We start from the raw sequence: 121,896 nt of genomic DNA on the forward strand, positions 1-121,896 counted from the left end.
CAGGCCAGACAAGAAAGTATTAAACAATAGTGACAGCAAACTACATCAAGAAATAGAAAGGAAATTTAAAAGTGATGGAGTGCAAGACAGGAAAAAGTGAGATGGTACAGGACAGAGGATAAATTTAAAAAAACAAAGACAGTGAATAGGTTAAAGTAGGCATAGAAAGCAAATTTGAAAAAAGTGACAGGTGTCATGGTTTAACCCCAGCTGGCAACTAAGCACCACCCAGCTGCTTGCTCGCTGCCCCCCTGCAGCAGGATGGGGGAGAAAAATCAGAAAAAAAAGTAAAACTCACAGGTTGAGATAAAGACAGTTTAATAGGTAAAGCAGAAGCCATGCACACAAACAAAGCAAGACAAGGAATTCATTCCCTGCTTCCCATCAGCAGGCAGGTGTTCGGCCATCTCCAGGAAAGGAGGGCTCCATCCTGTGTAACGGTTACATGGGAAGACAAATGCCATCGCTCTGAATGTCCCCCCTTCCTTCTCCTTCCCCCAGCTTGATATGCTGAGCATGACATCATATGGTCTGGAACAGCCTTTGGGTCAGTTGGGGTCAGCTGTCCCAGCTGTGTCCCCTCCCAGCTCCTTGTTCAGCCCCAGCCTGCTCACTGGTGGGGCAGGGTGAGAAGCAGAACAGCCCTCGACTCTGTGCAAGCACTGCTCAGCAATAACAAAAACTTCCCTGTGTTATCAACGCTGTTTTCAGCACAAATCCAAAACGTGGCCCCATACTAGCTACTGGGAAGAAAAATAACTCAATCCCACCCAAAACCAGCACAACAGGGTATGTGACAGAGACAAAAGAATTAAAACATGGGGACAGCTAACTAAACAAACAGACATAGGAAGAAAATTTAAAAGGTGATGGGCTACATGACAGACAGGCACAACTTAAAGACAGTGAATAGGTTAAAGTAGACATAGAAAGAAAAAGTAAAAAGCAACGGGGTACACAATAGTGAGGAAAGAATTAAAAAACAGTGATACACAGCTCGATACAAGTACATAGAAGGAAAATTTAAGAAGTGATTGGGTACAGGACAAAAAAAAAAATTAAAATAGCCACAGTGAACTAAAACTGAGAAATATCAAGGAAATTTAAAAGTGACACAGGGGCACAGGACAGAGAGGAAAAAAAAAAAATAAAGACAGTGAACTGGATAAAAGTAGACCTAGAAAGCAAATTTTCAAAGCAACAGGGTACACAACAGACAGGAAATAATTAAAAAATAGCAATAGGCAGCTTCATAAAAGTAGATGTAGCATTGTTGTTTAACCCTGGCTGGCAACTAAGTACCATACAGCTGCTCACTTACTCCACCACAGTGGGATAGGGGGAGAATCAGGAGGGTAAATGTGAGAAACTCATGGGTTGATATAAAAAGTTTAATAATTAAAAAGACTTTTTTTAGAAAAGTTGTAAGAGGAAAAAAAAACCCAGCAAATGAAAACAACTGCTCACCACCCACTGACTGATGCCCAGCCAGACTCAAGCAACTGGGTACAGGACAGAGAGGGAGGAATTAAAATATAGGGTCAGGGAGACAGAGAGGGGAAGACATAGAAATTAAATTTTCAAAGTAATGGGGTACAAGGCAGTGCAGAAAAAATAAAAAACAGGGAGAAGCAGCTGGATAGAGAGAGGCATATTAAAAATTTAAAAGGCAACAGGGTACTGGGCAGAGTTGAAAATTTAAAAGGCAACAGGGTACTGGGCAGAGTTGACAGAAGAATAACAAGTTTTGAGAAGCCATACACATAGGTGGGCAGGCAGAGAGGGAGACAGAGGAAGGGAGGCAAGCAGATGTCTAAAGAAGGGAGGCAGAGGTGGGCCAGGATGTAGAGGAGAGGACTTGCGACTCACCACAGCTCCTGGTGCTGGCAGGAGACCTTCACCACCCCAATGCTTCTCTCTCTGCCTCTGCCCCTTCCTCCTCCCCAGTGCCGGCTGCCTGACCCTCACCTACTCGGCAGCACGCAGCGGATGCCTCGATGCTCCTCATCCACAAGGCTTGCTTTGATACACGGTGGCTCACGCACGTAGCCAACAAAGGCCAGGGACAGCTCAGAGGGATCCTTCCTTGCCACAGGGACTGGCCATTCCTTGCTGCAGGCACCTACCAGCCAGACCCCCCTGCACTCCCTCCTCAGCCAGTTCCCCTGCCCAGGCAGCCCCCTTTACAGCTGGAGCCCCTTCACACAGCAGGGCCAGCCCCATCCTCAGCCTCACTGGCCACACCTGGGGCCATCCCAGACCCAGCTGGAGCCCATCAGGAATAGGGGCCATTGCCAAAGCCCCACAGCACATCATCCCTGCCCCTGCACCTACCCACATCCAGGGAGACAGAGGAGGCAGGAAAAATTTATTCATTAATGCATATAAAAAATCCTGGCAGTGAGTTGGCTACAAGGCTCAGTGCCCAAAGGCAGCAGGATGGGGGGATAAAAGGGAAGAGAAAAGCAGGAGGAAGGACAGAGGGACACAGGCGTGCAAGACAGGGAGCCAGGAAATTGGATGCTGGGAACAAGAGAGGGACAAGAAGCAGGAAAACAGTGTAGAGAGAGAAGAGCAGAGAGACTGAGCAGAACAGCAGCGATGGAGATGGAGGAATAAATAATAGGAAGCTGGGGAGAGAAGGGGAAGAGACTGGCAGGACAGAAAGATAAACACAGGACAAGGGACAGGGAAACATTCTCAAGTGATACAGGAGAAGAAACAGCAAGAACTAGAAAAAAGAAACAGGAAGCCAGGTGGAGAGAAAATTTTCAAAAAGCAACAGCATACAAGAAACATAGGCAAGAACTAACAAGTAGGCACAGGGAAATGTAGACAGAGGGAGATGTAGAAAGAGGGATATGTAGAAAGAAAATGTAAGAAGTGCCAGGGTACAGGACAGAGAGGGAAGAGTTAAGAACTAGAGACAGGGAGGTGGATAGAAGGAAACATAGAAAGAAAATTTTGAAAGCAACAGAGTACAAGAATCAAAAAGTAGGTACATGAAGCTGCATAGAGGGAGACATTAAGAACGAAATTTGAAAAGCAACAGGGTACAAGAAACACAGGCGAGAAATTAAAATAAGGTCAGGGAGACAAAGAGAGGGAAAAGCAGCAAGAAAATTTTAAAAGCAACTGGGTTTAAGAAACATGCAAGAACTTAAATAGGGATGGAGAGGTAGGAAGTTTCAAAAGTGATGACATACAAGAAACATAGGCAAGATTTAAAAAATAGGGACAGGGAGCCTGATAGAAGGAAACTGTGGTGGGTTGACCTTGCCTGGCTGATGAGTGTCCACCAAGCCACTCTATAATGACAGCCACTCCTCCTCAACAGGACAGGAGGGTAGAAAATACAAAAGAAAATGGCAAGAACTAGAAAACAGAAACAGGGAGCCAGGTAGAGAGAAAATTTTCAAAACGCAACAGCATACAAAAAACATAGGCAAGAACTAACGAATAGGCACAGGAAGATAGAAAGGGGGAGATGTAGAAAGAAAATGTAAGAACTGACAGGGTACAGGACAGAGATGAAAGAGTTAAGAACTAGAGACAGGGAGATGGATAGAAGGAAACATAGAAAGAAAATTTTGAAAGCAACAGGGTACAAGAAACACAGGCGAGAAATTAAAATAAGGTCAGGAAGACAAAGAGAGGGAAAAGTAGCAAAAAAATTTAAAAAACAACTGGGTTTAAGAAACATGCAAGAATTTAAATAGGGATGGAGAGGCAGGAAGTTTCAAAAGTGATGACATACAAGAAACATAGGCAAGATTTTAAAAACAGGGACAGGGAGCCTGATAGAAGGAAACTGTGGTGGGTTGACCTTGCCTGGCTGATGAGTGTCCACCAAGCCACTCTATCATTCCTCCTCCTCAACAAGACAGGAGGGTAGAAAATACAACAAAAAAGCTTGTGGGTCAAGATAAGGACAAAGAGATCACTCACCAATTACTGTCACAGGCAAAACAGACTCAACATGGGGAAATTAATTTGTCAGTCAAAATCAGAGTACAATAATGAGAAATATGAACAAATCTGAAAAACACCTTCCCCCCACCCCTCTCTTTCCTTCCTGGGCTCATTTTCACTCCTGACTTCTCTACCTCCTTCTACCGAGCAGCACAGGGGGAGAGGGAGCGGGGGGTTGCAGTCATTCCTCACAAGTTGCCTCTGCTGCTCCTTCCTTCTTCATGTTCTTCTTCTGTTCCAGTGTGCTGTCACTCCCATGGGGCCACAGGGCCTGCCAGAAAACCTGCTCCAGTGTGGGCTCCTCTCCACAGCGTCACAGCCTCCCCTTTGGGTGCATCTGCCTGCTCTGGTGAGGGGTCCCCCATCGGCTGCAGGGTGCATATCTGCTCTGCCATGGACCTCCGTGGGCTGAAGGGGGACAGCCTGTGACACCATGGTCTTCACTGCAGGCTGCAGGGGAATCTGCTTTAGGACCTGGATCACCTCCTCCTTTTCCTTCTTCACTGACTGTGGTGTCTGCAGGACTGACAGCTTCTGCACAGCATTTATTTAGCCCTTCTTAAATATCACAGAGGTGCTACCAGCATTGCTGGTTGGCTCAGCTTTGACCAGTAGCAGCTCCATCTTGGAGCTGGAACTGGCTGTGCCCAACATGGGGACAAGTCCTGCTGTCTTCTCACAGAACCCACCCCTGCAGCCCCTGCCCACTCCCCTGCCCCAGCTTGCCACACAAACTCACTACAACAGTGATCGGCTACAGGGCAGAGAGAGGGGATTGAAAAGTAGGAAAAGGGAGACAGAGAGAGATGGGGCGGGGGGGGGGGGTAGCAATGGGCTACAGGACAGAGAGGAGGAACTGATAAAAAGGGAGAGGATACCGGACAGAGAGATGGAGAAAAACAAAATACTAGTGATGAGCCACAGGGCAGAAGGAAGAATTTAAAAAGGGGACAGTGAGGTAGATGAGAGAGACTGAGAAATATCAAAAACACTGATGATCTAAAGGGGAGAGAGAGGGATAATAAAGAATAGGGACAGGGAACCAGACAAAGAGAGAATAATAAAGACAACAATGGGCTATGGGACAGTGAGGGAAGAAGTTAAAACATAGTGACAGGGACCTGGAACAAGAGAATCTAAGAAAGTAAAAGTGTATCCAGAATACAGGGCAGAGAAAGAAATTTAAAAATAGAGACACAGCATCAGACAGGTGAGAGCGGCAGGGATTGTGAAGGGCTAAAGGGCAGACAGGGAGGAATTAACAAGATTGGCATAAGAAGACAGATGGATAGATGGAGAAAGAAAAAGTAGTGATGGGCTGCAGGGCAGAAACAGAGGATAAAAAAAGAGGGATGGGACAGGTCAGAAGTGCAGAGAGAAAAAGAAAACAGAGGCAGAACAACAGAGAAAGACGGGGACTTAGAGAACAAGAGAGGGAGAGGTACAGGAAGAAAAAACAAAAAAATTAAAGCAGTGAGAGAAAGAGAAGGTGAGGGCAGGGAGGGACTGGGATGCAGAAGAGGGGTGACACAGCCCCAGGGGTCCAGGACTCACTGTACCTCCCGCTCTTGGAGCTGCTGAGAGAATCTGACAGTTCACACATGTCTGTCTCTCTCACCCTCTCCCTTCCTCCTCTGTAGTTGCAGTCACTTGACTGTCATCCACCTAAGAGAATAGACTGGTGCCTTACAGCTCTTACAATATGAGGCTTCCTAGAAACACAGCCTCACATGCACACACACACTACATGACTGTACTGTGGTTTTGGTTACGCATACAGACCCTGTCGTGCACACTGGTGATTGGATCTGCTGAGGACTACACTAAGAAGGGTCCATCCTCACCTAGAGAGGCAGGCTATCTCCTGTATGCAGCTGCTGGCTGGATCCTCTTTATTTTATTCTTCAAATAAAAAATATTCTTCAAATGCAGGCCACTACGGAACCTTTCCATGGCAACCACAGCAAAACGGTGCCAGCTGACATCCAGCTGAGAGAAGAAAAAAACCCATTAGCACAAAGCTGGGTAGGAATCCAAAGCTGCCCTTTTTTTTTTTGTGAAGGTTTGTGAAGACAGTACGACTGAGCAGAGGAAAAAGTATTTTTTGCGTCATCTGCGTTTTGCCACACGCAGCCCTGAACTTCCTGAAAATTTACGTTTACCAAAAAAAGCCATTTGGAACATATTGCCAAACAACATTCGGCAAGAAAGCTTTGATGCCTTTGACACACGCAAGTTTTTGGTCACTTGCTATTTGCTTCCTGTTGCTGCTGCTGTTCTTCCTTCAGAAATTCTACTCGTAGCCCAGTTATTCACTACTGGTTCAAGCATTTGCCTTCCTGGTATTACCAGCACATTCACAGAGGCAAATAACTTACTTGCTCTTCTACAATTATCCAAACGACAATTACAGCCATGAAAGAGAAGGAGAGGTCAGGCAGCAGAAGAGCTCTGCAGGCTGGCACCAGTCAATATTGCACTCTCGAAGAACAAACAACAACAAAACAAAACCGTGACCCTGTATCCTTCTTTCCCTTCCCCCCCCCCCCTTCTTCTTTCAGAGCTCATCCCTGCCTCAGCATTTTGTCTTGTCAGAGCATGAAGCGCAGGTGATCCGTACCCTGACGACTTTTGCGTGTGATGAATGCCTGTTCAGAAATAGTCCAGATCTTCAAGACTGGTGTCATTTCTATGGTTTTAATCATCATAACTCAAATTTTATTTACTCACGCATTTGTGAGGAAACTAATTAACTTTCAGACACTGCCTCTCCTTTTTTTGAGGGGTGGGGGTGGAAATGTGTTAGAGACTGAAAAACATTACGATTCAGAGCTCCCAACCACGAGGGAGTGGTGGAGAAATCAATGAAAGCAAAGACCAACAGCAGCAACATCAACTGAAAGTTGGCTTTCATTCCGATCACGTACTTAAGCGACTCTCCTTGCAAGGCTGTGCCTCGGTCCTAGGAATGACTAGTCCCTTTTTGGAAGGACAAACTTTTTCACTTAAAAGTCCTAGACTGAAGACTCCGCTGAACGGAATGGGGATTGTCCCACGGGACAACATGCCATCAACACTCTTAATGGGGAAGGGAAAAAAAAAAAAAAACAAACAAATAAAAATCAAGTACCAGTTCCCATCATGTTTCACTCATTACATTTCTACTGGCATCTAGGTGCTCAAAAACGAACTACAGGGACACCACATATTCCTAAAAATTCAGTTATACATAAAAAAGTAAAAGGCTATTTCCAACTTGCCCATAAAATCAGTATGAACAGAGAGAAGAGAAACACTCGACCCCCTAAAGAAGCTAACAGGCAGCTCTGAATTTACCAGACAGGAAATTTCATTCTTTCACCTGAACCAAAAACACATCACGGGACCAGTTCAGGAACAGGGCACGATCTGTTAACAGCAATTTTTCCATCAGCTTTTCGGCACTAGCAGCAAATTTGCCTTCTCTGTGGGTTTAACGTGGAGCATCTGTAGTGCCCTCGAACTCGCAAGTGTTTCTCTCCGCTCCCCCAGCCCGATACGTGCGATTACCTGAGCAGCAAGCGGAATTAACCAGGCAGGATTTTCTTCGTGTGACGCGGAAGGTGACGCTGGGAGAAGAGGAGACAAAGAAATGAACCTGCTTGTCACACCCAGCCAACGGTGAAAAGACAGGGGAGGATTCTGCCGGAAGGGCTCTGCACCCCAGGAGCTCCCGCCAGCCGGTTTCTCTCCCCTTTGCCCGGTACCGAGGGGACGACGACACCTCGCCCGCGCCCCCTCGCAGGGGAGGCTGCCCCGGGAGAGCCGGGGGACCCCCACCTCGCTTCTGCCCGTGGGAATGGACCGGGAGAGACCCTCCACGCAGAGACAGGAGCGTGGCGTGGATTGCATGCCCGAGGGAAGAGGCCGGGCTCCCCGCTGGCAGAAGGACAACTCACCTCCCTGCTGCTCGGAGCTGCTTGCTGCGGACAGCCCTGCCCGCGCCCGGCCGCTCTTCCGCCGTGCTGGGAGCGCAGTCCGGCCGACGGACACTCCAGCGAAAAGACGCTCCAGCTAATCGTGCCCCCTGCTCGGTTACAGCCGCAGGTACTTTCGCCTCTGGCTAATGCACGCTCCAGACAGCGGACACCCCGCCTCGTTCCAGCTCCCGCTTGCTACAGTTCTGGCTCGTTGAAGCCCCAGCTCCGCACTGAAGCTCCGGCCGATTTCAGCTGCTTCTCCTTACAAGCTCCAGCTACGTGCAACGGTCTGGGCTTTCCATAAGGTTGCGTATCAACTGCTGTCAGAACTGGAGCATTAGGATTAAACAGCAGAGTTACACGCCAAGTAAATATTCGTTAAGTTTGGGTGATTAATTACTTAACTATTCTGAGCAGCGCAGAAAGAAGAGCTGGACTCAAAGAGGGCACGTGGGGTCTGAAAAGCGCCTTTCCCCCCCGCAGACCATCGCAGATGTTGAGCTCGGCCGGCTGCGTGCCGGCCTCCCGAACTTCGGCGTCCGACACAACCAGACCCCCATCTACGGGGAGGGACCACGCACCCTGCCCGCCCCCCGCTTCCCCCCGCAGCCCCCAACACCCTCCCACCCGCCTGCAAAACCAGCCAAGCCGGCTCCCGCTTTTGGCCCCCACACCACCTGACTCGGGGCCCATTTGGGAGCCAAAAAACCCGGCTGCTGAGCCTGTTCTCAAGGCCCAAACACGCAGGGCCGGACCTCTGTTTCTTGGCCCAAAGCCGCGCAGCTCGGTCTGTTTCCGAGCCCCCAAATCAGCCACGCGAGCCTGTTGTCAAGCCCCAGGAACAGAAAACTTGTTCTCCATTTCTGACCCTGCAGTGCCCACGGGCGACGCCGAGCGTAGCCACCCCACAGCCCTGCACCCCCGGGGCCCCACGCGCAGTTTCGGGGAGTGCTCGGGACCTGCAGAGGGCCCAGCCCCACGCCTCTGCAGGGCAGCCCCAGCACAGGCAGGGCGTCGCTTCTCGATTGCCGTTTCAGGCTTTATTTCCCCTCCATCACCGGCACGGCCAGGCCCCCCACCCCAAACCTCCCAGCCGAAGCACCCCCGCGGGTAGCCGGGCCCAGCCACCCAGAAAACAAGAAAACCAAAGAAGGGACAACAAGACAGACAACGTGGGGAAAGGCAAGGAGAAGGACACAGAAACAGAGAGAGCGCGGGAGGGATAGGGAGCAGGACAGAGAGATGGAGCAAGAAAGGAAAAAAGGACAGGAGGCAGAACCAAGGGAAAGAGACAAGGACAGGGAGCAGGACAAAGGGACGGAAGAGGGAAAAAAATTAGCGACGGGCTGCAGGACAGAGATGAAGGGATTAAATAGACACAGGGAGCATGACAGAAGGACAGAGAGGAGACAGACAAAAGGGACAAAGAGCAGGCCAGCATCGGAGGGGAAAAAAACCAACTGCGATGGGCAGTGGGAGAGAGATACGGAAAAAAGAAAAAAATACTGAGGAACAGAAAAAAGAAAGCAGCGACAGCTAGCTGGACAGGGGGACACCGTTAGAAAGGGCGGGAGAGGGAATGGGGCAGAGAAAGACAGACAGAGAAGGTAGTGAAAGAAAGCAAGGCAGAGGGACAGCAAGGCGGGGCGGGGGGGGGAAGGGACAGGGGTCTGGACAGAGATGGAGAAATAAGCAGCAAGGACAGAGGAAAAGAGACAGAAAGAGGGACAGGGAACATGGCAGAGAAGGAAAAATCAGGACAGCGGCAGGACGGAGATCAAAAACTGGGACGGTCCTCAGGACAGAGAGGAATACGAATACGAGCAGGGAGCAGGACAAAGGGATACAGCGAGAAACGACGGGACAGGAAGCAAGACAGAGCGACAGACAAGAACGATGACAACGAGAGAGAGCAAGCGAGAAAGACAAAGACCGTGAGAAGCACGGGGCGGTGGGGAATTAGAAAGCGAGGTATCAGGAGCCCTGCAGAGAGAGGGAGGGTGAATAAAAAAGGGGCAGGAAGCAGCACAAAGGGTCACAGAGAGTAAGAGATGACCAGGAAGGAGGACGGGGCCAGTGAGATCCAGAATGACAAAAATAAACAGCAACAGCGAGCAAGACAAAGGGAGAGAGAGAGAAACAGAAAGTAGGAAGAAGAGAGATAGGAAGGCAGGGACACAGAGCAGCACATAGAGGCACAGAGAGGAAAAGAACGCCAGAGAACAGGCCAGAGAAACTGGGAGGCGGGGAAAGAGGCGGATGCAGATCAGGACAAGGAGATGGAAAAGGAAAAAACAGCAACTGGCTGCAGGACAAAGACGGGGAGGGGCGGGGGGGGAGGAAGAGGGAGCAGGACAAGAGAATAGACAGAAGAGGAGAGGTACAGGGAAGCAAAATTAAAAAAAAAAACAAAACCAAATGTCACAGCAGCATGAGAAAGCGAGGGGGAGGGAGGGAGCGACCGGGACGCACAAGAGGAGCGACAGGGCCCCGAGGGCCCAGCACTCACCACAGCTCTCGCTCTTGGAGCTGCCAGGAGGCCTTGCCAGCTCAGATGCTTCTTTCTCCTTCTCTCCTGCCTTCCTCTTCTGTAACTCCAGTCGCCTGGCTGTCCTCCACATAACGGAACACGCGAGCGCCTCGCTGCTCTTACGAGATGAGGCCCCCTAGACACGTAGCCTCGCTCGCTCACTACGTGGCCGTACCGCGCTGCTGGTCATGCATACAGACCCCGGCGGTCTGACCTGCTGTGGACTACGAGGAGGGATCCTCCCACACCCAGAGAGGCAAGCTCTCTCTTGCCCGCAGCGGGACGCAGCTGCCGGCCGGCCTTCCGTTTCTTCTTCTCTACCTTTCTGTGGCCTCTCCAGCTTCAGCAGCTCCCGTCCACAGCCAGCAAGCGCTCCGCCTGTCCCTCTGTGCTCCCGTGCCGCGAGGAGAGGGAGGCCAGGCAGAGACAGCCCACGCGAGCCTGAGGCTGCCGCAGTCAACGGCATCCCCGGGGACGAGCGGACAACCGCACTCACAGCGTGGCCTCTGGGAGAGGGAAAGAGGCAGCAGTGACCGTTATTACCGTAGCTCGACCCTGGCCGGAGCCCCTCCTTCCGCAGGGGCTTCCGCAGACGCCGCTCGTTCCCCGCGCCGCTGCTAACGGCACCCACGTTCAGGGAGACTCGAGAACATCGGAGGGCCAGCTTGCTGCCCTCACGACAGGGCTCGGGGGCTGCCTGCGGCTACAGCACGGGCTTCAGGGGAGGGGCTGGAGCTGGGGGCAGCCGCACGGGCCGAGCAGGGCCGGGGGAAGGCGCCGGGGGAGCTCCGGCGACTCGGGGAGGCGCCCGCTGGCCGCGCCTGGGGGGTGCCCGCCTCCGTCCCCTCTTCCCTTCTATCGGCTCTCGGGGAACCGCCCGGCGCTGCCCTGGCCCGGCTCGCCTCCGGCGGACCGGGAGCCTGCCGCGGCGGCCGCTTCGCAGCTTCCCGTCCCGCCAGCCCCGGGCGGCCGGCGGGCAGGAGGCACCCCCCCGCCACCGCCCCGGCCCCCGCCGGAGGGGATCGCTCGCCTCACCCGCGGTCTCGGCGACCGCCCGCCGCCGCCACGCTGCTCCCGGACACCGCGCATGCGCCGGAGGGGCCGGAGCCGGCGAGCGAACGCCGGGCTGCCCCACGCGCAGGACGGCGCACGCGCCTGGGAGGCGCGTCCGCACGGCTGGTCGGGGAGCGGGCGCGGCGGGAAGCCCGCGGAAAACCACGCGAAACCGGCAACGCTCCCGAGTCTGACCTGGTCGGACTCCGGGGGCCGCGGCGGCAGCGAGGACTACGCCGCGCCCGAGAGCCGCGCTGCTGCCCGGCCGCCGAGTCCGCGAAAACTACAGCTCCCGGCATGCCCCGGGAGGCAGCCCGCCCTGCTACCTGACCCCGAGGGGACGCCGCTTCCGTTTCCGCCCAACCCAACGCCGGCGCAGCCGCAGTCCCCGCCGAGCCCCCAGGGCCGGTCCGGGCGGCTCCAGCGCGCTCCTGCCGCGGCACGGCGCGGCCCCCCCCCCGCCCGGCTCCAGCTTCGGGCAGCGCCCGCCGCCGCCGCCGCCCAGGCACGGCGCGGCCCCCCCCCGCCCGGCTCCAGCTTCGGGCAGCGCCCGCCGCCCCGGCACGGCGCGGCCCCCCCCCCGCCCGGCTCCAGCTTCGGGCAGCGCCCGCCGCCGCCGCCCCGGCACGGCGCGGCCCCCCCCGCCCGGCTCCAGCTTCGGGCAGCGCCCGCCGCCGCCGCCCCGGCACGGCGCGGCCCCCCCCCGCCCGGCTCCAGCTTCGGGCAGCGCCCGCCGCCGCCGCCCCGGCACGGCGCGGCCCCGCCGCCGCTCCGTGCGTGCGACACAGACCCCGCCGTCCTCCTCGGGGCTTTCCCCGGGACCCGCCGGGCGACTGCGCAGCCCCGCCACGGGGCCCGGTGAGCACCCCCCCCCCCCCACGCGCACGTGCTCCCAGCCGCCCCCCCCCCCGCGCGCACGTGCTCCCAGCCCCCCTGTGAGCCCCCAGCCCCCCTGTGAGCCCCCAGCTCCCCCCCCGCCCCCGGCCTTCGGCACAGGCGGCCCCCACCTCCCCCGGGACACCCCCGCCTCCGACGTTCGCCGTCCGAGGGGCGCCCGGCCCTGCTCACCTTCTCCCGAGGGGCAGCCGCAGCCCGGCCACGGCTCCGCTCCGCTCCGCTCCTGCCTGCGCTCCCACCGGCCCCGCCCCGGCCCCTCCCCCGGCAGCCCCCCCTTTCCAGGGAGGGGCCGGCCCCAGCAGCCTCACTGCCCGCACCTGCGGCTCCTCCAGCCCCGGCCCGCAGCTGGGGGACCGAAATCCGGAACAAAACTCCTCAACACCCCTGGGAAGTTAAGCAGCAGGCACTTCCTCGATTGAATGAAAGATGGCAAGAGTCATCTCATTTGGAAGAGGTGTTAACTGGGGTCAAAATACAGATTTTAATACCCATCTTATTTTAGTTCTAAGACTTGGCGATTGCCAGGTATCATCTTTTCCATTTACCCAGGTCCACCAGCGAGGCCACAAGGGAGATTTCTTCCAGAGAGAGGATAGAGTTATTAAGTCTAAAGTCCACCATTTGCTTTTCTCCTTCATGAAAAGATGAGTGGATCATTTATCATCACTAGTCACCCAAACAGTTAACCCTGAATTTTTCACCTGTCCTTTAATACAGTCAACTCCAAGCTAAATTTTTTCCGTCATTAAGAGGGGACCAAAGATCATTTAAAATATTATTATACTTTCTACAAATACATCCCCATCTTAGAGCTTTAGCTACTAGAGAAAGTCTTTGGAGTTTTGGGGTCAGAGGAGCTGCAAGTATAAACTTTCATACAGCTCTGTTGAGGATGTGTGATTTTTCTCTGGTTGTCTAAAGCAGTCTAAATTTCCATAGACGGTCCCGACTCTGGGTGGCTCTAACAAGGATCCTGGAACTCCAGGAAATTCTAAACAGCGTTTTATATTTCAAATATGATGCCAAGTTCCTTTTTGCACTTGTCTCTACGGTTTTGGCAACTGACAGCCCCAAGGGGTGCCCGTACAAGTGTCTCCCGAAGGGCGATTAAATTAATTCTTTTGTCCACGAGGTGGATGGTTTGGTAATGTTATAATTCACAACGCTCTAATTCCTTCTTTCAAATTTAAAAAAAAATAATTGCCTTTTAAATCCATCCCATTTAATTTGCTAAAATGATTCTCATTGTTCTGCATCTTTTCTCAAGTTTTGGTTAAATTCAATGTCAATATTCTTCACGGAACTAGATTTTCATCTGACTTTGGAATCGGAAGGCAACCTGTTACTGAGGTTCAATTTTGTGTCTTTACCAAACTTTGAATCAATTACAAAACTAGATTATTTTTTTTTTTAATCCAAATTACAAAAACGGTTAACATCAAGATTAATAGCTCAAACAATAATTGTTTCATTTTGTTTATCTCATGTTTAGAACCCCTCAAAAAAACCCACATAAACCCTATACACACACAAAAAGATTACTGCCCTCGACAATATTCCTAATAGCAACCCCAACCGTATAAACTTTACACAACTGTTTTCCCAAATAGATAACGTGAAACTTACTTATAGATTTTCAGGTTTAAAGGGCCAGTTTCTTTAGACTTCCAATTTCTTGTTGGTGCTTTCTTTATTCTTGAATAATGAAGCCAAGGTTCTTCTCCCAGACCTTTACTGCTATAAGGGTTGTTAAAATGACTCGATACGGTCCTTTCCACTTCTCCGTGATTTTATATATATTCAATCTAATCTCCCGGTCGGAAGGGATGCGCTGCTACGTCCAATTCTAAGGGTCCAGCTGTGGAGACATACTGACAAAGTTCCTGAAAAGAATTGCTTAAAGAAATCATAACACCTTTTAAAAACCTATCTCCAAAGGCATTCAAGATACTCAGAACGTAGGACTCTTGATATGGTCTTTCATACAATATTTCATAGTGACTTCAATTTGCTTTCTCTTCTGGCTATACTCTGATTCTTAATAGAGCCATGGGTAATGCTCTAACCCATGTGAGTGAGGTTTCCTGACAAATTTTACTCGACTGTTGCTTAAGGGTATAGTTCATTCTCTCTCTCTCTTTTTTTTTTTTTCCCCCCCACTTGCTTGCGGTCTATGTGGGGTGTGATAGTCTCAATCTATAGATAATACTTTGCTCAACTTGTCTCCTAATCTTTGCTATAAAATGAGGGCCATTGTCAGATGACATTCTTACAGGCACCCCACATTTTGGTATTATCTCTTTGAGCAAGACTTTGACTACTTCCCTTGCTTTCTCGGTGCGACAAGGGAAAGCCTCGGGCCACCCAGTAAAGATATCAACTAAAACTAGGATAGATCCTTCTTTTCAAGGCAATTCTATAAAATCAATTTGCTAATATTCTCCTAAAAAAATTTCCTTCTTTAATAATCCCAAAGATGATCGTATTACTGATTCGGGGATAATTTTATATATAAATTTCACATCCGCTTATAATTGTTTAAGCAATCTTTGTCATATTTCGCTTTCTGTTCCCCAGTATACTTTGTGATGTTCAGCTCGGGCAACTTCTCTTATTATTGTGGGTGGGACTCTTATTTGACCTGTCGGTGTTACAGCCTATCCTGTTTCATTTTGTTAGCCTGCCATCTAATAATTAATTCTTCATCTTTTTCATTATACATTGGAGTTTCTTTAGGCAACTTTATACTTTTCTCTGGAACTAGTGCTAGGATGCCTTTTTCTGCAGCCTCTTTAGCAGCTTTATCAGCCAGTCGGTTACCTGCGTTCGGACCGGTCTTACCTAACTGATGTGCTTTACAGTGCATTATCGTGACTGCTGTTGGTTTTTGAATGGTTTCTAACAATTTCAGTATTTGTTCTGCGTGCTGAATGGTGGTTCCTTGCGCAGGTAACAGTCCTCTTTCTCTCCGTATCGCTCCATGTGCGCGTACTGCTCCAAAAGCATACTTTGAGTCTGTCCAAGTGTTGACTCGCTTTCCTTGACTTAGTTCCAGAGCTCGAATAAGAGCTATCAATTCAGCCTTTTGGGCAGATATCGTCGAAGGCAAAGTTGGCAACGCAATTACCTCCTCAGTAGTTATTGTCTATCTTGATAAACGTTTTCCTTCACAGATGGAACCGCTTCCGTCGGCATATAGTTCCCAATCCGTTTCTTCTAGCGGCACATCTCAGAGATCCAGTCGGCTGGAGTAAACTCTTTCGATTGTCTGCAAGCAGTCACGTTCCAGTTCTCCTTTAACTTGATCAGTTGTGGAAAACGCAACAGGGTTAACGGTGGTAGTAGTTTTTAGGTAAACATCATCTTGTTCCAGCAACACCACTTGGTATTTCAGCATCCTGCTAGGGGATAACCAATGCCCCCCTTTCTGTTTTAGCACAACCGTTATCATATGGGAAACGTACAGTAATCCTTTGTCCTCAGGTTAAACTTACGAGCTTCCTGGATCAGTAGCACAGTTGCAGCGACGGCTCTCGGACGACCAGAGCATCCCAGACTCACATTACCTAATCGCTTCGAGAAGTAGGCCACAGCTCGCCCACTTGGCCCTAAATATTGGGCCAGGATACCCAGAGCTATACCTCTTCTTTCACAAGCAAAAAGTTCAAGTGTCTTTGTGAGATCTGGCAGGCCTAGGGCTGGCACCCCTATTACAGCCTGTTTCAATTCTTGGAAAGTAGCTTTCTGGGCATCGGTCCAATCCATTGTTTGAGGTTTTGAGCTGCTCCTATAAAGGTCAGGCCAGCAAGCCACAATTTATCATCTACAGGTGACACCACTCGACCATTCCCGGAAATGCTCGTCATTAATTTTTTTCGTCTTAGGTTCGGGGAGACGACAAATTGCCTCTTTTCTCTCAGTTCCCAATTGTCTCTGCCCTTTTAGGATTTTAAAACTCATTTACATAAGTTTCTTCTTTCTGGGTTATTTGGTTTTTTTCTTTTGACGCTCGATATCCACTGATTCCCCAAAAGTTCAAAAAGTTAATAGTTAACTTTGTGCATTGTTCTTCCGTCTCGGCTACAATTAACAGATCATCCATATATTCCGGCAAGATTTCTTGATTACTTTCTTTCTTCCAAATCTCTAAGTCTCGTGCCAATTGATTTCCAAAAACGGTAAGACTATTCTTAAAGCCTTGAGGCAAGACTGTCGACGTATATTGTGTTTTTCTCCCAGTCTCAGGATTTTCCCATTCCAAAGCAAAAACCTCTTGACTATTGGGATCCAAGGGAATACGGAAAAAGGCATCTTTTCGGTCTAACACTGTGAACCATTCTTGTTTCTCCGTTAGGGTCGTTAACAAAGTATAAGGATTTGCTACTACCGGATGAATATCTTGTACTATTTGATTTATTGCTCTGAGGAGGTCTTGAACTAATCTATCATCTTTTTCATTAGCCTTTTAACAGGCAAGATCGGGGTGTTATATCTGGATTCACATTCTATTAACAATTTGTATCTTAAAAATTTTTGTATTACCATTACTAACCCTTTCTGACTTTCCGGTTTTAGGGGGTATTGTTTAATTCTTACCAGATTCCATCCTGGCTTTAAATCAACTCTCACGGGTTCTGCTTTTCGGATTTACCAGGAACTTCCCAGTCCAGACGATTGGAATTACAGCATTAGACTTTGACTGGTATAATCTTCTGCTGTCGGTAACCATCCTGTTAACAACAAAGCCACTGCTTCGATACGTTTAGTTTCTGGAATTAAAATTTTAATCTCTCCATTTTTAAATTTAATTTCTGCCTCTAAGTTCTCAAATAGATCTCTCCTTAACAGGAGTTTAGGAGAATTTGGCACATACAAAAACTGCTGAGTGACCCGTTGCTTTCCTAATTTCATTGTTAAAGACTTAAAGAAGGGTCTAGTTTCTCGTTCACCTGTTGCACCGACACCACCAATTTCTTCAAAACTTAACTCTCCCTCTAAGGTATTTAAAGCTGAAAAGGTGACTCTAGTGTCAATGCAAATTCAATTTTCTGTTCTCCCAGTTTAGCTGTAACCAGAGGTTCTGCTGGGAGACTCCCTTCCGGTCCCCGTCAGATACGTTCACTTAAAAAGAACAAATCTACATGTGGCACTTTATTCCAGTTACTCTCTCTCCTACAAAACGACAGTAATCGCAATATAGTATTGTAACTCAAAGTTCTGTTCGTTTACCATTTTTCCTGCAACTCACCCCAACGTGCCAATAAACATCCCGACGCTGATGTTTTTGGTACCTTTTCATCAGCAGTTCCATTTCCTGCACTCTTATTCTTAAACAATTTTGCTAATGCCATTATACTTCTATACATTCAAATACCAACTACCAAACAAATGCAAATGACAATCGTCCCAAATAATACACAAAGTCCAACCCAGCAATAGCTTTCGCTTATGACTTACGGGCAGACGCCTAGGCTTCCACTGCAGACGGGGACCCTCCAAGCCCCAACCCTGCGAAGCTTTCGCCACGCCTCACAGGCAGGCTTTCCAAACAAATTCCAAAGCAGCGGCGCCTCACCTTTTTTCCAGGGAACGCTGCGAGGAGCTTTGCGAGTCGAGGGTGACGGTTCTCCCCGACAATACCTCGGTGCCGGCCGGAGTTCGATCGACACTCGATCTCGTCCAGTCTCACTCGCAAGGTCCCATCTGGGTCGCCAAAACCGTTACCAAAATCCAGAATAAAACTCCTTAACACCAACGTGAAGTTAAGAAGCGGGCACTTTGTTTATCGCAGCGCTGGGGACACGGGGGATCGCTCCTCCAAAGGCGTGCCCCACTTAGTATCAAAATCCACCAGTTTTCACAGACTTTTTCTGTCAGGTCATTGTTACCTAAGCTCCTTCTGTAAAAATGCATACTATGCTCGTTCTTAAATTTAACCTTTATAATGATCGGTCCTTTGATTATATAACCTTATCAATATTCTTATTTAAAAACAATCATTGGTCAGTTACACTTAGCTCTGCTGACTGGCATCTTCGATACTCAAATCGAGATGGGAAGGGTAAGGGGGTTTCCAAGCAGCAAACTGGTGTCCACGACAGTTTCCTTGGTTTCCTGAAACAGAACGTAGAAAAGCCAGTAACTTCCTGGTGAGGTTTCTAGGGTTAGCTCTTTCAAACTTTAACAATGTTAAGGTTCCTAGAGTCACGCGTAACACAGTTCCTAAAGTTTCTATGGCTACGTTTCAAACTTGACAATCCTATACGTTATGCTTCACAATTTTACTTCTTAATCAAACCTAACTCTTCTATGTGATTAAATTTTGATTTCTTTACCAGAATACTTGCAACAGCCGGAGCCCAGCAGGAACAGGGGGGGCACGGCCCGACCCCCCCAGCGCCTCACCTCCTCCTCCTCCCCTGGGCTCCCTCACGGCCCCTCGCCCCGTGCAGAGGGAGCGCAAACGCAGCCCGGAGGGCAAAGAGGACGGACGGCCAGCGTTTATTCAGTCAGTCGCGTGCCCATCGAGTCCCGCCAGCGAGTCTGCTCCGGGGCTCGGGGCGCCCCCCGGCGCTCCCCCTGCCCCTCAGACACCTCTGATAGCCTATTTCCATACATTCTGTATGGCACGTCTAAATATTGGGATGGTTTTAATATTTTGTACCAGCTGTGGAAACTGGTTTGCTGCTAGGTGACTGCAAAAGTGAGATTTGGTAAATAATTATTAGAAATCTTATACTAACACTACCATTGAAACAATAGACAAAAGTATAGCCAAGCAATCGACTAGCAGAGGTAGGTACTCCTAAGTTTTGCAGTTCTTTGCTCTTATGACTAGATGTTCCTGGACGCTAGATGAGAACAATGCTGAAACTGACCACACGTGATTGAAACTGCGTTAAGCTTCAAGATCAAAGAACAAGGACAAGAATAAAGACTTCAAGGACAGCCAGCAAGAACTTCAAATGGGTCGGTGGTCGCAAAAGCAGCCCTTCGACTCAAATGGATCCTTCATTGCGCGTGATCGGATGTAGGCAGTACTATGATAATCGGTTGCCATCGTTTTTACGTATATGTATTCTAATCTGATTAACATGCAATTACTTATTCTATATAACCTGTTTGTGCTAAAGCGGTGGCATGCACGCTAGGTGGAACTATCCCCCGTGCATCCAGCGCTGCAATGAAGAATGCCTGCTTTCTAAAACTCCAAAACGAGTCTTAGGGAGTTTCTTCGACCGGCTTTTCAGTATCAGAGGTACAAGGGAGGAAGGAAAAAGAAACAAAAGAAAAAAGAAAAAAAACAGGCAGCGGTGTGGGAAAGAGAGGGGACCAGGGGAGGGGCAGGGAGGGACCAGAACGCAGAAGAGGGGAGTCAGGGCCCCGAGGGCCCGGGGCTCACCACAGCTCTTGTTCTTGGCGCTGCCAGGAGAATTTGCCAGTTCAGACGCTTCTTTCCGCTCCTCTCCCACTCCCCTCCTCTTCTGTAACTCCGGCGGCACGGCCGTCCTCCCCCTAGGAGAACACGCGCCTCGTAGGTCTTGCAAGACGAGGCTTCCCAGGCACGGAGCCTCGCTCGCTCGCTCGCACACTACGTGGCCGTACCGCGCCGTCGGTGCTGCATACGGACCCTGCGGACTACAAAGAGGGATCCTTCCACACGCGGAGAGGCAGGCTCTCTCTTGCCTGCAGCGGGAGGCAGCTGCCGGCCGGCCGGCCTTCCATTTCTTCTTCTCTACCTTTCTGTGGCCTCTCCAGCTTCAGCCGCAGCAGCTCCTGCCCGCAGCCGGTAAGCGCCCCGCCTGTCCCCTCGTGCTCCCGCGCCGCGAGGAGAGGGAGGCCGGGCAGAGACAGCGCGTGCCAGCTTTCCTTGCCGGCGGCGTTTCCTTACCGGGAGGAAGCAACGAGCGCGGCGGCACCTCCCGCCGGTGCCGCATTGCCGTTACCGTCGGACGGCACGTGCAGGACCGGGGCAGCCCCGCGCACTCGCAGCCTCCGGGCTGCAGTACCGAACATTGGTCGCGGGGTGGCAGCGGCGAGCGCTTGGCACAACGCGCCAGCGCGCATGCGCGGCACCCCAGCTGTAGTACCGAACTCTGTTCAATAGGTGGCGGAAGAGAGCGCTGGAGAAACGCGCCGCTACCGCGCATGCGCGGCTCCCGAGCCGCTGTACCGCGTTTTGGTTGCCAGGCAACAGCAGGAGGGCGGCAAAGGCCGCCACCGCGCATGCGCGGCTCCCGAAAGCCAGTGCGGCGTTCCGGTTGCCAGGCAACAGCAGGAGCGCCGTAAACCGCGCAGCCGCGCATGCGCGGTGGCCGAGGCGTCGTGTCGCGCTTTGGTTGCCAGGCAACAGCGGCGAGCGCCGTAAAAGGCGTACCGCGCATGCGCGGATGACGAGCTGCCGTAACGCGCTCTGGTTGCCGGGCAACGGCACGAGCGCCGTAAACCGCGTCGCCGCGCATGCGCGGTGGCCGAGGCGTCGTGTCGCGCTTTGGTTGCCAGGCAACAGCGGCGAGCGCCGTAAAAGGCGTACCGCGCATGCGCGGATGCCGAGCTGCCGTAACGCGCCCTGGTTGCCGGGCAACGGCACGAGCGCCGTAAACCGCGCAGCCGCGCATGCGCGGTGGCCGAGGCGTCGTGTCGCGCTTTGGTTGCCAGGCAACAGCGGCGAGCGCCGTAAAAGGCGCACTGCGCATGCGCGGATGCCGAGCTGCCGTAAAGCGTTCCGGTCGCTGGGCAACACCAGGAGCGCCGCCGCGCATGCGCGGTTGCCGCCACGCCGTGTCGGAGCTCCGGCGACTCGGGGAGGCGCCCGTTGGCCGCGCCTGGGGGGCGCCCGCCTCCGTCCCCTCTTCCCTTCTATCGGCTCTCGGGGAACTGCCCAGCGCTGCCCTGGCCCGGCTCGCCTCCGGCGGACCGGGAGCCTGCCGTGGCGGCCGCTTCGCAGCTTCCCGTCCCGCCAGCCCCGGGCGGCCAGGAGGCATCCCCCGCCGGAGCGGATCGCTCGCCTCACCCGCGGTCCCGGCGCTCGCCCGCTGCCGCCGAGACCCGCGCCCTGCGCGCCGCCACGGTGCTTCCGGGCGCCGCGCATGCGCCCGCCGTCGACGGCGCGCCGGGTGGGGGGGGGGGGGTGTCAGAGCCGGCGCGCCAACGCCGGGCTGCAGTACCACACTTTGCCCACAAGGCGGCAGCACCCGAGGCGGCGGCGCTGCTGCGCACCTGTGCGGTGCCGGCGCTGCTGTTCCGCCCTTTGCCCGCTGAGCGCCCGCCCACACCGCGCACGGGGGCGGCAGCGGCGTTTCCTTACCGGGAGGAAGCAACGAGCGCGGCGGCACTCTCCCCCCGTGCCGCACTGCCGTTACCGTTGGACCACGGGTGCCGTTACAGGGGCACCACCGCGCCTTTGCAGCCTCCGAGCTGTAGGACCCCATTTTGGTCGCCGGGCAGCAGCATCCCCACAACGATCCTCTTCGGAGCAGCGGCTGGATGAGGGATGACTGACAGCTCAGCCCAGCAGAGACCAGACACAGGCGGCAACTACTTACTGGGGGCACAGGGCTTACGTTGCCCTGCCCTTTCCCCACTCGCAGCCCAGGCAGTCATCTTCATCGCCTCCGTTCCAAAAAGCACCCGAGTGCCTGGAGCGTTTACAGCAGTCAAGTGCAAAGAACAGACCATTCGGGTGCTCGCTTCTGTCCCTGCCCCCCCACCCCATTATCTAGAGAGGAGAAGCAGCACAGGGAGCCTGCAAACGGCAGGGGGGAGGGGGGATGGTCCCCTGGACCAAGCCCCCAGGGACTGCTGTAGCCCTCTGCATGTGGCATCAGGGTTGCGGGAGTGACAGCAGCCAGTCAACAGATGCTGGCGACAGATTTTAAAAACAAAAACATAACGCCTGGTGCAGCTGACAGCCTGAAGGCAGGCCACAAGAGACCCAAAGCTGCTCTGTGCCAGAGGGGCAGCTCTGTTCAGCAGGGAACGCCGCGCACCAGATGCCAGCGGCCCACCTGCAAGCGAGCGATACCCTGGCGACCCTGGGGCTCAGTTGGGGTGGGCGCACCTTTCCTCACCTCCGTGCTGTCAGAACTCTGCTCTCCCAATCCTGCGCGCACACAAGGCTTCTTGTGCGGGGCTTGTCTCTTATCGAAGAGACGCTGCACGGTGTTACTTACCGCCCCGCCCTCCGGCGTGCAAAGGAATCAGCCGTGAAGCAGGGATAGCAAAGAGGCCTGTCGGGATAGTAGTAGTCCTCAGCAGATGACCGCAGAGCCCTCGAGGTTCCATCTTTGCTCCCTACAGGAGCGTGGCTCCGCACTCCTTGCCGCTCCCGCCAGCAAGCGACACAATTGCCCTTTGCCGCCTGCAACACGCAGTACCTGCACGGCCCCAGTACTGCCGCTTACAGAGCGAGAGGCGCTCGCTAGAAAGCAGCAATGAAGAACAAGGACGGCCCGTCAAGATGGCAGGACGAACATAGAGAGCCTCCAGCATTAGCCAGGCGGGGCTTGCAACTCACCTCGTGTCGTGGTTTAACGCCAGCCAGCAACAAAGCCCCACGCGACCGCTCACTCGCTCCCCCGCCCCCAGTGGGACAGGGAGACAATCGGAAGGGCGAAAGTGAGAAAACTCGTGGCTTGAAACGAAAACAGTCTAATCATTAAAAAGAAACAACAACAACAACTTGCAAGGAAAAGAAGAAGGAAAAATGACAGAGAATGGGGTGCAGGCAGCATGCCAGGGGTCTGGAGCCTGATGGATGATGCGGGGGGGGGGGGGGGGTGGTGGTGGTGTGGATTATGGAAGAGGGAAAGGAAGCGGGGGGGGACGACAGGGGGGACGGGACAGGAGACAGAAGAGCAGGGCATGCGGGGGGGAAACAACTCGCGTGGGTTAAAAACTCGCATGGGTGAAGGGGGCGGGCTGGAGCAGCAGGGGGCATATGGGGGAGAAACACACGCGGGGGGGGGGGGGGTAGGTGAGGGTACAAAGGTGCATGGGGGGACACGGGTAGGGATGACCTACCCCAGGGAGTCCACCCAGGATGATCCACAGCAGGTAACTCGCCTGGGATAACCCGCAACAGAGCATCCACACCAGATAATCCACACTGGGAGGACCCCCAGCAACACCCCTCAAACTGCCTGTGCTTCACCCCCAATCTTCCCCAAACTGGGGAGTTTTCTGCTTTTTCAAAATACTCAGTTTGGGGTGTGTTTCAGTGCTTTTCCACAACATAAAAAGGGGTGATCTTTTGGTTGTGGTTTTGTGCATGAAAATGGGGTGGGTTTTTTGCTTTCCAGCTGCACAAATCCAGGCGGATTTGGCTTTCCCAGGAGTCCCAAATTTGTTTGGTTTTTTCCATTGCAGACCCAGAACCAGGGGGTTTGGGGTTGTCCTGGTTTCGGCTGGAATAAAGTTCATTTTCTTCTGACTAGCTGGTACAGGGCCATTTTGGATTTAGAATGAGAACAATGTTGACAACACACCGATGCTGTAGTTGTTGCTAAGCAGCGTTTAGACTAAGTCAGGGACCTTCCAGCTTCTCATACCGCCCTGCCAGCAGAGGCTGGGGGTGCACAAGAAGAGTCGCTGAGCTAAAGGAGGATGCCAGGTAAACAGGTCAGCTCGAAATACACCACCACCTTTAAAAGTTAAGAGCGATTTGAACACTTAAAATCAGCACTTAGGCTAATCGATACCATTTTGAACACCTTCTTAGCATACAAGTAAACACTCTCGCCGGTGTTGGAAAACGTCTCCTCCCTTCCTTACAGCACTGCTGCAGGGAGATAACCCCGGGAGGCTGCGGGACGAGGTCGTACACAATCAGAATCTACGCTTACGGATCCACCGCAACAGCTACAGCCCTTGCGCTGCTGCTGCTGCTGCTGCTTTGCATCTTGCTTGTTTGGTGAATAAAGCTGAAAGCGAAGTGGAAAACTTCAAAGAGCAAAATGAAAAATAAAGAACAAATCTCAATCATTCACTTTACACTAAAAAGGTGTGCCCATGTTTATATACATCCAATAAAAATACTTATACTATAAAAGTATTTGATTTTCCTTTTCCATTACCTTAGCTTGCACAGCTCTGAATTCATACCATTAAATTATCTCTCTCCAAAGTACACAGTTATAACGGGACTAGGGGTTTTTGTGCGTGTTGCATAACGCGGAGGGACACCTGGTCAGCTGAGCTGCCCAAGAGAGGTGTACTGAACTGCCAGGGAAACGCACCATTGAAAGCCAGACAGAAAGTACTTCAGAGCACTCCGTCAAAACATCAGGAAAAAAAACCCATAACATTCAGTTGCCTCTCTTTTTAAATGTTTAGACAAATACCTAACTGCTTACATACACCTAACAAATCATATACTACAGCTATCTGGCAGTTACAGTTTAAACAATGCAAGTCAATTTGTAAAATCCCCAGCGCTGCAATACCTCAGACTACCAAAAAGGACTGGCAGATTTCCTAATGCTTTTGGCAGTACTGAAGCATGCAGAGCAACACTTTTTCATGTTATCTCGACCGTTACAACTGAGAAACCAAAGACCAGTGATGCCATCAACTTTAGGAAGATGGGCTGTGCTTGGGTCTTTGGAAGGAAATTGACTTTTTTTTTTTTTCCTCTCTTTTTTTAAAGAGAGTGAAAAGTCTCATTACTGATGACTTCTACTGTCAAGTTGATCACCTCTGAAGATCCACTCTGATGGGAAGTTCATAAAACAAAATTTCTTTGAGAGAGAAAGACTTCCATTTTGGAAAATCTCTTTCCAACTGAAGTCAAAATTACACACTGTAGGTGAAAGGAAAAAATACATTACTGAAGCAGTAACTCATCAAAACCACCTCAGGACTCACTGTCACTAGTTACAAGGCTGCTAATGCTTCCTGGGAAAGCCTGGAAAACACACAGATGCGACGCCCATTTGCCCTGTTTTGTCCACGTCTCTTCTTTGACCTTGACTGCTTTTAGTACAGATGCTAATTATCTCCGTAACGTTTTTGAGCACTACTATAAGATATTTAAAAAAAAAAAAAAATCATTGACTGTAAAAGCATAAAGGTTTTATCATGAAAACAAAGTCTGTTTCTTCTGAACAGCTGAACTCTTAAGAACAGTTTCTTCCCTCTTTTAGGACAAAATTAGTTTCACAGTATCATTTACTAGCAAGCACACAGAAACAGAAGATTATGCTTTCAGGAAGAGAAGATAAACTGAGGGAAGTAAACTTTGTATAGGTGTAACATGCTCCAGAACAGAACTTATTTTTAGTATTTGTGTTAAAATATTTAATGTAAAAAAAAAAGTAGGAGAGTTGGCACACTCTCAACATTAAAGTCCGTACCGCAAGTACCTTTGGAAAAACGCAGACACACATCGTAGGCGTACCTTGTACTTGCAGGCCACTACGGAATCTTTCCGTCTGTCTCGTACCGTCACGGCAGAAGAAAGGGCAACCACGGCGAAACGGTGCCAGCTGACATCCAGCTGAGAGAAGAAAAAAAAAACATTAGCACAAAGCTGGGTAGGAATCCAAAGCTGCCTTTTTTTTTTTTTTGTGAAGGTTTGTGAAGACAGTACGACTGAGCGGAGGAAAAACTATTTTTGCGTCATCTTCGGTACAGTTGTTGACACGGGCCACTAGAGCTTTTGCATTTTTCAGACGACTGTGCCTTTTTTTTTTTTTTTCCCTTTCTTTTTTGACTCACTGGCAACTTTACTTTCACTAGAACTCACTTTCCTAGATACACGCAGGTGACAGACATAGAGACCTACCGACATTTTCTCAAGCCTTAGTATAGCCGAGGCTTCATCACCCTATACGTCCCAAGTTGAGTATCTTTGCTAAAGAGCACAGCAACACATCTGTCCTTGTGAACTGCCTCGTTGCAAAAAAGGAACCATTTTTTCCAGGCCGTTGCTCCAAACGGGCAAGATCTTTTAAAACCGCAGTTGTGCCACCAAACCCGCTCAGGGTCCCTCCTAGCTTTTGACCACCCTGAGATTTAACAGGCACACGCTCCATTCCATCTTCCAACAGCAAAAATACGTTAACGCTCTCGGACCCAGAGCGCAACCCTACGGATGTCCACGCACACACCCTGCCGTTTTGATGAGGAGCCACCGAGCATCCCTGCGAGCACAGCTGCACGCGCCAGATCGGTTTCCCCTACGCCGCGAGTTACCGGTTCCGGTGAACGTAGTTTCTGACGCTTTAAACCGAAAACCGTATCTCGACGCTTCGCCACAGTAGAAACGACCCATCGCCACAACGCTACAAAAACGCAGTAACACCAATTGCAAACCCACAGCAGCAACAGCTCCAGAAATATTTAGACCAGGAACAAGGGAGAAAAATAAAACAGCTTCATCTCACGCACAGGGGAGCGGCAGGCAGAGAAAAGGGTCGGCATTCTGAGCCCTTACAGAAAACGGGCATTCTCCTTCCGTTCCTCAGCCCGTCCGTTAAGGTCTAAATACCGCAACACTACTACGGCAACGTCGAGAGCAGGGAACAGCAGCCCTGACGCTGGACTTGCCGCTGACCCACGCTATTTACGTAGCAGGACGCGTACGCAGAGGGACACGTTTTGCCACACGCAGCCCTGAACTTCCTGAAAATTTACGTTTACCAAAAAAAGCCATTTGGAACATATTGCCAAACAACATTCGGCAAGAAAGCTTTGATGCCTTTGACACACGCAAGTTTTTGGTCACTTGCTATTTGCTTCCTGTTGCTGCTGCTGTTCTTCCTTCAGAAATTCTACTCGTAGCCCAGTTATTCACTACTGGTTCAAGCATTTGCCTTCCTGGTATTACCAGCACATTCACAGAGGCAAATAACTTACTTGCTCTTCTACAATTATCCAAACGACAATTACAGCCATGAAAGAGAAGGAGAGGTCAGGCAGCAGAAGAGCTCTGCAGGCTGGCACCAGTCAATATTGCACTCTCGAAGAACAAACAACAACAAAACAAAACCGTGACCCTGTATCCTTCTTTCCTTCCCCCCCCCCCCCCCTTATTCTTTCAGAGCTCATCCCTGCCTCAGCATTTTGTCTTGTCAGAGCACGAAGCGCAGGTGATCCGTACCCTGACGACTTTTGCGTGTGATGAATGCCTGTTCAGAAATAGTCCAGATCTGCAAGACTGGTGTCATTTCTATGGTTTTAATCATCATAACTCAAATTTTATTTACTCACGCATTTGTGAGGAAACTAATTAACTTTCAGACACTGCCTCTCCTTTTTTTGAGGGGTGGGGGTGGAAATGTGTTAGAGACTGAAAAACATTACGATTCAGAGCTCCCAACCACGAGGGAGTGGTGGAGAAATCAATGAAAGCAAAGACCAACAGCAGCAACATCAACTCAAAGTTGGCTTTCATTCTGATCACGTACTTAAGCGACTCTCCTTGCAAGTCTGTGCCTCGGTCCTAGGAATGACTAGTCCTTTTTTGGAAGAACAAACTTTTTCACTTAAAAGTCATAGACTGAAGACTCCGCTGAACGGAATGGGGATTGTCCCACGGGACAACATGCCGTCAACACTCGTAATGGGGGGGGCGGGAAATCAAATAAAAATCAAGTTTAAGTACCAGTTTCCATCATGTTTCACTCATTACATTTCTGCTGGCATCTAGGTGCTCAAAAATGAACTACAGGGACACCACATATTCCTAAAAATTCAGTTATATATAAAAAAGTAAAAGGCTATTTCCAACTTGCCCATAAAATTAGTATGAACAGAGAGAAGAGAAACACTCAACCCTGAAGAAGCTAACAGGCAGCTCTGAATTTACCAGATATGAAATTTCGTTCTTTCACCTGAAACAAAAACATATCAAGGGACTAGTTCAGGAAAAAGGCATGATCTGTTAACAGCAATTTTTCCATCAGCTTTTCTGCACTAGCAGCAAATATGCCTTCTCTGTGGGTTTAACGTGGAGCATCTGTAGTGCCCTCGAACTCGCAAGTGTTTCTCTCTGCTCCCCTAGCCCGATACGTGTGATTACCTGAGCAGCAAGCGGAATTAACCAGGCAGGATTTTCTTCGTATGACGTGGAAGGTGACACTGGGAAAAGAGGAGACAAAGAAATGAACCTGCTTGTCACACCCAGCCAACAGTGAAAAGACAGGGGAGGATTCTGCCGGAAGGGCTCTGCACCCCAGGAGCTCCCGCCGGCCGGTTTCTCTCCCCTTTGCCCGGTACCGAGGGGATGACGACACCTCGCCCGCGCCCCCTCGCAGGGGGGGCTGCCCCAGGAGAGCCGGGGGACCCCCACCTCGCTTCTGCCCACGGGAACGGACCGGGCGAGACCCTCCACGCAGAGAGGGGAGCGTGGCGTGGATTGCATCCCCGATGGAAGAGGCCGGGCTCCCCGCTGGCAGAAGGACAACTCACCTCCCTGCTGCTCGGAGCTGCTTGCTGCGGACAGCCCTGCCTGCGCCCGGCCGCTCTTCAGCCGTGCTGGGAGCGCAGTCCGGCCGATGGATGCTCCAGTGAAAAGACGCTCCAGCTAATCACGCCTCCCGCTTGTTACAGCCGCAGGTACTTTTGCCTCTGGCTAATGCACGCTCCAGACAGCGGACACCCCCCGCCTCATTCCAGCTCCCGCTTGCTACAGTTCTGGCTCATTGAAGCCCCAGCTCCGCACTGAAGCTCCGGCTGATTTCAGCTGCTTCTCCTTACAAGCTCCAGCTACGTGCAATGGTCTGGGCTTTCCATAAGGTTGTATATCAACTGCTGTCAAAACTGAAGCATTAGGATTAAACATCAGAGTTACATGCTGTATAAATATTCATTAGTTTGTGCAATTAATTACTTAACAACTATTCTGAGCAGCATAGAAAGAAGAGCTGGACTCAAAGATGGCACGTGGGGTCTGAAAAGCGCCTTTACCCCCACAGACCATCACAGATGTTGAGTTCGGCCTGCTGCGTGCCGGACTCCTGAACTTCGGTGTCTGACACAACCAGACCCCCATCCCACCCCTGCTTTCCCCCAGAGCCCCCAACACCCTCCCACCCGCCTGCAAAACCAGCCAAGCCGTCTTCTGCTTTTGGCCCCCCCACCAGCTGACTTGGGGCCCATTTGGGAGCCAAAAAACCCAGCTGCTGAGCCTGTTCTCAAGGCCCAAACACACAGGACCAGACCTCTGTTTCTGGGCCCAAAGCCACACAGCTCGGTCTGTTTCCGAGCCCCAAAATCAGCCACACGATCCTGTTTTCAAGCCCCAGAACAGAAGACTTGTACTCCATTTCTGACCCTGCAGTGCCCACGGGTGATGCCGAGCGTAGCCACCCCAAAGCCCTGCACCCCCAGGGCCCCACGCGCAGTTTCGGGGAGTGCTCGGGACCTGCGGAGGGCCCAGCCCCACACCTCTGCCGGGCAGCCCCAGCACAGGCAGGGTGTCGCTTCACGATTGCCGTTTCAGGCTTAATTTCCCCACCATCACCAGCACGGCCAGGCCCCCACCCCAAACCCCCCAGCCAAAGCACCCCCGCAGGTAGCCGGGCCCAGCCACCCAGAAAACAATTAAACCAAAGGGGGAACAAGACAGAGAATGTGGGGAAAGGCAAGGAGAAGGACACAGAAACAAAGAGAGCGCAGGAGGGATAGGGAGCAAGACAGAGAGATGGAGCAAGAAAGGAAAAAAGGACGGGAGGCAGAACCAAGGGAAAGAGAGACAAGGACAGGGAGCAGGACAAAGGGACGGAAGAGAAAAAAAAATAGCGACGGGCTGCAGGACAGAGATGACGGGATTAAACAGACACAAGGAGCACGACAGAAGGACAGAGAGAGACAAAAGGGACAAAGAGCAGGCCAGCACTGGAGGGGAAAAAACCAACTGCAATGGGCAGTAGGGGAGAGATACGGAAAAAGAAAAAAATACTGAGGAACAGAAAAAAGAAAGAAGAGACAGCTAGCTGGACAGGGGGACACAGTTAGAAAGGGCGGGAGAGGGAATGGGGCAGAGAAAGACAGAAAAGGTCTTGTGAAAGAAAGCAAGGCAGAGGGACATCACGGGGGGGGGGGAGGGAGAAGGGTCTGGACAGAGATGGAGAAATAAGCAGCAGCGACAGAGGAAAAGAGACAGAGAGAGGGACAGGGAACATGGCAGAGAAGGAAAAATCAGGACAGCGGCAGGACGGAGATGAAAAACTGGGACAGTCCTCAGGACAGAGAGTAATATGAATACGAGCAGGGAGCGGGACAAAGGGATACAGTGAGAAATGACGGGACAGGAAGCAAGACAGAGCGACAGACAAGAACAATGACAACGAGAGAGAGAGAGAAAGACAGAGACCATGAGAAGCACAGGGGGTTGGGGAATTTAGAAAGAGAGGTATCAGGAGCCCTGCAGAGAAAGGGAGGGTGAATGAAAAAGGGACAAGCAGCAGCACAAAGTGTCAGAGAGAGTAAGAGATGAACAGGGAGGAGGATGGGGACAGTGAGATACAGAATGGAAAAAATAAACAGCAACAGTAAGCAAGACAAAGGGATGGAGAAAGTAGGAAGAAGAGAGATAGGAAGGCAGGGACACAGAGCAGCACGTATAGGCGCAGAGAGAAAAAGAATGCCAGGGAACAGGCCATAGAAATTGGAGGGGGGAAAGAGGCAGATGCAGATCAGGACAAGGAGATGGAAAAGGAAAAAACAGCAACCGGCTGCAGGACAAAGACGGGGGGCAGTGGGGAGGAAGTGGGAGAGGGAGCAGGACAAGAACGCAGAGAGAAAAAGAAAAGGGCGCAGTCGAACAAGAGAGAGAAAGGGGGAGAGAAAGAGGGAGCAGGACAAGAAAATAGACAGAAGAGGAGAAGTACAGGGAAGCAAAAAAAAAAAAAAATCCAACAAAAAAAAAACCAAACCACCAAAACCCAAACATCACAGAAGCATGGGAAAGAGAGGGAGCCAGGAGAGGGGGAGGGAGGGAGGGACCGGGATGCACAAGAGGAGTGACAGGGCCCCGAGGGCCCAGGACTCACCACAGCTCTCACTCTTGGAGCTGCCATAAGACCTTGCCAGCTCAGACACTTCTTTCTCCTTCTGTCCTCCCTTCCTCTTCTGTAACTCCAGTCGCTTGGCTGTCCTCCACATAACGGAACACGCGAGCGCCTCGCAGCTCTTACGAGATGAGGCCCCCTAGACACGTAGCCTCGCTCGCTCGCTCACTATGTGGCCGTACCGCGCTGCTGGTCATGCACACAGACCCTGGCGGTCTGACCTGCTGTGGACTACAAGGAGGGATCCTCCCACACCCAGAGAGGCAGGCTCTCTCTTGCCTGCAGCAGGAGGCAGCTGCCGGCCGGCCTTCCGTTTCTTCTTCTCTACTTTTCTGTGGCCTCTCCAGCTTCAGCAGCTCCCGTCCACAGCCAGCAAGCGCTCCGCCTGTCCCTCTGTGCTCCCGCGCCGCGAGGAGAGGGAGGCCAGGCAGAGACACCCCACGCGAGCCTGAGGCTGCCGCAGTCAACGGCATCCCCGGGGGACGAACGGACAACCGCACTCACAGCGTGGCCTCTGGGAGAGGGAAAGAGGCAGCAGTGACCGTTATTACCGTAGCTCGACCCTGGCCGGAGCCCCTCCTTCCGCAGGGGCTTCCGCAGACGCCGCTCGTTCCCCGCGCCGCTGCTAACGGCACCCACGTTCAGGGAGACTCGAGAACATCGGAGGGCCAGCTTGCTGCCCTCACGACAGGGCTCGGGGGCTGCCTGCGGCTACAGCACAGGCTTCAGGGGAGGGGCTGGAGCTGGGGGCAGCCGCACGGGCCGCGCCTGGGGGGTGCCCGCCTCCGTCCCCTCTTCCCTTCTATCGGCTCTCGGGGAACCGCCCGGCGCTGCCCTGGCCCGGCTCGCCTCCGGCGGACCGAGAGCCTGCCGCGGCGGCCGCTTTGCAGCTTCCCGTCCCGCCAGCCCCGAGCGGGCAGGAGGCACCCCCCGCCACCGCCACCGCCCCCGCCGGAGCGGATCGCTCGCCTCACCCGCGGTCCCGGCGCTCGCGCGCTGCCGCCGAGACCCGCGCCCTGCGCGCCGCCACGCTGCTCCCCTGAACCGCGCATGCGCCGGCCGCCGACGGCGCGCCGGAGGGCTCAGAGCCGGCGCGCGAACGCCGGGCTGCAGTACCGCATTTTGGCCACAAGGCGGCAGCAGCAGAGGCGGCGGCGGCTCTGCTGCGCACCTGCGCGGTGCCGGCGCTGCAGTTCCGCGCTTTGCGCGCCAAGCGCCCGCGGACACCGCGCGCGTGGGGCGGCAGCGGCGTTTCCTTACCGGGAGGAAGCAGCGAGCGTGGCGGCCCCACCCCGCAGGCACAGCGGCATCGCATTGCCGCTACCGGCGGACGGCAGCGTGGACCGCAGCGGCACCTCCGTGCATGCGCGGCTCCGGTGCTGCAGTACCCAATTTTGGTCGCCGGGCGGCAGCATCACCCTAACGAGCCTTTTCTGAGCCTCAGCTGGAGGAGAGATGGCAAAATCTAATGGAGGTGCCTCAGATACAAATGCTTCATAAGAGCTGCTTCTTACCAAAATATAAGCTCAATGAGGAAAAGCCAAAGGTGATGCAGACAGAGCTATTAAAATCTCAGTACAGAAGTATGCATTACTTGACATGGCAGGATGGTTCTACCAGGTTGTTCCAACCCAAGCACCAGGTTCTAATGCCTGTCCAGTGGTGTCCACAATATCCCTCACAGCCTCAAATGTAATAGACAGCTCCCCCCATCTGGGACCATGTTTTGCACATCTGAGCCGTGCCCTCCCACACACCTGCTGTGACCATGCCCCCCTGTGATAAAAATCAAATAGAACAATTAAGGACTCTGCTTCATCACCTTGGCCTCCAAAAGAAGCTTCCTTCCTCTGCTGACAGTCAATGCTGATATCCTCATGCTGTTCCTTGAACGTGGGCTTGCCCTTGGGTGCCTGTACTGCCAAAGAAAGAGCAAATGATTATGCTCTGATAACCTGCTCCATCCTCCTGTTGTTCTTCAAGAAATCTAAGACAAAGCTACCATCCCGGCCGCTACGTAACAGAAGAAGCTTGTGCAGGAGATGACTGAGCCCATCCCTGTAAATGGAAAACTCTGCTATGGCCCTGCTTTGCCTTTCAGCGAAGGCACCCACCATCAGGGTGCCCTGAACTCCTTCATGAGTTGCTAGGAAAGTCAGATACACTTAGTTCAAAACATCTGGCAAATAAGATATGACCTGAAATCATGTGTACCCCACCTTATCCCAGAAACAGACAGCTAGCTTCCTCCCACACAAAACTCACCTCTGACAAATACACAAAACAGAACAACATTACACCAACCAGAGCAAAATCCTTAACCTCTGACACACTCTGAAAGGGATTAGTGCACCCACATAATATATGTTCACACAATCAACCCATGTACCAGACTTCCTCAGGGTAAGCCCTGCAAAGACAAGAGGAAGCCTGACAGTACCTCCCTGGATGCCTCAGCACTCCAAGCACACCGCTCCCCTCTCTGCCGCTCCCATCAGGGGAAAACGCTGGTGAGGATATCCGGCAAAAAAGGAGGAAAGAGAGCCACGGGGACCTGGATGTCAAAAGATGACCTGACTTTACCTGCAGGAATAAACAAAAGAAACCCTGCCAAAAAAAATTCTAACCAAAAAAAACAGAAAATATGAAAAACCCAGAAAGCTGAAAAAGACAGGATACCGTACCATGCAGCAACCGACACTGCTCGATGAATGAAGCCGTGAGAATGAGAGGTCTGCTGCAAAAGCAGTATGAGAACCTCAAGCTCACTTACCTACGAAGCCCCTTAGGGAATTACAGTGGCAGTTGGCCCATGGAAAAAACATGGCGGCATGACATGGTGATTCAAAGATGTAAAATGGATACCTTACGACTACAAAAACTGGTGCTTAAAACACAATAGATAAACAAGAACAAGAGAACATAACTGCCATGACTCATACTAAAGCAAATCTCATCGGACACTTAAGGAAAAAGGCAAAACTGGAATAATAGAGAAAGCTTGCATGCACAGGACTGCAATAAAAGAAAGACCCCTGGCTGGAGATTGTTACGAGCATAAACAATACACATCCTCTTCTCCAAGAAATTCCAGGGAAGTCAGTGACACAAACCTGTGCAGGAAATAAGTGCCTAGTCAATGCCTGTAAGTAACGACTCTGACATCTGGATGGACGGTGAAGGGATAGACGCAAAAATTGGCAATTAATTCATTCCCTGATGTGAAAGGCATGGACGAGTGGAGACCTGAGTTCTGGTGGGTATATTTTGATATACTTTAATGTACCTAATGCTTTCCAAGATGAGACTCATCTGACATTCAGCCCTGCATACTGAGATGAAGAGGCTCAGATGGTTTATGCTGCATCTCTTGCGACTTTGTCACACATCCTGTCAGCTGCAGAGAGACTAAAACAGAACAGACCTCATTGACACCCAAATCCAACTGCAAAACCACCTGAGAAAGACTGATGAACCCTCCTACCTTTCCCAACCATCCCCTGGTCCCAAAACCATAGAAAGCCCTTCTCTTCTCCTGAACTATTAGGGAAGGAACCCCATCCCCTCCTGACAGCTCCTTCCCTATATTTGCACCCCTGAACCCCCTGCATCAGCTGCTCCTCAGAAGCTCTCTTCTGAGCCATGCCTTAATCCTGTGGCACCTCCTATCTTCTGTCTTCCCACAAGTCCTGGTTTCAGCTGGGATAGAGTTAATTGTCTTCCTAGTAGCTGGTATAGTGCTATGTTTTTGAGTTAGATATGAGAAGGGCATTGATAACACACTTATGTTTTCAGTTGTTGCTAAGTAATGTTTAGTCTAAAGTCAAGGATTTTTCAGCGTCTGATGCCCAGCCAACAAGAAGGCTGGAGGGGCACAAGAAGTTGGAAGGGGACACAGCCAGGGCAGCTGACCCAAACTGGCCAAAGGGATATTCCATACCATGTGACATCATGCCCAGTATATAAACTGGGGGGAGCTGGCCTGGGGGTGGGGATTGCTGCTTGGGAACTAACTGGGCATTGGTCAGTGAGCAATTGCACTGTGCATCACTTGTATATTCCAATCCTTTTATTGTTACTATTGTCATTTTATTAGTGTTATCATTATTAGTTTCTTCTTTTGTGTTCTATTAAACCGTTCTTATCTCAACCCACAAGTTTTACTTCTTTTCCCGATTCTCTCCCCATCCCACTTGGGGGGGGGGGGGGAAGTGAGTGAGCTGCAGCATGGTGCTTAGTTGCTGGCTAGGTTTAAACCACAACACCACAGACTCCAGGCTCTGCTACATGCCCACAAAAATAAGTGAAGTCCTGACACTTATAACCTGTGAGGGGCCTGCCACAAGCTGCAAAGTTTCTAGGGACAACATGGCACTCTGCAGGCAACTGGGAAAGGTGATGAGCCATCCCATACCCTGAAAGACACTATGTGTTATGTCCCTGCTGCTTTCTTGAGAAATGCTAAAACTCCATATACAGATGCATACAAGATGCTCACCCTAACCTCTGCTATATAATAATCTCACCATCAGTCCTATTAAGAGAAATGATATCAGCAACTTACACAGTACACAGCCAAACTGGTGGGAAAAAAAAAAAAAGGTTCCATCTTCAAAAAAGTCAGGAATTCCAGGAAAATGCAACGCACCTAGAATAAAACAAAACAAAACAAACAAACAAAAAACACAAACCACACTGTTAAACCATCTTGCCAACCCTGAACACTTAAAAAAAAAAAATACTGACCTGGGGGGGGGAAGCTGCATACAAGCATACTTTCTACTATACATGCTGCTGAACCTTGACTGGTCCTGAAGCTCTTATCTCAGGCAGACACCTCTGCTTCCCTAAATGTCAAAACACTTCTGCCCAAACAGCTGAGCCAACTCAGAAGCTGCAAAGGCATGAAGGAATAGCAGAGCACTGACACCTCAGAAGCCCAGCAGCACCACGAGCTCCCTGAGGAGAGGCTGTGGGTCATATACCCACTGGGCCCCTGCCCACCACCCTTTCCACAATCACCTGGAAAAGGGGAGCAGCAAACCACCACAAGGGATAACAGCAGACACAGGAGCAGCTGTGACTTTTCTCACCTGCCTCCAATTTACAGCAAGCAAAGCCCTGAACAGAGAAAGCAACCCTTAATGGAAATGATGATACCTGCTCTCGTACCAGAGCTACATCTATTGCATTAGCAATGTGACCAGGTAGGGAATTAAACTCAATTGTTCTGGGGCGCCGATCAAAAAAGATATATATCCTACTAAGCTATGTAAGAAAGCAGTTCATGAAATGCAGTAACAATACTATTATCAAAAATGATGTGCATTACTTTCCTATACAAAAGCCAAAATGCTCTGGGGTTATGCTTCATTTCTAGCAAGCCCAAGCATACCACCTAACTTCTACCAGAACTACCTTCTAGATAGGACTGAATCACAATGCAAAATTAGATCCCTTAAGAATTCCATCTCCAAAATATCTCTGGTTGCAAAATAAATTATTTACTGTGAATCGCCAATGATTCAGAGTCACCCTGACTGTGTCTCCAACTGACTCTCTTAACAGAACTAGATGAGTCCCGAAGGACAGAAAACACCAAAAAAAATGGAAAAACAAGAAGTGTATCAGAAACTGTATGAAGCAGCCTGATTAACACCTAAGCAGCTAGAGCAAAAATAAATTGCAAAACACAACATAAACCACCACAGAAGATGTGTCGATAAAAACAGATGAAGGCTATCGCCTCCTCTGAAAACCCAAGAGGAGACCTAAGCTGACAATAGACATCTTTGGGGTACCAGATAACAAATAGAAACATAATGTAAGACAAAAAATAAAAAGACTGCTCTGGAGAACAAAGATGGCTTCGGAAAAGGTTCTGACAGAACAAGAGGCATTGTCACAGGGATTAGAGAGGTCCTGAAGGGGCCAGAGAGATCAAAGAAGTCGTGGGGGTGCAAGGAGCTCACAAAGGGAATTGAACAAAGTACAGATGCCCTCAGGGGACCAGTGACCAAATGGAGGTGCACCAAACATGAGAGGACAGAAAGACCAACATATGTGGACTCAGGTTCTGAGGGGAAGAGAGAGGCGCAAAGTGCCCTCCTGAGCTAAAACAGGGCTCTAGGGCATAGGGGATGTCTTGCGAGAGCTCGGCAAAGGGAGCAGAGGAGTCCCGTGGGGGCCTAAGAGAGCAAAGCAGCCTCAGAGATAACAGTGAGGAGCTCTGAAGAGGATTTCAACAAAGTACAGATGTTGTTGTACAGAGGGCTGGGAGCTGGATGAAAGCATTCTAAACGGCAAAGAGTAAGATAAGAAAGAGCACTCTGAAGAGCACAAGAAAAAAAAATTTACAGGGAGCTAAAGTGCTACAAGAGTGCTGTGGAGTATAAGAAAGGTCTCAGAAGACATTGTTATAGAGAGTAGAAGAATTAAGAGGTGCCAGGGTAAGAAAAGAAGTCTTGGAAACACAGTGAGGGCCTTGGAGTCTCAGGAGGGCATCTAGGCAAACTACAGGTGATTGAGTGAGAGAGGAACCGAACGGAGACACCCTCAATGGCAGAGAGAAAGATAAAGCTGTGCAACAAAGAAAAATGGAGGGTCTGATGGAACAAGAGAGATAGAAAGGGAGATAAAGTGCCACAAGATGCTGTGGAGATTGAGGAGGGTCTCAGGAGGCATCATGACCATGAGGAGAGGGGCGTTGAGCAGGGCTGATGGACAACAGAAGGCTTGGAGACAACAAGGAGGAACTCGGGTGATCGTCTGAGCAGAGTATACAGATGGTCTCGGGTGGCTGGGGAGTGAACATGGGAATCCTAGGTAGTGCAGAGGAACAAACGAGTTCTGTGGCTTAAAGATGGCCCCACCTAAAGTGCTACAAGACGGACGCTGAGCACAAAGAAGGTCTCGGGAGGCATCATGACTGGGAGAAGAAATGTCTGAGGGAGTCAGAGAGATAGAAAAAGGATTGGGGACACAACAATTAAATCCAGAGGGGATCTGAACCAAGTAAACATGTCATCAGAGGGCCAAGGAATGAACAGAGTTACGGCTAGAGGGAAGAGAGGACAGAATGACTGGGCTGGGTCACAGATACGGACTCAGAAAAGTCCTCTGAGGGAACAAGAGGGATGTGAGGTCCTCTACAAAACTGAAAGTGTGCTAAGGGAAACCTTGAAGGCATCAATAGGCATTGTGACACCATTAGAGGGATCCTGATTGGGCCAAAGACACCAAAGAAGGCTCAGGGACACAAGGAGAAAATCTGGAGGGGATTTGAACAGAGTACAGATGTCCTCAGGAGGCCAGGGACCAAATGGAGGCACCCTAGATGGCAGAGAGGACTTTAAGAGCACTTTGAGGCACAAACCAACCCAAGGATGTGTTTCTGAGGAAATGAGAGAGGATCAAAGTCTGCTACAGAGCTAAACCAGGGCTGTGGCACATAAAGAAGGTCTCAGGATGCATGGGAACTGGGAGCAGGGGAGACATGAATGCCTTGGAGGGATAAGAAAGATTGAAAGGGAGGTAAAGTGCTACCAAGTGCTGCGGAGCACAAGGAAGGTCTTGGGAGGTACCCTAGATGGCATAGAGAAGAAAAGAAATGCTCATTTTTCGGGAAGGGAGATCTTAGGAAAGGTGTAATTGCAACAAAATGAGCCCAAAGGGGGCTTACAGAGCTAAAAGTGTGCTGCAGGGAAAAATCTAAGACCTTGGGAGACATTGTGACAGTAGCAGAGGGCTTCTGAGAGGGACAGACAAAAGAAGGCTTGAGGGCATGATGAAGAAGTCCAGAAGGGATTTGAACAGACTACAGATGTCCTCAGGAGACCAGGGACTGAACAGAGGTATCCTAGCTAGCATAGAGGACAACATGAGTGTTCTGGAGGTGAAAGATGGCATCAGGAAAGGTTCTTGGAGGGAGAAGGGTGCAAAGTGTGCTACAGAGCCAACAGAAGGCTGTGGGGCATGAGGGTGGCAGAAGGGTGCTGAGAGTGAAAGAGAAACAGAAGGCAGCTCTGGTACACAATGCAAAACTCAAGGTGTTCCAGGAATGTACAGATGTCCTCAGGGGATGAGCGACTGAATGGAGACATCCTAGATAGCAGTGAATAAGGTAAGAGTACTCTGAGGCGGAGAAAGCCTGAGGAAGGGTTCTGTCTGAATAAGGGAGATACAAAGAGGGCTGCAGAGCTAAAAGGGTGCCATGGGGCACAATGCCGGTCTTCTTCGGCGGTGTTGTGACAGGAAGGAGAGGGCTCTGGGCATGGGGGAATGTGGATATAGAGACAAACAGGACTGCTGACACAATGAGGTACTCTGGAACGGATCTGAACAGAGTACAATGTCCTCAGGAGACTGAACAGAGGCGTCTGACATGGCGGAGGGGAAGGTAAGAGTGCTCTGGGGCACGATCAAAGCCTGAGGAAGGGTTGTCTTTGAATAAGAAAGGTACAGTGCCTGCTGCAGAACTAAAGGATGGCCATGGAACACAAGGACGCTCGCAGAAAGCATCGTAACAGAAATAGAAGGGTGCTGAGGTGGCCAGAGAGACAGAAGAAGGCTCGAGGGCACAAAGGTACTGGGGAGAGGATTTGAACAGGGAGGGAGACACTGACCCACTGGAGGCAAGCGAGACAGAGGAGAGGACAAAAAGACTGCTCCAAGGAAGAGGAGATGTTCTGACAAACTGAAAGGGGTGCAAAAGACCCTCCAGAGATAAAAGCATGCTGAGGAGACCCTCTAAAGCCTCGGGATGAGCTGAGAGAAAAGGAAAAACTTCAGACACAAAGAAAATTTAAAAAGCAACAGGGTATGTGACAAACAAGAAAGAATTAAAAAACAGAATAGAGAGCTTGATAAAAGTAGACATAGAAAGAAATTTTAAAAGCAAAAGGGTACAAGGCAGAGGAGAAGAATTAAATAGGGGCAGAAAACTAGATAAAAGTAAACATAGAAAAAAATTCAAAAATTAAGGCATTAATGAGGAAAAAATTAAAAAACAGGGACAACTAAAACTGAGACATAAATAAAATTTCAAAATTTGGAGGACCCAACATACAAGAAAAAAATAAGAAATAGGAACAGGAACTAGTTAAAAGCAGATGTAGGAAAAAAATTAAAAAGCAACAAGATTAAGGAAATAAAGGGAAAAAATTAAAAAACAGGAACAGCAAACTAAAACAAAGACATAGAAACAAAGTTTAAGAAGTGACAGGGTACAGCACAGACCAGAATGAAATAAGAAATAAAGACAGTGAACTGGAGAAAGCTAGATATAGGAAAAAAATTTCAAAGCAACATGACACAGGACAGACAGGAATTAATAAAAAATAGGGTTAGACATATTGATAAAAGTAGACATAGAAAGATTAAAGCAATGCAGACTAAAGAAATAAGGAAAAATTAAAGAATATTGACAGCAAATTAAAACAGAAACAGAAAAAATTTAAAAAGCAATGGCACAAAGACAAGAAAAAATAAAAAAGGATACAGTGAATGGGCTAAAAGTAGAAAAGTTTAATAGCAACAGCAATTGATGAAATAAGGACAAAAAATTAAGAAATAGCAATGGCAAACTAAAATGGAGACCTAGAAAGAAAATTTAATAACTGATGGCACTAAGGAAAGACAAGATATAATTTAGAAAAAACAGCAAAGGGAATAAAACTAGGCATAAAGAGAATATTTAAAAAGCCATAGGCATTAGGGAAATAAAGGGAAGGATTATAAAATAGGGACAGCAAACCAAAACAGAGATGTGGAAAGAAAATTTTAAAAGTGACAGCACTAAGGAAAAACAAGAAATATTTAAAGGAAAGCAAAATAATAACAGTGAATGGGATAAAAGTATACAGAATTTTAAAAGCGATGGAGATTAAGGAAATAAGGAAAAAAATTAAAATAGCAACAGCAAGCTAAAACAGCTAAACATAGAAAAAATTAAAAAGCAATGGCACTAAGGAAAAATAATGAAAAAATTTAAAAATAATGACAGCAAATGAGATAAAAGTAGAAAATTTTAAAAGCCAAGGGATTAAGAGAGGAAAGAACTAAAAAATAGCAACAGTAAAATAAAACAAAGACGTAGAAAGAAAATTTAAAAGCGATGGCACTAAGGAAAAACAAGAAATCATTTTTAAAAGCCAGTGAAGGCACTAAAAGTAGCATAGAAAGAACAACTCAAATGCAATAGGCATTAGGGAAATAAGGGGGGGGGGGGGGAATAGCAACGGCAAACTAAAACAGACGTAGAAAGAAAATTTTAAAAGCGTCGGCATTAAGGAAAGACAAGATATAATTTAAAAAAAAAACAGCAAACAAGATAAAAGTAGGAATAGAAAGAACATTTAACAAGTGACGGGGATTAGGGAAATAAATGAAAAAAAATTAAAAATAGGCACAGCAAACTAAACAAACACAGACTTAGGAAACTTAAAAAGAGAAAGGGTACCAGACAGAAAATAAAAGATTAAAAAATAGGGAGAGCAAACTAGATAAAAGTAGACATAAAAGCAAAATTTTAAAAGCCACAGGATTAACAGAGGAAAGAACTAAAAAATACCAACAGCAAACTAAAACACAGGCATAGACAGAAAATGTAAAAAGCAATGGCACTCAGGAAAGACAAGAAATAATTTTAAAAAGACATCGAAGGGAAATAAGTAGGCATGGAAACAACATTTTAAAAGTGATTGGCATTAAGGAAATAAGGGGAAAAATAAAAAATAGGGACAGTGAACTCAAACAGAGATGCAGAAAAAAATTTAAAAGCAACAGCACTAAGGAATGACAATAATAAAGAGAAAAGAGCAAAATAACAACAGCAAATGGGATAAAAGTAGACAGAAACTTTTAAAAGCAGTGGGGATTAATGAAATAAGGAAAATATAAAAAAATAGTAACAGTGAACTGTACCATAGAAAGAAAATTTTAAAAAGCAACATCGCTAAGGAAGGACAAGAAATAATTTTTAAAAGACAGCAGAGGGAATAAAAGTAGGCATAGAAAGAACATTTTAGAAGCAACGGGGATTAGGGAAGTAAAGGAAAAAAAATTAAAAATAGAGACAGTGAACTAAAACGGTGGCATAGAAAGTAAATTTTTAAAGCTACATGGTACATGACAGGAAATAATTAAAAATGAGGGATAGGGAGCTTGATAAAAGTAGACATAGAAGGAAAATTTAAAATGTGACAAGGTACAGGACAGACAGGAAAGAAAAATAGGGACAGCAAACTAGATAAAAGTAGACATAGGAACAAAATTTGAAAAGCCAAGGGATTAAGAGAGGAAAGAATTAAAAAATAGTGACAGCAAACCATACATATGAAAACATAGACAGAAAATATATAGGCAACAGCACTAAAGGAAGACAAGAAGACATTAAAAAATAAAGACAGTGTACTGGATAAGAGTAGACATAGCAAGAACATTTCAAAAGTGACAGGGATTAAGAGAGGTATGGTGGTTTGACCCCGGCTGGATGCCAGGTGCCCACCAAGCCACTCTATCACTTTCCCTGTCAACTGGACAGGGGAGAGAAAAACATAACGAAAGGCTCGTGGTTCAAGGTAAGCACAGAGAGATTCCTCAGCAATTACCATCATGGGCAAAAGCAGGCTTGACTCAGGGAAATTAATTTCTTGCCAATCAAAAGTCAGAGCAGGGTAATAAGAAATAAAACCAAATCTCAAAACACCTTCCCCTCACTCTTCCCTTCTTCCTGGGCTCAATTCCACTCCTGATTTTCTCTACCTCCTCCCCTCTGAGCAGCACAGGGAGACAGAGAACGGGGGTTGTGGTCATTTCATCACACATTGTCTCTGCTGCTCCTTTCTCCTCATCCTCTTCCCCTGCTCCAGCATGGGGTCCCTCCCATGGGAGACAGTCCTCCACAAACTACTCCAGTGTGGGTCCCTTCCAGGGGCTGCAGTCCTTCAGGCACAGACTGCTCCAGTGTGGGTCCCCCCCACGGGGTCACAAGTCCTGCCAGCAAACCCACTCCAGCATGGGTTCCTCTCTCCACGGGTCCGCAGGTCCTGCCAGGAGCCTGCTCCAGCACAGGCTTCCCACGAGGGCACAGCCTTCTTCAGGCATCCACCTGCTCTGGCGTGGGGTTCTCCACAGGCTGCAGGTGGATATCTGCTCCACCGTGGACCTCCACGGGCTTCAGGGGGACAGCCTGCCTCGCCATGGTCTTCCCCACGGGTGCAAGGGAATCTCTGCTCCGACGCCTGGAGCACCTCCTCCCCTTCCTTCTTCACTGACCTTGGTGTCTGCAGGGCTGTTTCTCTTACATGGTCTCACTCCTCTCTCTCCAGCTACAGATTCTGTGCGCCAGCAACTTGTTTTCCTTCTTAAATATGTTATCTCAGAGGCACTACCACCATCGCTGATGGGCTCGGCCTTGTCCAGCGGTGTGTCCATCTTGGAGCCATCTGGCACTGGCTCTATCAGGCTGGACATAGAGGAAGCTTTTGGCATCTTCTCACAGAAGCCACTCCTGTAGACCCCTGCTACCAAAACCCTGCCACACAAACCCAATACACTGGCATGGACCGAATGCACAAGGGATACGATTCCCTCTGTAGCTTGATTTGTGAAGCCTGTCTTCCTACCTCTCTGGCCTGTGAGGCCTCTCCAAGCTATCATTCCCACAATATTTCTGATACTTAGAACTAAACCACCATACTTCCCTACTAAATTAACCTCAGACCACCCTCTCCCCTCCATTCCCATTTAACTGTGAATCACGCATCACCCGCTTCAGCCTGATCAATGAAACTTGCAGTCTCCCATCCAAATGTTTTCTAAGAGGCGAGATGCAGCCTATGTTCAACTGGGGACAGGGGAACTGTGACATTGACAGCTAGGTGTGTTATGCTGCATTTCTTAAGACTTCATTGTCCCTCTCTTCAGCTGCAGTATGACAAGAACCAAAGGCATCTCATTGTGACCCAGACTGGAGGGCAAAACAAACCTAAATATAACTGATGAACCCATCTCCATTTCCCAGCTATCCCACAGTACCAAGAAGTAAGAACCCCCTTGACTTTTCATGGGCTGTCAGAGATGGATTCACACTCCTTCCCAACAGTTCCTGTTGTTTAGCTGCTCCCTCTCCTCCCACAACCTGCTCTTTAGGAGCTGCTCTTCTGTGCCATACCCCTGTACCCTGTCTCTCACAGACACACGCCATCTTCTCTTGTCACACACCCCCCAGGTTCTGCTACATGATGACATAGTTAATTCTACACAGTTGTAATCTAAAAGCAGCCCTCTATAGCTCCCCAAGGCTCTAGGGACAACAAAGTACCCTGCAGGCAACCCAGAAACGTGTTGAGCCATTCTGCACCCTGAAAAAGCCAACTTCTCATGCACCAGCCACTTGCTTGGGATGCGAAGGAACTTCGGGTGCAGAATTAGGGATCATGCTCATCCTGACCCCTAACATGTCCCCTTACTATCAGTCCTACAACATGCACTGGTTTTGGCTGGGGCAGAGTTAATTTTCTTCATAGTAGCTAGTATGGGGCTGTGTTTTGGATTTGTGCTGAAAACAGTGTTGATAATACAGAGATATTTTCGTTATTGCTGAGCAGTGCTTACAAAGAGTCAAGGCCTTTTCTGCTCCTCATACCACCCCACCAGTGAGCAGGCTGGGGGTGCACAAGAAGCTGGGAGGGGACAGAGTTGGGACAGCTGACCCCAACTGACCAAAGGGCTATTCCAGACAAGTTGCTCCGGAAGAGGTTTTACCTCAACATAAGAAAATTTTTTTTATGGTAAGACCATTCACTGAAATGACCTCCTCAGGGATGTGGTAGAGTCCCCATTGCTAGAGGTTTTCAAAATGCACTTGGACAGGGTGCTAGATAATCTTGTCTAGCCTCTCTTTCCCATGAAAGGTTGAACCAGATGATCTTTCGAGGTCCCTTCCAACCTGGGCTATTCTATCGTTCTATGATTATACCAGGAACACATTCTATATAACACCAAATGAGATAAAAGAAATATGTCCTGGAAGGAGGGTTGGAAGGCACAAAAAAAATGCATCAGAAAGTTTACACCTTTGGGAACATAAGAGGCTAGAGGACCAATAAGTAGAAGCAGACAATAAGAAGTGCCTCAGAAGGGGTGCTAAGGGGGCTAGAGGGGTCCAAAGGTGACCATAGAACCAGAAGAGGGCTGTGTGGCACATGCAAAGCTTCAGGAAAGCTCCCAAGCAGACTGGAGAGGTCCTAAGGGGTACTAGAGGGGCAAAACAGTCTCTAGGGCACAATGAGGACCTGGGGAGGTATTCTGAGCAGACTACAGATGACCTAGCAGAGGCAAGAGGGCCAACAGAGGGGTCCCACAGGGGGTTGTCACAGGTGAATTATTAAGAGAAGTCATTGTTGTGGGGGTAACAAAAAGGTTTTATTAAAGTGTGATTAAGCAATGATTAAATGCTAATCAAATGGTGATTAATCAATAATTAAGCAGTGGTCAAACACTCTACTACTTACTACACTTCTAATAATTAAGCTATAGCTTGTATACAGTGTGCTTTAGATCTAATATAAAATGTCACTTACCTCACTGTAGATAACAGATGCCAGGTAAGGGATCTCATGACCTCGAGGAGTAACCTTGAAAGGCATCCCTACTCAAAGGGCGATCACCACCGTGCAGCCTCCTGCCATACAGGAGAGCTCAACGGGCCCTGGCAGGCTGCAGATATTCATAGTGTAAAGTAATTGAATTGTAGTCAAGTTTCCCTTTGGCATACATGCAGGTGTGCAGCCATAGCAGTTTTAGTTTTGTCTAGTCCTAACTCAGGATGGTACTGTTTGCTACTGGTAAGAAATCCCTCAAGTTCCTGAGAAGATGTGGCTTAGCACAATTTCTCAAGGTTTGCACAACAGGGCAGTCAGGCTTATTTGCCAGTGATGCCTGAACTGAAGTACTGGTAACTCAGTCAGAGTGGGTGGTTTTGCTTTGTTGTTGTTCTTTTTGTGATAAGGCTTGTAAGGCTTCATTTTCAGTAGCTTGTGAAGCAGCATCAAGTTCATTCTGATGGAGGAAGGCAGAAGGTCTTAATACAGTGCATAATTCTCTTCTAACAATGCATATGAGGTCACCGGGCCTGTATAATTAAAGTCACATCCAGTAGTGTTTACAAAGTTACAAACACATACATTTGATTGATTGGATACATTATTGGTAAAATTTCCATCAATAATTAAGTTTTCACAAAGTGTTCTTACACAGACACATCCATTCCCTATATAAACTACCATAGAGTCCGTTGCTTCTTCAGGGTAGATTTCAAAATGACAGATACTTTGTTCTGAATCTAAGCAAATATCTTGGGCCTTTATAGTATTAGCTGAGACATGGACAGTCCTACCCTTTTTAGGGACCATGACAGGTTAAATATGACTTGTTGCTGTACTGTACATTTAATAGCATAAGGTCCAGTCATGAAAATTTGTGGAGATAGCCACATAACAGTTTTATCGGGGGTTTCAGAGGCAGTGAAATGCATTGTGGTGGCTAAGGTAGTATGGGGAATAGGTATTAGGATAAATGTCAAGGCTAGTCTCTGTTTACCACTACTGGTCCACCACAGACACACTACCTCTCTCAGCAATTTGTCAGGGGTAAAGTCCATTATACGTATTGGGTGCTGCCAACAGCATAGTTCTAATTTTTGTTTCTGGCTGATTCATCATTTTAACAGTCAGAAGGGTGTTTCTGTTTGTGTAATTTAACACATCACATCTAATAGAGAAGTCTCTACCTTGTGGAATAATAAAGTGCTATCTTCCTTTACCCCCTTTCAATTTTTTGCTCCCTACTGTATTGTTTGCTAGTGATTGTTACTGTTAAATTTTGTGTCTAGTTTCCTGCTATTCCTGTACTTCCATTGATTTTAAACATGTATAATGCAGAATGTACTACAGTTACCATACTGATTAGCACAAATAAAAGCAGTGAGGGCCTCAACCCCATGCATCAGGCTTGTCTAGGTGTAAACTAGATCTGGTTCATGCTGGTAATGATTACTCCCCTCAAGAAGAATGAACATTCCTCCGATGATCAATCTGATCTCCAAGGGAGGCATTCTGGTGTTGTCCTGGGTGTTGTTCCTGAAAGAAAAGATAATACAGGTCCCAGTGGGGAGGTTTCCAGACTGGTTACCTCTTCCAGTTAGTAGCTAGGATATATCCACCTAGCGCTAATGTTATGTTTAGCTTCACTGAGCTATAGTGGGTGAATAGTTATAGCCCTGAGGAAGCCTATTAAAAGTAAATTGTATCCCATCCCAGGTAAAAGCAAATCTTCTTTTATCCTCCTCCTACAGCGGCACCATAAAGAACATATCTTTTATATCTAGTACTGCCATCCAGGGGTGAGCAGCAGCCTGGAGGGTGGTGGTTAACGTCGCAATGTTCTGGATGGCGGCTCTAAGAGGGGTGGTGTTTGCATTTCACTTTCTATAGTCTTCTATCATTAGGCTCCACCTCCCATCTCATTGTTTTAACTGGCCACACCAGGGAATTATATGGGGAGTACATTCAGGAGATAATGTGGCTTTTTCCTAGGTCAGCTATAACCTCTGCAATACCCGTCCAGGCAGCAGCTGAGATAGGATACTGAGGAACCTTAGTTATTTTTGAGTCAGGCAGGGTGGGTGCAGCTCGCAGTAAGCGAACTACGCCAGTTAACTGACGCCTATGGGTAGCTACTAATTTTGGCTCAGCTAACCAAGGATGCTTCAGGCAGCCAAAAGACCAAACACTACTGTCCAGCAATTTCCAGACTTGTCCTTGTAATACATCAAAGCCTAACCCTTTCTTTCCCTGAAACTACTGCTAATTGGTGTCTTGATATCCTTTCCTCCCCTAGCAATAACAAATTTACTTCAGCTACTACAGGGCACATTTTACTTTTGCCAGTAAATCCAGTTGTTTTAACCCTTCGTTGACTGGGCTTACCTTAAGTTCTTTGGGCATCCAAACTTAAGATTATTGAACTTTGAGCTCCTGTGTCAATTAAACATTTTACTAACTGTCTTTGGGGACTGACAGGGGACATAAATGTGAGGGCCGTCTGTGTTATCCCATCGATAAGCTTCAACCCTCCGGACAGGCAGCTGAAGTTGCCATGTGGGACTCACTCGTTTTCTGGCTTCAAGATTTACAGTTCCTCCCCAAGGAGCCTAAAGGAGTTATTTGCAGGTTCTTTGCGGGCAGATGGTTGTTCGGTTTGTTCCAAATTCCCCATGACCCCTTGTTTTTGAAAAGCCTGGATCAGACTTAGCCCCAGTCAGTTGGCCTTGTATAGCTACCAGAGGTATGCCTAGCACTAAGGCTTTCTGCCACAGTTCATTACACCTTTTTGGGGGGTCCGCTGCCTCACCAATGGGTTTAGGAGGTTAGCGAAAACCTTGGAGGTTCTGGACAATCTGTTTTACTTGCCATGTCTGTCTGCTTCAGCTCGGGATTGCCCTGCTGGCGTCAGTTTGTCCCATCCCATCTCTCAACCACGACTGACAGTGCCGCGCATCAAGCTCTACCCAGGTCAGGATGCACCAAAGGTGGGGTTGGCCATCCTGACCCTCCTGGGCATTATGTTCTATGTTTGGTCTTATTTTGTCCCTTTTTGCAATAAGGTGCGGTTTTAAAACAGCACGGGCTCCCCTTAGAAGAGAGATAAGACGTCCGGCAAAACAACACGCCCGCTCTGAAGCGGGGTGCCCGAAGACTACGGCTTCCGGCATGCGTGGCAAGACAACATGGCCACCCGGCAGCCCAGTGACGGAAAACTACAACTCCCGGCAAGCCCAGCGAAACAAGAGGGCCTTACAGAAACTCGGTGCCGGAAGACTACAGGTCCCGGCACGCCCCGCGGAGGAAGATGGTCGTCCGGAACCTCCGTACCGGGAAACTATAGCTCCCAGAATGCCCCGCGGATACCTCCGCCCCGGAAGCCGAGAGCCGGACGGCTTCACCTCCCAGCAAGCCGTGGGCCGCAGCCTTCTTTGAGCATTAACCCTATGGGGACGCCGTCCTCCCCCCCGCGCCCAAACGACACCCGGAAGTCTCCGCCGAGCCCTGACCTCAGCTCCGGGAACCCCAGCGCTGGCCCAGGGCTCCCCCGCAATCGGCCCCCGTCCGGCTCCGACACTGCCGCAGCCGGCGGACACGCTCACCCGCTACGCGTCCGGCACCGCCCCCCGCTCTGGCACGGTCCCGGCCCAGGGCAGCCCCCACCGCACATGCCCCGGAAACTGCTTAGGGCTGCCTTTTCCTAGGGATCCCCCTCCCCGCGGTATGTCCACGACCTGACCCGGGTTGCTCCGCAGCACTGCTACGGCCCCTCGGCAACCTCCACCCCCACCCAGACCCACTCCAGCCGTTCCCGACACCCGGTAAGCCCCGCACACCTGGGAGCGGCCTCCACGCTGCCCCTGCGCACCATCTCCCCCCCCCCAGGGCCCCAAGCCACCCCCCAAGCAGGCGCTGCTCCCCTCTCCTCGAGCATCATCCCGGTGGGATGCCCCTGCATTTGCAGGGCCTGCAGCCCTGAGCACACACCTCCGCCAGCCCCTGCTCACCTTCTCCGTGGTTCCAAGCAGAGTCTCAATCCTGGCCAGCGATGCTCAGAAGAGGAGGAGGAGGCTCCGTTGTCCCAGACTTCCTGCAGCACAGGCCCAGCCAGCAGCCCCTCTGTGAGCAGCTTAGTCTTCCAGTCTCAGCCACAACCCCTCCCACCTGCCCCAACACCCACAGCTGTAGCCCATGGGGATTACAGGGTGTCCAGGTTTCAGCTGGGATAGAGTTAACTGTCTTCCTAGCAGCTGGTACAGTGCTATGTTTTGAGTGCAGTATGCAAGAATGTTTATAACACTGATGTTTTCAGTTGTTGCTAAGTAGTGTTTAGACTAAAGTCAAGGATTTTTCAGCTTCTCATGCCCAGCCAGTGAGAAAGCTGGAGGGGCACAAGAAGTTGGCACAGGACACAGCCAGGGCAGCTGACACAAACTGGCCAACAGGGTATTCCATACCATGCGACGCCCCATCTAGTATAGGAGCTGGGGGGGGGGGAACCGCCACTCGGGGACTAGCTGGGTGTCGATCAGCGGGTGGTGAGCAATTGCACTGCACATCATTTGTACATTCCAATCCTTTTATTATTGCTGTTGTCATTTTATTAGTGTTATCATTATTAGTTTCTTCTTTTCTGTTCTATTAAACTGTTCTTAACCCAAGGGTTTTGCTTCTTTTCCTGATTTTCTCCCCCATCCCACTGGGTGGGGGGGGAGTGAGTGAGCAGCTGTGTGGTGCTTAGTTGCTGGCTGGGGTTAAACCACAACACAGAGCCACTGCTGTTAGCCCCACTGGGGACAGCTGGGGCTACCTAGGTAACAGAGGTGTGCTCCAGCTCCTGAGAGCAACTCGCTGAACACAAAAAGGAAAGTCCTTGGATGCACACAAAGGAGAAAGAGATAGTATTGAAGGTGACAAGAGAACAAATGGAGAGCTCTGCTGAGCAATGAAAGGAAAAAAAAGAAAAACACTAGGGGATGACAGGGAAACAGAGGACTCTGGGGGCACAGAAAAGTAAAGGGGTGGCCTGGGGCGTACCAAAAGGAAAACAGTGACCCTGGAGCACACCAAAACTCCTGGGACAGGGGAGAAAGCTAACCAGAAAAATTTGTGGCATACTGCAAGACAAAAGCCATGGCCCAGGGGCATGCAGAAAGGCAGGCAGAGGCCTTGGAGGCAACCCAAAATGCGAATTGAGCGAGGACTCTGGGGAACACCAAAAGGGCCATAAGGCATGCTGCAGGGATCAATGTGGCTGATGGGAAGCTGAGTGCAGGCACACTATGTCCCTGTGAAAACCCTATGTCTCAGCCCCACCAACGTAGGCCTCAGCCCCAGACACGCTAGGGACATCTCGGGTTGCCACAGGCAAACTCCGGAGCAGCCTGCAGACCTCACACAGGCCTGGAGGGGCCCTGGCTACCCAATGGGAAACGCTACCAAGAGCCAAGTGTTCATGGCAACGCAAAGGAAATCCCCCACAACTGCATGAATGGGACTGGGGTTCTCTGGGAACCCCCAGGGACCTCAAAAGGGTCCACGAGACCTAGGCACCAGCCCCCACCACTTTGGACCCAGTGGATAACCTCTTTCTCTCAGGAACCATCTTCTGGTACTTTCAAGTCTAAAGGGACTGCAGGAACCACAACCAAGAGTGCAAAGAGTAAAGCAATTGTTTAGTATTTAAGGCACATAAAAAAAACACCTGGGAGTAAGTCTACCGTGAGACTCAGTGCCAATACATTCCCCTCTTCTCTTGCAACACGTTAAGAATCATTACCAGACCAGCATTCATTAGCCCAGTGGGCAAGGGTCCAACTCCTGCTGCTGCCCTTGAAGCAACACGTCACTAAGCAGCTGCCAGCCTCCCTCTGCTTTTTCCTTCAGGGACAGGATTCAGATCTTATGTTTGAGAGGAAAAATCTTGCTCTTGCATGTCTGTGCTTCTGCCCCACCCCTAAGGCTAGAGCCCTGCAAGAAACACAGCTCTTAAGTCACCCGCCACCTCAGCAGTCTTAACTGAAAAGGTCGCGCTTCCACTGTATCAGACAGACCTCAGATCTGAACACACAGGTGAATGCTCAGTGTCAAAGGGAGAGGTTACTGCAGTGATCCTAACCAGGAGACTACTGTATACTGAGGAATCAGTGGTCCATAGAACAGTTAATGTGAGAAGACAGGGGCCTGACACTGTGCAATGCTGCAAATAGAGCTTAGTCTTCAAGCTTCTGTTGTGCTGCATATATCCCTTGTTCATAGGATAACCTCAGCCAGCTAATCATAACAAAGGAGCCTGTAGACAGCTCCTGCTACTGGCAATTACATGTCCTTGTCTCCATCATAAAGTGAAGCAACAGGTTCTCAAGTGAACATCCTTTTGTTTGACAGCAGAAATGAAGAATGGTATTATTTTGTTCCAAGAAAAATGCTGTAAGAGCTCAAAAGACCAAGTTGTCGGTGGAACCTCTCCACAGGTGGGAATTGCACCACATGCCGTGCCCTAATCAGAGGTCCCTGTGACCTCACAGCTCGGGGTTCCCAGCGTCTGAAGGATGCAAGATTATCTATATAAGCCTCTTCTTCCTTCTGGTGTTAGCTTCAATAAATGGAATTTTAATCAATACATTACATGGGTTTCTTTGTGATCCCTGTAAGAAAGGCACTCAGACTATGTCCAGTGCACTACAGTTTCAAACCCCGAAGAAGGGTTCCCAGTGTACTGTTTAGAGCTTAGAGTTTATTATCTAAGGATTTAGACCTTTCCATTTAACAGTAAGTCATCAACCCTGAACCCCAGAGTGGTAAACTGTAAACCTTGGAACCCAAGTGGTCACTGGGGATTTGAAGTCTACAGATGAGGTTAGATTTTAAATCCTGTGCCCTGATCAGTAAATGAGGAAACTGCAAACCCTGACTGGTAAATAAGTCCAATAAAATAAAGTCATGAACCACAGCTCCTGAGTGAGAAACCCTCAAGAACAAACTCCAAACAATAAACCATAAGTGAAAAATACTGAACCTTCAGTTTTTAACACAGTTGAAAGCACAATGAGTAGAACCCATTTATGGATCCAAAGCTACATCATTCAGTACTAAGGCACAGTCAAAACCTGCTGCAAGGTCCTGGGCTAGCTTTCCCACCAGATCTATCTGCATTCCTCATCCTTAACTGCACAGGGGTCTTATTCTCACCCTGATCCTCTGGGGCCCTCTGAAGTACCCAGTACTCCACTCCCTTACCTTGACCCACCTCCAGCACATACCCCCACATACATCTTGGTGTTCTGATTTTGGACAGCACTCAAGCTTACCAACTTCCTGGCACCCTCTCTCTCTCAAAGTCATTGATCCCCCCGCTGGTCCCCTGCCCTGGTAAGCAAGGTCAGATGTTTTTCTTCCACTCAGAAATGACTGTCCAGTGTTACATGGCCAACCCATCTGTGAGAACACACACATGCAAGGCACACCCTAAGACATCCTGCTGTACAAAAGGGACTGCTGAAATGTTGCACCTCACTAAGAACGTCACTGAAACTTTTCTAACGAGGCAATGGTTTTATAGAGATACTACATATAACACAGTAAACAAGAGAGACAGCCATCCTGACAGAGCACTTGGAACAAAAAGTGTCCTCCTCATGCCAAACTGTGTCAGCATTAGAAGCTTACTGCCCCACCTTTCTCTGTACTCCTATAGCAGCATTAGGTGGCTCAGTAGAGGTTATTTTTGTACACACATGTCAGGACATTCAAAACTGCTGTATTTGTCAGGGTACCATTAACTTACAAACACTGTTGTGTGCACATATGCTGGATCACTAAGCATACAGAGAAAACTCCCAGGTGCTCTGAAAGCAGAAAGGTAGGGACAGACCTGCCACCAGGCACCATACATTCATTCCGTGTTTTATTTGTTTGAAAAAGGCACTCACAAGTGTTAACTCATTGTTTAGAACCACTTCCTAAGAGGAAAGAAATTATTAAAAATTTGTATGCTAATTATGCTTTGAAGACTGAAACTGATGGAGAAATGCATAGAAGAATTCAACTTGGGAAGAATTAATACTTAGTCAAGGCAAATATAATTACAAAATGAACATCAGAAAATAATTTTTAAGCGCTCCTTTCCTTTTCTCCTCCCCGGATTCAAAGCTTCTCATTACAACCACAAGGTTTAATACTCCTGATTCTATTTGGGAATGTATTCCTAGGAGGTGCATAACTGGCTGGGGGGCAGCATCAAGGTAAAAGAAAAGTTACATGTTAAAATGTATATACTTCTTTGAATTTTGAAGCAGTGGCATTTACATGTTGGTTTATCAAATTGACACAACACATGATGACAAAAACTGGAATAAAAAAAAGCTTACTTCCCTTTTGAATAAGGCAGAAGACAGAAAATGACCTTCAGTTTAAGGCAGTAATCAAGCTTTCTTTAAAAAAAATAAAAATACTAGCTGTTACTTCCTTTATCCCCAGCCTTAGCCCCTAGCCTTTATGACTCTCACCTATTACTGTCAAGAGGCGTTTGGCTCTCCTAACTGCAATAATACAAGTATTTGTAATTAGAAAAAAATATATATATATTTCTTTCTAAAATCTTTCCTACAGAAACTCTTCATAATGAAACAAAGAACCCCCAGTATATGAAGGGACTGAAAGCAGCCCTGCAGAGAAGGACTTGGGGGTACCAGTGGATGAAAAGCTGGACATGAGCTGGCAACAGGCACTCGCAGCCCTGAAAGCCAACCGTATCCTGGGCTGCATCAAAAGCAGCATGGCCAGCAGGTTGAGGGAGGGGATTCTGCCCCTCTAACTCCACTTTGGTGAGACCCCACCTCCAGTACTGCATCCAGCTCTGGAATCCTCAGCACAGGAAAGACCTTGACCTGTGTCCTGGTTTTGGCTGGGAGAGTTAATTGTCTTCCTAGTAGCTGGTACAGTGTTATGTTTTGGGTTCAGTATGAGAAGAATGTTGATAACACACTGATGTTTTCAGTTGCTGCTAAGTAGTGTTTAGACCAAGTCAAGGATTTTCCAGCTTCTCATGCCCAGCCAGCAAGAACGCTGGAGGGGCACAAGAAGTTGGGAGGGGACACAGCCGGGGCAGCTGACCCAAACTGGCCAAAGGGATATTCCATACCATGTGACATCATGCCCAGTATATAAACTGGGGGGGAGTGGGACTCGGGGGAATCACTGCTTGGGAACTAACTGGGCATCAGTCAGCAAGTGGTGAGCAATTGCATTGTGCATCACTTGTATATTCCAATCCTTTTATTATTATTGTCATTTTATTATTGTTATCATTATTGTTATTAGTTTCTTCTTTTGTGTTCTATTAAACCGTTCTTATCTCAACCCACAAGTTTTACTTTTTTTTTTTCCTTTTCTCATTTTCTCCACCATCCCACTGGGTGGGCCGGGAGTAAGTGAGTGGCTGCATGGTGCTTAGTTGCTGGCTGGGGTTAAAACACAACAACCTGTCGGAGTGGGTCCAGAGGAGGGCCACAAAAACCATCAGAGGGAGGAGCACCTTTCCTGTGAGGAAAGGCTGAGAGAGTTGGGGTTGTTCAGCCTGGAGAAGAGAAGGCTCCGGGGAGACCTTATTGCAGCCTTTCAGTACTTAAAGGGGGCTTAAAAGAAAGATGGGGACAAACTCTTTAGTAGGGCCTGTTGTGATGGGACAAGGGTAATGGTCTTACAGTAAAAGAGGGCAGATTCAGACTAGACGTAAGGAAAAATTTTTTTACGATGAGGGTGGTGAAACACTGGACCAGGTTGCCCAGAGAGGTGTTAGATGCCCCATCCCTTGAAATATTCAAGGTCAGGTTGGACGGAGCTCTGAGCAACCTGATCTAGTTGAAGATGTCCCTGCTTATTGCAGGGGGGTTGGACTACATGACCTGTAAAGGCCCCTTCCAACCCAAACTATTCTATGATTGTTGACAGCAGACCAAACAGTCAAGAGCCACCAAATGATGCTGATATGTTTTCAAGAGGCATCACCTGAGTTCTTCAGCATTTGAAAAACAGAAATTGTTTTCATCCTTCCCCAGCCATGCTGGGGATTTGTCAGTGGAAATAGTGGGATGAAAATTTACTGCCTGTACCTAATTTTATTTTTTTTTTTTAAATAGTGTTTCCATACAATACCTTGTACAGTGATGTTCTGTGTCACAGTTAGGACTTCCATATACCGTTGCACTACCAAAGCTTCTAACCACAACCAGGACTCTATACAGAGCTGTTATCTCTTCAAGAGGTGTCCTCTTCATAGACTACTATCTGCAAAATACAGTAAAACAGTTTGTTTTGAAGCCTTCTCCCCGCTCCCCGCCTTCCTCTTTAACTATGCTGCACTCCTGCTGCAGGAGGACTTGTAGCACCACTGTGAGCAATATTAGCTCCTCCATTTGGAAGTCTTACAAGATCCTAAAGCACCATAGCTGGCTTGAGTAAGACAAATGGAAATACCAAACTTTGAGTTACTACATCAATTTACTATAAATTAGTGAAAACACAAACTTTAAAAACACAAATATCATCTATGAATGTGAAACAATGCAGAACTTCAAATAAAAATCTGATTTACAAAAAAACCCAAATATCCTGGTCTTTTTACTAATTTTCACCTGGTAGCAAATATTTTATCATTCTATGCCAAGCTATGGTTATGTATATATGCAGTTCAACAGCGAGAAAAGCTTCTGTGAATGCTCTCATGTTTTCTCCACTGCATGGTAAGCACACACTTAACGCACAGGCTACTAGATCTCAGTGCAAGACGAAAAAAATTAAAGACAAATCTGAAGTTTAATTCCTTTCTTTTCCATTTTCTAGGATTAAAATTCATAGCTTTCAGCTAAAAATCAAGACTCTCAATACAATTTTTCTCCACAAAAACTGGACTTAAAATTATTTAGCCTCGCCCATGTATAGTAAGTACAGGCGTATATAGTTCACCACACAGCAATTCTGCCTGAAACAGAACTAGTTATTAGTTTACCCATCGTGAATGTTTTAATCATCTAGCAGAAGAAATTCAGAGAAATCCAAGGTAAATTCTTAAGTGCCATGGATGCAATTCATACCCTAAAATGACAGCAGCACTATTTTCACTTTCTAAGAGGTCAGGTGGTATACAAGCCTTATGCAGGCTTGTCCTCCTCTACCCCAGAATGGATTCCATCCTTCAGGATAAGCTTTCATTACAGGACAGCTAGAACATCTGGAAACACACCACAGGAAGTTGTAACAAATGTGGTACAATCATACAGTGTTCCATGTCTGGAGTAATTTAAAAGCAGGGTGGACGGGGGGATGACACCATCTGCAATCATAGTTTTGTTTAACTCACACACTCTTTTTTCCAGTTTTGTCCTTCAAACGGCACTTAGAAACCTAGCTAAGGCTTAGATCCTCACCCTTCAGAGACTCCGTGGAAATTCAGCAGTCAATTTTCCATTATGCTTCCAAATACACAGAGATAGCCAGGTCTGTTCACGTATCCTCACTGGTGCCAGAAGGCAGACTCTGCAGCTTGGCTAGTACTCCTTAAAACAAGAACCTCAAAGTGTGGAGTTTACACGGTGCCTCACAAAGCATTCTTGGCTCTTCTGGCTGTTGCCAACTGACAGCAGGAATGAACCATAAAAAGCAGTGTCAGAAAATAAAAGTTATAAACTTCTAGGTATAAGTCATGCTCTTTATGTTATGCTCCAAAGATATGCATTCCAGCATTTTGTCTCCAGCCACCCTGAACTAGAAAACAAAACAGCTTTCTACTTCTTGCCATCTCAGGGAGGAATTGGGAAGGAGGAAGAAAAACACACACACAAATGGAGGTAGGGGGGAACCTACACCCAAACCAACCCAAAAAACAACCAAGAGCCTTAGTCTCAGATTCCTAAAGGAAAGCAAAGGAACCCAAACTGCATAACCAGACATGATTTTTTTCATACTCAAGACTAGACCTACTGTTACAAGGTCACTTAAGCTTTATTAACAGACATATTTCCGAGTAAGAACATCCAAGCTGGTTTTGTTTCTAAAGGTGTCAGCATACGGACAGGAGCATCTCAAGCTTATTAGCTCTGCTATCTCTGAGAAAGCCAAACAGCTCAGTTACACAAGTATGACACAAGCTGCTCTCTCTAAACTTGAAAAATGATCAGAAGTCTCTAAAGCCTGCACAAAAGAACTTTGAGCATAATTCTTTCATGTCCTACCCCTTGGCTATGCCAGTCCTCAAAAGCAATTGTAAACTACCACCATCCTAGAGGAAAAGTGCAAAATCCCTGTCACCTCCTGTCCTGCCAGCCATTGCAGTCAGATAGCCAGCCTTTCAAGTCCCTGAACAGATGGCACACATTAGAGCAACTTTCCTTCTCTCTCAGAATTGCAATAGCCCCCATTAGAAAAGGCACAAAAAAGTAGCCCTAACAAAAACAACTCTGGAAGACCTTTCTTTCTGTCCAGCATTCCTGCTTCAGAAAAGGAATCATTTTCCCTGCTTCTGAGCATTTGTCTCCTTCAGATAAAAGAGATTCTAAAACCCAACTTGCAAGAATACTATGTGGTTTGATGTTTCTCATGGAACTTATATGCATTTATGTCCTGACAAATTCTGTTTAAGCAAAAGAACAACCCCGGTAGATCAAGAAACACAATAACAAAATGGCAAAATGCATAGCTAGCTAATTGGAGGAGGCATTCCGTTTTGAATTATCTCTTCTAGCCTACTTTACTCATTCTGGGTAGAGCCAGTTTTGTTCTCTTCTGGAGCTGATTTCTGTTTAAAAAAAGACTTATTATTTTTATAGGTATTTTATAAACCCATCCACCTTCTTTGATGATGGGCAAAACCTTAGCTGTGCTGACAAAGTTCCATTATCACAGCTTGACCATCTGAACAACTCTGATGCAAGACAAGGCATCCGTGCAATGGGGAAATAAATGGTTATTACAACTCCCACTATCACCTCCATCCCATCCCATCAATCAAATGGATTCCAAATCCATTGCACCAATGTCTGTAGAATTACCAGTCCCAGGGGCGAAGGACACAGGCAATGCGGCATCCTCTTGGAAAAAGCCTGGATCTTGAGGCCAAGGAACTGGGGGAGACTGTTCAATGACACCCTCAGTGATAGCAACTTTAGCTGGCAACACCTGCACTGTGAAAGAGGAAGAAAGTCGTGTGGTAAGAAAGTGCAAGTCTGATGACAGGGAACAATTCTGGGGCAGATCCTCCTCAGCAAGCATAGGCTTTGTCGCTGAAGATACCATCTGAGGGCAGAGATGCTATCATAAGGGAGACAGAGGTAGGCTTTAGTGACACACAATGTGATTATCAGCAATATGATTACCTCAGATTATGACTTGTTAGCCCAGCGCAGAAAAGAGGAACTGAGGAGGAGTTTGGGCAGACTTTTCCAAAATGCTAGGGAAGTTATATTAGTCTTTGTGTGGATACAAATGGGTAGGAAAAAAGGGGAGAGTTTCTGGAAAGAAAGCTTAGTCCATAAAAAAAAAAAAAAAAAAAAAAAAAAAAAAAAAACCAACAACAAAAATCCCAACCCAAAAAAACTGTCAGGGAGGCCTTAGTCTTCAATTTCATATTTTGGCTAAGGCCTCCCTGACAGGTTTGTTTTCTTTGTTTGGGGTTTTTTATCCTCTCACTACCAAACAGAGGACCAGAAATGCAGAGTGACCATGCATGGCTAGAAAAAATGGTGCAAGGAAGAGGGATTCAGAATCAGTAGGAACTACAAGAATCCTTAAAAACAGAAGGATGCTATACAGGAGGTATGCCCTTCATCATAAGCCACATGCAATCAGGATACTGACATTTACAATTAAAAAAAAAAAAGGCACAGGTGTTAAAAAGTACATGATTTGGAGTGTTACACACAAACCTCTGTATTTTCCTAAGTAAAGCACAGAACAGCATTCATCAAAACACAAGCACAGTTCAACATCCTTGCAAGAGCAACAAAATCCAGATAGTTTCTACAATGGGGCAGAGTTTCAAAAAGGGAGTTAACAAACTTCTTTATTTTTAAATAAAGATAAAGTAGTGGTGCTGCTAGAAAAGTAAAAATATTTTTTAGTGACAGGAAAACTATTTAAAGACATCATATCAACAATCATGCTTTATTGTCTATTAGGAAAGGCTAAGAACCAATCCAAAATAACTATTCTGACAAAGGGGAATGACGACATCCCTCAAAAAGTGGATGATATGCTAAAATGCAGAAAATAGATATGGTTGCAAACTGTCATATTAAAACACAGTACGGCAGGCCAGAAATATGGCTTGGAGAAAACAACTTGCAGACAGGAAGAGAACCAATGACTCCTTTCTCAGCCCCATCAGGGACTGGGAGACTATCAGAGAGTTTGTAAGGCCAACCGATGGTCAAAACATAAGGAGGGCAGAAAAAGTGACTTTTGCAGCCATTTTATTTCAGACAAGCTTGGAAAAGTTTTTATGCTAAAAATTTCCTTTATAGGAGTGGCATTACAGAGCCTTTTAAACTGACATGTCTGTAGGTTAGATTACAGAAGGAATTAAACCATCAAAATGAATAACGACAAGTCATTAGACCATATGGTATCCCTTCAAATGCTCGACTCGAGGATGAAATAATAAGCATAATAGCTGTAGTGTTCTACCTTGGTACCAGGGGACTGGATGGTACCATACAGAACATGAATTTTTATAAAGGTTTCAGGAAGCTGCAGGTTTATAAATCCTATGTCCATTCCAGGCATGCTAGTAATAGCCTCCTAGTAGAAACTAGCTAGAAGAATTAGTGGATACATTAATAAGTACTAATGCAGATAAAACATCAGCACGGTTTTTGTAAAGGAAACTCATGACTGACAAATCCTTTAGAATTATTTGGGACGATCCATGAGCACGTGAACACGAGACATTCACCCGATGGCAAATGGCATTTGGATTCCCAGAAACTGTTCCGGACAGACCCTCGCCAAAGGCTCTTCAGCAGTGTTGCATGGGACAACAGGAACAGTTCTCCCCCTGCCACGACCCGGGCTGGACAGACCAGGGAGGAGTGGTGTCGAGTTCGCAATTCCCTCGGGCTAAATTAAGGTGAAGCGACACCAAATGATCAGTTCAACTCTTTATTGATGGCAGAAGCAGCCCGAATGTGGGAGGTGTCACGGCAGCTGGCAGGGTCTCTCACAACAGGAATGGGCACGGAACTGCCTCAGTGACCCGCGGTAACCATCCACATCGGTTCAGGCAAGACAGCGAGGGGAGCCCTCCCGCTGGGTCAGGGGGTTCAGAGCGGGCCCCCTTGCCTTTTAGGCTCCCTCTCCGAGAGGAGCCCGGGGGCGGCTGGATCCCCTCCTACTCCCAGACTCGGTCAGCGGTTAGTGTCTAAAGGGAGGAGGCGTGGGAATTACGGAAAAGGAGAGAGAAAGAGGAAAAGAGAAGAGAAAGGTTTCACCGCTCCAGCGTTGCTCCGGCCAGTCCAAAGGCCCGCTTCCGGCGGGCGCGCGCGCCTGAGGCTTCCGTTCGCGCTCTTTTATCACATCCCGGCCACTCCTTCGGGCGGGCGCTCGCACTCATGAGGCTGATGAGGTACCACGCGCGGTTTGTGCTTTCGGAACCCTCGGGAAACGGGTCGGTGGGCCTCGGGTCATTAGGAGAGCCGCTCCTCCCGGCCTGCAGGCGTGACCCTTGTTTGTCCTCCGGCCGCGGAGGCGGAGCCGCCCCGCGCCGCCCTGCCCCGCCCTTCGGAGCCCCCCGGCCCGGCCCGGCCCGGCCCGGCCGCCTCTTGCCGGTGTCCCGGGCTGGCCGGTGCCGATCCGCTTCTCGCCTGTGTTTCGTCGGTACGCAGACCTTGCCCCGCCTCAGCGTTTGAGACGTTAACTCTTTCGGTCCCTCACCCCCCTGCAGAGAAGTAGCTCGTTAAAAGGCTGAAAGAACAGCAATAAACGGTCACGTCATGGTCGGGCAAAAACTGCCAGCAGGCTCGTGTGGAGATCTCTGCCTAGCCCTGGGAAACCATCCTTACAAAAGATTGGAAAAAGTCAGGCGAACAGCGAGGTGACAGGGGTTTCTAACAATGTCCTTCTTCCGTGTAGGTAAAAAAAACAAATGTCCCTGTAGAGTTGCTGCAGGGGCTAATAATTTTGTGGCAACAGACAGTAAAGCTGCAGATGAGTTTCAGTGTGGGTAATGCAAAAAAAACCAAACGGGCACAGGGGATGGGGGTTCCAAGTTTGAACATTATACACTGTATGATGGTCTCCGAGAGAACAGTTATGATCCAGAAAAGATCTTGATAATTAATAGGTTTAAAAGCTCATTGCTCAAAAGCCAGATAGAAGATTTAGAAATATGGAACTACTTGGAAAAGAAGAGAAAATGTAGGAGGAAAAAAAAAAAATTACATCACTATTAATCCACATTGTTCCTCCATCTTGAATAGGGTGTATGGTGCAGGCCTCTACCTCTCAGAAACAAGAAAGCGGTATGACAAAAGGTACGTAAAAGGATGAGATGAGATACAGATCACCTGCTGTACAAAACAGACTCTGCTTCCTCAACCAGAAAGAGAACAAACTGGGAAAGGAGCAACAGAGTTCTGTAGCTATCATGGAAGTGATATTATTCACCATCTTCTTTAACAGAAGTCTTAAGAGGCATCAAATGAAGTTGTGAAGTAGCAAGTTTAAACACACACACACCCCTTAATATAGCACCTGGGTATGCTAAAATTCACTTTTCCATCAGATGTTGTGGATCCTAAAACTTTGTATAGCTTAATAAATCACTTCAACAAAGTTAGATTAAATGTGCAAAGACACGGACACTAACTCATGAAAATTGTTGCCCACAGGTCACAATCACTAGAAGAATATTCCAGGGGTACCTCAGACAATGGGCCAGAGACTGAACTTCTTTTCCTTGAGTATGACAGTTGCTTTAACAGAGGTCATCAATGTTTCTTTGCTTATTAACCACTGTATTTTAATATAGGCATGCTTTTTAAAAAAAAAGATCATCTTGTGTTCACTTTATGACCCCAGAGATCTCTGGCATATTACAACCGCAGTTACAACACCTCACGTGGCCTGGTTTTGTCCACAAAAGGCCCTCCTTGTCTTTGAGGAAAAATGAGAGAAGTATGGACACCTTCTGCCATTAAATGCAATGCCTCACAGCTGCTTTCCAGTTCATTTGAATGCACCTGGAGTTTCTTATAACTCCCAAGCTTATTTACACAAATGTTAAGATGTTAAGAATCATGGTTGAGACATTTAATCACAAGTATCTTGAGATCAGAATGCTGCTGCTGTACATTTCCTTCAACTTCATGTCAGATTTCCAACTATGTGTAAAGATATTTTGAAGTCCAGTTCTCCAGCTAATTAGGCAGAAACCTCTTAGTGTTCTAAGAACCACTGTTGACATTTTGTTCTGGGAAATTTGTAATAAGATTTCCTCATTGAGTCTGTCCATTTCCTTATGCTCCAGTGTTCTTTCGAGTATTCCAAAACATAGTCAAAATTGTTAAAAGTGGTAAAACTAAACTCATTCACTCCAGAGCATTCATTTTCCAGGACTTTATCACACTTCTTTGACTGATGTTTAGGTTTTACTAAGGTGTGTCTACCTCATTTTGAGGGTTCCCCAAGGCTGCTGTGACTAGAATTGCTGTATATGCAGAAAAACCTGGAAGCATAGCTCCAGTTCACACTCTCAGCCCACAGAATGCCACATGTCAGAAGGCACCAGGCAGCTCTGGGACTTAGCACACAGCTGGGCACATTCAGGTGCCAGATAACCTGAGGGCTCCCGGCAGCTGTGCAAAGGACTGCAGCAATTGGGATAAACACATGTGAGATGTTCATTACGTAACATTTCAAAAGCTTCTCAAGCCATCCCCAACTTAACTTGTCAGATTGAAGAAGAGCCACAGCCAGATAACAAGTAATGCTCAGTCCGCTTAAAAGTTTTAACTGCACCTTCAGAAAAGGCTGAAGGCATTCACCACCTTTTAAAGATCAAGTCCAACTTCTGTCTCCCTGTCCCTCCAACTCTGATGGTCACAAGTCTATTTGTGATCAACAGTTTTATTGTTACAGGAGAAACCCACTACCACAGTAGTCGGGAGAAGAGAATTCAGGTCATATGACTCAGGTCAAGCTTACAGAGCACACTGGATAGCAGAACTTTGAACTATCGATATTTTTACAGGTAGTGCCAATGTGTATCATCATTTGTGTTTGGAGATACAAAAAAGTAGCATGAAAAGCTCACAAAACAAAAAGATAAGCCTATATGCTTATTGAAAAAAAAAAAGTTCCAGAAGCACACTTTAATAATGCTTTTTGTAGTTAAGGAAGTGAAACGTGCATGTTGAAAATACTTCTGCCTAACTACCCATCATTTTATTTTCATTATGGCAGTTCCAAAGAATGATCAGAAATTGAAGCCCACAAAGTGCTAGATACTATATATAAGCATCAGCCTCTGTTAAGAGGAGAGAGTTTCATTAATCAAGTCAAGACCATAAATCATTAATAAAGTCTATCAGCGAAGGCTGGATTTTTGAAAAGAAAGTCACTTTGATTATAGCAGAATAACTTAACTATTTAAAAAGTTTTTCTTCTTTAGCTATAGCTCATATTTCATCCTAGAGTCTTGATGCACTTTAAAACATGTAACCTTCCTTCTAGGTCTAACTAGTACTTATTAGGGCTACATTCAGATAATGTACACAGGTAAAAACATAGAATGTTTAGCTCAAGAATCACACAGCCAAGCCCTCTTCATAAGTCTATTGTCTCCACTTACAACTCTTGAGAATTCTATAGTCTACTGGGCCACAAATAGAGAAATTTGGAAGGGAACAGCCACTTACACCAAAAAGACAACAAATAACCTAGCCCTTGTTAACAGTTTGCTTTAGAAGGGGCCGAAGATATTCTCCATGAGCCAGTCTTCAACTACGCCGCCCAGCTTTAGTCAAGCTTGACAATGGTGAAGGTGTGCTTGGGGGCAGCTCCTCTAAGGGCATCTACTGCAGCTCAGATCACCTTCAGTCCCCAGCTACCAGTTTAGAGTCTACAACATTATTTTTCTTGGGGTTTCTTGAGGTCTTGCTCAGGTGCACAAAATCAGTCCCTGCAGTCCAGACTTGTACCAGTGAAAGCCCCAGAGGAAAGAAAGGCCCATGATCACACAGCTCTTCACTCCAAAGTCTCTGTCTACAGCTCTCAATTCTTCTTGTTAAGTCTCATCTCTTCAGTCAGCCAGGGCCCATGACCTACTTGGCAAGAGCAATTCACAGTTGCAGCAGAAATAGCTTTAACAGTTGCATTTCACCAGTTTTATATGGATTTGCCAGTAGCATTTCCAGAACACAAGAGGACACAATGCAACAGGCCACACGCATATCACAGGGGATACTGGGCTCTTTAAGCACGGCCGAGCTAGTTTTTATCTCCTTATTTCTAAGGGGGAAGAAAAATGAAGAATCGGTTTGTCTAGTGGAATCAAAGCACAACACAGCCCCCTAGGCGAGGGCTGTCCACACCTCCCCACGTGAGCAGCAGCTTATGGAAAGGCTTTACAGAGGAAAAGCCTGGCTGGACAAGGCCACTGGCCTTTTCCGTGCTCCTCAGCTTAAACCGCATCTGACCTATTTCGGAGCCCTGCAGACAGAGCGACTCGGTCCCCGGCAACGAAACGGCAACAGCGGCCAGCAGCGAGGAATCACTGCGGGCCCGACGGCCCTCCCGCGCCCCTGGGAAGGAGCCCAGGCGCCCCGACGGCAGCGCCCAGGCCGGGGGGTTGGGGGGGGGCTGCCCGGGGCCGCGCCGCCAGCGGCCGACCGAAAGGCCCCGGGCTCGCCGCTCGGCCCTGGACAGAGCGGAGGCTGCGCTCACCCGCAGCCGCCAGCCGGGCGGCCCGCTGCCCCGGGGCCCGGGCCCGCGCCCGCCCGGCCCCAGCCAGAGGCCCCCGCCGGGAACCTCCGGGGAGGGGGGGGGGGGGGAAAGGCGGCTCCGCGGCGCAGCCCCGCGACCGCGCGAGCAGGAAACGCCTTTTTTGGGCCTCGGAAGTGCCATAAAAGGCGCGGAGGAAACGCCAAATATGGTCGGCATGGTTCCGGCCACCGCGGGAGCGGCGTTTCCGCTCGGCCTTGGCCGCCCCGTGGCCGCGTGACGAGGCCCCGCCCGCCGGCGCGCTCCCGGCGCTGGCGCGGTGCCGCGCGCGGGCGCGGCGTGTCCCCGCCGTGCCCCCGCCGTGTCCCCCGAGAGCCGCTGGGCTCCCGCCAGCGGTGACGCACGGCCTGTCCTGCCGCTGGCGGTCGGGGCCGCACTAGGCTGCACAGCGCGGACAGCTGAGGTCCGGTTCAGGCAAATGGGCTTCTGCCGGGGACTGGAAAAGCAAGAGGCCTTCGCTTCCTCCGCCCCCGCTGCACTTCCTGCGCGGCTGTGGGCCTGTATCTGCGCGGAAGGCGAGGGGTTTCCCCGGCCAGTGGCAACACCTGCGGTTTCCCTGGGAACGGCCTCCTGGAGACCAACTTATCCTCCCGACTGGGCGAGGAGCAAACTTTTCAAGAATCTGAAACCCCTTCTTCTTCAGACCAACAGCAAATGAAAAGGTCTCACAGAAAATGTACGGTCAATGCTTTCTCAGCCCTGAAATCTGCTTTCATTTTGTGGGACGAAGGCTGTGAAAAGAGTGGGAGCAAAAGACCCCATGCATTTTCTTTATGTTATAAACAGGGACGGCGAATGCAAAGCACAAGTCACTGCAATTGAGACCAAATGCCAAAGCTTAAATTAGGAGCACTTTCTAGGAAGTTACGCCAAAGGGCATCTGCATGAAAGTGGCCCTTGTTGGCATATGTCAATAGTTTTTACAAGTTTGGGTTTTGTTTTTTTTCCTAAACCAGAGGCTCCATGGTACTGGGGAGCTTCCTGCAATGAGATGCAATTCAGACAAGTGACCCCCCCCCCCAGCTGGAAGTGTCATTTGCCAGCTCGTAGGCTGTTACTGGCAAGCTGCAGTGCACAGGTACCAAGTCCTTCCCTCAGAACACTGCTGACTTGTGTTACTCAAATATACTCTCAGGGTATTACCAAAACGTTATTTTGAGTCAGGGTTAACATGGGGCCAACAGTAACCCTACATACCTGGTTCAGTGCCTCTGAACATCCCTGCAGTTGGACGCTGCTACCTGTGGAGTGCCTGTGACAGGTGCCCACAGCTGTGGGAGGCCAGAATTCTTCTATTTAAAAGGAGACTGCAGCACCCTCAAAAGAAGACCTAAGGAGGTCACCAGGGAGCAGGGGGAGAGGGTTAGGGTAGGTTTCTGGAGGCCTCCACAAGTTGAAAGGATCTACCATCACAAAGTGGAAAAAGCATGGGGCAAGTAGGAGCAGCGTTTCTTTGAGCTAGAGGGGCCTTGCAGATCCCATTGTCTCCCTTGCACTGCTGCCTCAGCACCCACAGGCCAGTCTTGTGTGCAGAGGTGGCTAGCCAGATATCAGAGACATGCCCTACTGCTAGAAGGGGTGCTCTGGCTTTCATTGCTGTATAGCCCTGCAACACTGCCTAACTCGGTCCTCTTTGCACATGATTCACCGGAGCACTTATCTTCTTTGCTGCTTCTTAAGGCGTGGCAGTTAAGATCCCTGCTCATTTCCGAACAAAGTGCTCTGGAGAACCTGGGGCACCCTCAGGCTCATCAAGCCTTGCTTGAGAGCCCACTTGGTCAGTTTTTAGCACAATCACAATTCCAGAAGGCTAGATCAGGAGTTAGCAGAGATGCCCCATGCCTGTCACTGTTTGAGGCATTTGGACAGTGCTCTTAATAACATGCTTTAACTTGTGGTCAGGCAGTTGGACTAGATGATCGTCATAGGCCCTAGGTCCCTTCCAGCTGAACTATTCTATTCTAACTATCTGAACAGAGCAATGCCTACAGATCAGAAGGGGCTTGGGCTGACTCCAACTGTTTATTTTGCTGTTGACTTTGGGAACTGGAGGTGGGAAAAAATTTTGTGGTTAGCTTTACATAATGTTATTTGCTTCCTTCTTTGAAGCATCACATTTGAAGGCCCTTCCTCGTTGTCTCATCTCCCATAAGTGGATTTCTGTGGCTTCTGACATGGGTTACATGCTCAGACAGTGTGAAGCCACATATTCAGCTTGCCTACTCAGTCTGCCTTGGCTGGAGGCCGGAGCCCCTTGGGTTGAGAAGAGCTAGTGATTTTCTCTGAAAAGGCCCAGCTGCAAAGTCCCTGTTAGCAGCTTGCAGACCGCACCCAGCACTGCAGGCAGAAACCAGCACAGAGACAAAGCAGCACAGGCCGTTCCCCGCAGCTTGTCCCAACCCGCTGAGGACAGTCCTGCCTGAGAGATGACAGACTGGGATTTACCAATTGCTCAGCTCTTAAGTATCTTCCAGAATTGCTGCCATTTGCTGGGGTGGGCTGCATCCCCAAGAAGAAGGACTAGTCCAGGGGCATCAGCATGTTGCCCTGTCTAGTCAGTAGGGTCACTTTTGGCAAGCAGAAGGACATGCTGTGTCAGACACAGACTGCTTGGCAGTTTACACTCTGCCGGGTGCATTCATCAAGGCCTATATCTGCATCCCAGCTCCTCACAACCCTAAACGTTAGTGAGTTGTAGAGAGCCCACCTAAAAGGACTGACACCCGAACCCTCCTCTGTACCTGCACCACCAGTTCTCATGGATGCAAACTCCTCTGAATTTGCTCTGCAGAGACTTCACATATCCCCTGATATGTGTTTCAAACCACCATGTAAGGAAGTGCTTTCCTCCCATAAATGCTGAAACATCTGTACTAAAAGCTATCAGGCCCACATACTTACTTATATGCCCTATGTTGTGCCAAGGAGGAACTTAAGTCAGCCCTCAGCTGAGCAGGGCTACCTTCTGTCAACCAGCCATTTGGACTGAGCTTATTCTATTTCCAGCCTAGAAACTGCTCTATTATCTTGCCATCCAGTAAGATTTCTGACTACCTATAAACACACAGTTGAGATTCTAATTTTCAAACCTCATTTTCAGCCCTGGAGAATTGTTTTTCTTCCTAAGATTAGCTTGCATGCTTCTGGAGAAGCCAGAAAACGGGAATCGTGGTGACTTCAAAAGAGCAGGTGATGCACCTAATGCAAGGATGTGCGTGCTCCATCCATGCCTTTGTGAGCAGCTGGACTTAAGAGTGATTGGTTTCCCCTCCTTTCTTTAAGCAGGTAGTTCTCCAGGAGACAAGCAGTACTTTTTAATTCCCAACCTCTCAAGGAGTCAGGGTTGCTGCAGCACAGTCTTCCTATGTAGCAACTTAAAGGAAAATGTGGAAGTCCGCACAATTTGATATTTTATTTATTTTTTTCTGAAGGGTATTGTACACCAAATATCCCATTGGCAGGAAAGCGCATTCGATGTGTTTAGAAGCCAAACAGTCACTTTCATTTTAACAAACACAATTACAAAGTAAAAATAAACCACAAAATAATGAACCGCATGTTCATAACATACAAAAATTGCTGCCTACTCAGTAGGTAACTACAACATTCCAACTCCTGAATATATATATATATATATATATAAATTTACATTTTTGTAACAAAAATAGACTTTGAGAGGTGTGGGGTTTTGTTTTTTTTTTTTTGCTTACATTCCATCCCCCAGCGCTTTCTCGTGCTCCCCCACCCATTCCCTGCTCTCCCTTACATTCTTTGAGTAACATCCCTTTCACTTTAAGGCAAGATGCAAAGCATCCATTCACACAAATGCATGACGTCAGCAAGGCTTCACAAAAAGGCACCAAGACTTGTAACTTTAAAAACAAAACTTCTGCCACATGAGTGTCTCATCAGGTGATATTTACATAGCATCACTCTAAACATGCTCAAATACAGTAAGTGCTTCCCAAAGAAGTTTGAAACTCATTACAGCATTGTCACTGAAGTAGAATTAACATTTACAAAATATGGCCCTGCAAACTCCAAATAATACAATGTGGATATGCAAAGATTTTTCACATCAATAGTACCTAAAGGAAAGCAAAACCATGGCACATGTACAATTTACATCAGCTACATACTTAATCAAAAGTCCTTTCTTCCTAATAAAAGACTATTGTTTACGGGGAAAATTATACTGAACTTATATCCACAGTCCATGCAAATTAAGTCAGTCATTCAACAGAGGTGGAAAACTTAAACGGCAGTTGTTTCAGGCAGCTGAAGTTTAAAGAAAAGTTAAATAGCCTTGCAACGTATGGTGTTGGGGGAGTAAGTGGAGACTCCATGTCTGATAATACCAGTGGAAAAGGTGAATCCTCCTGTTCCAGATGGTAATCTCAGCAAATCTCAATTGTCCTTGGAGAAAAGGCTGACGTCATGTCTGAAAGTGCTGAGGTCACCTGTGAGCTGAAATTGTTGGTGACCCCTGGAGATGAGAAGGAGGTGGCCACTTGGGTCTGAAAAGTGGCAGTGCCAGAGGAGTAAGTGGTTGCTATAGAAGGAGATGGGAATGTGGTGTGTGCAGGGGAGGGATAGGAAGAGGGAGCAGGGGAGGAATACACTGTGCGCACTGGTGAGGGGTAAGTGGTGGCAATGGAGGAAGGATAGGATGTAGTCACAGAGGATGAGTAGGCAGGAACTGGGGAAGCCGTTGAGACCGGAGCTGCCTTTTCCACTTTCTTGTCCTTCTGCCTAAGGTGGATTTTAGTGTGTCTCTTCCTCTCATCACTTCTGGCAAACTTTCTGCCACAAATGTCACAGGCAAATGGCTTCTCTCCTGTGTGTGTGCGGATGTGCGTAGTCAAGTGGTCACTCCTGCTGAAGTTCCGCATGCAAATGCGGCACTGGAATGGTTTCTGTCCCGTGTGGATGCGGATGTGCCGCGTTAGCTCATCGGACCGTGAAAACCTCCGGTCACAGGACTCCACCGGGCAGGCATAGGGCCGCTCATGAGGAGGGGTCTTGCTGGGACGGTTTGGGTATTTCCTCATCCTGCTGGGCTTGATCAGCTGGGACTGATAGTTAGTGTTGAGGGTCTTCAACTCTTGGGAGCCAGTCTGAGTAGCAAATGCCTTAATAGTGGACAGTGGCGTGAGGGAAGGCTGCTGTGCTCTGGTCTCAAGGGTTGGGAAGGGCTTCTGATCAGCCGGAACAAGACTGAGCTCACCCTGTTGCTGAGGGAACAGGTAATCCGGGATCATTGGCACCTGAAAGTTGGTTTTAGCAGTTGGATAAGCTGGAGGTGGATACTGGATGGGGGGTCCGGAAGGGTTGGGAAAGGACTGGGTCTGCGGGTCAGGGAAAATGTCAGAGCTGGAATTGGGAAAAGTTGGTGCAGCTGAATAGATTGGGCTGTTCTCGCTGGCTTGGACAGAACAGCTCAGAGGGGGGCTCTGCGAGGAGGAGGATGGTGACGATGAAGAAGGCGTAGAGGTGGGAGGTGCATTAGCCATGCCCACCAGCCCGCTGACGAGGCTGAAGAGGGGCTCTGGCCATAAGGTGTTGCTACTGTTGGGGGCCGGCTCGAGGGAGAAGCGCCCCGTGTAGGTTATCGGTGGCAGTCGCGTCGTTTGGTTGGGATAGCTGGTTTCTGGCAGGGTTTTCTCGTTGTTCAGGGAGATCTCGGGAAAAGTGTCTGAAAAGAGAGGAATCGCGATTACTTCCAGCAGCCGCCGCAGCTGCTGCCCGCGCTTCGCGAGCCATCCCCACAGAGCGCAGCCCCAGATCCTCGCTTCTGGTTAATTAATAATTGAGCGTAACATATTGCAGCGCCGCTGGCAGGTCTCCAGCAGCAGCGAGCCCGGAGCCGCTGACGCACACAGGAGAATCCCCCCGCGCAGCCGCCGGGACGGGGCCGCCGCCGCCGCAGCGCGGAGCCCCCGCAGGCGCCGCTGCCCCCGCGGCGGACCGGGACTCCCCGCCCCCCCGGGCGAGGCCGGCGCGCTTACCTGCAGCGAGGTGCTCGAAGTGCTGCTCCCCGGGCTCCCCGGCGGCGCCGAAGCCCGCGCTCTCGGGCGCCCCGGGGGGGGCGAGGAACTGCGGGCCCCCGCCGCCCAGCAGCATCATCTCCTCCAGCTTGGGGTAGTGAGTGTCCATGGCGGGGGGCGAGTGCGGGAAGGCGCCGAAGGGGTCGGAGATCTGCAGCGGGGGCAGGAGCTGCATCTCTGCCTTGGCCGCGGCCATGAGGGCGCCGGGCTCGGGCTCTGACGGCTGGTGGCGCTGCCGCCGCGGGCCCGGCGGACGGCCCGGCTGCGGCGAGGCGGCCGTCGCCTGCTGCGTGCCCTGCGCCGCGGTCGCCCCGGCGCTGCCCGCTGAAAGTGCTCGGCTCCCCGCCCGCCCGCCCGGGGCTCCCCCCGGCTCTGCCCGCTGGAAGCGCTCGGCTCCCCGCCCGCCCCGGAGCCGCCTCTATATATCGGGTCCCACCGGCCGCAGCCCGCCCCGGCCCTGACGTACATGGCCATATATGGCAAGCAGGAAGCCCTAATATGGATGCGGGCCGGAGGACCCCGCCTGGCGTCAGCGCCTGGCACGGGGGAAAGCCGGGCCGTGGGGGGCCCCGCCCGCCCCGGGCTGGGAGCCCCGCGCCCGTTGCGGGCCTGTCCCCCTGCCGTGGGCAGTGCCGCCGCAGCGCCGCCGCAGCGCCGCCAGCCCCGGGGCGCGGGGTCCCCGGCCCCCGCCCGCCCCGGCCAGCCCGCCGGAAGCCCGCGCCGCACTTTCCATATTAGGGAACAACCTTATAAGTCGCGGTTCCGGCGGAGGCTTCCCGCTCCTTATTTGGCGATTCCGGCCCCGGGTGGGGGGGGCGCGGGGAGCCCGGGCGCGAGAGCCAGGTTGCCGCCGGGCCGCGCGCCCGCCCCCGGGCCACGGGAGCGCGCGGAGGCCCCGGGCCGCGGGAGCGCGGGGCTGCTGCCCGGGCCGGCGGCACGGGGGTCTCGGGGAGCGCCCGGCAGACCCCGGCACCGCCGCCGCCGCCGCCGCCGCGGTCTCGCGGGCAGAGCGCCCACCCCCCCGCCCCCGCCCCTATTTGCTCGGCTCGCACTACTCGCCTCCCTCCGTCTCCGCGGAGGGGCCGCGCGCCGGCGGCTCACGGTCAGCGGCGCCGCGCGCTCGGCAGCCGCGCTGCGGGGGAGTTTTCTGGGCGCTGGCAGCGCGCCCCGGGCGGGGGCTGCCTGCTCCCGGAAAAGGGGAATCTCGGGGACTCCGGAGGGCTGCCCTGCTCCGCCCGCTCCCGCCGAGAGCGGAGGAGCCCTGCCCGCAGCGGCAGACGGGGGCAGAGCCGGCTCCGCGCGCCTCCCCCACGCAGCGGAGAACGCGGGCGCTGCTAAAACCAGAGCCCCGGGTCCCGCACAGCCGCAGCCGCCGTCGACTTGGGCGCGACCGAAAGCGACGGCGCTCGGGACCCTGCTCTCGCGCCCTTGGGGCCGTCCCTTGGCGCAGCCGCAGGCTGCTCCCAGCACCGGCCCCGCACGGAGGGGCCGGGAGCCCCGGCGCCCCGCCCGAGGCGGCACGCACAGTGCGGAGCCGCGGCAGAGCGCTCCCCGGGCCAGGGGGAGCCTCCCGCGCTATAAATAGGCGCTCGACGCGGCCGCCGCCCCGCCCGCCCGGGCGGCCCCGCTGCCGGCGCGCCGCGGCGCGGGGCTCCCCTGGCTCCGGGCCAGACGGCACCGGCGACGCAGTGCGGCCGCAGTGCGCGTGCGCGGCCGCCGCGGCGAGGGCTTCCCCGCAGTGCGCGGAGCTCCGTGGGCGGCGCCGGGAGCAGCAGTTGCGGGCTGCGCCGCGCCGGCGGGGGCCCTGTGGCCCCGACCCGGCTGAGCCGGGCCTGCAGCCCCGCGGCGCCACAGCCGTCCCTGCTCGGCTGCGGCGCGGAGCTTGCCGGGGTGCCGACTGGCCGCCGGCGGCTGCCTGCTCTGCCGCGGACGGCGCTCCCTTCGCCGCGGAGATGGAGGGGGAGGGCAGGCGCCTTTGCCGCCAGCGACGGCGCGGTCTCCTGCCGGCCCCGCTCGCTCGGGGCATCGCCCGGGCCGGGGCGCGCAGCCCCGCCTGCAGCCTGCGCGGCCGGCCGCAGGGCTGGCCTTTCCCCGCGGAAATCCCGGCCGCACACCCCGGATGGCAGGCAGTTCTCTTCTGCCGTGGGAAGGCGTTTGTATACATCACGGGGCCAGGCCCTGCAGCGTTTGTGATTTATATCCAAGTCGCGAGCAACGGCAGGGCTCTGTCTGCCCACTTTGACGGACGATTCAAACCTGTCGTGTCCTGCTTTAACTGAGGTGCTGCTATACTTAGGGCCGTGTCTTGTCAGTAACGCTGTGCAGTGCCTCCCGCACTGATGCATTTCCACCCTCAAATCAGTTATGGCTTGCAGCCGCACAATGCCTCCAGGAAAAACGCAGAAAGCTTCCACTTGTCTGCAGCCTGTATTACCCAATGGCAGCTAATATGTGTCTGTTCTTTGGTACTTACTCTTTATGGAGAGCAATCACACTGGTTTTCAAATGCCAGTGCGCTAGGCCAAAGCTCTGTTTTGAAAATGTGATTCGGTGCTTTTCCTTTTTAAACAAAGTCAAGTAACTGCTGCAGGTTTTGAGAAGTCCCATACATAATGAATGATTACAACTAGTCTCTGATTTCCATCAGCCTGTCACTGTTTGGAGCCCTGTTAGAAAGGGCAGAGTAGCAGAACGTGACTTTTTCTACAAACACTGTAGTTTGATTTGGTTCCTGGGCATCTCACCGACATTGCAGAAGCCTTTGCATCCTCTTTTCCCTCTTTTCTTTTTTCCCTTCTGTTTCAAGACCAGGAGGAACTTTATTTCAACTAGTGCCTGATTACCAGAGAATTTCACTCATACACCCTGCATATGTTAGGCCCCATATTCCTTTTTAACTGAAGTACATAATTCAGAAAATCTTCCCCCCCAGATCTGAAATCACGAAGAGATGGAAAATCTATTGCTTGCTTTCTTTTCCGTTACCTTAATTTTTAACAATGTAAGTCTAATATAACAATTCATATAAGAGAAAGCAAAGAGACCCGCTTCAGAGTTGCAGACAGAGCAGTGTAACTAGCTGGAGCTGCACATAAATTATAGTAATAAAGACTGTTTTGCACCACGTCCTCCACCATTTTGGTGAGGCATCCTGGCTTCACTGAAGTACTGGAGAGGCAGTGGATGACTTACAACCTGGATGCTGAGCTAGGAAATTGCCTGTTGTCATTCATGCACTGGGCCAATGTCTGCTAGTTTTCCAAACTCATGTTCTGTGTTCCACTTTCTTTTTCTGAAAACAACATTAGGTCTACAGGAACTACATTAGAAGGGTTAGATTTTTACGACTGAAAACCAAAATCTGTTTAGTTCGTCCAGTCAGATATTTGTTAGACTGAAGGATGTTGTGGTCAGACTGGAAGTTGTGAATGAAAGCTTTTGTAGTAAGTGGAGCTTCTAGCTATTAGAATAAGATAATATCTGCATTTTGTTTTCTAGGTAGCATAATTTGAATGTCCAAAGAATTTGCTACTATAGATCAGTATTTTAAAAAAAGCATATTTCAAAATGGCAGTATTTTAATAAATTTATTTGAAAGTTTAATAATATTGGTTGTGACTGTCTAATAAATAAAGACATGGGATACTCTGGGTCTCCTTGACAGTCCATCATCATCAAATGTACTTGTCTCTCAATAAATTTCAGTGAAAGGAATGCTATTCTAAGGAGACAGAGAGTGAAGAATGCTATTGGGTAAGGGAAAGAGAGAATGAGGTATTAAGCTCCATGAATAAACCACCCATCTCCAGTTACCAGCAAATGCCAGTCTCAGCTTCAAGTTTACAGAACATTACAAAAAATCTACACTAGTAGATTTCATTTTTTTTTTTTTTTATTATTTGATGTTGTAATACTAGTGTTCTTTTCTATTTTCTGATGCACAGGTTATTTTGTTCAGCAGCATTGTTCTGCACTTAAACAAGAAGTTATTGATAATATAGTTACATGAATACTGCTGTGCAGTGGCATCAGCAAATTTGACAGATTAAAATTCCCCAGTTAAAATTTATTGAAAGGCTCAATTTTTTTTCTACATGTTTGTTCAAACACTTTTTCTTTCTTTTCCTCTAGAATGTACCAAATCAGCATATGCATTAGCCAATAGTTTTAAGATTCTTGCATACAAGTTACCTGTGAGAGTTTGACTAAAAATACCTATAACAGAAGTGTTCTGGCACCTCTCCTACCTCCTAATAGCCTAGAAAGCACTATATCATGCTTTGAGAAACAACTTCAACCTGCTTATTTGCAAATTCACAGCAAACATACTCGCTTTTATGCCTTGTCTGCATTGTATTAATAATTTATTAGCTTCAGCTAGTGATGGACCCATACCATGGTTAGGATGTCTTTTGCATTGGTGTATTTAAATGTGTCTTCCTAAGTCACCCTCCAGCCACAGAGTTTGTTTGTCTAGTTGTGATTTTTTTTTCTTTGAACAGAAATGTGTTGGTAGGCTTTTACTTTTTTTCCCCCCTTCTTTTCTTTTTTAATTGTTATTCTTAATAGTGATTTCATTTAATTTCTTAAGTGGGATGAGCTTTTAGCCACGGTAGTCCTTTCATATCATTGAATACTTTTTGCTCTTTGGTAGCCATTTTTGAAACAACTTTTCATTTTCATTCACTTTTCTTTGTCTAAACTTTGACTTCCCCTTAAATTTTACAAACTATTTTCTTCAGTGCCAGGAAATTATTCCTATTTTTTGAGGCTACAGTCATGTTGCTGAATAGATCTGATTTCTGCTTGCTCATAGCAACTGTAATCAGGTCATGATCCCTAAGTAACCACGGAAGTCCAGCTCCTGCAGGTAAATTACTGTCTCCCCTTGGCACAACAAGGCCATTCACCTATGGAGTACTTTGATTGTCTTTTCTCTTAAAAAAAACCAAAAACAAACCAACTCAAACCCAGTTACACTTTTAAATTTTAGTAGTTTTAAGTACTGGCAGCATGAGACTTCCTGAATTGGGCTCAGTAATACCAGATGGGGATTTAACAGAGAGACCAAATGAGCTGTGACCTTTCTGTCTACAAGTGCTACCTCAAGCAAAATGCCCATTGCAATATCATGCATAGCATCTACATGGTTGCACAGTCCCATGTTCAGATCTGAGCTGTACCTGTCCATGATTACACAAATTTCCATTTGCTACAGGCATGAGATTAAAGAACAATTTATTCCTTTTTTGTTTGTTTGATATAGTTGCCTGTAGTAGATCTTGCGTAGTGTTGTTAAGTTGCCCTAGTCTTTGCTGTGTACCACACTAATCCATAAGCATTCAAGATCATTCACATCAGTTACCAGTCATGCTACAGCAAGTAATAGGTAGCACTTATTTTCTTTAATAGGCTGAACATTTTGGGATCCAGCTCTTGTATCTACATTGCTCTTCCTGAACGAGTGGTACCTGTGAGCTTAGCCTTCCTAAGACACGGGAAGAAAATTTCCATTAAAAGTGGTATACAGAACTGAAATTAGGAAGAAAATTACAGTTCAGTAGATAGATAGGTGTGCTTACCCAGTTCTGTTATTAAGAATTTTCAACATTGGTTCATCTTATGCCTGACTGAGGGGAAAAAAGAAAAACAAAAAAAAGCTTGTTTGTTTATTCTACTAGAAGGTGAACAGGAAGTACATGGAGGGGGAGTCACATGATCTGGGTTTATCTGGCTGAAAATTAAGACATCTTGAGTAAGTCAGTATTTGAGGTTTTAACTATTGTCAGTGGAGCAAGGCAGGACCTGCAGAAGCCAATTCATCCTACCTCATTGTCCTGGTTTTGGCTGGGATAATTTTCTTCCTAGTAGCTGGTATGTTTTGGGTTCAGTATGGGAAGAATGTTGATAACACACTGATGTTTTCAGTTGTTGCTAAGTAATGTTTCGACTAAGTCAAGGATTTTCCAGCTTCTCATGCCCAGACCGCAAGAAGGCTGGAGGGGGCACAAGAAGTTGGGAGGGGACACAGCTGGGAAAGCTGACCCAAACAGGCCAAAGTGTTATTCCATACTATGTGATGTCATGCCCAGTATATAAACTGGGGGGAGTTGCCTGGGGAGACAGCTCAGAAACTAACTGGCCACCAGTTGGCGGGTGGTGAGCAATTGCATTGTGCATCACTTGTTTAGTATATTTCAATCCTTTTATTATTATTATTATTGTAACTTTATTGTTGTTATTATCATTATTATTTTCTTCCTTTCTCTCTTATTAAACTGTTCTTATCTCAACCCATGAGTTTAACCTTTCTTTTTTTTTCCCCCATTCTCTCCCCCATCCCACTGGGTGTCGGGGGGGGGGGAAGTGAGTGAGTGGCTGTGTGGTTCTCAGTTACCAGCTGGGGTTAAACCATGACACTCATTTATATACCTGCCCTGAATGAGCTGGATCCCTCCCTGTAAACGTGTCTCACAGATGACTACAGAAAGATTCTGCATAATTTTTTCTGCAGCCATAGGTAATCTTTCTGACAGTAGAAAATTAGCCGGGATGAATCCTGGGTTTTGATTTGCTTGCTTGCTTGCTTAGTAGAAGCTGATACAAACTATTTTATATTCATCTCCAGTGTAACTTCCAATATTTAATTTTTTAACTGTTTTTTTTTCATTAAAACTGATTTGTTGTGTTATTGTGCTAATAAAAACCTCATGGTGCCTTTACAACATAGGTTTTCACACAATTACAGCTTTGTCTCTCAGTTATTTTTCATTAAGTGCTGCTTTCATGAGTGCAGCTTACTTCCAGGTCTTGCCAACCTGTACTGTGACTAAAAGTAAAGTGGCCACTGTTACTATTGGCACTGGGTATAAATGAGTCCAGCTGTGAATGCAAGGAAAGTTAACCAGCTTTCCTATCTGTAATTTGTCTAGTGTTCTAATATAAATTTTGTTTTGATTACCTGCACTTTTGACTTTATCCACAAACATAGTTTCCTTGTGTCTGGAATGCCCATTGACTTTTGGCAAAATTCAGTCATTTTCTTTCAAAGACGTTGGTTTTGCCTGAATGTGTAATAACAACAGCAGCAATCACCATTTCTCTAGGTCTCTCACTAGTTGTTCAAATACATGTCTTTGATGATTGTCTTTATCCCAAACCTCCGGTTACCTCATTCTGTTCCTTCCTCTATTTCCCCTGGGTACTGTTTTTAATACTCCAGACTGTAAAGCAAGTTTACATAGATGTCCCTTTAAAAAGTTTTATTATTCTCGAATCTCGTCATTCTCTATTTATTATGTTCTATTATTCTATAAGTCTGAAGAGTTAGAAACAAGAGGGGATATTCCAGCTTTTTGAAGAAATGCTGTACAGTTGTTTCTTCCCTCTCACCCACCAGAACCAAGCCATCTGTTTTAAAAAGCTGTGATATTTTTATGTATCGTTCTGCAGGACATTCTGCAGCTATTTTAAACTTAGTTATCATTAATTTTGCTTCCTGTGCAGTTACATTCATTACAATAAAAGTCTATCACTTTTAGATGGGGGTACAGAGGGAACGGATACAAACACACTCATAATTTAAAATGAAAAAGCACTTAAATTTAAGCAGCCTTTTCAGTCCTATGAGGAGCGAGAAACAGATTCTTATCAGCACTGTCCGAGTGTGCGGCTTTGCACTAACGGCTGAGATAGATGTCCCCTTGTCTGCTGCAAAACTCTGGCCCCGTTCCGGGACGCGACCCTCCGCCCTGTGCCCCGTCGGTCCCGCTCCAGCTGGATCCGGCCCGCCGTTTGCAGCGGTGCGCTCTGACCGCCAGAGGGAACTCTTCCCGGGACCGCGGCGGGAGGGAGCGGGGCACGGCCCGCCGAAACGGGCCGGGGCACGGGCTGTGCAGGAATCGGGTTGCTTGTTTGTGGTTTTTCGCGATCTCAGACATTAGAGATGAGCAGAAAGGCGACGTCACCGATTTGCCTCAGAAATCTAAGGCAGCTGAGGGTTTTCCCCTCAGGCTTTCATGCTCTGATTTAAAGAAATCCTTCAAAAATAGTTCATTTGGGATGCATGACTTAATAGACTTCGAAAGCCTGTAAAGGTTGTGTCATTGCAAAAAAAAAAAAAAAAAAAGAATTGCTATACGCTACTCAAAGTATTCCAACATTTCCCCTAGTGCCTAAGAGTACCTCTGCTCTGGTGACCTCTCATCTCCAGTTTAGATAATTTGGCTGCGGTTGCTAAGAGACAATGCTTACCTTGGTTCATGTTAGTCCTGTGGCAAATGGTATTAGGTCTCCTGTGGTATCAGGATGAGTAAGCCGATTAACCATATATAAGGCTGTCCTCTGCTGTCACTGCAGAATTATTATATGAGAAATATTAGAAAGGTAGAGGTAAGTAGTAGAAGAAAGGCAAAGCAGATAACAATTGTGAGCATTCAACAGGTGTTATCAATGAACAAAGACAACAGATGCCTCTATAGTGCTGGGATGTCACTGCTACTGTGACACAAGCACTCATTTTCCTCCTTCAGTAGTAATAATTTCACATGTTCACATTCTTCCTCTACACAAAAATCGCTGATGCTGTCTACTCTATGTGTATGCACCTTTAGAAATGAAGGGTTGTTTAAGATGCCAGGCAGACTCAGTGTACTAAAGCTAAGGAAGGCTTCTGACATTAGATTAATATTTAATTGTGGGGTGTGTGTGTGTGTGTAAATTATAAGCAGATACTGTCTTGCCAAAGAAGACCGAGGCCTGGCAAGACCATCAACATCTGTACCATAGCACCCTAGATGAACATATATGTGGAATTGCTATTCACATGAAAGAAAAGACCATACGGATTTTATTACTCAGTAGGATTATAAACAACTTCCTTTCAGAGACATTACAGTTACTTTCTGAACAAATCCTGGCTCTGTAGTTTGACTTAGTGGCAAAAAACCCCAATAAAGCAAAAAGAAAAAACAAAAAAACAACATTGATTTCAAAGCCAGATTGGATAGACTGTTATGATTTGGTAATCAGACGCTCTGCATACCAGTGGCCAGAGATCTTTATCCAGGACTTACATAAGAAATGTAAACTTTATGAGCTGCATTATAAAGATTAACTGAATGCAATGTAAGGGATGTAAAAAACCACTGGACTTATTCTTTGGAAGCAAGGGAACAAGAAAACAAGAAAAAGCATTGGTGACTTTTCTTGAGATTTGTTGTCTGCATCAGGATATCAGCTAGTATAGTTAATATCAAGGCATGTGACACTTAAATTCCTCATAGATTTAATGGCAGAGGAGACTGATTTTCAGGAAGACCAATAGAGAAGTCGTCCTACTTTGAATCTGAGCTATTCTAGATTAGCTCAGTTAAATGGATTGTCTAGGTTAATGTACCCCAGCACTTTGTCATTGACTACTACTGCCCAGATGAAACTGTAGCATCTGATATAGGCCTTGTATTGTGTAGGGGAAGCTGGGCTGGTGCTAGTGACAGAAATAAAAATGTTGTGAAAGAGCAATTTCATTGTATGTTCATAGCACAGTACTAGAACAAACCATGACGCTAGATAGAACTGACCTTGCGTCGCACACAACACAAAATTTTATTGTCTATTATGCCCACAATCTTTTTTGGCAGAAACATATTCAGCACTGTGGAGCTGCCACATACCCCTTTAGACATCCTATTCCTGTGACCAAAAGGCTATCTCCAAGCTATCAAGACAGCAAATACCTGCACAGCCATGTCCCACCTTCTTTCCACCCAGGTGCTTAACATCACACAGCCCACTACTTCATTGGCAATGAATCTTTCATACGATGCCCGTGTACTTAGAACTGTGGCCTGATGTGTGTGGCAGAGCTCACACTGAGCTCGGTTAACTCAAACCTGATGCAGCATCTCTGTCCGTACATATCTTGTTTGCTTGTATGTGCCCCAATAACCCCTTTTGACTTCAGCAGTGCAACTCTATCTTGCTACTCTGGCTCAGGTGTTTTGGCAGGAGATACTGATTGACTCTTCAGAGATCCCCCCCATGCTCCTGAAAGATATGCCATCCTGGCACATGCTTGTAGGCAGGGGCCCAAACTATCCATAGGCCCTATAAAACCTTGGAGAATGGTAATTCTCCCTTTCCAAAATAACTTGGATACACTGTGCCACACTCCTGTGTTTACACAGGAGGTCCTCTTGTCTCTTTCTAAGTTTCAAACTTACTCATAGCATCTTCACCTTGCTGAAGGCTGGCAGCCAGCAGTACCGATCAAGGCACAAGTGTCGGGAACAGCCAGGATATAGGACTCTCCCTCAGATGATGCTGTAGACTCCAAAAATAAAAATCCTAAGCAATTTAAGATCTGGTAGTGTTTCAAGACATGTAACAGAACAAACTATTGGACAGACTCAGCATGTTAAGACATCTGGACCCTTAACAGCACATGTCACACTTTTATGTAGGTGCATAGTCTAGATTCATTGCTTTGTAGAGCGTTTCCTGCAAACGAACTGTCTATGGATTGTAAAATCACAGAGCAGAGTTCAACCAGTGATTTAAATGCATACTTCCAACAGACAAAGGAGTGAGGGATGTGGGTGGAATGCGGTATCCCTGTGACTTAGCAAATCAGTGACTTTAGCAAAAGGGATAGAATCAAGGGATACAAGACGGGGGAGAACCAGGTATGGGTTGGGACAGCAAGAGGAAGTAAAGATTTCCTCTTGTCATGGAAGAAAAAACAATAGCGATCATGCCTAATATGTTTCTAGGGCTCCACAAAATGTTTGCCTTCCAAATACAAACACTGTACCATTTTGAAAGTGCTCCCATTGCATATGGTCTGTCTAATGGGGCAGGAGGTATGGACTGTGTAATAAGCCATCTACAAATGCCTGGGAAATTGGTGATTCTTAGAAACCATGTGCATGCTCCTGTGCTATGATCAGGTGGCTGCTGTTCGGCCTAAACTGCCTCACCTAATTTTCCATGGAGTAGAGCAAGATAGACAGGCTGTAAATACGTTAAGACAGAAAATGAGCCCCAGATAAAGCCATTCTGCATGCCTTACGTAACTATGATCTGGAAGTCCTCTGCCCACCTGTGTCAGTTCTTGGTGGCTTCCCACTGCTTCTGGCAACAAGTGTGTGTGAGTGAAAAATAAGGGAAGAATGCTTAGCAGCCTTCCAGAGGCATTTTCTGTAAGAAAAGGGTGAACACCTGTGCAGCAAAGCAAGGTGCAAGAGGCCTACCAGGATTCTTCTGGAGGACAAAGAGAGCCAAGTGTTTCTGGCAGCAGCGTAACCTCATTCACACTGATGTTGGCCACAATCGCTGGCACAAAGAGCCTCTCTTACAATTTACTTTTTTTTTAAACCAGGCTTTGTTTATGAAAAAAACTAATCTGAATAGGAGACTATTCACTCTGAGCTATTTATTGGAACCTTGAGACCAGAGGGAAAGTCTGCAACAAGGAAGACTTACCTGTGGAGGAAGAGGACCAGGTTAGAGAACACTTAAACTGGACATACCTACAGCCTGATGGGCTGCACCTGTGAGTACTGAGGGAGCTGGCTGATGTCACTGTGAGGCCAGTCTTGATTATCTTTCAAAGGTCATGGCAATCAGGAGAGGTTTCTGAAGAATGGAAGAGAGCAAACATCACTTCTATTTTCAAGAAGGAAGAGCTGAAAAGCTACAGGCAAGTCAGCTTCACCTCAGTCCCCGAAAAAGCGATGGTGACAATCCTCTTGGAAAGCATTTTCAATCACATGAAGGAACAGAAGGTAACTGGGAGTTGTCTGTGTGGATTTATGAAGGGGAAATGATACTGAACCAACCTGCTAGCCTTTTCATAATGAGGTAACTAGCTTGATGGCTGAGGGGAGAGCAGTTGATGTTGTTTACCTTGACTTCAGTAAGGTAACCTCTTCATTAATAACCTAGGCTGCACCCTCAGCAAGTTTACAGATGATACAAAACTAGGAGAAAGGGCTGATACACCAGATGGTTGTGCTGCTATTCAGAGGGACCTCTTTCTTCCTCTTACTTATCTTACATGTTTTTAATGAGAGTCCACCACCTATCACTATGTCTGGCAGTTAACTTGAGTAAGAACTATACTTTGGCTTTTCTTTATTATATTTTTAATTGGCAGATATAACACTTTTTCTTCCAGTTTGCTTTCATGAGTGCTAATATACACATTGCTGCAATCACCTGGATGAACAACAGCTATGTTGAAACCACCCTGCACTAGAATAGGTACTCTGCTCTTACTATGTCCTTGGTTATAAATCTGTCCTTCCAGAGGCCTTGCTGTCATCCTCAGTGATTGTCAGAAGCTCAATAGGCTACAGCCTTTTTCCTCCCCTGGTTTTAATATACTTTGGTTTATTCCTAATTGTAGTTTATAACTGTGTAAATCCCCTGCATTTCTTGTATACAATTTTCTGCTTAAGGGGATAGCATTCTTTTTCTCCACCTAGTCCTCAAATGTCCATCTGCCTCCTTTCCTTTAAAAACACAAGACTAGAGAGTGCTGGGGGAGCAGGAGCAGGTAGAGAGAGAAAGAGAGAACCCTCCTTAGGAAGCAAGCTGTAGTGAAACGAAGCTTGCATTTCCTGTGAGTGTCAGTGCTGCTTCTGGCTCAGTATCCATGGAAACCTGATTTCCCATCCTGCTGCAGGAATTCATTGAAGATCCCAACCCACCTGCTCAGGGAATCACTATGATATTAATTCACATCAGGCTATCAGGCTCAGTTTACTACCTCAGATACTCTTTTCATTACTTTTTATCAGAACAAAAGATTGAATTAGCTTTCACCAACTTGACAAAAAAAGGCCACCTAAATCTGCCTCCTCAAAACTAGGGCACAGCACATAGAGGCTACATCTTGGAAAACAGTGATTTCAAATGGAGCTTGGCCAAAACGTCAACAACAGGAGACAGCACACAGTTGGAAGTGCTCTATGCAAATCTCCTTTCCTGTGTCATATACTCAGCCCTGTTTTTCACCAATGCCACCAGCTGCATTATCTTGGGGGCTGGAAATCACTGTCCACCTGTCAGTATCAGAACATACCTTCCTCTTCCACAGTTCATTCTGTCCTAGGATATAGCATGCAAAGCTTCACAGAGAATAAGCCAAAAGGGACTTTTGCTAGGGAATATTGTTTCCAGACTTCTCTTTGAAGGCTTTTCATTAATTACAAACATAAGCATGTCAAGTTCCCACAGGGTCTGCTCCTGGATAACCCATCTCTGGATATCTACCTTTGAACTTTCTTTCCTCTTGCTTTTATTTCCTGCTTAATTCCCTAGTTGCTGTCCCCATTCACTTTATTTCTCCCTGACCTCCAAATCATCTTATCTACTCTGCGTCTTTTCTGCTTGGATATTGATTTTCTCCATTTTCATCTTTCTGATACTTTGTATTTAGCAGCTGGTCCTTTTGTAACCATGACAACCAGATCATGATGTCAGCAAAGGGTCTCACTACTATCTGAGGAGCTGGATCTCATTAAATGCCAGGGATGCTGCTTGAGCTGATATTTAGTGTCCTGTACCCAGGGGAGGATTTGTGTTTGGAGTCTTCTATATTTTGTCTGTGAGCCAGGAAAGGCCATTTTCTTATGTTAGCTGGTATCCTTCAGACAATTGTCCTTCTCCACCTCTAGTTTGTGCTATTGAGATATAGTTCCTCCCACAGAAGTGGACTGTTCAAGGAGCATTATTGCAGGAAAGATGGCAGGGATGTTATCATGGACTGACCATACAGTCCTTGGGTTAGATCCAAGAAGTTGTACTGTGTTGCTCTGTTACATCTCAAACACCAACACTTTATGAGAAGAAACTGATTGGTCTCAAGATGCAATCCCAGGTGCTGCAAAAGCTGCATATGCTTGCTACAGAACAGTTTTTGATTCATGGAAAAAGCTAAGCAGCACTGTTTTCTCTGACTGGTAAATACAGTAAGGGGAAAAGTGAAAGTAACATTTTGAACTGACTTAGTGGCAACTCAAGACACATTAGACAAATACATAGGAGGATGAAGAAATACCATAGACCAGTAAAAGACTGTACTGGAGTACAAGGACACCAGTATTCTTAAGGGAAATAATTTTCACTTCTAGCTGGATTTACAAATTACACGTGTCATGTTGTTACTCACCACCAAGACCGAGAACCCCATCCGTGATTAATCACTCCTCAGTCTCAGGCTGCAATTTCCCAGCATCAGACTCTTTAGGCATCTAGGTGTTCAAATGCTGTCAGAGATAAGAATTAGCCAAATGTAGACTTTCAGGGAGAAAAGACATTTGTAGGCAAGCACCTACTTCCCACCGATAGCAAAGCTAGACCTCCCTCCTCTGTGTTCCTCTTCTCCCACTGTAAAAACACCAACTCACTCGTACTTCCTTCCTCTTTCTCCTCACATCAATAAAGGCCATCAGGTGCTATGAATCTGAAGTCCTGGGATAAAGGAACACCTCAGTGGGAACACCTCAGTGAAACACCTGCTTTATGTTCAGCTGCAGTAAGAATACCAGTTGTTTTACTCTAAGTGCAGACAGAAACCATAACAAAAATAATACAAATTCATTATACAATCTTGTCTGTCTTTCTTCACTCAGTTCAGGCTACTTAGACTTCAAAAAGGAGCTTAAAAAAAGAAGGTGAAGCTAGTAAATACAATTTTATGTGAGCTTAGAATGAAAGGGCAAACACGATGAAGCAAAGAGGCAGCAAGTCTAGAACAAATAAGCAAAAGTATTGTGTAGTAATACACAATGGAACTCAATGCTGGATGATGCTGTATGGGCCATAAATATGAACAATTACAAAATAGACTACATAAACTAATGAAGGATAGATCTGTTGGTGGCTATTAAACATAATGTCAAGAAGCAGCCACTGGCTCAGGAATCACCTAATGGTATATTGGACAGTGGGGGGCAGGAGAAAGAAAAATCACTCTGTGCTTGCTTTGTTTGTTATATATTATCAGCACCCACTATTGGAAACACATAGCCAAGAATTAGATGTGTTAAGGAGACCTGATCTGTCAGTTTTTCCAAAGGCAAAGCTCAATAAAGTACAGAAAAATTCTCAAGAAGTTCAAAACTCTTGCTTTTACAAAAGGAGCAATTAAGATTCAACAAAACTATTAAAAAAAAAAAAGGGGGGGGGCTAAATATATAATTTCTCAGAATATAAGAGTAGGAACACCATGCAACAAAAAGGAAATACATTTTTGCACAGTACCTAACCCATGGAACTGTCTTGAAATACCATGGAGACATACATTCAGCAGATGCAGAAAACACTGAGCACTATGTCTGGTTAACATGTTTCAACCTGGATTTATTCTAAAGAGAGACTCTTCCCTCTCCCACCACCACTGCTCCCTCATAGCATAATCCAAATTAAATCTTGGCAACTAGTAAAGAGAAGCACCATTAACCAAGTCAAGGCAGTTAACGTTACTTGCAATCATCTACTTCTGAATCACTCAGCACCATCAGGGATATGAACCTGGGTTGGCTAGACCACATATCTGATGTAATTCAGGAGTTGTCCCCTGCATTTTTTGGGGGAAGGGTTTAAAGTTTGCCATAGGAACAACAGGAAGTGCAAATTCTGTGTATTTCAGATCAAAGGGTAACTTAATCACTCATTTATATGAGGGCCTAGAGAAGAAGGAAAAAAGACAATCCTGTTCCATTATGACAGAGATTTCAAACCAATATCTTCAAATCTGAAATGCAAATGAGAAACTCTTATTGCTACTACATACTACACATAGCATTCTGTTTGGCTTGTTTCCCACAAGCAGTTACAGTTCTTGTACATAAATTAGGTATTGCCAACCCCCCTCATTTCTACATTCATTTGCCTTTCTTTGCTGTCCTTCAGAAAACAAAATTTAGTGTTTCTCAAAAAGGTATGCGCTAGTTCAATTTCAGGTGCTCTTCAGGTGCTCTATTTACATGTATTTATCTAGTAGGTCAGATAATGTTACCAGTGAAGTTCCTTCTGGCCTTCAGATCTTTTATAAACAATCTTCATGCTTCAACCTGCCTCCTCCTGGTTTGCCTCTTTAGGCTTTCATTGTTTGCTTCTCTACAACCTTTTAGCAGCTTCCACTGCTAGCCAGACATAGTGGTCAATAATTTGCTTTTGCTTGGAAGTGTTTTGGTGTAGCAAGGTGTAATGTAGCAGTTCTATGAAAGATATTTAAGATTTTCTCTGTATCACTGCAGACAGCTTCCCCCACCCCAGCTTGTTTTTCTCTATATTTGCAATGTTGTAAGTGAAAATGGCATTTGCTATACCAAAGGGAGCAATATCTGAAAAGGGACAGGAGAACCAATGATTCCTCAGCCACTAATCTAGCAGCTAAAACCTAAGTCTCAATGTTGTTAATTCTCATTTTTTTTCCTCACTTTAGCAAATGAAATGTTATTTTGGCAGGCATTTCTTCATCTCATATTCATCCTCCTTTTCTGAAGGATCAAACACCTACTCTTTTCAGTATTTTGCATGGGTTTCAAAAAGAACCTTTGGGAAAGAATCTTGGAACCCAAGATGATTCAGAATCTCCCAAAAGCAGCAAGAAGAGTGCTACCAATTTTCTTCTTCTTGTAAACAGGTTTTCTCCACTACAGAAGTGCACAAAAGTCACTGATGTGAGAAAAATCACATTTTTCCAGTCTATGAAGCACAATATCTCTGTTTCTGCTTTTATGGCTTTCCTGAAGGGAAATCAGAGTTTAATGCATTGGAGAGGGGGAAGGAGAGGAGAACATGGGGAATTATTTTCTGGGAATAGAAGTTTCTGCTAACGCAGGGAATGGTGCAACCCTTTAGACAAGGAAATCCAGAACATGTCAGCTCTGGTTTCTTATAATAGTTTTGTTAGGGATAATACCAGTAATCCAATTAAGCTTGTCAAATTTGGAATAGGTCCTCAGATTTCCTTTATAAATAAGGCTAAAATACGATGAGTGTTTCAGAATGTATGTACTAGTATTTTCCTTCCTTCATTAAACTGAAAAGTTTACTCCAATACACCCTTTCACAAAATGAACTGTGATTGTAAACAACAACAACAACAACAAACGAACAAACACCACCCCCACCCCACCACCCCCACCCCAGAAAAATCAGCAGCTTCCATTTCAGCTTTCTGGTGGAGAAAAATATTTAAACTACAGGGTTTAGAAGATATAGAGGTGCATCAATACTCATCAACTAAAACTGTGGAAATACAGCACATTTCTCCCCCCTACTACAGCGAAGCAGTCAGGCCCCTGCCTTGCCCTTTCAGTTCCTTCTATACTGCTGTTATTTTTAGTTTAGCAAAGTTTTGTCTAGTGAAGATTCAGCTGATCTATATAAAAGAGAACAATGGAGTACAAGAATACAATTAACAAAAACAATGCCACAAGTTCATGGGCAACAGAAACATTTTCCTGTCTTCCAGGAAGATTTAAAAATACCTTTAGCAATGGTTTAATACATTTAATTACGTGAGACATTTAACTGACATTTATTTTCCATTTTTTTCTTGCGCATCTTTAAAATATACCTGTCCTTGCATATTTGCACTTGGCAATGTAAACACTTGGTCAGCTCTAGCTCACTTCTCAGATCCAAAAACCAGGTAACTACTTTCAAGCACAGCTGCTTTGAGTTAGATTTGAACCTGCAGCAGTACTAAATGTTATTGCTAGTTTCCAGAGGCAATCAGTACCTTCTGATTCTAGCATAGTCTAAATTCTCCAGATATTTTATTTTATAAAAAATTAACTTACTAAATATTCCCAAAAGCTGTTTCTTGCTAATCAGATATGCTTCACTTTACATTCAGTATAGCTGAATGAAATTAATTCTAAGGGATTAGCATATAAGCTTTCATATAAGCTTTCTTGTCTCTTCCGAAAGCAACATATTACTCTTGGATAGCACATGACTTTTATATTCATCTGTTAACTGCTTTGGGTAACCTTCAGAGAAGAACAGATGCAACATCTGTCTCCAATATATAATAATGTGGCTATTGTTGCCTACTGCTAAGTTTTTAAGATGTACAGAAAAAGTTCATATCCATACTTCTCAGTAACTTAGAGAATTTCTTATATTACCCAGTGCTTTATTAGATTGATATAATCTTGCAGTTAAAAAATGGACATATTCTCTGTTTCATATTATATACACAAATCACAGTATGGACAAGTGGATTGATTATATTTGCCCTGGGAATTCCAAATTAATTTTGTTGTTGACACACACTCAAAACACCAAATAAACAGACTTATTTTCTTAGTAGAAAGAGATTATTGTATTTATTTATATTCAAAGACCTAGAGCCTACACCTAGAGTCACTGTAAAAAGAAAATTAGATTTGAACACTTTTATGCTGCAAGAAAAATATAAAATAAAGACCTAATTACTAACAAAAAAGGGCCATTTTCCCAGTATGCAGGAAAAGAGATGGGGAAAATAAATTCTTCTTTCTCTTACCTTTGGGTCTTGTTCAAGCTTACATTTGACATCAGAGTTTCCCTGTTTTCCAGTAAGCCATACATAAATATAAACAGAGCAGGTTTGCACTTTTTTCAAGTCCTACATGGCAAGTTACCTGGAAAAAAAGTAACTAGAAGGTCTCTTGTATCAATGTATATTCTTCCTTTGACTCAGCTTCAGTTCTTCCACAATTAAAGCACCAAGCCAAAACCAGACAATCCAGAGACCCAGACATCAAAGCAACAATGAAATTCTAGCTATGCAGCTTGGAAGTTTAATTTCTGACTGAAGCTAGATTTGGGTTTTTTTTTGTAAATAAGCCCCAGGTAATCTTGTCCTTGTCCACGGCAATTGCAAAGCTGGTGAAAGGAAGATTCAAGGCACTTCGCCATTATGGAATAATCTGCTACAGTAGTCTTTTTCATGCTTTTGATGAGCAAGTTGGTGTCGTCTGAGGCAAGAATCATTCATAGCATATTACACTGTAGCTGTATCTACACCGTATCAAAACTATCTCGAATGCTTGCCCTGAGATTTCCCACTCACCTTAGTTAACACTGTGCTATTTCTGGTTCCTAGGTGGCCATGGGATAGAAAACATTATTCTGCTCTGTCCAATAAATAGTCTTCAGGAAACAGCCATTCTGCTCTTACTGGTGGTGACCTCACAATTTTACTGCACTTGCTCTTGCTTGATACCTTTGACACCATCCCCCAGAATATTCTTGCAGCTAAATTGGAGAGATATGGTTTTGATGGATGGACTATTCAATGGATAAGGAACTGGCTAGATGGCCGTGTCCAAAGAGTTACAGTCAACGGCTCTATGCCCAAATGGAGATCGTTAACAACCAGTGCCCCTCAGGGGTCCATACTGGGACAGGTACTCTTCAGTTTCTTTATTAATAACATAGACAGCGGAATCAAGCGCGCCCTCAGCAAGTCTGCAGATGACACCAAGCTGAGTTGTGTCTAGCAGTTGATATGCTGGAGGGAAGGGATGCCATCTAGCAGGACCTTGACATGCCTAAGGAGTGGGCCCACATGAACCTCATGATGTTCAACAAGGCCAAATGCAAGGTCCCACACCTGGGTTGGGACAACCCCTAATATCAATACAGGCCAGGAAGAGAACAGATTGAGAGCAGTCCTGCGGAAAAGGACTTGGGGATACTGGTAGATGAAAAATGAGATATGAACAGCAATGTGCACCTGCAGCCCAGAAAGCCATATTGTATCCTGGGCTGCATAAAAAGAAGCGTGGCCAGCAGGTCGAGAGAGGTGATTCTTACCCTCTGCTCTACCCCACCTGGCATCCTGCATCCAGCTCTGGAGCACCCAGGACAAGACAGACATGGACCTGTTGGAGCAGGTCTAGAGGAGGGCCATGAAAACGATGAGAGGGCTCTCTCCTATGGCACCTCTCCTACGAAGAAAGGCTGAGACAGTTGGGGTTGTTCAGCTTGGAGAAGAGAAGGCTCTGGGGAGACCTTACTGTGGCCTTTCAATATAAAAAGGGGGATCATAAGAAAGACAGAGAAAGACTTTTCACCAGGGCCTGTAGTGACAGGACAAGGGGCAGCGGTTTTAAACTGAAAGAGGGTAGGTTTAGACTGGACATAAGGAAGAAAGTTTTTACGATGAGGATGGTGAGACACTGGAACAGGTTGCCCAGAGGAGTTGTGGATGCCCCCTTGCTGGAAGTGTCCAAGGTCAGGTTGGATGGGGCTTTGAGCAACCTGGTCTGCTGAACGATGTCCCTGCCCATGGCAGGGGGGTCGGACTAGGTGATTATCTTGGTTTAAACCCAGCTGGTAACAAAGCACCACAAAGCCGCTCGCTCACTTCCCCCCCCCCCCGCCATGGTAGGATGAGGAGAAAATATAAAGAAACGCTCGTGGGTCAAGACAAGGACAGGGAGGGATCGCTCCCCACTTGTGGTCACGGGCAAAAGACGGGCTCAACTTGGGGAAGAAACAAAATCAATTTAATTCGCTACGAATCAAACCAAACCAAGGCTATTAGGAAGTAACCCCGACCCGAGAGCAGCTTCCCCCCTGCCCTCCCGCCTTCCTGCCTCAGCCCCACTCCCGGTTCTCTCTCCCCAGGGGAAGAGGGGACGGGGGCTGGGGTGGGTTCCTCACCCCTTGTCTCTGCCGCTCCTTCCTCCTCAGGGGGAGGACTCCTCACTCGTCCCCTGCTCCGCCGAGGGGTCCCTCCCGCGGGAGGCAGCCCTTCACCAACTTCTCCAGCACGGGTCCCTTCTGCGGGCCGATCTTCAGTCACAGACTGCTCCCGCGCGGGCTTTCCCGGGCAGGCCCGGCCATCTTGGGGGGAGGCCCGGCCATCTTGGGGGGAGGCCCGGCCATCTTGGGGGGAGGCCCGGCCATCTTGGGGGGAGGCCCGGCCATCTTGGGGGGCCTCCACTCCTCCGCTCCCCTCCATGGGCTGGGGGGGGGACGGGGACAGCCTGCCGCCTCACCAGGGGCTGCAGGGGCTTCCCCTCCTCCGGCGCACCTCCTCCCCTCCTTCTTCACCAGCCTCGGTATCTGCACGGGGGTTTCACATTCCAATCTCCTCCCCCACTGCAGGGTTCCCCTCTGAAGTCTGTTCTCCCGCAGGTGTTACCACTGTCCCTGAGGGGCTCGGCCTGGGCAGAGGCGGGCCCGGCTCCCAACCGGGGAAGCTTCCAGCAGCTTCTCACAGGAGCCACCCCGGCAGCCCCCCCCCCCCCCAAAAAAAAAAACAACCCCAGTGCCACACAAACCCATAACAACGATCTTTAAAGGTCCCTTCCAACCTAAATCCTTCTTTGATAAGTGCTCTGGGGCAAATGTTGAGTTATGCATTTGTGGAGTACAAATATGCAGTTATGCATCTGTAGAGTACTAAATGCGCATTGCACCTGCTCTATGGCCTTCTCAGGGCAACACTGGAACATTGGTTCTAGAATTCTTGCAATTTGCAGGTGGGTGGGGAAGGAAAGGAAGACCACTCGTTGTTTCCTGGGATTTTTTGGCTTTATCATTTACCATAATCCTTTAACTTTGAATTATCATATATGCTATTAAAAAAAATAATCAAGTATTTTAATTGAAATCTGATAAACCCCTTAATTTTAGAAGTTTTGCAGCAATGGATTCCACAAGTTAGCAATTATAATGTTAAAAACTCCCATGTATTAGAAACAAACCTTAGGTTGTTGCAATGAAAGGAGCTAAATTCACTTTTTCTTATTCCCAGAGTATGCCCAGGGAATTCATTTTCATATTATATAAGGGTTTAACAATACCACCTCTTGTACTTTTTAAGTAGTAGAACAGGAGAAAATACAATGTGGCTGTATTGCACTCACTCTGTTAACCTTCCCATTTGCATTTCCTGACTTTTCTTTTTAGGTATTCAACTTCAGTGGTACCTGAACAGGAGATTTTTGCATTGGATTCAAAAACATTTTAAATACTTTGAAAAATAAATGTTACAGACATTTTAGCTAGCTAATCTCTTGCCCTACCTCTCAGCAGGTTATTGTTCCTGAATGTGTATTATTTACCTTTTGTTTATTTCTCAAAGTTCATCTGTGCCAAAAATTCCAAAATAAAGCACAAGTCTTGCTTCAAAGAAAATCTGATGGCAAAAAGGACTTTAGAATATTAAAAGATAAACCAATGCTTTAGTATACAGTAAGCTAAAAATCACCATCTCCTGAGAAGAAAAGTCTTATAGTAGTTAGAATTGTGGTAGACTCACAGGGTTTACTAAGTCCAGCTTGTAAAAGCTGAGGAAGGAAGTGTGATTGTAATAAAACTAAAACACAATACAAACACGTCACTAGAGGCAAGGTTCCCCTTCACCTCATGACTGAAACAGCCCAAGTCTGTACTGTACCCTTATCTTGATCTTGGGTTTGCTTAAACTGTTCTATTACTGAATGCTAGGAGTTTTTATCCCAAGCTGAGCAAGAACTCTAAAACCAACCTGACTGAAAGCTCATTGCTGCTTCCTCATTAATATGCCAGAAGGTCTGTATGACATTTCTATGGAATGTCTCCATGCTCTTGGGACTGATGATTCAGTGCAGAGCTGCTTGGAATTTCTACAAAACTTCAACCCTCCTCACTTCTCAAATGGCTTCCTTTTACCAGCTTGTCAAGCTAAACTAAAAATAATTGCTTTGTGTGCAATAACAAGGGGAAGGATAGGAATTTCACAGCACAATGTCTTAGGCAGCTCACTAGAAAGAGGAAGCTGCATTTTCAAGAGCAGCATGAAATGTAATCTCCCATGTTTAATTCTTTTTTCTGCAGTTAGAAAAAGAAATAATGCCAAATTTTAAGGCGCATAGTGAGTAACACTCAAGCTCAAGCAGTATGCAGTTAAGATCTCTGTAAGGTCAATTTGATGAGATTTGTTCCTTGCTTGTCATAGTTCCATGAAAGAGATCAAGGAGAAGGCTGTGCTTAGAACAGGGCTAGTAACTGGCAAAACAGACACGTGAAAGAACTGAAAGTCTCAAAACAAGTATAGAACCACAGACTAATTTTGGTTTTCACAACGCTGCAGAGTTTAGAGACTAACCTCACAACAAATTAAATGGTATTCAATGGAAAAGACCCATTTCAAGAAAATTAATGCCTCATCATACCTCTCAAAATCCAGCAACTGTCCCCACAGGCCTACAGACAGGAAGGTACCAATCTGTGTCCTGTGTGTGATTCTGCTACAAGCCATTCTTTTATTCACAGTAAAACAGAACAGGGACAAAACCAAAAGAAATCATGGGATCCACTGGTAAGTAGCAGTCAAGGACCTTACAAACATTCTTCCCATATGAGATATTGCTTTGTAAACATACTTTCATAAAGATGTTTATATGTTTAAAATACCTAGAGTGGGGGGATTCAAAGCCCTCTGCATTCAATACAAGCAAATAAGAACAAATTGACAGAATTTACTGCATGAGAGAGGCCAGTAGTACACTCAAAGACACCGAGGAAGACATGGTATTGACTTTTAAGCTTTAGTCACATAATAAGCACCCACTACATGAAAGACAATTATTTCTGGGAATGCTGGGATAAGTGCATTGTATGCATATTATATATGACATGAAATTATATACTTTAAGCTCCCTCACAGGCAATTTCAGAAGGAAAGGAGCAGAGCAATTTTATTAAGAACTTTTACCACATTTAATTATATATCCAGATTTTTAATTTTCTGAGATAATTATGTCGAGAAAGACCTACAAAAGTAACAGAAACGTGGAAAAGGAACTGAGCAGAATACTTTAAAACCTGATATGCTTCAGAGTCATTAGCAAATCATATATTAAATCCACAACTAATGCAAGTTAGGATGTATTGTAAAAGCTGTTGAACATAGATATAAAAACCAAAGGAATCTACAATATCTAACAGCTAAATTCCTTTTGATTTCAGGGGTACAGGATGGCATCATCAGAAGGTTTAAAGAAAAATCATGGCAATAAAAGAATTAAAAAAAAAAAAAGAAGGGAAAAGGGAAAAAATGCAACTTGAAAGGACTGTCTTCCAAGAAGAAATAAAGTCTTTAATCACCTGGAAAGAACTCTAGAAAACAAGATGTATTGAGCAGTAAGAAATCATTGGATCAATATTTGATATATATATTGTGGCAGCAAGAAAAGATCACTGTATGTGATTTTCATTTGCATAACCTCACATGCGGGGAGAAGGTAATTCTACTTTTAAGGAGTCTACGTTCATTACCGCATGGTTCTGCACAAAAAAGGATTCAGGCAAAATGCACAAAATTCAAATCAGAGTGTATTTTGTAGGACAACATTTAAAGGTTTAGGTTTGTAAAGTTTAGTAAAATACCATCTTCTATGTCCACAAACCCATCTGAGATGCATGATTTGAGATGCATGCGCTATGGAATGACAGTGTCAAATTAGGATTAAGGGGATAACTTAACTAAACAATGTATTCAATTACTTCTTTCTTCTTCTATTTTGAGTAGTACTAAAGAGGCCAGAATTTTCCAGACTTCATAGTTCTCATTGTTTATGTTTAACACCTTCCTTCAAGCCACTTTTTCAGCTGGGTGTTTTCTTCTACCACAAATCTGTACATCTGTGTAGTGACTTCATTCAACAAATGAATGTTCCTTTTGGTCAGTGGCTTTGTTGTATCTACATGCTGATTGGTAAGGTCTTCTTTCCCTGCTTCTGTCTTTTGCTTTCTTGTTGCATGGAAATTTACCATAAATCCTGTTACATGAGTTAGCTCACTTTCTGAAAAGAATCCAAATTACTTTGGTGGGACTGTTTCTCCAATTTCACTGCTAAAACATATAATTAATGAATTCTGTAAAAATCAATTAAGGTTATGACTGCTTTTTTTCCAAGCTGAGTATGTCAGCATTTGCAGTGTCTTTTACTATGATGATGGCAGAAGCTCCATAGCAACAGCATGTTTGCATTCCTACTGGAACCACATTACTCCTGTATTGTCTATCAAGAAAACTGTTTTGATATGTATAATCACAGTTATTTAGCTTGCATGCTGAATAATTTATTCTTATTAAGAGAATAAAGTTTTAACTAAAAAGCTGTGTTTATTTGTCCACAGTTAGCACAGGTTTTACTGCTCCAGCTCTCTTGGAGTTTAGAGTGACAATATTTCTTTGGTGCTAAGGAACTGGAAGCATTGGCTTCCTTCACCTGCAAATCACTAATATACAAACACATGCAAAAGCTGTTGGAGGGTTTAAACAGACATTCCCTGAAATAATTCTTCATTTCTCTTGTAGAATCTCTGATCCTTTTCATTACACATACCCATTTCAAAAGGGTCTTCGCCCACTTAATACTGTCTGAGAAAAGCTTTTCATAAAGTACACACAAGCAAATCAAAACAGATTAAATAAAAAGCAGCCAAATGGCTGGGCACAATTATATGAAATAAAACAATTAATAAACATTTTTAAGGCTAAAACCAGAACACCATGGATATACCATTGCACCCCTGATACTACCACTTATAGCCAGTAGACTAACAGGCTCTAAAATGAAACTCATGTTTCACTGATCATCACCATAGCATGGTCCATCAGGAAGAACGTGAGGCCTGGTTAACCATGTCAAACCAAAAGCAGAAGCACAAATAAATTATACTCAAGACACTTCATTGCTTTGTATCCTTGTTTTCATTTTGATCCCTGTCTTATGTAGACAAGTGACATGTATGATTTAGAAACAATTCTAATGGTTTCTATATGCTAGGAAGAACACAAACAGTCTCCCCTCCAACCAGTAGGAAAAAAGAGTGCCAGCTCAGGACAGGTAATTGTACTCTCATTCCATAGCAAGTCAGCCTGATGAGAATTGCACAGATCTACTGAATGCACAGAATGGTTCCAAAGCCTCACGGTTATCCACATTACTAAATAATGACAGCTCTATTGAGTCAACATCGTAAACCAGGACAAATGTTCCTGACCAGATAATAATGACTTAATAATAGTGACTTCAGCAAGGCTTTTGACACTGTCTCTCATGGCATACTCCTTGAGAAACTGGCGTCTTGTGGCCTGGATAAGTGTACTCTTCACTGGGTGAAAAACCGGCTGGATGGCCGAGCCCAGAGGGTAGTGGTGAATGGGGTGAAATCCAGTTGGCAGTGGGTCACAAGTGGTGTTCCCCAGGGCTCAGTGTTGGGCCCGGTTCTGCTTAACATCTTTATCGATGATTTGGATGAGGAGACTGAGTGCACCCTCAGCAAGTTTGCAGACGACACCAAGTTGGGACGCAGGGTCGATCTCCCTGAGGGTAGGGAGGCTCTACAGAGATATCTGGACAGGCTGGATCGATGGGCCGAGGCCAACTGTGTGAAGTTTAACGAGGCCGAGTGCCAGGTCCTGCATTTCGGTCATGGCAACCCCATGCAGCGCTACAGGCTTGGGGAAGAGTGGCTGGAAAGCTGCCCGGCAGAGAAAGACCTGGGGGTGCTGGTTGGCAGCTGGCTGAATATGAGCCAGCAGTGTGCCCAGGTGGCCAAGAAGGCCAACGGCATCCTGGCCTCTATCAGAAATAGCGTGGCCAGCAGGAGCAGGGAGGTGGTTGTCCCCCGTACTCAGCACTGGTGAGGCCGCACCTCGAGTACTGTGTTCAGTTTTGGGCCCCTCACTACAGGAACGACATTGAGGTGCTGGAGCGTGTTCAGAGAAGGGCAACCAAGTTGGTGAGGGGCCTGGAGCACAAGTCTTATGAGGAGCGGCTGAGGGAACTGGAGCTGTTTAGTCTAGAAAAAAGGAGGCTGGAGGGAGACCTTATAGCTCTCTACAACTACCTGAAAGGGGATTGTAGTGAGGTGGGTGTTGGTCTCTTCTGTCAGGTGGCTGGAGATAGGACAAGAGGAAATGGCCTCAAGTTGAGGCAAGGGAGATTTAGGTTAGATATTAGGAAAAAAAAATTTATTGAGAGGGTTGTCAAACATTGGAATGGGCTGCCCAGGGAAGTGGTTGAGTCTCCATCCCTGGAGGTATTCAAAAAGCGAGTGGACAGGATACTTCAGGACATGGATTAGTGGGCATGGTTGATGGTTGGACTCAATCTTGAAGGTCTTTTCCAACCTAAATGATTCTATGATTCTATAATCTCTGGGATCCAAAAGGATTATCTCCATCGCTGTGCTAGCAGACTAAGCTGCTTGCCAATCATCTCTAACCTATTACCCACAACTCACAAATTCAGTGGTACTTCACACTCGAGCTTGCTAGCCCAGGAGGAGAAGAGGTTGAAATTCCAGAGTTGCCAGTGTTCTAACAAACAGGCAAACTCAAAGTCCAAACCTGTGCAACTCACTAACTGCTCCTGTAATCATTCTGCATAGGTCAAGTGCTGTTGTACCATATTTGAGTGTACAGCAAATACATGAATATACACTTGTCCTCTCGGAAAAGTGGGGTTATGAAATGTCACAGACATATATACAGAGAGCAAAATAACCACACAATATTTTTTGCATATGCCCAGAAATACAGACAAACACCTTCTATTTACTACATAAACATTTCAGCTTCTGATCGCTGGGGTTGGGAATGTCAACTCTGAGCTAGCTGAAACAGAAGCAGCAGCAAATCTGCCTCCTTCATGAGGACATCCATGGAGGCGGAAGGCTGGCAGGTTTGACATTCATAGCATTGGCAGAAAAAAACTGACAGCAAGGCGGGGGGGCAAAGAGAAAGGCTCCACCTACACAACAGTCCCAAAGGAAAACCACACTTGGGGCGGGGGGGGGGGGGGGGGGGGGGAAGCTAGGCTGAATTTCCAAGTCAGAAAGGATTACAACACATTCAAAAACAGAGACTCAGTCCATTACTGCTGTTAAGTTCCAGCTGGAGACCACAGTCCATCAGCTTGAGACCTCAGTACTATCCAAAACACCAAGCAGAAAGATGCCAGCAGAACCCTGCTAGCTGAATTCCTCTCTTATCTCAGTCACTACAATTGCTAGCCCTGACTACCCGCTTTACTCACTAGCAGGGCCTGTGAAGGACCAATTGTTGATGATAGCCACAGGAAATTCTTCTCACAGCACATTTTTTTCTCGTAATTTCACACGCCCTCTGTGCCTGTTGTCTGCACCACAGGCTTTTCAGTAAGTAAGTTGAGTTCTTGCTACCTGTCCTGCAAGACTGCAATTACTTCCTCACCAATCTAATATTTCATGCCTTGGTATAGTAGCTATGTAGTATTGACTAAACATTCATGCTTCTGCACGTGCACCCAGAAAGATATTCACAATTCTCTACCTTTGCACATATAAATTCTTTCAACCCTCTGTCCTCCCCAGAAGTTATTTGCAGTTGCCATTTAAGTAGGTCTCCTAGATGCATAACAGTAATAGATTTTGATTCTACAGTGATCTGTACCTGCAGGAGCAAAAAGGCCACTTAATAAATACACTAGTGATATGAATTCAAGTTCTCAGTTAACAGCTGAGAAGTGGACACAATCTAATTGAGAGGCAACATCTACGCGAGGAAACAAAGTCAGGACAAACCAGTTTCTCAAAACTTGCCTTGATTTTTACGTGGCAGAAATAGCAGGACTCTGTATTAATTTTCATATCTTTATTCAACAATGGAGAGGTGGGAAAGGCAGAAGACTAAACGCATAAGAAAGACACGGAGGTAAATTAGAACTATTTAGGAGCTTGAGAAGATAACAAAACAGCAGCCTTTTAAAGAAAAGCATTCATAGGCATCCATAATAAGAAACTGGTGTGAGGAAACTTATGTAAACTCAATATCAAAGAACAAAAAGCCATACCTGCAACTCATAAACCTATTCTAATGACACATGGAGATTTCAATTCAAATTATTCAAGACATTTATCTGTTAAAATAAACTGGAAGTAAAAAGTGAATAAAGAACTTCCAGAACCTCTCTTCCCTACCCACATCAATAACTAAGCCTCTATCAAAGCAACTTTCGTCTAGAGGTGCCACCATATACTTGTGTTCAGTTATGCTTGGAGCACCACTTACAAGAGAGACCCACATAAAACAGTAGCAATATGTAATATTAAAAATTTAGTCTTTGGATGATGCTTTTTTGTCTTGGCAGCTACCGATCTTCAGGAAGTTGATACAGCCTGAACAGACACAGCATAATAAGCTTTTCCAAACACTCTTTAACCCCAAAAGAAGAGCTGTATTTACAGGTTCATGACCCTTATGCCTCAGAGGGGAACTTGGCCAGGAAAGCTGCTTCTAGCAGAAATGTCAAAATAACCGAGAAGGGAAATAAGGATTAGCTGCCACCCTGTGGAATGTAAGCACATGTGCATCGATAAAGCTTTTTGTATCGTATTCTGGGGAGAAATGGAAGAAAAACAATGGGTCCTAATGAGAGCAAAAGAGCAAGATATCAAAGAGATAATACACGGTTTTCTTTAATAGTCTTCACAAAAAAGAATGTAAAGGGACACCTAGAAAAAGTCTGGCTAACAAAGCAAGCATAACACGAGATTAGGATGCCTTAGGGTTTCCTACATTTAAGTCATTATACTGTAGCAAGTGACCATACTTTTAATGACTCTACAAAAAACTAGTGAAAAAATTCAAACTCCCTTCCTCCCCCCCAAAACCCCCAGTAACCCAGTCATTTAACATCACCGTGCTTCAGAGCATGGGTAAAAAGGTGACAGTGTCAGGAACAGGCTTTTCCAATGTGTGTGTTAATTCCAGACTGCTCACTGGTCCTCCGGTAGACTTAGCAGTATCAGAGACAGGAGACTGGACTAGCTGAACCAATTCAGTTTGAGCTGGCTTTTGCTCTGTTTTCCCTTTTCTGAGGTAACAGCCTTTGAGCACCACAGTGGCTCCACTGAGCAGTTACTATATTCCTGTGGCAAATACAGAATGGTCACAACAGCTGGCTTTTACAAAAACTAGCTTTTAAATGCAGTTTAGATTGTATTTAATTCAAGATATTCATTGCCCCAAATTAGCAAATGATAGCAGCAATGCTGTAATTTCCATTAAGTTGCTAGATTCCCCAGTAGGGCCTAGGAAAAAGAGAAAGCTTGGAAAACTCTGTGATTTGGCTTTGGCTAAACTTACATTCAGCACATTTCCTTATAAAACTGACATTGAGTGTTGCTAGTAGAGCGCCTTTACATTAGCTCTACGCTGGCAGAGATAGCCATTCACTAAATATGAGGCTTAGTCATGAGAGCTATTCCTACCACCCTCTATTATGTATTAATTTCTTATAAATGTAACTCTTTAAATCATTAAGTGTTTCCTATAATGCAATAATTGTTCTTGGGGTCTCAACTATGTCAGGGCAATCCACAACTTATAGCTGAAATTTAGCACCTGCCTGAAAGCACTATGTTGTTTATTTAACTCTGATCATATGATGGAAAAATAGAACAGAAACATAAAAAATTTTTTTATTTTTTAAATTTTTTTTAAAGAAGTCTGACAATAAAGAATCCCTAGCCCTATTCTAAATTCTGTTTCTCTTTCCTACAGTGACCTCCTGGTATGTCCTGGACCTTTCTTCAGTCTGTAAGTCTCCATCTATGATGTTGCAGATAAAAGACCTCCTCTTTCTCAACGTCAGAAAGAATCTCAACTGTCTCATCATGTTCCTATTAGGATTTCCATATACGTTGAGATGCAAGGTTAGATAGTCTATATACATACCTCTTGCTGCTTCCTGCACAGCCTTCTGGTGTATCAGGCACTCCTCCCAGTTTTGTTATCAGCAGACTTGCTGAGGGTATACTCTCTGCCCCATCACCCAGATCATTAATGAAGATGTCAAACAGGACTAGACCCAGTATTGAGCCCTGGGGTATGCTGCTAGCTGCTGGCCTCCAGTCAGACCTCCTGGGACTGATCGCCACTCTCTGGGCCTGGTCGTTCAGCCAGTTTTTTTATCCACCTCACTGTCTGCTCATCCAGCCCATACTTCATCAGCTTTTCTATAAAAATCTTATGTGAGACAATGTCAACATCCCTTGTACCCATATGATCTTGTATAGTTAAGAAATAAAAAAGTCAGTATTTTTTCCTGAAATGCTCGCACCATTAAAAAAGAACAAACCTGTCTGTTCTTCAGAATGCTAACTCTCTGTTGCCATGGTCACAAATTACCATAGTAACCATTAGATACATCTGTATTTTTAGATTAAAGTTGCTTCTATTTTCACAGAATATAGATCCAATTGAAAGAAACTACTCATTCTTACCAGGAAATACTACAAAATTCAGAGTATAAATTAGGGCAGCACAACAAACACACAGAAAACTAGTTAATTGCAAAAGGGGGAGGGAATAAATCACAAACATTGCCATTTACAGAGCCGCTTCCTGCAGCTAGAAAATGGTTTGAATGGACAACAAAAAGATCTGAGGACAGTTATTCTCTAACACTATTGTCTCAGCAAGCCTCACTGCAAAGTGGCTCAATTAGAAAGCCTGGCAAGCTTAAATAGCCTTTTTCGTCAGGGGTTAACTGCAGTATTACTTCATATTTTTCCATTAGAGCCCCAGTTTGTTCCCTTCCTCTGTCCCTCCTCCCCTTCCTAAACAGGACCTTCACTCTCATACATAGGAAATATCGACGTTCAACCTGTCATAATTCAACTGTTATCAGCAAGTCTCTGCTCTCTCATTTTCAGTGACAGTACGTTATGCTTATACCCTCTGGTGGACAAAAAGCAATTCACAACCCTCCCTGTGCCTTACTGCCTTTAGATCAGCACTGTGCTAACAGGAACTTTGTCATGAAAATGCTGAATCAAAACCAAGCATCGCTACATAGTCTCTAATTTCTGCACTTCAAGGAAGGTCCTTCAGTCATCCTTACCTGGCTAGATCTGTCTCAGCTTCTCCATTTTCTTACTGGGCTTTCATTCCACCAACACTGTCTCATATATAGCTCAGCATGCCTGAATTTAGACATGAATGCATGGTCACATGTCAAAATAAAAATTTCATTTATCTCAACGTGACATTCACAACATTTGAGAAATAATCTAACAGAAGAGTCAAAAGTGAGGAGTCCATCAACTCAGTGCTTTCACAAAAAGGCAGCAGCATGAATACAAAAGGTTTGTATTCAACACTAGGTTTGATGATCAGGATAATTTACCTCCTGATTTTATAGTCACCAAAAATTTTCAACTTGCTTTCTTCTTCATAAGTTGCTAAGCAGTACTTATGATAAAAAATTAGTTCCCTTATAAGTAAAAATTTTATATGCTTGCAACCCAGCCTGACTCTCCTCCCTGACCTGACTGAAACAAAGAACATGACTGAATTTCCCATCTTTGGTAAGTCAGTATAGCAATGCATTTCTACTGCTGCCACAAATCTTTTAGATAGTCTCAGACAGTTATATATTACAGAAGACTTGAACTCTTCCCCCTTTAGAGTTCACTCACTTTTGCAGCCTTCCCACAAATGTTACTTCTAACGTTATTTGGCTAAATGCAGACAGAATGCTCTTGTCCAAAGGGTCTGCAGTAAGCATATTTCAGCCAGAAGCCACTGCAGGAAAGGGGAAATACATCAACCTATGCTACTGGCAATAGATGCTCAGATTCCACCTGGGAATCCAGCCTGAGGCCTTGTTGTACAAGTCACTGTATGATTCTAGGTCATAGGATTAAATAATGGAAAAAGGCTAAATTTCAGCTCTAAAAGACAGGATTTTTCATATCTCCAGAGTCAGCAAAATGGAAGTAGTCCCTTGCTTAATAAGATAAAACATAAGAAACATAACCAGGTCATGAAGACACAGGAGCTACGCTTTGCTTGCAAGGTGTTTACAGGAAGGTTTTAGGCAAAGCAGCAAAGACCTAAACTCACCTGCAAAATTGCAGAAAAAACCCGGCCAATTTGCCACTGTTTCTTTTCACTTAATATTATTTTGATTCCAGTTCTCATCAGAAATAGAGCACTGGCAATTCTGACATTGAATTTTGGGATTCTACAGATAGCTGTTCATATGAGCAGAGCAAAGTCCAGCATTTGGTTCATCCCACCATGTAGGCTTTGTGGGGGGGTGGTAATTTCCCAGATGAATGTATCCTCTGGAGCTCCCTGATGGTGCTTGCCCAGCATAACACATCTACTAGAAAGTGATGCAAGATACTTGATATTTTTCTGGTCCTCCCTGCAGATCAGCTACCTGCTGAGGTAAAATTCAAACGTGATTGTTCTGAAGCGATGAAAGGTTCAAGAATCTCAATGCATGTAGCTCAAGCTCAGCTTAGGAAGGTAAGACACAGAGGGAGAGGTGCTGTAAGAGAGAAATCAAGCTCTAATCTCTTTAGAGTTTAAGTATTGCTTGAGGATCAGAAAGCTGGCGGTATTTCCTGGACAACTCTGTACTGTACACAGCCCATTTTCTACTTCTATCTCACAAGACAGGTTTTTAGCTGCTATGCAGGTTTATTGTCTTCATTTACTGTTCAAACCAATTGTTCTCACAAGTTACTCTGCACACCTCTCTAGGCTTCTTAACAATACCTTTAAGTAACATAAGACTGAGTTATGTTTATAGTGTCTTGTAATAGTGCCAAATTCCAGATGAAAGGTGACCAGGAATCCTTCCTCCTCAGTAATGCTAAAGTACATCCCCATACAGCATATGCATTTCTGCACATACCAGCTCTTAAACACTAAATTCAGTAGCCTCCAGCCCACAAATAGCACACAGGAACTCCTGGGCAACTGGCTCCAGGTGGCCCTGCTTGAGCAGGGAAGTTGAACCAGATGACCTCCAAAGGTCCCTTCCAACTCCAATGACTCTGATTCTATGAGCTCATATAGCTTTGGAATACTTTGCTGGTTTTCCATGTTGTCTGACTTTATAGGGCAACTCAGAAAGCAGCACCACAAGATGCTTCAGCCAGCCGGCACATTACAAATTCTTAGTGGGTAAGAAAAGCTATGACCAGTTACATAGAAAGATGCGATTCAGCATCTCCCCAGCAAGTAGCAGAGTAATGTGATAAATACATTGTCCCCGTCAGAAAGAAGGGTATTTTATTTTCCCCCTAGATTTCTCTCTTAGGCAGTAAGCCACACTTTCCAGCATTATATGCAAATTTGGAAGACACGATAGGAAAACTCAGCTCAATTCAACAGCTGCTCTCAAGCATATAACGACACTTCACAGTTAACATGCAAGCCTCCTTGATGCAATGCTACGTGCAGATCAGAGAACCAGCAGAGTATTCCATAGTTATCCCACTTTCCTCCTAAGGCACTATATTTCCTGCTGATTAAGATGGTAAAGAATAAATAACAATTTCTGGAAAGTTTGGGTTCTCTAGAAATCTTGCTTTTCAAGGCAGAAATGACTTGGTCTTATATTGTGAGAGAGTCATACTTCCAAGGAGGATGTATAAAAGAGAAAGCCCAGCACTGCAAACAGACAATAAATAGAACTCAATTCACTAAAATGGGGGAATGTGTAGCTTCCCTAGAACAAGATTTGCAATTTTAAGAACACCAGCATCCCTCTCTCTAATACACCCTCTACCTACCAAGGAAGTTAATCTAGTCTAAAAGAAATCAGTCCCCCATACTCAGAAATGTAAGGCTGGAGAACCAGAAACTCAATTAAGAACAGTAAGAAATTAAGATGTTTAGTTGAAGTCTAAGGTTTAAAACCTGATAGTAGTCTCCCCTACATTTTCCTATTTCTTACCCACCATGGAGGATACTGCCAAGCAAGAAAACATTTTTCCCTTTTATGCAGCAAATCATGAAGTTTTTCAGAAGGGAAACCACATTTCACTATTTTCTTTTCCAACAGCAGAACACTGACTCATAGCATTATAAAGTGTGGAGGTACAGTATTTCTTTCCAAAAGGCAGTCATGGCTTCACTTTGTATCTCATTTAGGATAACTTTTAGGCACACAAAGTTTGACACACATGTACCACCCAACTTCAGGTATCATTTTTTCTTACTGCTCTTCCCTCTGTGCCCAGGCATATTAGGAAAGGGGCATAAACGCTTACTGAACACAATGGGTTCTACTGCTAGGTGAAGATTTAACCATTTGCTTAATTGCACAATGAAGCCCAGGGATGATACTGAAGAGAAACTACATTCCAGAATTTCCTGGCGAAAACACTGAACAACAGCTGATAAAAGCATTTTATCAAAACAGCACATTCAGCGTTCTCATTAACAAGAGAATTTCTATGCAAGACCATGCCATCCAATGCAGAACTATATCTAGAAACTCACTAAGAGGTCACATGGGTGGTGGCAGATCTGCAGAGGTTTTTGATCAAGCAGAGCACAACCTAGCAGTCACATTTGTACTGGAAGAAGAAAATAATGTCCATGCTAAGACATTGTTCTTGCTCTGGGTAAGTTCTGCTGCTTGACATCATCAGCTTCATATCACACACTAGATAATAGTCCCCGACTCTACTCCAGACTCTCTCCTACAATCAGAAGTCATTTCACTCCCCTGTACAACAAAACTCAGAGTAAGACTGACCCGTACTTACCCACAGGCTAATGACATCAAGCATCAATGCTAAGTAAAAGATACTTAGCACAGGACCTAGCTCAGGAAGACAAAGGTAAATCCAAATGCCACAACTGAGTCTTCAGAAATTCTTCCTGTGCTTCAAAGCAGGAAGAGTTACTACAAATGACCTGATTCTAGAAAACATTCTGGAAACAGTGTATGAAAACCGAGTAATCCAAGACTATCAACCAATCCTTGGCTTCCAAATCAAGTCCCTCACAATGATTTACATAAATAATTTGCTATGGAAATTTTTAGTTAAAAAAAGGTCAAGAAATGTGGTCATAGAGATAATCGGTATATGGAGAATAATGGTTCTATCTTGTTCAATACAGTAAAAACTAGGACAGCAATTCCTCACAACTGATCTTGCACATAATCAGTAAAGATTTTTATCCCTCATATGGAGAGAGGAATTTCCTTTGGAAACAGAAAGAATTCCTGCTTCAGGACATGCTTTTACATGTACTAGTGAGACACGTATACAGTGTTTGCTAACAAACTAAAAAGAACAAAATACTTGGGGTTTTTTGTGAAACTCAAAGACAAATCAAGGATTTTCTACTGGCTTCTGGATAAGGCCTTGTGGATAATTTAGGACAAGTATTTCGGACAAGACACAAGTTTCTGACATTGTCTGTCAAGACTTCAGGTTTTTAAAAGCTACAAATAAAAGTAAAACCAACTTAATTGGTTTCCTAAAATAACTAGTCAGTTCATAACAATTTGCCACCAACACAATGGGAAAGAAGAAAAATTCAGTCCTAAACTTCAACTTTACAAACATTTGAAGGGCTAATCTTTAGGACAGAAATACTTGTGGAATGTTACTTGCAGAAGTGCTTCTATACATTGTCAACAGCAAAATACTGGGCTCTGTGAAGAATCCACCCGAAATTTCAGAAATGTGACAGCAAAAGACGTGGGCAAACATAAATGCCTGCACCTCAAGCTAAGAATGGTCTTCAGTAGGGAAGGAGGAGCCAGGTTCCTTTGATAACTAGTTTCAGTAAAGATTAAGACCATCAAGCATTCATTCAGACAAACATGTCTATAATGGTGCTCCCCCCATTATAGGTCTCAACAACAGGAACCCTACTCATCTCAAATTCCCATTGACTCTGCTGGCATGTGTACAGGGGATCTCCCCCTAACAATGTTCAACAGATTAGAATCCAGTATGGCTTGGCATGATGCAAGTTTTCTCTGCAGCACTGCAATTCCACTCCCACAATACATATTCTACATCCAATGTAGTTCTGTCCCAAATGTGTTACATATTGCTCAAGTCTCAGGACACTGATAAACATGGCACATGGTCAGACAGAAAATTTGTGCAAGGGCTGCAGTAGGATAAAGCAAGAGGACTGATTAATCACAGTATTGTGCCCTACTCCCTGCTTTTTATCCCCCACAAATGGAATCCTGGAATTAGCAAAATTCATACTTCAGCTATTTATCAGTTCTCACGCCCTGAGGATTGGATCTCCTAAAGCTGAGAGATAAGGGCTTCTGAAATTCTCAAGTATGCCCACAGACTATTGAGCCAGATTTTCCCCAGTCATCTGCTAGAATGAAGGAATTTGTCCATAATAACAAGCACCAGGATGACATAGAATTCAACCACTAAATAGCAAACCAACAGCCTCCCTGCCAAGCTTTCCCACTGCATGGGACTCGCCTCACTCTGATACTCTCATAGGAATCAAAGTGAACAACAGAACCCAAAACAAAATTCAAGCAGCTTCAAAAAGAGGCAAAATCTTACGGATGCTCAACTTTCCTTCTCAATAGTTAACTTTTACAGATACCTGTGTCTACTCCATCACATGTGCATATAACAGCACATTTTCTTCATTACTCAGTTTTTCAATTATCTCCCTTCACCTTCCAGAAAAAAATAAAATAAAAACCCAATCTCTTCATCTTCCAGTACTAGTAATGGGAATCTAGCATACTCCTCCTCCCATAAGCTAGTCTTCTATGTTCAAAAGCACTCAGCATACATAATTTCAGTCACATTCTCAAAGGGAACGGACATGACAGGTATGGTCCATTCTTAAGGAAGATGAATCATGGTGGGCACTTCTTAACAACACACAGCTGCAGAAGAATACCCAGAGCAAGATAAGACATTTTAGGGAGCCACCCACCCCCGTGGAACTCCAGTGTCTAATATTTTTCCAGCTTCTGTGCAATGGATGTCTCTAACCCTAGTCAGTTCTTCCAGCAAAGATTCTCCCCAACTAGGGTTATACAGTGGGAATTCCAAAGCAACAGGCTATGTACAGACAAATCAGCATTCCCTCCAACAGAGAAATGAAAGGGAGAAAATTCCTGAGGATGTGTATCCTCTACTCCGTTTTCTGAATCCCAGCCTCCCCCTTGCCTTGGAATGAGCTCTACAAAGCAGTATCTGTTATGTACATGAATCTCAACTCCCTTCCTTTGGGGAGTTTCCCCTCAAAAGGGACAGGTAAATCCCAGGACAGAGACAGGTGCTGGGGAGGGGGAGGTCTCCTTAGGATGACTCGCCAGAAGCAAGAGAGCCTGCAGCTTTCTTCTTAGGGCGGGCTTTCACACTTCTTACTGGAAGCTGAGAAAGAAAGAGAGGAATCTTAGGTTAGTTTACTTTAACACCTAAATGTCTAACAGAAAGATACAAAAATGCAGAGTGAAAATAGGACAAAACAACTACAACACGATGACCCTATTGATTTCATCTGTTGTTTCAAAAAGGCTACTTAACCATTCCACTTGTTTTTGGTTAGTAAACAAATCACTCTGAGCATATCCATCAAATAGTAACCAGGAGAAGACATTCTAAAACAGGACAAGTGTGATAATAAAATCGAAGTCAGCTGTCTCGACAAAAGATAGACATAGCGGTATTTCAAAGTGGTAACATTCACATAACGCTTCACTGCTAGAACTTTTCTGCTTCTTGACTGCCATCCCAAATGCTGTTCTCTGAAAGATGTAGAAACATCTTGAACTAGTTTGCACACTTTACTCCAGTGTCCTTCCTTCTAGATACTGGCAAGAAGAGTACATTTATGATCTACGACACATTCAGGCCCTCTGGGCAATCTCGGGGATCTCAGTCAAAGACCTCCTACAATTTCTACATCTGAACCAAAGATCCAAACAGACTGAGCATAAAAAACAATGTGCCTGCAAAGGGCTTTGTCAGAATTTCTGTATTTACAATAAACAGTACAGAAGAGTCATTACTGTCTTTTCACAGGTTCACTTTAAAAATTCTTCACTAGGAAGCTTAGAATCAAATTTTGTTCCTCTTGTTTCCCTGCTCCTGTCTAATATGCTAGAGAAGAAAGCAGAGGTGTCAACTCAGAAGTAAGCCTTGGGACTTTAAAAAAGATCCAGGCTGATTTAAAATGCATCTTTAGACATACATGTCCATCCTTGGAGATATTCAAAAGCAATCTGCATATGGGCCTGGGAAACCGGCTCTAGATGGCCTTGCTTGAGCAGTGGGGTTGGACCAGATGCTCTCCAGAGGTCCCCTCCAACCTCAACTATTCTGTGATTCTGTTACAAAGAGTACTTAGTCACATGCAAAGGTGTCCTGCACACTGTAAAATCAGGTTAACAGTAGGACTTAAAATTAAGCAATTACTTTCCACCAAATTATTTAATATTTAGCCTGAAAAGCTCGACAATGCGAGCCACTCATATAGCACTCTATCTTAAATAAAAATCAAAAATAATATTAGGAGTCTGAGTTGAATCAAGCAAATAGGACCTCAACTTCACAAAAAGAGAGAAGCATTTTATCACACATAAATCAAGCCACAAGAAACATTCAAGGAAAAGTCAAAACCTGGAAAGTGGCACCTCAAAGCGCATATTCTACAAAACACATCAATGGCTGAAAAAAAGATTGTTAAGCTAAAATGGCTCTTGGGCACAACTGCCTTTATTTTCATGTATGGTTTGTTTTAATAATACGAATACAGGCAACTCATGTCCCACCTGAATGGCTGTAAATATCCTAGATCATCACACGGACATATGGAGGGGACAGCTCAACAATGACTAGTTACCCAAACTCTAAGACAAAACCCTGGGGTGGGGGAGTGCAGGGGGGATGGGGAGTAGTGCGTGTGTGTGTGTGTAATTATGTTTTCGCCATATCTAATATGCAGAAGTCCAGGAAAGCCTACAAGGGTACAGGACCATTGCATTTTAGATGAGGAGAAAGTGGCTGTCCTAGGGATAAACGTCACAGTAGTATTACATATTCAGACTGTAACAGACAGGAGAGAGGATACAGTCAACAAAACACACCAAAAATATCTAATGCCCCACCCTTCAACAGAAAACCTGAATGAAAGCAAAGCTGGGTCCTGGCTTATGACAAAGGCTTACAGGCATGATAAAAATACAAAAGCTAGAGACTAGTATAGCAAGTAGACAGCAAGTCCTCTGATGTAGGACTCAACTAGCAAAGACTTAGTCCAACAACGTTTATACAAACAGCTTTTAAATGCACCAAGACTATGAAGGCAGAGCCTTCCAACAAAGCTTACAAATCAATGTGCTGGAAATAATTTACACACCAGCTCACCTCAGCTTTCATCATCTTCTTAGGAGTTTTGAGACTTTGGGTACGTTTAGGAAGTTTGTCTCCTGCATCTTCATCTGATGGGTCTGTTCTAGTCTCCGACGGGGTTCCATTAGACCTCTGTGCCACACTGCTCTCCTCTCCTGAGGAGTAACAGGAAGCTAAGGAGTAAGAGAAAAAGTTTTAGCAAATACTTTTGAAAAATCACATGAAGTCTAAAATGGCCCATCCTGAAGGACCACAGGAAAGGGAGATGTCAACAATCCTTCAGAAGGATAATCCAAAAAGTACAGAGATGTATTAGTAGATGGGAAGGGACTAGGGAAGACAACGCAACTTCTCCCACATGATTTGAAATCTTGTAGTCCTTCTGAGACCCAATGCATGAAAAGTCCAGGGAACCCCTCCTCCCTCACACAATGGCCCAGCAGCAGTGTTCTATACCCGAGTCCTCGATGGTTTCAAGAAGACTTCCACCAGAGGGGTGCAGCTGTGGCTCCTGGCTTCGCATATGCATGGTATCTTCATCCCGGATCAGAGTGAGATCCTGCATGCTGAAACTTCGCAGCTTCTCAGACAAAACTCCCTGGCCCTAAGAGGACATAAAAATTAGGGTCAAGGGCACTTAGCCTTCACCAAGATCATCTCACATGGGATCATTCAGAAGAAGAGGAAAGGTGCCCTATTCCCCACTAGGGTACTCTGAAAAAAAACAGAGAAGGGAAAAAGAGAAGTATGCTCCCAAGACCAACAGGGAAGAGGTTAAAGCAAAACCCATTCCACTCTCCCTCCGCTTTTCGTAAGACAAAGGATGGGATTAACTGGAAGGCAAACTGGAGGAAAGGAAAAGTAGACTGGTGCCAACAAGTACCAGCATCCTTAACAGACCCACAGCACTAATTGCTGGCACACAAAACTAAACTGCTAGGGAATTCCTGAATGTTACAGAAGGTGTTGCATTACCTTTGCAGCTGCAGTAACTGCTGCATTGGCAGCAAGGTTTAACCCTCTCTTGCCAACTCGCATCATGGTTTCATAGCTCTTGTCACGAGCCTGAGTAATGTATTCATCAATTTCCTAGGAAGGCAATGTGGAACATGGCATTTAGCTCCTCATTACAAACATGATCAAAGTCTCCCCACCATCACCCTTAAAACCCCAAAGCTCATCTGGACACTTTTTTTTCAGGCTACCAGCGTCAGCTGTCATTGATCATGTAACTGCAGTTTCTCTGCTACTTACAGAAAGCTTGCAAATGCAACCTTTACTTGAAGTATGCTATTACAAGTTGTAACAACTGAAACAAAGCTGTTGCTTATACTGACAATGTGAAAAAACAGCATAGCTACAGAACATGCTGCTCCTATCGTGATTCAAAGAGCTTAACTACTGACAGTGACTATAAGGGCTCATGACACTGGGTTAGCCAAACATGCTTTCTAAGCATTAGGCAAACTACTGGCTACATTACAATCTTCTGTAAGCTGCCATCGTTGTCAGAGACAGAATCATTCTACATCCACTAATGTCAACACAAGCATGATTCACACATTTCAGTTTTTATTGTGGCATAACTGATCAGAAGTCAGTCAGCTCCCAGATAGATCAGTATCTTCTAACAACAAGTGAGTACCTTCTCCTTATTGGAGAGCGTTGGGTGCACAAACTTCCTGTAGAGGACACTGGAGCCCTTGGTGTAAGGGGAGAGCAGCCAAATCACAAATGCGATTTTCAGCTCGAAATAAAAGGGAAACCTGAGAGAAAGAGGGAAGAAAAAAAAAAGAGAGAGAGAGAAAGATGGAGAACTGGAATCAAGATCAGCACAGAGACAGATGAAGATAACTGGTAAGAGAGCAGCATAGGCAGAAGGAGCAAAGGCAAGATAAAGGCTCAGAAACAAAAGAATCGATATATCAGGTCAGAATAGTAGAACCCTCTTTGGAATCCTAGGACATACCTTCTTTGAGTCTCATTTAGTCTTTCATCCATAGCCGTGAAAACTCCATAAACAGGGCATCTCTCAGCCCTGCAAACACACCAAATTACAATCTGATAGCTACTCTCATCATTCTGAAGTTTGTTTAGAGAGTATCCACTGGATGTTAATATTGTATTAGTTTCCCTCTCATTTTCCAAAGTTTTCAACTACGTATCTGAATAGATCTCCAGTTCCTGCTAAGGCTGATGGCTCAGTTTCTGAAACTTCCAGTAGGTACTCCTCAGATAAGACACAAAAGGAGGATCAGTGTAAATGAAAAAGAGCAGGCAGCATGTAAGTCTTTCACCTCTAACCCTTACCCAGTAAAGTCTCTGGGAAGATACAGTAGCAGAGATTGAAAAAAGTGAATGCAAACTTCTACTGTCTCTATTGAAACAAGTGAATGCAAACTTCTACTGTCTCTATTAGTAGTAAGAGAGTTCTGTTTTCAGTGGTCCATTTCAAGTATGTGAACAAGCGAAAGCTCTTATACTTTTTAGATCTTTGCCTGCTTTTCACAGTATCTGCAGGAAGAAGCAAAACTGCTGGGTACTTTTGTAAGGCATGTGTAGCCATTTCATGTTTCTTTAAAAGATGCAACTCTTGACTAGTATTCTTTCAGAGACGTATGCAAAGCTCAAACACTAAAGCAACGAGGAAACTGAAGATATACTGTTCCAAAGGTTCAGTTGAAGACACTTAACAATGACTTGTCCTTTTTGGAGGCCTCCATATTGCCAAGCACGACACACAGCACTGAAAGGATTAAGAACCTGCTTCCCTGACTCCACTCCACCCCACCCCCACTCGTGGAAGATAATTTAATCGTGCAAAACACCACTCGGAGCACAGACATGCATCTGATCTGCTCCTCCACACAACAGGCTCGCAAAGCAAAACAGGTCCCTTCCTTCTACAATTTTTTTTTAAGTGTCTTTTAGACCACCATTTCTCAAACTTGACCAGTTCATATCAACAGCTTCTCGAAAATATTTTGTTATGAATTAATGAAGATCCTCTTACAGATACTGCATATTTATCTTAACTGTTCGCAAGTATAGAAGATGAAACAGATAAGACAACAGCTACTACCCGCAATATCTACAAACCTGCAGACTCTTCATAGGGATTGAAAACTCCTAAAGGAGAGACAGTTTACTCTTAGCATCCTAACACTACACCTTTAAAAAACAAACAACCAACAAAAAAACCCATGCCACCAAGGAACTCACCAAGAAAGAACAATGTCTGTGAGAGTTTCTGCAGTGGTGAAGAAGGCAAACACAATCCAGTACATCATCCACTTCACCTGCAAAACAGCAGTGACTCAATAAACATCCATCAGAACCCAGAAAAAAGCCAAATGTCTTCTCAGTAAAAATGACTCATCATCTCCACACATCAAGATGAATTCAACAAGAAGGCATATATAATCAGTAATGGAGAGAGTCACATACCAAATGGTACATTATAGTTTGGGAAAACATGTAGGATTAATGTGCTCTAAATAGATAAATGCATACAGATACACTGATGAACACACGCCCTGTAGCAATATCATGATGCAACAGTGTTAAAGTCCCAAATAAGCTATCTAAAAAGAGTAAGCAGTTCACTTTGAGAAGTTATAGTCTTTCATATATCATAATTATTGTAATACATACATATATACACACATATGCAAAAGTTCAGTTTCAACTGTAGCCCTATATTTTCTTGATTTAAAGGTTTTTGGGGGGAAGAAAAAAACCCCACCAAACCAACAGATATAGTATTTTGCTTTAACTCACTAATAAGCATTCTTTGCCTTAATCATTACTCCCAGAAATTACAGGAGCATTTCTCTTTTCTTTTTAAATAAAGGTCCAGTAAGAGACGTAAGAAAACAAAGAACATGATGCATCAACCTTACCTTCTTGTTTAAGGCCTTGAGTATAGTTTACAAAGTGTACTTTGCACTATTATGGCACATCTGTATGCCTATCGTCTATCTCCCTACTTCCTCACAACTTTTTCTGGAGCAGTAGGTATTTCTTTCGAAGCAAACACAAAATCATTTCCCCCTAACCACACACACAGTCACACTCTGCTGTTTTAGTAACAAGTCTCTCAACTAGAGCCCAATTATGCCTAAAGAAGAATCAGCTGAATTATAAAAACTGCTACCCCAAAATTTCCAATAGCAGAAGAGTCAATATCTTATAAGGGAAATTACCAGTTTTCTATGCTTTTAAGAAGTAAAAATAAATGTAAGTAGCAGATAAATAGAAAGAAGAGGTCACCTTTGCTAAAAGCAACTTAACAATGTTAGTGTCATCAAGAATGGGAAAGAACTAAACTGAATCAAGGAAATTCCACACATTAAATCCGCACATTAATCCATGTATTAAAATTACATGAACAGTTTAGTGACAGTTTTTGTTACAGCAAATGAAGTTATAAAAGCATATATTTCCCCAAACTTGCATGCTTTGGAAAATTTGGTGATCTCTTCTTGAAAGACCCTCCAAAACTTTCTGAAAAACCCAATAAAATTATGCTGCCTCTAAGACAGTGGATGGTTTTGAAGATAGGGGTTAGTAGCCCAAATTATTTCCACTCTATTGTGCAATTTTTTCACAACATAAATTGGCAAAGCTTGTATTTTATAGCTCTCTCCTGCTTTTTTTTTTTTTTCTTCCCCTTGTATCACCAGTTTGGACAGGACCAGGAGTCATTCACTCGACTTGTAAAGCAACTCTATGAAATGAATGGTTAACTCTTCAATGCAGCGACATAAATCAGCTCTTGTATGAAAAAGTGTGTGAATAATGACAGATCAAAGGTGGGAAACAGGAATCCCAATGGGTGAGAGATTTCAGAGAAGCTACATACCAGTAAATCTTACTTCAGTATTAGGCAAAATGAAGGCAATAATAATAATAAAAGCAATCAGCAGATACACAGATGTATATAACGTAATGAGGAATATGTTTTTTGCAGAAAAAAATTAATCTCACAAACGTAGCAGAATTCTTAGGTTTCCATAAGCTCTTGCTATAGCCCTTCCCTTACAGGCAGGGTGTATGGAGTTTCAACAAAGTTTTCAACAAGCCTAAATAAACACTCAAAGAAATGAAACTGTCAAGGATAAAAAGGAAGGGACTTTTGAGGATTAACAATTGGTTAAGAGAGAGGAAACAAAGGATAAAAATAAATGGCCATTTTTCACAATGAGGAAAGTTACCAGTGGAATCCCACAGGAATCAGTGTTGAGATCTGTGCTGCTCATCTTCATGAAAGATCTGGAAAAGGTTGCGAATAATAAGATGACAAAATGTGCAGAAGATACTTTTCTATTCAGGGGATTATATATGAGTTCATTAAAGAATTCAGAAAGGGATCTATACTGATTGATCTCCAGTTGACATTTTGTCGCTACATGTCATTAAACACAAAGTGATGAACTTACAGTATCTGCTTTTTCTTAGTGAAAACTAAGTGGTTACATAAATTAGCTCATGCCACTCAGGAGTGCTTGCTGTAGACAGCCTGATGAAACCATAAGCTCAGTGCTCATTAGAATTTTTCATTCTGCTAACAGAATGCTCAGGAGTATTAGAAAAGGAAGTGAGAAGAACAGAAAACATTGCTTTGTTACTGTTTAAATGAACTGTGTGTTCACATCTTTCATACTGGACATAGGTCTCTTGCCCTCTGTCTCTTCCTGCCACCCTTCACCCTACGCTCCACAGCTAAAGACAAAAAGAAATACAGCTCTTAAATAAACTAGAAGGATCTAACTTCTAGCTCTAGAAGTCCCTGAAGTGCAGATGACCAGAAACTGGAAGAGCAGAAAGCAGAGGGGAAGAATCATTAATTTTTTTTCTTATGATGTTTGTAATCCACAGATTACAAACACCTTCAAAAACTGAGGGTCAAACCAGGCTGTATTTTTTTTTTTTTTCCAATTCATTCAAAAGGAGTCAGGTCTCTGCTGCTCAGGCTGATGACCACCAACTTCAGCTAACTGCACATATGTAGTCTCCCCAACTCACACCAAGAACCTAAGTAAATTCAGTAAATGCAAAAGCATAGTTGGAATGTAGATTTGACCAAAGCTGAAGATGACACATAAAAGGAACTAAATTACTTTTAAAACAATCTGAGCTACTAGAAGCAGTTTGTCACAGCTGCTCAAGGACTTACCATAAGTTTATATCATGGTGGGGGAAAAGACCAAGTTTGCACTGTACTCTGATGCCATGGATGGGCTGCTTGGGGTAGCTTGGTCTGTGTCAACTCAATCTTCAATATACCACACTCTCTAGCACAGATACACCTACAAGATCTTTCTCCCCCACCCATGCTGGTTCTTAAGCACTATGAGCAAGCAGTAGTACATAGACACAGCGGGCTTTGAAAACGTGCAGCACAGCATTCAAGTTTCCCACTGACTTTTCACAGGAAGAGCAGTTTGAACAGATATTGGCCCCCTTTCCTGTGTTTAACAAAATTTTCCCTGCCTTTCCCCTTATGCTGAGAAGGAATAAGCCCTCCAAAGATCAGTGAATTAGGCAGATGGCAGCCCAACACCTAAATGCTTATTTCTGATGTAGTCCTCTCAAGGAGAAATAATTTATAGATGAGTTTTAGCAGTTCAAATACATTTTCTTGAACCAACTCCAGTATTTTCACTGAAAATAAAAACAAGTGAAAATTTTCTGCTGCAGCAATCTAGAACTACCTACTTCAAAAAAACTGTATCAATGAAGCATTAAACAAAACCCAAAAATGAATGCCGTACTTTTCCACATCAGCCCTAGTGGAGCTTACAACCAGGTGATTAGTTGATACTATTGCGAAGACAACTTTATGATAGTCAAACACTATATCTCATTTCTTTTTCACCATCAGATTAGGGAAGTCTTACAGCAATTTAGGTAACACCTACCAAAAGACAATCAGATCAACACAACATTCAAATGCTGTGTTTCCTTGCAGAATGTATGTACCTCAACAGCTAACCTACCCACAGAAAAAAAGCAGGTTTTTACTGTAAAGAATGCCTGCAAATTCAAAGGCTCCATATTCACTGGGTCTTTTGAGCTCCAGAACAAGCATGCTACAGGCTGTTTTAAAAAAGGAGTTTGTTGGGTTTTTTTTCCCCCTCAACTTCTCAACAAAACAATTTAAAACTCTGAAATCTGAGTCTGTCTTAAAGTTAACACAGATTCTGTAACAGGAACAATCATTCTGTGACAGACACTCATGAGCCAGAATAAAATTCTGGGTAAAAAAAAATTACACATTTCATGCAACAAATGAAGGTCACAGGCAACTGGAAGGAAAGAGGACAGGAAGACCAGACAAGAGTAATACAATACTACTTCATACATAACTTCAGAGATAACTATGAAGTCACAGGATCATGCAATTATTCAGATAGTTTCGTTCATGCTTTCTTTTCAGTTTCTAATGTTATTATTGATAAATGTCAAAGTTTAGTAAGCCTCATTGTATTTCTGACTAGGTCTCTAATACTCAAAACACTGTATCATTTATCAATGCCTCCTGAACATTCACATTTTGACTTCTTTGCTGAGACCAGTATTAAAAAAAAACAAAAACACCTCAGCCAAATATGGTGGTCTGTAAAGTTGTCCACTATGAGTGAGACTCTCACCTCAGCTAGCACTTCCTTCAAAAACCAGTGGGCTGAATTTTAAGCCAACATGTAGGAAAGGTCTAGGCAATTCTAGAGAACTGAGGCAGCATGAGACAAAAAAAGGACTATATCCTGCAATATTTATTGTTGACGTGTCATTTTGTAAGGAACAAACAGAGCCAGCTGGATAAAGAGTCTCAGACTGCACCACAAAGCAACATTGACAAATTATATCCTCTTCACCCGTATTACCTCTCTTCTCCATCAGGTTATTCCTTGCACTAGAGAAATGGAAACTCATCCCCCCCGCAAGCCAAACAGCTCGTCTCCACTGAGCAACTCAGAACAGCCCTTCTGCAAGATGACCACACGTCACATCACTAAAAAGCATTTTGTATTTTAAATACAGTAATTGTAAGGGTGGCATAGACAGAGAAGGGGAAACGATTCCAGAACGGAAGAAGGATGAAGCCTTGACCAAACTGATCGCAAACAAAGTTGATAGGAAGCCACAAACCAAGCAAGATTACTCAGCTTTTTGGAAGAAAACAAAAACAGTACTGAAAAAGCAGTAAAAGGACACAGAGTAAGGATAAAGTTAGAGGAAAGAACTTGTCCTGCACTTTTAGATGCCTCCAGGCTGCAGTATCTCCCCCACTCTCCCTTCCTCACTCAGCATCTCCTGAGAAAAAACAGCCCACGTTTACGGCTTGAGACCTCCCACTTTAATCAGCGCCCTTCCTCGGCAACTTCTCCAGGGACCATCGGGGCTGCTGCTGCTCAGCCGGCCGGGCCGACCCGACGCCCCCGCCGAGCCGGAGAGCCCTCGCCTCGGGGACGGCCTGGGGGCTTGCGAGGGACAGGGGCGGGGGCTGCGCCGGCGCGGCGAACCCGAACTCACATATTCCTTCACGTTTTTCGTCTTCACGGCCTTGTAGGAGGAGTACGCGGGGTAGAGGGTGCCAAAGATCAGCCTGCGAGAAGAACACACCCCTCAGCGCTTCGCGCCGTCCCGCGCCGCCAGCTGCCTCAGCCCGCCGCCGCGGGGAGCGCCCCGGAGGCTCCCGGCGGGACGCCGGTCCCCCGCGACAGCCCCACAGGCGGGGCTCGGCCGCCCCCCACCCACGGCACCGCCCTTGGGCCGCGGCAGCCTACGCGGGCCCGCCGGTCCGCGGCCACCGCCGCCTGCGCGACAGCCCCCGCGACAGCCCCCCCCCCCCCCGCGGCGCTGGGTCCCGCGGGGCGCAACCGGCGGCACCGCTGCAGCCCCGCTCCGGGCGGCGGCCGCCACTTCCCCCCGGGCGCCCCTGCCGGGGCCGGGGCCTGCGCGGCGGCCTGCGCATCCCTCCGCCCCGGCCGCCCCACACTCACACCACGAGGCGGGAGATGATCCAGGAGACCATGGCGGCGCCGGGCGGGCTCGGGCGGCGGCCGGGGAGTCGGCGGCGGCGGGAGGCGGCTCTTAAAGGGCAGGTTCCTGCAGCAAGCGCAGCCCCGCCCCAGGTGCTTGAAGGGGAGGAGCCGACGCGTCGGAGGGAGAGGGCCGCAGCGCGCCCCGAGCATCCCACCCCGCGCCGCTGCGCAGCCCCCGGCGGTTCGCGCCGCCCGCCCCGCAGAGGGCAAGCGCCCGGCGGCAGCGGCGGCGGGGCGGGTCCCGCCAGAGCCTGCAGCGAGGCGGGGCTCCCGCCAGAGCCGAGGGGAGCGGTGCGCCCCGGGGAGGGGGCCCTGCCGCCCCTCCCCGCCCCGGGGAGAGGAGGGAGAGGCGACTTACTGGGGAGCAACATGCGCAATGCAAGAACGGGACAGAAGAGCAAGTGCTCGGTTGAGAGCGCGGATACCTCGGAAGACGGCGTGAGAGAGCGCGCGGAAGCAGCCATCTTCCGTGAAGTTGCCTCCTCCAGGGAGTTCGCGGCAACAGCGGTTAAATGCTGCGAACAGACAGATTCGTTAAGGTTAAAAGCGTTTCGAAGGGCCACGGCTCCCCGTTGCACCCCAAACCGGATGTAAAACAACA

The 121,896-nt window shown here is 46.5% G+C and overlaps 2 protein-coding genes and 3 long non-coding RNA genes across 10 annotated transcripts; 1 reads left to right on the plus strand and 4 right to left on the minus strand.

The window, feature by feature from the left end:
- Positions 1–23,208: 23,208 nt before the first annotated feature.
- On the minus strand, positions 23,209–33,347 carry LOC142044344 (uncharacterized). 2 transcript variants are annotated; one of them, XR_012654299.1, is made up of 6 exons: positions 33,247–33,347; positions 32,685–32,868; positions 31,407–31,938; positions 28,822–29,172; positions 28,433–28,491; positions 23,209–25,906 (listed from the first exon to the last, which is right to left on the minus strand). It is a non-coding gene; the product is annotated as an uncharacterized LOC142044344 (long non-coding RNA). The 2 variants fall into 2 exon arrangements; XR_012654298.1 differs by lacking the exons at positions 32,685–32,868; positions 33,247–33,347 and adding an exon at positions 32,399–32,509.
- A 17,277-nt stretch (positions 33,348–50,624) lies between these two features.
- LOC142044263 (uncharacterized) lies at positions 50,625–61,894 on the minus strand. 4 transcript variants are annotated; one of them, XR_012654281.1, is made up of 4 exons: positions 60,978–61,894; positions 57,457–59,208; positions 56,186–56,317; positions 50,625–52,000 (listed from the first exon to the last, which is right to left on the minus strand). It is a non-coding gene; the product is annotated as an uncharacterized LOC142044263 (long non-coding RNA). The 4 variants fall into 4 exon arrangements; XR_012654282.1 differs by lacking the exon at positions 50,625–52,000 and having other exon boundaries at positions 53,158–56,317; positions 57,457–57,662; positions 59,077–59,208; XR_012654283.1 differs by lacking the exon at positions 50,625–52,000 and having other exon boundaries at positions 53,158–56,317; positions 57,457–59,203.
- LOC142044264 (uncharacterized) lies at positions 61,458–63,946 on the plus strand. Its single transcript, XR_012654284.1, has 3 exons — positions 61,458–61,646; positions 62,500–62,553; positions 62,911–63,946. It is a non-coding gene; the product is annotated as an uncharacterized LOC142044264 (long non-coding RNA).
- Positions 63,947–69,415: 5,469 nt separating this feature from the next.
- Positions 69,416–72,465, minus strand: EGR1 (early growth response 1). The gene is made up of 2 exons (XM_075056588.1): positions 72,031–72,465; positions 69,416–71,717 (listed from the first exon to the last, which is right to left on the minus strand). Exons 1-2 carry the CDS (start codon positions 72,263–72,265, stop codon positions 70,420–70,422), a joined length of 1,533 nt encoding a protein of 510 aa, XP_074912689.1. The 5' UTR covers positions 72,266–72,465; the 3' UTR covers positions 69,416–70,419.
- Positions 72,466–93,595: 21,130 nt separating this feature from the next.
- REEP2 (receptor accessory protein 2) lies at positions 93,596–121,672 on the minus strand. 2 transcript variants are annotated; one of them, XM_075056844.1, is made up of 9 exons: positions 121,254–121,672; positions 120,784–120,856; positions 115,468–115,544; positions 114,215–114,283; positions 113,891–114,011; positions 113,221–113,334; positions 112,702–112,849; positions 112,261–112,418; positions 93,596–110,265 (listed from the first exon to the last, which is right to left on the minus strand). In XM_075056844.1, the coding sequence occupies exons 1-9, from the start codon at positions 121,664–121,666 to the stop codon at positions 110,191–110,193; spliced, it is 1,248 nt and encodes a 415-aa protein (XP_074912945.1). In that variant the 5' UTR covers positions 121,667–121,672; the 3' UTR covers positions 93,596–110,190. The 2 variants fall into 2 exon arrangements, with proteins under 2 accessions (XP_074912945.1, XP_074912946.1); XM_075056845.1 differs by lacking the exon at positions 114,215–114,283 and having other exon boundaries at positions 121,254–121,670.
- Between the last annotated feature and the right edge of the window lie 224 nt (positions 121,673–121,896).

Source organism: Buteo buteo, chromosome 24 (assembly GCF_964188355.1).
Source record: "Buteo buteo chromosome 24, bButBut1.hap1.1, whole genome shotgun sequence".
Taxonomy (NCBI): Eukaryota; Metazoa; Chordata; class Aves; order Accipitriformes; family Accipitridae; genus Buteo; species Buteo buteo.

Excerpts from the sequence above, each read along its gene's own strand:
- REEP2 (XM_075056844.1), bottom strand. The coding sequence starts at position 121,666 with ATGTTGCTCCCCAGTAAGTCGCCTCTCCCTCCTCTCCCCGGGGCGGGG. Across the intron at positions 120,857-121,253 it reads ATCATCTCCCGCCTCGTGGT|GCTGATCTTTGGCACCCTCT; the intron begins GTGAGTGTGGGG and ends TTCTTCTCGCAG. Across the intron at positions 113,335-113,890 it reads CGCTCTCCAATAAGGAGAAG|GAAATTGATGAATACATTAC; the intron begins GTACTCACTTGT and ends TTGCCTTCCTAG.
- EGR1 (XM_075056588.1), bottom strand. The coding sequence starts at position 72,265 with ATGGCCGCGGCCAAGGCAGAGATGCAGCTCCTGCCCCCGCTGCAGATC. Across the intron at positions 71,718-72,030 it reads CTTCGAGCACCTCGCTGCAG|ACACTTTTCCCGAGATCTCC; the intron begins GTAAGCGCGCCG and ends CTCTCTTTTCAG.